Source organism: Dunckerocampus dactyliophorus, chromosome 7 (assembly GCF_027744805.1).
Source record: "Dunckerocampus dactyliophorus isolate RoL2022-P2 chromosome 7, RoL_Ddac_1.1, whole genome shotgun sequence".
In the NCBI taxonomy this organism is placed as follows: Eukaryota; Metazoa; Chordata; class Actinopteri; order Syngnathiformes; family Syngnathidae; genus Dunckerocampus; species Dunckerocampus dactyliophorus.
This window is the reverse complement of record NC_072825.1, coordinates 22,457,501-22,575,395: the sequence shown is the minus strand read 5'-3', so window position 1 is coordinate 22,575,395 and position 117,895 is coordinate 22,457,501. Positions and strand designations below refer to the sequence as shown.

Here is a 117,895-nt window from a genome sequence, read left to right as displayed (position 1 = left end):
TCAAGAGAACATAACAAATGTGCTAAAAACCATCTTTTACAGTCTCACTGTAATTTGAATTGTAAAATGTTTGTGTGTGTGTGGGGGGGGAATAGTCAATACGTAAGTATACGTTTGTATATTTAACTGTTACTACCAAATACAAAAGATTGTTTATTGTTTTCTGACTATATAAAAAAATCACAACCAGATAGCAAAACTATTTTACCAATTTACTGGTGCCTCTGTCAGTCAGGGTCCCTTGGAATGATCCTAACTTTTCCCCCCTTTATGACACCCCTGGTTGTGTATTCCTCTATGGACCACTACCATTGAGTTTGGGAAAACATCGGTCCATTTGGTTCCTTTCGCATTATGTTGGCATTATGCTGGCAGCACATTATGCTGTGAAAACTGTAAACATAGTTTAAGCCTGCAAGAGACTGGGACATTTAACATGTGACACTTGCCAATGTATAAAAAAAATAGGCTTCAAAGAATGATACTCAACTCTCATAGCTTTTATTGTCCAAATAAAAGACAATTGCGTACGGCTGGTTTACTAACAAATAACTGAACCATAGCCTCCCAATAACAAAAAAAATACATTTAAAATATTTGATCAGTAGGAACAAAGATGCTTAAAACATGAGTACTGTACACTTGACATAGATTCCAAACTAAAGTAGCATAAATTAATACATATAATTACTAAACAATCCCAAAGGAATGTTGCAGAAGCAGACCACTGCTTTACATTGTGCATGAGTTTGCATTTCTATTATTTTTTTTATTTTATTTTTAAGCAAGGCACAATTTTAATATGTGGGTCTTTGCACCATGCCACCACTTAAGAGCTAGAACTTCAGCTCGAGCTTCAGTTTGATCAAGTAAGATCTTTACGGTCTTAATTACAAGGAATAAAACATGGTTTTATAAGCAGTAAATCACAAAGGGTTAATGTTCATAACATTCTCTTTATTCCAGCCATGAAATGTAGGTAGTTTACCAAATTTCCACACATTATTTGGAAATGTATGAGCGCCTGGCAACGGAAAATTTGTAAACATGCCATCTCACTAACAAAAGGTGGAAGCTATTAAATTTGCAATAAAAAAATTGAGGTTTTAACTGAAACAAAACTCCTTAAAAAATACATGGTGCGTGAAATTAAACAACTATTTGACAGTGAAATCTGAAAACAGGTGATTGTGTTCTACTTGAGTGTGGTAATTTGAAGAAACAAGCTTAAATCAATGTAATAATTGACTTTTTTTTTTTAAAACATAGGAAGTCTTTAAAAAAAAAAAAAAAAGCTGCTCCAAAGTAGCTTTCCCTACGTCCACAAAGCAAACAAAACATCAAAATGCTATGATATATGATTAGCACCAGAGTAAATGCTAAGATATATAGCAGAATAACTACAAATAACTGCATTAGAACATGGGAAACCTACAGTTGAAGGCCAAGCTGTCGTTTTTTCGTCGCCTGTGTTTGACTGAAACACCTTATTGTCCAAAAAGACCAGGACTCTCGAGACTGCGGAACACCAGCCAAACCTGTTATTATAGCTGCATACAGTTGGCAGTCACAAAGGAATGTGGTTTGGCCTTGCTTGCTGCACTCAGTCATCACATAAGATAGTCCTGTAAATATGAAACATTTCACTAGATGTTTGACAAACCATGTGTGTGCAAAGACAGTGTGAATATAATCTATAAACTTGAAATGTTTTTTAAATGGCTTTTGGAAATCAAAATCTCAAAAATACATTACAAAAAATAATCACAAACACGCTACAATTTCCAAAGTCAACATAAGAACATTTATATTGATCTGTTACAATATAAGATTCATAAGAAAAAAAAAAAAAAGTACCTGCAGGACAACCACATCTCACGTACCAATACTGGACATAATATGGAATAAGATATTCACTTGTCATGACAGCAAACAAAAACATTCTTACAGTCAAAGCAAAAAGCGCTAAATGAAATGTAACAACACATGAAATCTGACCTTGAACAAAAAAAAAAAAAAAGGGAAAAATTGATTACTCTTTGGAATACTTTGCATATGTAGTACCATTTCACAACAGCATTCAAACCATACTGAAGCTGTCCTATTCTTTGGTTTCAGCCAACTTCCTCATTACCGTTTAGCCAAGCTGAGACCAACAAGCTGCAGAAGCAAGTCCATTGTAGGTAGGCAGTGTGGGTCTATTAAGGCACAGTGTGAAATACCAATTTTCCTGACTAGAATGGCTGTGATCCTGGGATACTCTTAAAAGCCTTTCTGATTGATGCCAAACTCCTTTTTAAGATTATAATGACGTGATTAATAGAATTCACCCATCCTGACAATTGTGCAGACTAAAGACTGAGATGTGTAAAGATAGCAAAGAGGACAGAGGGTGCAGAGGAGATTGCTGTTGCTGTTGAAGATGCAAGAAAGGAAAAAAAGGATGCGCCGTTCTCAGTCCAAACTGGCAGGTTATGGTATCCTTTTGAGTCTCTATTGGTCAGTTCAGGCGTAAAACTCCTTGGTAGGTGCTTTCTGATAAGCTGTTGTGGACAGTTTGGTGTCGCCTAGATCGTAACTGCCTTCGTCCTTCTTCTTCATGCGGTAGGCGAGGAGGACCAACAGAAAGATGGCACAGAGCAATCCGACCACCACGCATGCTATCACCGCTGGAAGAGACACGTAAAATTTTAAATTTTGGATTTATTTCCATGAAAGTAGCTTACTTTATTAAAAATGTGCTTACCTGCCAGCACCTCCGTCCTCTCCCACATGCTCTCAGATGTAACATCATCAGGAGGGTAAAATAGTCTGCTGCCTTGACCATCGTCAACCTCATTTGTCAGAATTTCATTTGTGACTTTAGCTCTGCTGTCTTTCACTTTCGTTTTGGAGTCGTCCCACCTATCCAGGCTGTTGTCCTCATCTGCTTCTTTGGTGCTAATGGCCTCAGAGGTGGTGCTCAGACTGGGAGGGTGGGTGAACAAGTCAGCCACTGGGTCCTTAACTGGCACCTAAAAGGGGACAAGCAGCCATTAGAAATAGGTGTAAAAGGCTTTCAGCAGCAGTGTTTGTATGAGAAGTATTTTTACCTCCTTGACTTTAGTGTCCTCTGTGAACGGTGTTGTCTCAGTGTCCACCACTTTGGTTGTTGGATTGCGGGCAGAATCTGCCGCCGACTGAGTTGGAAGCGTGTCTTCGCTCTTGGCCACGTTGAATAACTCTGTGATGTTTATCGTCTCCTTGTCCTCTTTGTCTATACAACACATTTGTATGAGTCACTTTCCAGTGTTTTACATTTAGTCTACACCTCACCATAAGATTTGTTGTTACAGTAATGCTTTAATGACTAATGTATGCAGTGATCGGCCCAGATGTCGTTTTGGGGAAAATATGACAGAAAAGTTGCGGAAAAACATCATTTAAAACATCAGACTTCATCATTTAACAGTACAGATTAAAGCAAGTTAGAGTGCAAAATGAGATGACAACCATAGATTTGAGAAAGGAGCTTGCTATGCATTGTGTATATGCGTATGTGTGTGGTCCCTTTAAGACGAGGCACGAGAATTCAGGCGACGCATGAAGCCGTCTGTGTGTGTGTGTGTGTGTGTGTGTGTGTGTGTGCGAGCATGTGTGTGTGTGTGTGTGTGTGTGTGTGTGTGTGTGTGTGTGTGCGCGAGCATGTGTGTGTGAGCACGTGTATGTTAATGTTAACAACATGCAGTGAGTGGTTGTGCGCAGAAATGGGTATAAAATCAGTTAGGGTATAAAATTAATTTGTTGAGCATTACCGTCTCTGACAATTATGTGAAATGAATTGTTGATTAATCATGTCTTATAGCAAACTGGAGCACACTACTTGGCTTCAGGAGCAGAGGTACTGTTGAATCAGTCTTAACTGGTTTACAATATTGCTGCGCTGCAACTACGTGACCTAGAGGTAGTCCGAGTCAATTTTGGTATGATACTTGGGGGGCACAGATTAATTATGGGCACATACAAACTCAGTATCTTTCTTCAATTGTGCGAGTGTGCATGGTGTGTTGTATAAAGACATGAAAAAGTTGAAAACAAGCCCGTCAAACAGCGCTCATCTTTCGCGTCAAACATAATGAATGTAGCAAATGCTTCTAACATGTCTATCTAGGTTCTAACACCATGTCAGTCTGCATTCATTATTTAAGTTTTTCCATTCCAGTTTTTCCATTCCATTCCATTCCATTTTGCTATAAACAATACAATCGCAACCCTCGTAGTCTTGTGGTAATGACGAGTGAAGGACGCCACTCCCTTCGTCTTTTATATGTTACTTTTCCACTTTTCCATCTTACTTTCATGTAACAGAGCAGGAGTTGTAATCTTGGTGGTATATTAATGGTGTTTCTTGAATAATTGGGCACTTATACAGTTGGAGCATTTAGATGAGGCGGTATAAGGAAATGGCATATCTATAGTGAGGTAATTCTTTTTTTGGAATTTCCCATTTCCTTGTTCCAGCAGTATTTTAACTTTGGTTTTAGTATAAATGTTGCTTGGCTGCACTCAACGAGAGAGACAGGTCCAGTAGCCCTTTTCTGCGTTTCTTGAACTTTTTTCCCTTTATGATGGATTATCTTAGTCATAACTTTTCCCGAAAATCCTATTTGAACAAATTCCACATGCAAGAACAGCACGTTTGCTCATTTGTGCGTTTTTGCTCTGACTTCACTTGACATCTCACTATGAATAAGCTTGTTTGACTCCCATCTGCTTGGGCCGGTTACGACTGCAGCCAGATGTGATGTGACATCAAGTGCAGCCTAGCAATTAGAGAAGAACAATATGACATCAGCTATGGACATTTCTGTAAAGCCTCTGTGGCTATTCATTACAGTGTGAATAAGTCAACAATATCAGCCATACTGTAAGGAAAATCCGCCATCAAAGCTGCTAACATTACATTTTACCTGGCTTAAAATTTTTATTTCATGTCAGCCTTGTCGCTTATATTGTTTTTAAGTTTTAATAATAAAAGCTGTTAACTTCTTTTACGCCTGCATGATCGTTAAGAATATTAAAAAGTTGGTTAACACATTGCGTGTGTAGTTAAAAGTTTCTTGATTGTGATGGTTTAACTGTGAAACAGATTACTTTTATTGTTTCCTTTGGGAAAAGGAAGGTCAGCAGGCATCCTAGAACAAGCTGTCATGAAATTTTAAGGTTCTGCTGAAACTAGAATCCTATTAACTATTAATGATATCTATATCTATCTATTATCTATATCTGTTATAAATATATCTGTTTGTTAGCAAACAGGCGACTTCCTGTTTAATGGAAGACGAGGAAAACAAGGGTGATGCTGTTATGATTCTGGGTGGTGGATGGTTCCATTGATGCCACAGTGACTGAAACACGTCTACATCCAGATCCTCACTTAAACTTAAGTGTTCCCTCTTAGCACCTGCATTTTCCCTTGTGTGGAAATGTGTGTAATTTAGTTAACTGTCTGCTGCTATTTATTGTTTTACGACATGTCAAAAGGACTGCCATGAAGAAGATAATTAAAACAAGACTTTTTCACAGCAATGTACTATTTCATAATAGTGAGCGAGAACCTCATTTTGGCATCGGAAGGTGTTAGAATGTGCACTCTGGATGTTTACAACATGGTTGCTTGGACACGCAACCTGACTTTTAGTACACCCAGATTTTATAAAACCACAAATTTGTCTTCTGATCACACAAAAAGTTCTCCCCCGAGAGGCATAAAGATGACTAATTTCAAATAAAAGGTGAAATGTACTTTGCATCTGCTGGCTTCTAAGAAACCCCACCTAATGCATATCAACCCCGGAACAAACATTTGGTGCACAATTGACGGAACATACAAGTATTTATCATAATGTGTAAGCAAGTCCAATTAATGACAATACAAATGTACTTTGTGATTTAGGTAAAAAGGCCACACCTATCTACTGGCAAGAGATCATCATCACCCTTACCATAGTCTCCGGATCCTGAGCCTGAGCCATCCCCATCTTCATCATCTATTGGGAGCTCACCTGATGTTTGACCCTCGATATAAATGTCATCTCCCATAAATGACTGGGAAGAGACCAGCATCTGAGGGGGGAAAAACACAGTATTACTACTCATTCCCATGACTATCACCTACAAAGAGGAAGAGGGAAAAGGTCATCCACACTAACAGAGAGCCTTTGAATAGTTGAAACTCAAAACACCTATTATTGTTGATCAGAGGAAGTACATAGTTTCAAACATCATGGCACACATGCAGTTGTCATTTACAGTATTAATTGCCAAGGCTCTTGTTGGGTTAATAATGAATATGCTCCATTCGTGAATATTATGGAAGCATTATCTTTATAGAATGTAGCGTAATACTAAGCTGACATTCCGTAAGAAACACACGGGCAAACACACACAGGGATGAATGTAGCCCATTGAGACGTGAAGTATGCATGTCTGGTATGCATGCTATGCTTCCACTAACACAGGTGCTAACACGGAGAAAGGAAGCTAAGGGAGCTTCTTATAAAACAGGTGCTGAAAACACACAAGAAGACACGGTAATAAAATGTCGCACAATAACTTATCTGATAAAGAGAGTAGCAATTTAGTGAGTATGCACAAAGCAGATGTGTATCTTCACATTGTGAAATAAGTTACACTTTGTCATGAGTTGCCATTGTTGAAATGGTAGAAGAGGCTTTCAAAACCCAAGAAAGTTGATGCCTCGCTTATTAAGTCAAAACAAAAATCCACAAAACTCAGTTACATTTAAAGTGGCGGTAATGAATAACTGAATTGTTCTGCTCTAGGGCTCCCCCTATGGTTGTAAAGTGTAGTTTACTTTTAAGCCACGGTGAAAAATACAGATCACAAACATGTCTAGTAGAATGACTCAACGACTCAAATACCGCTGGTTTTGACAAACTGTCCTTATCGAATATCGTGACATCACGACAATTAAAATTTTTTTAAAAACATGGCTCCACGGGGGTTGACTAGTCAACAAAAGCTGGTATCTCGGGTTGTATATGGCAAACGTTTTTGCACTTTTCAAACACTGCGGCCATAGGAAAAAGCCCGAGGCCATGGCATCATAGTGAGGAGTAGCTGGAGTTTCAGGTGGCTGATAAGGTTTTTATGTATTGAAGCTCGATGTTTTTTTCCCCTTATCGTGGAATTTGCAAAGCATTTGGGGCATTTGGCGAAAAAGATGAGAAGTCCCACACGATCGATGCCATGTTTGTTTACAAGTGAGCTCATGGGAAGTTGTGACAAGCCGTTTGCAGCACGTCACCAAAAAAGCGTTCGTCTTACTCACACTAACCCATCTATAACACAGTACATGTAATGTCTCCTCAAAAGTTTTTTTTTTTTTTTTTTTTTTAATAATCGCCTACCGGAGCTATTTTTTTTAATGTGATCGGATTTATCTGTATGGCATCATAATTCCTCATATCGGCCCTATAATAATTGTGCACCACTAATAATTAGTAAACACTGCTGAAAGCCCACAGGAGAAGCTGTGAACAGACTGGTGCACTAGTCATCATTTGGACTTGATTCGGATTGAAAACATCAGCAGACAACTATACTCTGCAGAGTGTGGGGGCAACAATTCTAGCAAAGAGCGGTAATACACCTCCAAACAAAATATTGCCACTAAATACGAGAAGACACCAGTTGTTCTGTTCTTTGCATCTTTTATGTCATTTAAGTGAAAATAAACAAAATTGACTGCTTTCAGCACTGTTTTGCACATTTTACGGTCTGTTGCATGGGACTATTGCAAAGAAACTTTTAAATTTGAAATACTTTCTTTATCTTTAGAAGTATGTTTTCCTTGTACTTGAAGCATTTTCTTTTTTTAAAAAGGTGCTGAAAAATGTTTACAGGCTATTTTGTGCAATATTGTTTTTATTTGAAGTACCTGTACACTATACCTGAACAACTGTCTTTAGTAGCCAGCAGACCTTCACCAAAGTTGAATTGTTAACAATTGTACATAATAGCATTTGTGTTTGTTTGTCCATCTGCTTTGTTAGCGGGTTACTTCCTGGCTCACAGACCATTATATAAGTTGGCAGGAGCGTATCATTTTTCATTCTTGGGTGTGGGGAAAAATTCCATTGTGACCAAATGGTAAAGAGAGAAAATACATTTCTCTATCTAATGTGACCAAAACATTGTGGTGCGCCATAGTTGTGCCCGTTTGCCTGTTCATTTGTTAGGCATCAGGGTACTTCCTGGTTCTTAAGGTATGTGCGGACTAGGGATGGGCATGGACTGGATTGTTTAATCGTGTCTTGAAGAAATTGGGTGCGCTTGGCTGCAAGCAGCAAAGGCGCTGTTGATTTAGTCTCAACTAGTTTTCAGTCTGAAGAACAGCAACATGACAAAAACCTTCACAATGGCACAACTTCTCCGGGAAGCATTATTCTGCTCAATATGACACTGGCATGGAAAAACAATATTTAATAATAATTGATTAGTTGATCCTGTGTAATCCTGCTAGCTAAAAAAAACAAAAAACAACCAACACACTACCCCGAAAGCTGTATGCAGGACCTTTAACCACCCAGGAAAAGCATGTTTGAGGAGTTTCTTATTGTTGAGGGATGGAACACTACCGGTGGCTGGAAATGACTTGTAAAATTGCTCTGCCATGATGCTTTCATTGAAAAGCTTGGCTATTGCCACTGGTCTTCATCTAACACCAGTGTCTACTTACTAGAGGAACAGTTAATATGTGGTGAAAGAAAGTAGGATTCCCTTTTAAGGCGATAGAGGCTAGTCTTACTGTGACCTCAGGTGCTTTTAACTACTAAACAGGCTCCCATCTTCCAAAATGTTCCTCTCATACAGTAAGCATACATAGATATCTGATCAAACAGATGAACTACAGAATGCTAAAAAGAACCTATGGAAAGATTGTGTGTACAAAGATTTATTACAGAGACAATTTAACAGAATAAAATGCAACAAAAAAGTTTCACTATCTTGCCCCGTGCCAGAAAGTTTCTATAATGCATGCGGGTTTAGAAGAAAAGCAAACATCTGGAAAACATACGCACATCATACAGTATATACCCATCTGGTTGCCTGGTGCTTCGTCCTGAGGAGAAGAGTATGAAGGAAATAGCTTGGTCGCAGCAGTAAAACACTGCACATATGCAGCGGCCTAAAGCGTGGCACGGGGAAATGCATGATTTTGCTCTTGCAATAAATAATTCCATTTTACTACTTGGCCTTACTGCATTACAGTAAAATCAGGGCTGCTGACTGCGACTGAATGGCCGCATTTTGCAACTAAAATATGAGACATATGCGACCAGATAAAAGTATGTGTTCCGTATTGAGCTGACCAGGGACGTCCCTTATTACAGTGAGAATGAAAAATAGTCTGTGAAATGTGTCGTAAATTGACGACAGCTTGTCACAGTCTCAGTCTATCGATGCCAGCGTGTGTGACCGCTCACGCTTGACTTGCATTGAAGTTCCAACTATTCTATCATCTTTGGTTACACATTTTGTCTGGCTCCACTGTCTCTCTGGCGGCAGCTAGACCACCGGGCCACGGGCCGGTAACGGTCAATGGGCGGGGCCGAACTGGGAGCTTTCAGGTGCAATGAAGAACAAAAAATACACATTTGTAAATAACTACATTGAATTTTATGTAAATTGATGTAAATTTTTGAAATATGGGACTTTATTTTAAAAATAATATACAAATACAAATCCCATTTTGCATGTATATGTTGTTGGTTGCGAGCAGCGACCCGTCCCACTTTGTTCGCCGGTCCTTGAAAGCACCATATAACATTCTCCTACGCTGAACAGATAGACTTTAGTTAGTTTTACCGTTTTCCTTTCAGCTCATATTTGGTCTCAAATGCTGACACGATGTGGAAATGCATAAAAAGTACGTTTTGATGCCTTCCAGAAGCTATGGACAGAAGGAGCGTGGCTAGAGAAGACAGATGTCATTAATTGTTTGAGTATTTAGCAGTAATACAGGGAAAATAAGAGGAAATGTGAATATTTACTTTGCAAGACAGTATCGGTGTGCGCCCCTACATTTTCTGCTTGCACTCCTAGTAAAAAAAAAAAAAGTTAGTCAGGAGTATATTTCTCCCATGGGCTGCAAGTCAGTAATAATGACAGAGCAGAATGGGAACATGGTTGTATAACCACCATAAGTACACAAGGCTGTCATCGCCAGCATTATAGCAGCATAACCAAACACTGCTCTTGTAGAGTAGAAATCCGCATCTATTCGCAGGTCAACATTCGCTCTGCCGCATATTAAAGTAGTTGTGTTTTATTCTAAACTCGTATTGGTACTTGCCGTGTATATTTCTTACCTACCTTTTGAGTGTTAAGTTACTATGTGATGATTTTACCCTTCTTTCTAAGATGGCACCATGAGTCAGACTGTAGAGAAATGACCCTTATAGAATGTACATACGATTTCCAATGGGTTGATAAGCTTGTTGTGAGTTCCCTTGTAGCTTGTGATTGGCTTCTGTCAAATAAAGAACTACCTGGTCCTCACGGCCCCGTACACGTCACAATATGCCATGACGTGGACATGTGCGGCTTATAGTCCGGTGTGGCCTATACACCGGAAATTATGGTAAATTACCATGAACATGATAGCAACTTGTAGCTCGCCCGTGGGACAAACGCGAACTAGCTAGCTGCTTCCAGCCAGGCAAAATGTGTAATTCAAAAATGCCAGAAAGTCACATGAGATTAAAACGTGAGCGATCAAAACGCTGGCATAGATGGGGTTAGCCTGTGACAAGCTGTCGTCAATTGACTACACATTTTACGGGCCATTTTTCCATTGTCTCAATAATAGCAAACAAAGTGAAAATCAACACATGACGTGTCGCATACTTTTATCTGGTCACACATGTGCAAGTGGCAACACGGCAGAAAGGCGATTTTGGTGCATGATTGTCAAAATAAAGTGTCGTAAGACATTTTTATTATATTTTATATTGTTTTTAAACTAATTGTGGTCAGTATGTGTGTAAATAGTTAGCTATGTATGTATCAATATAGCATATACAGTACTGTATATCCAGTCATACACTATATGACTTAAAATCGTTTTCAAGTTTGGAAAAAAAACAACAACTCATTTTTAAGGTGTGGCGGCTTTATCTTATCTATCTCTACTCATTTTTCTATGACTGTATGTACATTTAATCCTACCCCTTCCCCATGTACATTGCTGATAATTCATTCACACCATGTTTTGTACTTGCTGACACTGACAATATTTTGTTTGCTTATATTTTGTTTTGTCATTTACATTTTGTTCACTGTGTGAAAAGAAAGGAAATTGTCGAAAAAGTAAAATTTTGAAAATTACATTATACACCTATGCAGTGTTAAGAGCAAGCAATAAAAATGATAAAAAATAAGAATAAAAATAAAGATTACAATTTCATAAAGAAAATAGAAATAGATTGTTAATAAATACAAAAGAAATAAGTTTGAATAAGTAGGTACATTAAATAAAGATATGTAAAGCAAGGACATTGAGAATAAATATACTGGAGTAAAAAATTTGACAGAATTCATGAATAATTGGTGAATATTGATGAAGTCATAACTTATTGTCCACATTCACTGAATGCAATGTATGCATGCATTAACATTGTTGACTTTGGCATGATCTATGTTATCACTGTAGAGTTTTGATTGTCGATTCTTGATGACTTCAAGCTGCGCCTAGTCATGCGGGGGTTGTCTTTTATGTCCTCGTAATGTAGATGATGTCATCTTCAACATTTGTCCAGTTCCTTTCAATTCATTCAATTATGAACACTGTGATGATGAAACAGTCGTGAGGTGACACCAAACTAAAATTCCGAGTTACAAGTCATCAGAAATGACTGTAACCTAATGTAATGTGTTTGCTTTGGGTAGCTTTCAGATTAAGTTGTACACTGGTGTGAAAATCCACCAGGAAGAAAGTAAGACTAAGGAAGTAAAAATCAAGAGAGTCAGCTGGCCTGTGCCCACTTGAGTGCAATCACATTCACAGATGCAGATTTATCGATGTAGCAATATTAATGTGTCTAATTAGTTCTTTCTCGCAAAAAAACATTACAATGTATGACAAAAATGCACAAGGCAACCCTGCTACTTTACACTCACATAATTTGACCATAAAGGTTAAGAATAACTAGAAATGCATGGTTATAGACGACCCCCATGTATCGTATCCCATACAAGGAGGTTATACGTAAAACAAACTCTTCCCCGTCCTTTGAATTGTGCTCAATATGATAAAAAATGTTATTACTTCCTCAATATTTGGTCCATGTTGAAATGTCAAGTGCTGTTACAAATATGGATGCTCTGATCGATCGGCGACCGATCAGTATCGGCTGATTTCTGTGAAAAATCATGTGATCGGCATATGCCGATAAATGCCTTTCAACAGCGATCACAAAAGCCAATAACCTGCTGCTAGTACTTTTGCAGCACGCAGCGATCCATGCATGCAGTGTAGTGTCTTGCCCGAACTAACATCTTGGGCAGCGTGCTTCTCCCACTTAGCTTCACAGCGCACACGCCAAAACATGTCTGCCGTGTGGACTTAACTACCAACACATGCCACGAAAACCATCTTGCGGGCTAGCACGTTAAAAAGCTTTATTTTAATACGACAAATTTGGAGAGCAAACACTTGACGGAATATGGTGAGTTTTCGAGGCTCACGGTGTGCTCATCAGTCAAACGGCAGAGAACACTCGCACGCATGTGTGTGACAGTCAGAAGGCTAAGCACATAACCCGAAAAATAATTGAATGCATCGAACGAGATGACCAGCCGGGTTTGCAAACTGCTCTCTCACGTACCTGGAAGTCCTGCTAAAGCTCCACCAATGTACTCTCACATCCAAAGTCTCCTGAAATATGAAATCTCATCCTCTGGAGGTTTCACCAGTGTTATATGTTCTCTTCAAAAAGTAATTCAAATATGTTTTTGTCTAAATTAAGTTAATTTTATGGTTTGTTTTTTCATATCATATAGCAGTGGTACAGCCAAGGAAAAAAAAAAAACATCACGTTGCCCCCTCCCATATTTATTAATTACTAATTTTATTAGTAACTAGAGAAGCACTCAGAGCACACACCTCCGCCAAGCGCCATAGTTCCCCCCATATTACGATTCACACCAAAATAATTAATCCTACATTTAGTGGGTCAGTCTTTGTAGAAACTTGTCCTGTATTTTTTTTTTCCAAAGTGATCTGACCATTTTTTGTGGAGTTATATGCACAAATGTCGAAAATAGTCCTCTCTCTCAATTTTAAAGAATCATTTAAAAAAATTCATTGATCCAGACGGTGAGCCGGATCACCACCAAAATTAAGTCAGTTCTTCCATTTCTGACAATTCCTTACTAATAACTTTTCAAGTTATTTTAAACACAAACAAACAGATAAACACCAGCAAAAACATAACTTCCGCTCTGCACTTGCGCTTTGGACAGTGCTTGGGTAATTACCTATTTTTTTGGCCCCCTGGCAGTCAAGGGACCTTGGAATTGTCCCGACTTTTCCCCTTTATACGGCATCCCTGGCCAAGAGCACTTATCATAAGTAAATTGAAAAATTTATAATTAATCCATGTGATCGGTATCAGCCGATTTCAGTCGTGGATGATCGGAACCGGCAGCATAAAAACCTGATCGGCGCATGCCTTGTTACAAACACAACATTTTAATGTGATCCAAATAAAACCTTGACCCATGTTCCGGGCGCTGAAAGTTATTTAATGTGGATGTATGACTGTAAATGAAGCATGTCCCTCAGTTTACCAAGTGGGACACAACAATGCAAGCAGGTGTCCTACTATGGCTCCCAAATTTTCAACATGTATCCCACGCAGCTCAAAGCTTGTCTGGGCTAGCCCAGAGGGACTCACCGTGAGTCATCCATCCAGAAGATGACACAAAAAACAGCTCAGATCCTGTCATGAGCAGAAAGCCCTCTTTCAACATTCATCACTCACTTTGGAGCAGCATTGCCGTTGACTAACCAGTCATTCTAGAGCCATGCTTGCCAACAAAGACAGTTTGAATATACGACATAAGCATCACACCCAGCAATTTTAGGACTGGGATCTCAGGATGTGAGGCTCTATCTCAACATCTGAAAGACTGTTCGTCCGTCTTCTGATTTATTTTCAATACTCATTTCAAGATCTGAAGGCCTTATACAGTATGTACTGTAGGTGGGGAAACTTTATAAACCCTCTCTTCAATAACAGTCTCGGGTTTCAACTGGCTTGCTGTTCACAATACACAGCCCATGATTCGTAATTACCATTCTTTTTTGAGAACGATGGCATTGTTCCCAAATACTTTTACCGAATTGTACCTTTTTTTACCGTTTGTCCTATGTTGGAAATAGATCAGAGGTCAACTTCAGCAAACTTCCAGGTGTTTTCCAGCTTTACGGCAGATGCACAGAGGAGAAAACAGATTGCTGTTTTGTTGTTGAGGGAAAAAAATGGCCTCAGGCAGCATTTGGACTAAACTTGGTTTACCATCAAGCTTAACCCAAGGTGCGTGGGTGAGAATAAGTCAGTTTGTTTTTCGTGAAAAGTAAAGAACAGACTGGCTCTGTGTGAACTTGACACCAATCCAGGCACTTACACATGGGCTGAAAAGGCTTTGGCTGAATATTCGGCAAACAAACAACATATATCTAAAAGTTGTTGTCAGTTGTTTTTGTAAACAAGCAGGCATATCGTGTTTGTTAAGTGTTTTAAACAAAGTTAATAGTCCAGGTGGCCCAATTAGAAAAGAAAAAAAATACAAGAGCACAGTGAAGAACTCCTTTTTTCGATAAAACAGGGCAACACGTAGAGGCTCATCATATACATTTGATATTAAATTAAAAAGGAAGCTGTAAGGGTCAAGTAAAAGCAAACTTACTTTTTCACTGACGGCCAGCCCGACCAGGAACAACAACCACAAAGTCCTCATCTCAATTTTCAGCGAGACGGCGGTATAGTGAAGAAAAAAACAATTTAAAGTGCCGAAAAGGAAATGTATATGTACTCGAATTAGTGTTAAGTCCTTTAAAGTCTATGGTCGTCGCGCTTCGGTTGCTTTCTTTTTCCGACAATCTTGATAAATCTTGCCTCTCGGTGTTCCGCAGCTGGACGAGTCGCGATGTGGAATTCAGACTCACAGTCTGGAAAAGTTGTTTGGTCTGGCAAAGGCAGCGTGACGCCAATATGACGCAATTACGTCATGACGTCACACGAAGCGTAACGTAAGTGAGGGGTTTGATTTACAATTTTCTCAATTTTAAACGGTTTTCTTCAACAAAGATATTTTAAATGATCATATATTTTATTAAAATTCTCGATAGAATCCAGCTCCAACCCCGTTGTTAAATATTGTCAATCTTATATATTTCTCTTTAGGGACTATTGGGACATTTTGTGACTTTTTTTTGGCTGCGTTTAAATTTGTTCACTTTTTATATCACTTGTCCACATTAGAGTCACTGGTGAGCTGGAGCCTCATTCAATCATAACTGACCGTGGGTGACTGGACTGGTTGCTAAGCCAATCACAGGGCATGTACTGTATTGACAACTATTCACACCTATGGACAATTAGAGTATCCAGTTAAACTGAGGTGCATGTTTTTTGGGATGTACCCAGAAAAAACCCATGCAAGCATAAGAACTAGAACACGCAAACTCCACACAGAGATGCTCTAGTAGAGATTCAAACCCTCAATCTCCTTACTGTGAGGCTGACTTGCTAACCAGTAGACCATCATGCAAGGAATCTACAGTAGGTAACTTTTTTTTCCTTAGCATTATCATCTCTGTTCTTCAAATTAGCCTAAAATGACAATGCTACACAACAAAATACACACTTGTTCCTCCTAATTTTTGGACTACTACCGTTAAATTTTTTGTCCACCAGATGGCTCTACTTTTTTCCTATTTAAAGCATGCAGCGCATTTGACTGCATTCTCCAAGGGTGCCTCGCTACTGAAATGATAGGTGTGTGTCTCTGCTGGTGTTTGCAGTGTAAAAAAATATATGTTAAAAACAAGTGTATGTATTGCATTGGGGTGGTTTATTTCACTGTCTAAAGCCAAAGTACACTGCTGTACTAGTTAGCTTGCTTTTAAAGTGTGTAAGTCTATTGTTCACTCTGTTGGTGTGTCACTGGCACCTGAGATGTGCAGATCAATTCTGCTGCCCTGTTGGAGCAATGAAGGTACAGTATCTTTTGTGGATCATGTGCATATTGCTACGTTTATACTTGTAGTAGGCTAACTGTTTACATCTTGTTCTTCAGTAAGCCGCTGCTGCGTTGTTATGCCTAATGCTCTCTCGTAGGTTAAGTATTTTTGGCTCTCATGTTACTGTCTGAATGCTCATTTTAGCGCCGGATAAAATCATCGCGTGTCTTGCTTAGCCATGGCCAGTTTTTATGAAGTTTGGCACTGCTCTAAAAGTTCGTTTAGTGCAGGTGTGTCAAACTCGTGTTATGGAGGGCCGAGACACTGTTTTCTCTCCAGCCAGTCACTAAAGCTGATGATTTTAACGCTCAACACCTCCAATTTGAGAGAGGGAGCTTGCTGTGTAAACTGGTTGGCGAGAAAACCTGCAGTGTCTCTGCCCTCCATTGACACATGTGGTTTAGTGTGTGCTCTGTCTCGGCTTGACCTGTTGACCTTTTGATGTAAATTACATGTTTCACTTTAAACTGTCATAAGAACATGCCTTGAGTAAATAAAATGTTGTTTTAACTATTCCACCTAGTCTTTTGTATTCATTTGCCAGACTTTCCTGTGTTAATATATGCAATAGGACTGTAATAGGTCTGTTCTACCTCACATAACACTACCCCCTCCCTCGTTATTGTTTGTTTTTACCTTTGCTGTGATGTTATGTAAATATACTTGCTTTAAACACGTAGGACAGTGACTCCCAACCAGGTGTATGCATACCCCTAGTGGTATGCAAGCAAATTGCAGGGGATATGTGGAAACATTGAATACATTTCCAAGATAAGTAAATATTCTGTCCTTTCATATTATGAGACAGTAAAATGGAATGTGTGTGCGACTAGTTTCCACATGGAGACAATAACCTGTGGCACATCTGTGCCAAAATCACAACAGCCGCTACCTACAAGCAAATGGATAAATGGCTGACGCACCCGGTTCCTCTGGATTCAGGAAAGGGTTCAGAGGAGCCCGCAAAAAAAACGAGGCAGATTTATTTTGATTTTGTATTTAAATTACTCATTTTCAAGGCAATATATTTTATTGTCCCCGCGATTGGCTGGCGACCAGTCAAGGGTGTACCGAAGTTGGCTGGGATAGGCTCCAGCATACCCCCGCGACCCTAATTAGGAGAAGTGGTATAGAAAGTGGATGGATGGATATATTTTATTGTATGCAATATTTAAACATGCATATTTTTCCCCCAATTTAAATGAGTCAGTCTCTTCAAAGCATTTTGCCAAAATATATGCATTTTCAAATGCAAATTTGGACAGGTATAAGTATTTGCACCCTTGAATAAAAATGACAAGGAAATATGACTGCTTTTGCAACTGTGATGTCTATTACTAACTTAAATGTGTTTCAAGTACAATAATACACTCAATGATCCAGAATTATTAAATTACCAAATTATTACTCATAAAATATACACCAATCTCAGTAATGAAATAATCCATTGCAACTTAGACTCCAGTTATCTTTTTTTTGTATATACATTGTAATTATATCCAACCACAAGGAATCCAACGAATGTACATATTTGCAGGTTGAAGTGACTATGAGAAGAAGTTGGGGGAATTTCAATAGTGGGAGATTAAAGTTCTTTTCAAATCATTAAACAAGCAGAACCTGATAAAAACACTGCAAGACAAGTCACACAAAAGTAATTCAAAGTGTATTTATCCTTGTTAGTGTTTCACCTAGCAAGGTGGAGCCACTGGTGCCTCAACAAACGCAGTTCTTAGAAGTGTATTCTATCCTTGTTACAGTGTTTCACCTAGCAAGGTGGAGCCTCTGGTGCCTCAACATAAACGCAGTTCTTAGAAGTTCTCAGAAATGCTTTACTTACCCGTACCTAGCACGACTCACTGTGCTTTCACAGCTGTCTCTACAGACCCTTCCTCAATAACTAATGAAGGCACAAAACCAGCACATAAGACCCAAAAGTACACAAATAATTTATTCTTTATACTAAACTGCAATGGACAGGTCGATACACAAGGTGAGGCTGATCAACATAAAAATAATCTGATGTAAATAATTACTTTTAAATAAATCGGTTTACTAAGTGTAATTTCTTTCTTTTCGAGGGGGCATTATATTTTAAAAATTGATCTTAAACTCCTGTGTGATGCACGGACTTGAAGGACAAGTGCATTCTGAATGACAGTGTGCAGAAATCAATCACTTAATTCACACATCTCAAAAAGGAGTTGCACACCCCTGCAGGAAACACAATAACGGAACAAAAATTAAAATGAAATAACCTGACAATCTCATTTACACAATTAATTGGGTTAAAATGCATCTGCATCATTTGGTCCATGCTGGTTTAGCCTTCCATGAGGTGCTACCGTCCTTCATCAGCATGTTATTGCAGTAAAAAGGTCGCTGTATGCCTATAGAGTGCAGTCACTCAGTAGTGGGCCAGTATAGCCTTTTTCAGCTGGAAGGACACCTGGTGCTGAATGAGGTCGGGAGGGGATGAGTTTCAAGGCTCCTGCAGGGGCCTCATCTCTTCTACCCTCCCAAGCTGGCCATGGGTGAATTTTAAGACACAGTGTGTGTGTGTGTGTGTTGTAGCGCACTGTCCCGTCCTTCAGTACGTCTCTGAATCCGAGTCGTTGAGCTCCTCGTCTTTGTAGAAGCCATCGTGATGGCCAATGTTGTTGAAGCTGCAGTAGGAGGTGTGCTGGCCACGCAGCACAGGGAGACTGTCAAAGGTGGCACTCTTGGAGGGGCTGGTGGTGTAGTGGTTCATGGCACTGAAAGGAAGGGTGGGTGCCGGGGCGCAAGGGGACACAGGCATCATGGTGGCCAGGATGAGGGCGAGGCAGTCTGCCACATCTTTGTTAGGGGCACAAGCCAAGGCGGGTGTGTAACCTGAAGGAATGACCACACACAAGCTTTAAACTAATGTAACATGGTTTCCAGCATGAGATGTAAATGAGAACAGTAAATTTACCGTTTTCATCCACTGCAAGGACACTGGCTCCCTTTGCAAGTAGCTCTTGCACCACCACAGTCAGGCCATTCCTTGCAGCAACGTGCAAAGGCCTTGAAAAGAAATATTAAAAAGGATGCGGGTTGACAGTCAAGTCATGGATTTCCCAGAAGACATGAATTAGTACAGCTACTGATAAACAGAGCCTTCCCATTTGCAAATACTTAGTCTTTCATTATCTGTGCGCATCTGTGTTCTCCAAAATAGTTTGGGTCGGTTTATTTTTTAACACAATACACTGCAATTAATGCATGAGTTACAGTATATGACATGCCTATGTTGCGTGCTTGTGCATGAGAAAGCGTACAGTGTTCTTTGACCTTTTTGTACGTACAGCAAAAAGAAGGTTGCACACTGTGTAATGAGAACATTCTGAAACGTGCTGATAGTGAAGGACATGTTGTTATTTTGAAATTGAGATTATGCTAATACAGTTATTGGGAGGGATGGCAATCTCTGTGTGTAATAGAGTCGCAATTCCAAGTCAAATCATCAAATTCAATGTAGCTAAACACTAAATAGTAAGGAATACAAATGATACGTACGTCTGCAAGGCGGCGTTTGTGGCATTTATGAGGTTTCTGTCTGTAATCTTTTCCAATATCAACAAGGCACTGGTTTCATGTCCCTGTGGAAAAGCAACAGAATGTTAAATGATAAATCAAACAGCAACAGCTTCTTGTTGCAAAAGGCGAGTGAAAAAGTGAAACAGAGCCCCCTAGTGGTTAAAATATACTGACCTTACTGCAGGCAAGATGAAGTACCGTGTTCTTCACAGCATCCTGCAAAGTGAGATCTGCTTTTGCACTGTTTACCAGCAGCTCTTTAAAGATACAAGAAAAATTAAAGTTAATATCAAGGCATCTCTCAAGTATATTTATTGGTGTGCAGCTTGCGTACCAACAGCGTTGGTCTGGCCGTTCTCAGCAGCCATCATGAGTGGGGTCTTCCCCGCGGCATCCACACCGCTGACCTGAGCACTGTGGCTCAGCAACAGCTGCAGACACTCAACATGGTCTGTGAAGGCTGCGGCATGCAGGGGTGTCCTGAGCAAATGGCATGAGGATAGAGATGTGGCTTAAATACGACAAATCTTATTGAAGTTTAACCAGAATTACAAGTTACTGTTACATTTGAGTTCACCTGTTTTTGCTGTCTTTGGCATTGACAATGGCAGGACCCAGGGTGTCTATCAGCATCTCAGCAGCACCTTCATTGTCACGGATCCTTCAGAGAGAAAAAATAACGTGGTTGGTTTTTCTTACCTATCTGACTCACTGTTTGTCCTCACACATTGCAATGATTGAAATGTCTTACACAGCACAGTGGAGGGGGCTGAAGAGATTTCCTTCAGCCTTTTGGAAAACTTCTTGCTCCAGCAGGACCTCCACGCATGTATCATGTCCTGCAAAGCTTTTTATCATCAAAAGTTCTGCAACATTTTTCCCCAACATTATGACTTTCATTATTTTGTACATTTGGATTATTTAGCTATGTGAAAGGGTCATTAATAACACCTCAGCATAATGCAATACGGTTGACCACAGCACACTATAACTTAAGTTCTCAGGTCTTCAGTGGAGTGGTGAGCCCTGGAAACTGGTAACTGATTAGTCGAATTCGGCAAATGACAACAAGAGGCAGCAGCAGAAGTAGCAGTTTCAACCTCAACCCACTCACTGTCACCTTAATGGGCGCCACACACGGGGGGTGACAAACAATTGCGATTGGCGAAACTCAAACCCTGCACACGGGAGGCGACGAGCGGCTGTGACCAGCGACACCGGTGAGCGACGTGTTCACATCCAGAGTGAATTACGAGTCTCCCACGGTTTTGATTGGCTGTCAGATGTGGAGGGAATTTGTGTGTATCAAAGTAGTTCAGAGGAGGAAAAGCGGCCGGTGTTTAAAGAGGGGGACAGCATTGTGTAATATCAGAAAAAAAGAGCATTGGATTATATTGACCTGCATCTAAAATCTCCGATATTGGCACTCCGATACAAGCAGTCCTTCTATCCAGCAGCAGCACTGCTATTCAGCACAGAGCATACCAGATCACAGCAACAGTGTGTGCCAGTGCATTTAGCAACACCACAGCTGTCCTTCGGGAAACGCTACTGAAACTTCCCATCTGAAGGTGCCTGGACAACCATCATCAACATACAAGCCTGTTCCTTCTTGGCTTCACACAAATACCATCCCAGCCTTTGACCACCTTTGCATTTACACTGATGACTTGAACTGTTACTGTGCCACCTGGGGACATACCTCATCCAACCGGGACAGCACTGCACTCTGATGTACAGCTACTCTATGGCCCAAAAGAGCCAGACAGCTTTCACTCACAGACAGATATAACACCACACTTTGCCTTTGCCAACGTCAATGGGCAGTCTTTACAGCAAATCACCTTTGACCCTTTTTCTAAGTGTCAACACAGACCATGGCTGATTTTTCTACAGAACCCAATAGCACCCATCCCTACCGGCTTCCACAAAGCTCAGTGGACATTTGCAGAGCTGCTGGAATCTGGCACAGACAATCTTCCTTCTCCATCATCCTGTAACCCCGACTATGCCCAATCAACCTTCTGCAGGAAAAAAACAAGCTATGGCAAGCTCAGGGAGTCCATGGTCATCTCTTGACAACTTTCACAGACGATGAGCTTTCTGCAGCCATCAAACAATTCAAGAGGTGAAAGTCCCAGGGACCTGACAACATCCCACCAGAGTTCCTTCTTCACTGTGGGCCCCAATGCTTGGATTGGATCTGCGAATACTCTACCTGCCTACTTTGCTAGTCCATACCCCAAATCTGGCACAAGGCAACTATTATTGTCCCACCCAAGTCAAATAAACCAACAGACAATCCCAAGAATTACCATCCTATCGCACTCCGCAAACACCTACGCCCTCGCACAGGTGCCTTTACCCTAGTTTACAGCTGCGCAGAATACACAGCCCCAGCATGGTTTCGAAGCATGCAAGAAAGCTGGAAGTAGCACTAAACGGCACCCTAAGGATCATCACGGGATGACTGGATCCAACCCCCACCAAGCTTCTGCCCGTTCTAGCACCACACCTCCAATCTCGTGAACAAGGCCCTGCCAGACACCTACCATCCTCTTCACAATCTTGTCCAAAACTCCAATCTAGACCAACAACATCTGCCATCCCGTCGTCCCTTTTCACTTCATACTGCTAAACCAGACTGCTCAACATGTGCTGCATGAGTGCCCCATACAGTACTGTGACCAGCGGAAGACAGCATCCTTGATCAGGCCTTCCCTAATCCTGACACATTGAGCTGGCTGCCATGTTTGGAACAGATTGCGTAGCTGTCTTGTACGCAAGAAGAAGAAGGTCTTCAATTCATACCGTTGTAGCAGGCCCAGTGCAACGGTGTGTAGCCTTGGCTGTCCGTTAACACTAGAGGTGCTTCCACTGATTGGGCAGCATGTAGCAGGCCTCCCAGTACTCCGATGTGTCCACACGCTGCTGCCAGGTGGACCGGCATGCGGCCTTTACAGTCTTGCACCAGAAAGCTGGCACTGTGCTGCAGCAAGGCCTCCACACATTCCTCGTGGCCAGTCACAGCCTGGGAAAAAAAAATAAAAGAACAGATTGAACAGATTGTTGTTACAGATGGCTGCTTGAAATAATGGATTTTTAAAGCTGTAATTTCTTCATTCTGGTGAGTTTCACAGAGAAATAAGTCAAAGTTACACTCACTCCTCTATGCAGAGCCGTCCTGCCCCACTTGTCTTTGGCTTCTACACTGGCTCCCTTATTAAGCAGAGAGTACACGCAATCTGTGTGTCCACTTAGAACTGACAGCATCAGAGGGGTTCTACAAATTCACAGACAAAATATTAATTGATATCATCTCACATTTCTAGTAAAAATTTAACAAAATGAATGTAATACTTACTGTCCGTTACCATCTTGAATGTCCACTGCGCTTTGAAGATCAGCATTTCCAATCAGCAACCGTAAACATTCTGAGTGACCATTAGTAGCTGCAGGGGGTTGATCAACAGTTAATTGACATTATCGTGCTTACTTTTAAGTGTAAGTACGTAAGTACAGGTTTTTAGTATAGTATCTTTAAAAGTATGTCATAAAAAATATCTGTGAATCTGTATTTCTCAATATAGTGAGAGATTACATTGATATTTGTGTACATTTAAGCAATGTTCTCAAAGTATGTTTAAAATTAGCATTAACGTGTCTGCCATTACATCCATTAAAATGTCCTCATTAGACATTTGCTCTTCTGTTAGTTTTTTTGCTTTTTTTTTTTAAGCGATGACAGCACACAATTGTAAACCTCTTAGAGGTCACAAGCCCTCCCCAAACACATATACAAGTAAAATGAGCTTTGGAAAGCTTCTGCCTTAGTAGACGGCAATAAATAAATAAATAAATAAATAAATAAATAAATAAATAAATAAATAAATAAATAAATAAATCAGATTGATAGAAAAAGATGTATAAAAATGACAGATTTTAAATGACCCATTTGATTGTGGACATAGCCTCAAAGTTAATGAATTTAAAATGCACAAAGCAAACCGTCTTAATAATTTATTCCCTGCCCATACCTGCAGCATGGATGGGGGTTCGCTTTAAGGTGAAGTCTTTTACCAGGATGGAGGCACCCTGGTTGATTAGAACATCTACACACTCCACATGGCCCTTAAACGCAGCCAAATCTAGAGGCGTACGTCCTTGGCTGTTTCTCACATCCAGATCCAACAGAGACTGCACCAGGACCTCCATGGCTTGGTGGTGACCGTGGTAAGCCTGAATACCGCAAATAAAAAGGCAGATATTAGATTTAGCAAAGAAATCAGTGTCAGTTTTGGGAGCTGATAAATGTGACTCACAGCAAGATGGAGGGGGCTGATAGGAGCTCTGATGTCAGAATCATTCAGGATGTCTGTCCCTGAGGTTTCCATTAACTAGTCAAATAATAGACAGATAAAATGGTTAGCTTAACTTTAGAGCTCAGGATCACAGTGACACAATACTGTATTTCCTCAAATAGAGGCTAGGGGTGTTTATTAACTCCTGTTCGACCCGTAAGGCATGCTATTATTTCATGTACATTGTTACTTCTGTGTTACAATTGGAAGACTTTTTTATTCTAACAATAACGCAGTTCAGTTTGAGGCAGAACTAACTGTTTTGTACTTTGTTTTCTCACTTTCACTTAACATGCACTTGACTGAACAACACAATCTATTCAAGTTCCAACTTGCTGCAGGGCTGCAAGACCATGCATGTATTTTGTTTGTTCTGTATTTAATTAAAGGAGCGACTGGTTTATTTTCGATCTAATTCTCATGGCCTGGTTGGTGTTAAAAAAAAAGGTTTTATTAAAAAGGGTATAGTTTCAGATTTTTGGACATGAAGTTGTATGGCATCCCTATCAGCAGTGTAGTCCATCAACAAAGACTTACACCCCACTTGGTCCCATGAGCCCAGTTCTGGATGGATTCGGTGATGAGAAACGTAGTTCTGGTTAGTTGCTGGGGTTACTTAAGTAAAGAGTTTGGCTTCTCAAAACAATATGCGTTCGAAAGAGTAATACGTACATTTGCATGACAAAAATGCCTCCTCAAAAAAAAAAAATCACACCTCACAAATCGGTCGGCTTTAGTTTCTCTGACATCGTATTAATGGACGCTATCGGCTGTCTATTGTTGTGCATGTGATGAAGATGCATCCCCGTGTCGCAGCCATCTTGTTTATGCATGCGTTCCACAGCGGATGAAGATGCGAGCGTCGCTGCCATCTTCATCACAGACGCAACAATGGACAGCCGATAGTACACATTAATACGACATCAGAGAAAGTAAAGCAGAGTAATTTGTGAGGTCTGACTTTTTTAGAGGAGGCATTTTTTTTTACTGAAGTAGCCACAATAACTAACCGGAACTACTATACATTTCTCATCACCGAAATCCGACCACAACTGGGCTCACTTTAAAATAACATAAGAGCCGTTTATTTGTTCAGGTGGATACTGCACCTGGTGATGAACTGGGCTACTATTTGAGGATATACAACAATCACATTAAGAAAATCACAAATACTACTCACCACATCTAGAGGGGTTTCACTTGCAATCTAAAACAATCAAGGGAATTCAGAAGTAAATCTCTTAATATAGGTACTGTAAGCACACCATATTTCAAACAGCCTGTACTCAATGGTGATGCTCTCACCAGCTCCAGACACAGGCGATGTCCATACGCAGAGGCATAGTGCACAGCATTGTAGCCCTGATTGTCTCGGATCCCTGGATGTGCATCATTCCGCAGTAAATATTCCAGGCACCTAGAACCAAAATAAAAATACTTTATTCTTGTTAAGATCTTTTACTTATGTACCCAACTGTTACTCAGCATTTCTAATGGTGCACACAAAAACACAAAAAAGGTTAAGGGCTGTTAATTCAGAGTACTACTGACTTTCCATCTGTGTCAGCAGCAGCAGCGTAGTGGAGAGGAGTGCAGCCCCTCTCATCAAGGTCATTGACGCTAGCCCCCGAGCCCACCAGCGCAAACAAACACTGGTAGTTACAGTTGGCAGCAGCGTAGTGCAGAGAAGTCCTGGAAAGGCAAGCATTGCTTAGCTGACTGATTTAACTGAACAGCGACATTAAAAAACACCACAAACCTGCCAAAGTTGTCTTTTTTATTGAAGTCTGCCCCCGTGTTGAGAAGTAGATTGAGACATTCCAGGTTTCTGAAGAGATGTTCCCAAGGGTGGCATAAGTGATAATGCACTTGCTAGGGGTGATGAACTGATCCAAACATTTGCATTTAAACACATTCAGCTCTCACGATACTCACCCTCCAGCAGCTGCAGCATGTAAACACGTCCTTCCAAAGTCATCAGGGGTGTCTATATCAAAACCTGAAAGAAATACTTAGATATCAGGCATAGTGAGCATCTCATGTGCACAAATAACCTTTATTCAGGAGTTCTGTGTTTCACGCAGGACTACAATTTATCTATGGCATTGGGATAAATTGTCTAATTTGCATCACTGGCCGTGGCGCAAAACTGAAGCTGAGCTGTTTGGTTTGTGTCATAAGAAATGTGTAAAATGATCTTGTGTTTCAACTGGGGCTGTCAAAATTATTAAACATTTTAATCAGATGAATCAGTTTTTAAATGATTTAATCATGATTAATCACCATTACAAATAAGCCCATTTGTATTGTATTTAATTAACAGAAAGATAAATGACAGGACAGATGATATATACATTTTTATGAACCAAATGAACTGAATATGTCCATCAAGCTAAAAGATACCACACAAGTCTGTAAATCTATTTGTCTAACACTAGTCTGTGATGTTTGGAGTGTCACGATTTTGTAATGAAAATGAGGAAGTGTCATTCCCCGGATGAACGGACTAGAGACGTGTGTGAGTTGGAGATACATACAGTATACGGTGTTGGAATTGTACTGCTGTTGGTGTGTTCAGGTCAGAATGAATTTATACAAGAGCGTCAGACTCTGTGTGACTGTGGGGGTACGCGCCACTGTGCTTCCATCTGCTTTCATAACAGAGAGGCGTGCTTGTTCTGGTGCGCATGCGTTAATTACACTTAAAAATGTAATGTAATTAATGAAATTTATTAGTTACCACCGTTAACGCGTTATTTTTGACAGCCCTAGTTAAAACCTTATTTAACCACAGATGATGAAGTTATTGACTTATGAGGGTTTCATTTGGTGCAGCATGCACCGTATAACATGTATGGGCAATTAAAAAAAAAACATTTGATGATGTCTCCTAGGCTCCATGTGAGTGTGCGCTGATTTTAAAGACAACGTACACGTCACCGTACATCTAATATCTTACTATACTGATGAACAGATGCGTTAAAATCTGCGATCAAGTCAGTTGTGGTATGTGAGTATTAGGGGTGTTAAGAAGTGAGTTACGATGCCATCTACTGTACAGAGTTGTAACGACAAGCTTATAATGTGTTTGTGACAGAGGGCGAACAGGTAGCGGCAAATCTATCTGTGGCCGTCTATTTCTGGCGGGCCACCAGAAATAAATGAATGTATGGGAAATGCTGGCGTTACCTGAAGACAGAAGCTTTCGGCAGCAATCCGAGAATCCACTAAGTGCAGCCAGATGCAGTGGGAACATACCATGGACCCCTCGTCTGTAAAGACATCATCATAATCATGGAAATTCATACACCACCGTAGAACTCACGAGGCAGTACAGTGTAGCTAATGTACTGTATTAAGACACTGAAGTGCTTAGAGTCAACATTGAATCATGTGGATGCGCTAGCAACTGTACTTGTACAAGTTCACTTACTTAGCTGTGTCAGCTCTGTTGGTAATAAGTGTGCTGATGAGCAGCTCGTGTCCGTATCGTGCAGCAATATGCAGTGGCGTATTTCCGTTCTTGTCCTCGCAGTCAATCTCAGCACCTTGAGGGTAGAAAACACACAAGCAGGCCTTTGAGCAAATGTTACAGTTTTACTGTCCAGTGAGAAACGTTTTCAGGGAAGCTCACCGTTTTCAATAATCGCTTGAGACCGTGAGAACCTTCCATGTATAGCCGTCATGTGGAGGGGAGTCTTTCCATCCTTACTCTGAAATGATACAGAATGAATTACAATGTACAGCCACTATCAGGAGTCTCCCTGATAACTCACCTTGATGTTGACGTCGGCCCCGTTGCACACAAGCAGTTCCAGACACAGCGCGCCGTGACGTGAAGCGGCGGTAAAGTGGAGAGGAGCGAAACCTTTCTCATTTACTTGGTTGACGCTTGCCCCGCACTCTATGAGCTCGTTCACCACCACGTCTTGCCCGTTGTAGCAGGCCACGTGGAGGGGCGTGTTGCCGTATGCGTTGGGCTCATTGATCTGGAAACCAAAATGGACAGTCATTAATTTTCAGACCTGCCAAATGTTATGAGTAGGGAAACGAAAGTAAGAAACTAATTACAGCTCAGAACGCACTAATTAGTCACAGTACCACGTAAGAAGACCAACTCTCATTTAGCGCACAGTATAAATTAAATCCTCAATATTAAACACTCTTAGATAATCAACAAAGTTATTTGTTCACATAACGCATACAGAACAACAAGCTCCTCTGTGTCTGTCTCCTTTTCTCCGTGTTGGAGCAGTATTACCTGAAGCACTGTGGTCCCTGCATTGTCCAAGCACTATTGTGTTCCGGTGATGATACGTTCAAGCACACTGTATAATTCAGGCTTAAAGAGGACCTATTAAACTAATTTTCGGGCCTTAGTATTTATTGAGTTCTGGACTCCTATAGAGCAGCTAAACACGATAACCCACACAGAAAGCTTTCTAGATCTTCCAGACTCAGCACCTCTTCCTGCAGTGTTTCCTGCCTCCCGCCCAAACGGTCAGTGTAATTTACTCCACCCCCGGCCCTCCTCCAGGTACGCCTCCTACCGAGCCCACTCCGCTGTGATTGGTCACACTCCCAAACGCTCCAGAGGACTTCCGGACATCTGCCGAACCCTTTTGTCCAATTACTGACACAAAATAAACAGTTAGGATACTGATAAATTGTTACTTACAGCTTGCTCTTCTGACCCTTCAACACGACCAAGTAACGTTGGAAAGGCGTCGGACTTCAGCAACAGTTTGGCGGCTAGTCCAGCTTCGTATTGGCCCATGTTGGCAAAACAGTTCCGTGTGAAGTGCCGTTGACAGATGACCATATTTTTCTCTTACTGGCCGGGAATCAGCAACTCCAACCACTTCTGCCTGATGCTTGCCACTGAACAAACATTTCCCGGGAGCCATTACGCGACGTGCTAACACCGTGAACATAGTGGGGTGCTGGGCATGCCCATATAAGGAAGCCCGGGTTGCACTGACATCAATGGAACTCAGTGTTAAAAAAAACCCTCTGTGAAACACAGCCTACAGAGCCGTCCAAAACTGCTTTCAGGGCTCACTTCAAAATACGCAAACCTCATTATCTGACACATTGGCATCGTTTAACATGAGAATACAACATTGTAACAACATTTATACTGTAGGTCAGAAAAGAGGAAAAGCATCGTAAGTCCCCTTTAACTATTACAGACACAAAATGAACGCAATAAAATGTGTACCTGGAGAGCAGAGAAGCGTGCAAGCGTATTAAGGGTCAAAATGAGTGCCAAGTAGGAAATATGCGTACATGTTGTGGGGTCTGAATTTTTATGCTGCTATTGCACATCCGTCTCTCATACTGAGAATAAAGTTTCTGCAGTGAACAAAGTCTGATAGCAGGTGGAACTCACATCCACCCCCAGGTCCAGGAGGTATTTGACAACGCTGATCATCCCACTGGAGGCAGCGGCGTGAAGAGGTGTGTACGATTTCTTGTCTTTGCAGGCTACTTCGGCTCCATGAGACGCCAACAGCTTTACCACCTCAATGTGACCTGAAGGTTAAAGACGGCCATGCACATAACATGATTATGCTATTTATTGGAGGAAATACAGCTCTTGTCAAGGCATACACTGTACAAACAGTCTGCTCTGTTATTTAAAATATTTAATGTAATCAGTGATTAAATGCCTGTCTGTCACCAACACATGTCCAATGCCATCCATTTGATGCATGCAAAGGCGTTCCTATTTCAGGTTTAGGTAACACAGAGCTAAAAATATGACGTAATGAGTGGATATATTTTTACCCATGTAGGCCGCCCAATGGATTGCACGTCGGTCCTTCTTGTCGAAGGCATTAATATTAGCCCCTCTGGAGAGCAGAAGCCGAACCATCTATGCGATAAAAAAATATGAGTCATGATCACTATGAAATGGAAATGGAAAATGAAAGTGGAAATGAATAACACAATGTTGTGAAATCTGATCTGAAAATATAGAGTGCTTTACATGAGAAATGCGATGATTTGTGAAACAGCTCCCACATAGCTACATTGTGGTATGTTCAGAGACTGAAGGGACAAGCAGTGTTGCTGCACAAGAACCAAATGAACTATGTACACAGTTCCCTCCACCTGAGTATTTAAGGGTTTCACTACAATAATGCTGATTGAGCTAGGCTTGGGTATTAATACTTGATTAGCGCAGACATTTCCTCACACAAAATAACTAGTGTGCATGGAACTACATGTGCCCAGGTACAAAGACCTAATGTTTGGGTGTGTTAATTACACGCAGATTGAAAGGTTTGGTTTTTAACTGAAATAAAACAGCAAATACTCTTCTGGAAAATGAATCATTTGTTTAGCTGCAGATATCTTACGTTCACTTTAATAGTGGCATGTTATTTACCATGATTAGGGATGTAATGGTACATGTATTTGTAACAAGATTTTCCCCACACGGTATGCATTGAGTGCGGGTTAGGAAGCATAACTGCCTCGCGAGAGAGTGTAATCTATCAGTACTACTACTAGTGATAGAAATTTCTCCCAAGTGGCTTCTCAGATATTTTTGTTGTTTTAAATTAATTTATTACCAAATTATGTGTATTGTGTAAAATTAATTACCAATGTAAAAAATGCATGGTACCAAATGTTTATTAATGAAATGGTTTTATTTGAACCTCAATGAAAAGCTACAAAAATATCAAGTTATATTATAAAAACAAAGACCCATCTAAATAAATTCATACAATTCATACAAATTTCTCATGAACTAATCAGCTCTGAGCACCACAGCGCGTTTACCCCGAAGCCCCTCCCGCTGCTCAGTGTGGGCATAGGGATGACACCACTTCACATTCACCTTTAACATAAAAAAAAGACGAGGAATAAACTAAACGGCTCCCGAAGAGCTCTGCTAAGAAAGAGCTGGCTAGAGCTGATTCCTTCGCGACCGACAAATTACTAACTACTACTACTGTCTACTACTGAACACAAATACACTCCAGTCTAGTTTATGGCTTGCCGATAGTGCCAAGGAGAAGCCACAGCTTAGAAACCCTCTTCTGTCGTTACCGTCTCCTGTGTGCAGGTTTCAACAATTCAAATTGTTGAACTTGCACTTATCCATCTTATACAAGTCATTCGGCTTTGCTGTGGCCCACTGCTATGCTTCGCTGTAACACAACACGGCGTATGCGCAGCACACTAGCTGGTTGTGCTCCATAAACTCTGACCAGGCGGCACTGGTACTTCAGTTCCATTTTGTAGCGTTCTCAACAATTGTCCTAAAAAAAACGCTTAAAAGTGAGAGACTGAAGTTTATGCATTTGTTTTAGTAAAAAACATTAAGGCCTTTAATTAAAATTATTGAATGTTAAACTATTTAACACCCCACAGATACCGTGTGTGTGGGAACACTTGACCTTCACGATGAAATAAGTTAACGGACAAAGGCAAGTGGATAAGACAAAAGCAGTGTACTGGTATTGTTCAATAGAGGTTGAGAATGGGGCAACAAGCTGGAACTATTAATACTGCACTTTATGCAATAAAGAACGTAAAATTTCTTAAAAATAAAATAATTCAGACAGTTGCTGTCAAACTGTTACTGTTACACTTGTCTGCATCATTGCACTTTCCTAGAAAGAAACATTACTATATATATATATATATACACTGCTCAAAAAAATTAAAGAAACACTTCGAAAACACATCAGATCTAAACTGGGGGAAAAATGATCTTGAATATCTTTCCTGATAATAATTGGGTGATGTATTAGTAACAAAATGATGCCACATAATATGATAGAAATGAAAATGATCACCCTATAGAGGCGGGAAATCAAAGACACCCCAAAAATGAAAGTGAAAAAATGATGCAGCAGACTGGTCCATTTTGCTAAAATGTCATTGTAGCGACTCAAAATGATTCTCAGTAGTTTGTGTGGCCCCCACGTGCTTGTACGCATGCCTGACAACGTCGGGGCATGTTCCTAATGAGACTACGGATGGTGTCCTGGGTATCTCCTCCCAGATCTGGACCAGGGCATCAATGAGCTCCTGGACAGTCTGAGGAGCAACCTGGCGGCGCCGGATGGACCTAAACATAATGTCCCAGAGGTGTTCTATTGGGTTTAGGTCAGGTGAACGTGGGGGCCAGTCAATGGTATCAATTCCTTCATCCTTCAGGAACTACCTGCATACACCAGCCACATGAGGTCGGGCATTGTCGTGGACCATGAGGAACCCAGGTCCCACTGCACCAGCGTAGGTTCTGACAATGGGTCCAAGGATTTCATCCCGATACCTAATAGCAGTCAGGGTGCCATTATCTAACCTGTAGAGGTCTGTGCGTACTTCCAGGGATATGCCTCCCCAGACCATCACTGACCCACCACCAAACCGGTCATGCTGAATGATGTTGCAGGCAGCATAACGTTCTGCACGGCATCTCCAGACCCTTTCACGTCAGTCGCATGTGCTCAGGTTGAACTTGCTCTCATCAGGGAAGAGCACGGGGCACCAGTGGTGTAGTTGCCAATTCTGGTGGTCTATGGCAAATGCCAATCGAGCTCTACGGTGCTGGGCAGTGAGCACAGGGCCCACTACAGGACGTCGGGCCCTCAGGCCACCCTCATGGAGCCTGTTTCTGATTGTTTGGTCAGAAACATTCACACCAGTGGCCTGCTGGAGGTCATTTTGTAGGGCTCTGGCAGTGCTCATCCTGTTCCTCCTTGCACAAAGGAGCAGATACCGATCCTGCTGAGGGTTGAAGGACCTTCTACGGCCCTGTCCAGCTCTCCTGGAGTAACTACCTGTCTCCTGGAATCTCCTTCATGCGTCCAGGTACCACAGTGATGCCCTGGTCCAGATCTGGGAGGAGATCCCCCAGGACACCATCCGTAGTCTCATTAGGAGCATGCACCGACGTTGTCAGGCATGCGTACAAGCACGTGGGGGCCACACAAACTATTGAGAATCATTTTGAGTTGCTACAATGACATTTTAGCAAAATGGACCAGTGTGCTACATCATTTTTTCACTTTCATTTTTGGCGTGTCTTTGATTTCCCCCCTCTATAGGGCGATCATTTTCATTTCTATCAAATTATGTGGCATCATTTTGTGACTAATACATCACCCACTTATTATCAGGAAAGATATTCAAGATCATTTTCCCCCCAGTTTAGATCTGATGTGTTTTCGAAGTGTTCCACTAATTTTTTTGAGCAGTGTATATATATATATATACAGTACAAATTTTATTTTGTTGGACTTTGCAGTTTTTTTAGGTTTCATTTTAAACATCATTGAAGCCGTCGACACAATCGGTTTTGCGTCCTGCATTTTATTACCTTCTCGTACCAAAAATGAACCAAACCGTCGCCTTAACTGTGATTATGCCATACCGTTACACCCGTAATCATGGTTGTGATTGTAGTTCACAGTAATGTAGAACTGCACAGCATTAAACTGACAACTATTTCTAATATGTTGCTCACTGATGAAGCTGCAATGTGATATAGCGTACAATAATATAATAACATATTGTAACATTAATACCTCTCTGGCAATGTCAATCAAATCTGACCATGATACATCTTGAATTTCATTAGATGATGCACAGGTACGTAAATGTTTTGCACAGTGGGTGTAAGATCGGCTCTCTTGGGTGAACACTTAATTAATGAACAACAGACATTATAGCTTAAGAGACGAATATTACCTCCAGGTGACCACTGAAGGCTGCATGGTGCAGCGCGGTCCGGCCGGCTCTATCCGACACGTTCACATTACTGAGCTGTGGCACGAGTGCTTCTGCACAGCGGACCGCCTTATTTGCCGCGGCGATGTGTAGCGGCGTCTGCCAGTTCTTGTCTCGTGCGTTTACGTCTGCAGAGTGCTTGAGCAACACTTGCACAGCCTCCTGCCGCAAAAATGTCGCAAACATAGATTTGAGTTTGACACCTTGTTTAATATTCACTGTGGCGTGCAGTGTGTTTGTGTGTGTGTGTGTGTGTGTGTGTGTGTGAGAGAGTCCTAATGACATTCACATACCTCGCTGCAGGAGGCAACAGCTCGGTGCAGAGGAGTGAGCCACTTGCTATCTTTGGCATTTACTCTGGCACCTACAGCACAAGTCAGGAGACACTGGCAGTCAGACTATTTAAAGACATTTCCGACACAACTTGCACAACAACAGTTGGACAACAGCCGTTTATCTTGTATAGTTACAAACAAAATGAAGATGATTAAATATTCAAATTTAATTAGCATATAAATTATTAACGCCTAATTGATTTTGTATGCATTTTTTTGTGATTTTGTGTGATGATAACCACGGAAGCAGAATAACTTACTGCAAACTTCTCAGAAAGCATCTGGTTTCTCAGTGCAATGTGACCAATGCAGTTAGTTAGAGCAAATGCTAACAAAAATAATTATTACACACAATACAATTATTATTAACTATGAATACAACTATTATTAACTGATGCCTCCTTTTTTCTAACCCATAAATTGCACAAAACACACCTGAAAGAATCAGAAGCTCTATAATTTCTGCATCTCCAAGGTAGGCGGCAGCATGCAGTGGCGTTCGTTTCTCATTGTCCTGCATTGGGAGAGAAACACTGTAGTGACCAAAAACATATAAATAAATTGTTGTTGGGCAACTGTGATCTTGATTTGTTATGACAAATAACACAAAATGCCCGTTATGGTGATCATCATTCCCACTGAAAGCGAGTTTGTCACTCAGAACATCAGCAAGAAACAGTGATGAATGCAATAAAATGTAGGGCATTGCAAAAGGAACTGTGATGGTGCCGTTTTCACTGAAGCAATTCAAGGACATGAGCACGTGTGCAGTTTTCAAAAATAAGAGAGGAAAATCTGCAGGGATTACCTGTGCATTCACATCCTCCTTTTTGAATATGAGTGATCGCACTTCGTCGGGATCCACGTTGAAAATGGCTTTCAGCAAAGCAGGCTGAAAAAAGCCAAGAGAGCATCAGGTCAAGGTCACTTTTTTTTTTTTATTGCTGACATTTCAGTGGCTCAATTCTGTGTTTCCCTTACATACAGTACATACTACTTCTTATATCATTTTTATAATTTTATTTTAGATATACCTTGCTGCCATCTGTGCTTTTATGTTTTTTATTATTCTGTACAGCACTTTGGTCCACTGGGGTTGTTTTTAACTCATTCAATACCAAAGATGTAGCTATATGTTTCTATAAACCTGAATGCCCGATCCCAACAATGGATTTAAACGTCTTTTACATTTTTTTTGCGGGAGAGGCAAAAAGAGGTGATGACGCAACCCTCCACTAATGGATGTCACTTCAGAACAATTTTAAGCCATAAAAACGGCCGTAAAGGTGGCAGAAGTGCATTTCATAAGAGCTTATCAGAGATCATGTGGATGGGGAAAAAAAAAAATCACACACAAAAAAGAAATCACACATGACAGGAAGGAGGAAGTGAGAGAGCATGGAGGAGTGTAGTGTGCAGAAGGTTCCACATTCTAGGGAAATTTTAACGCCTGCACGTGCAAACACACACATGCACACATATAGTTCAGTTCCAAATGTAAAAGTTTTAAATAGTTCATGTTGTTATATTTGTAAATAAACTGTTATTTTGATGTAAAACAACCCCTTTTTGTATTGTTTATGTTGGTAAAGTTGTTTAGATATTTGAGTTGTCACAAAAGCAAAAAATATTTATGTCCAAGTGAAAGTTATGCTTGAAATGTATCTTTTCACAAAAAGCTGTTTTTTCCTCCCTTTTCTATTCGGGAACTGATATTTTCCTGATATTTTTTCTGATGAGAGACAGGAGGCTAATCTTTCTTTGGTAGGTTCCATGTTTATATAACCATAGAACACAATATTCTGTGTGCCTTGAAATATCAGTCAAAATCGTCAAAAACGTCCGGTACTGAAGTGGTTGTCTTTTGAAAAATGGCTGGGGTTGAATGAGTTAAAGTCTTTACAAATAAAGTTGCATTGGACTGAATTAAATGCATTCATTTATTCGTGGCAGGCTGCCACAAATACATTTGGACCAGCACCACAAATAGATTTGGCACGTCCTGTACGTCCTTGCTCATAAACACATTATAAGGGGACTGCCTGTGTAGCTTGTGCACTCCATACCGTAGATGGCATCGCAATTCTGCTTCTTAACACACCTCATTCGCACCTGGTCTGCCACAGAATAAGAACACTCTGCAAGAGGTATCAGTGTCGCTAACTTATATTTAGCGAGCATTCAGACCTTTCAGACTTTAGATTGTCTTTTTTAAAAAAAGCTACTACTGGTAAGTGTATGGAGGACCAAATGGGGCAGAATGAAATAAATAAATACATTGTTAAAGCATCAATTAAATGTGTAATTAAATAAATTCACCATTAAATAACTTAAATGTGTCATTAAATGTGTCTTTAAATAATTAAAATACCAGTTCATTTAATGTAAAAAAAAAAAACAAAAAAAAGTATTTAATAATTTAAGTACAATTGCATCAATTATTTAAGCATTTAATTATGTATTTATTTCATAATTTATTTAATTCGTTCATGGACTTGTGGTATTACACTTTCATGAATTCATTTTATCTGTCAAGTGACCCATTAAACTCCAGGCGGATCCCAACACTTGATTGGTTACTCAGTGGATGGATAGATGCAGAGCCAGTGAACATATTTTCAAATTGGGTGGCGCTATTTATCACGGTTATGGTGTTTCATTGCTCAGCCTGACCTATTATTAGTCCAAATATATGCTTATTAAGTCTTCTTTGCCTGAATTATATACAGTATATAAAGAAACTTCTTTGGCTAATTTATGGCTCTCTTTTCCAATGCTTCTATGTACAGCATATTCATCACGGTGAGATATGATTAAGTTAATCTGCAGTCAGGAATCCACTTGGTTACTTTTAGCGTCATCAGCTTGCTCAGCTGCTGACATTTTGGGTTGCTTGGGAGAAGCTTCCCCCTCAACTCAGAGTGGAGATTTCTGGTGGAACCCTTCCTATGTCCGCCACATGCTTTGAAACGCTGAAGCTGCCAGCTCATTTGAAAACTCACATGGACTCTGAGAAAGCACTTAAATAAAGAGTGTGCAGACTGGATTTGGACTTGTTTATGTTTCTTTTTTCAGACTGATGTCATTGCATGCACTGCTCAGCTGGTCAGGTCAAACTGACACAAGTTTAGTTTCTTGGAAATCATCAAAACAACACACTGTATAGTAGATAACAATACTTTTATTAAAAGTACATACTTTTTCCATTTACAGTGAGTGGGACCTTGGTTAGCGTTAATTCGTTCCAGAAGGTCAGACTCGAACCAAAACATATTGTCAAATCAATTTGTCGAATCAATTTGTTCCATAAATAACATAAATCCAATTCATCCATTCCAGAACACAGAACATGTTCTTATAGTTTTATAAGTATAGTTTTACATGTAGAAAACAATTCTAAATGTATATGAATGATGAATGAAAGGCATAAATGAACATTTAAGGTTACTTTTACCTTCATTGAAGACTTGACTGTCGCCAAAGACACGATGTGGCAGTGAGATCAGCACGGACACCACCTTCTTGTTTTGCTATGAGTTATTTCTTGAATTACATCGTGTTTCTCACCTTCTTTATCAAAATGCTGCCACTTGCAACTTTCTTTGGCTCCGTTTTAGCTTATTTTTCAGCCACGATCAAAAGAACAGAAACTTGTCGTCTCAATACACGCAGCCTGAGACGTCTCATGTGGACTCGCTCTGCATCCACTCTGTGTAGACTCTTGCCGGCTTGAGACTGAGGAGAGAAACAATAATCACACACGCACTCATTACTTGACTAGTAGTGGAAGAAAGTTAGTAGTGACATTAAAAATGGTAATCGTGATTGTAATGGTTGTAGTTTATTTGGAAACAAGCTAGGTTACATTGTAGTACAAGACGTGCACACTTTCACAATTCAACATGTCTGAAAAGGAGTAGGAAGAAGTAGATCTTATTCTGGCCTACCCCTTCTCTGTTGCACATCAATGACTAATACATTTGTCCACTTCCTGTGATATGCATCTTTTACCAATTTTTTGAAACGATAGAAGAAAATGAGCAAAGTTAACAGTATGTACAGTATATTATATATATATATATATATATATATATATATATATATATATATATATATATATATATTACAATAATATACTGTAAATAAACATGAAAACCTTCACAGATATGCAAGTATAGAAATATGTAAATCAATAGGTAAGGAGTTGACGAATGGGTGACAGCTAATGCCTTCTTTAGCAGTAAGATTCAAGATAATATCAGAAACTGTGTTCTTCTTCCTTGTACTTTGTAAATACTAACTACATTTTAAACTGGCTCATAATATTACATTGTTTGACTTCTTTGCTTAATCTGTTCCATAATTGAATTCCGCATACAGTACTGATATGCTCAACTTGTTTTAATGTTATATGCGTGTTTTAGGTGAATTTTTCCCGAATCTACATCCTCCCTCACACCGTGCTCATGTTATTACCGGTACTTACGTGGAACACGCACACCTCTTGCATTCAGATGAGCATGCATTCGCTTGTAGCCGCTGTTTGGATCTCGTCTGTGGAGTTCTGTTATAATGAAGCCCAACGCCTCATCATTCACAGCTGAATAGAGGTCTGTCTTTCTGCACAAAAAACATTAACGAGTATCGTTAAACTATCCATAATATTTTTTAAATAATATCATAGACTAAAAACTCATGGATTCTGTGTAAATACCTTAGACCGCTTTGTTTCATGCGCCTCCTAATAGTCTTCACTGACACTCCCAACATCGCTGCAATTTGACGAGCTGGTGTACCAGACTGGACCTGGTGCTCCAGAACTGCAGTCGGTATGTCAAATGCCAAATGCCAAATGCCAAATGCCCTGGCGGTTGTGTGTGTCGTCCATGAAGAACCCTGTTGGAGAAGTGCTGGTGTACTTCCTCTCAATTTTCAGTCACTCTCCGGTCAATATCTTGGTCATAAAGTGAGGAAATAACTCCAAATTCGTCTGTCTTTACTGCTACCTCCTCTGGGTCAGCAGATCGCGCTTCCACATACTCCGCAAGGTTGAAAATATCTCTCACCAACTCCCAAGAAAGTGGGGAGTATGTTCTCCGTCTCCGACATGTTTACAAAGACTTCCGGGCTTCAGACCAAAGCGATCATTCAGCTAGATTCACGTTAGTCCCGCCCACAGACTTTGATGGGTGGTTGTGACAGATAAAATGAATTCATGAAGCTGAAACACACAAGTCCGTGAAATAATGAAATTGCAAAATACTTAAATAAATATTAATTAATTATATAAATTGATTAAATAATTAAACAGTGAAATAATTAAATATAGAAATAATTATATATGTTTTTACATTAAATTAACTGGCATTTTAATTACTTAATGACACATTGAATGGTGTATTCATTTATTTATTAAACTAATGACACATTTAAGTAATTACATTTATTTCATTCTGTCCCAGTTGGTCCTCCATACTCAGGTAGTGTTATGTGCTTACACATTAGTTTGATAGCTGCAAAGCCAGGTGAAATACGCAGTAAATCCACACGCTACGGGATACAGAACTCTACAATGGCACACGTCTCGTCTCAACCGGTGCCGCTTGATGCAACGTCGGTGCTATCTATGCCGTTAAGTTGCCGGAGTTTTGGCAACACAGCTCATCAGCACATTGAAGCCCAGTTCCAATTGCGAGAAATAACACAGGAGGTGACAAAGTATTTCCACACAGTGGCCGCACTGGACATCCACTTTCTCTCAAACCGCAGGAACGGTATGACGGACAATTTAGTGGTTTTGAAAACATGGCAACCGGCCCGTGCCTACTCTCTACTATGAACATGAACAGAAGTGCAAAATTACAGAGTATCTTTCTAATCATGTAAGTTAAATACTGTCACATTTTAAATGACTCAATTCATGCAAGCATTCAGGCGAGGCAAGACTACAACACCAGTAGCTCGTCTCTTACTGTCACCCTTAGCAGCACACTACAATTATCTCCCTCTGTAACGTCCATGAATATCTACAGCTACAAGGATCAATTCAGTCTAACAAGTCGGTGGTTGTGCTGCTTACTACAGCGTCTCATTTTGACAAGATCCGCTTTTTGTTTCCAATTGCACAGCTCAAATGCTGCAGGAGATTTTCTATGCTCCTTGTCTCATGCAAGGCCTCTAATACTGTCACCATGGAGACGGCTCTTCAAGCAACTTACACCAAGCTTACAGAAGACCAAGCACAAGATCATTCGAAAACGCTCAGTGACACAGACGCCTTGCTAGAATAACAAACCTATGCAAAAGCACTTGAGGTTAATGGAAGCTGTGTTTGCATTCACAATTATAAGGGCTTTATACAACCACATGACAGATGACTTCCCCAACACTCGTTGCATATGTTCATTATTACAAAGACACGTTCACTAATATAGACGTTACAAGGGTAATAGAGGTCAATAAGCAATGTGCTTTTGTGCAAAAATAAACAATGTGCACACAAGTGAGATATATTGGATTTCTTTCCCACATTGTTAACCGCTTTTATTCAAATAACATTAGATTAGTGGGATGGTGACAGCAACATGATGCAATATCTTTGTCTTATTTGTTTGCATATGCTGCAATGTCGTCGCTACATCACAAAAGGTAAACAGCTCATGAGGGATATGTCACAAGCACTCCATCGTCACAGCAAGCACAGTGGTGTGGTTGTGATGATACGTGTCTCAAGAACATTTGACAGAGCTTTATCGGCAAATATTAAACCTCGTTTTTTGTGTTTTTTTTTGTTAGCAGTAGAGAGGAAGAGGCTAATTGCTGGAGATGAGCAGTCCTGTTTAGCAGGTTACGTCTCATCCGCTTCATTAGAGTCCCCATGCATAAGATATAGGTATTATGGTTACAACAAAAGCTGTGTTCAAGTTTAGGTTAACCACCTGTGATGTGTAGCGAGGGAAACACACAGCAGCTCATTTTAAATCTACATTCAAGTGCTACAAGAAACGTTTCCGATTCAGAGAATAGTTAGACATTGCCATTGCATTCCCCTGGAAAAACTGAAATCGATGCTAACACTAGCCAGTCCAACGCTATCTTTAGATCTGCCCTCTCAAACAGCGCTCTTACCTGGTCTCGAATTTTGAGAACCACCATATTTGTGTGGTTTTACGTGTTCTCATGCAGACTTGCAAAGGGATGTTTGTCTCCTTCCTGACAGTAGTTTGATCTCGTTGCTCCCTCAGTCGCTGGTCTGCTGGAGGCCTAGCGTGACGCTAGCTTAGCTACCTTGCCTGATTGCATGCAAGCAAACGAGTAGCGGAAACTCCATAACATTAGCGCCGCCATATTCCACCTCCCAAAAAGATGCTATGCGATTGGTCAAAACTCCTCCATGAGGAAGAAGAATACCATTGGCTGGCTGGCTCTTGTACGCATTTGATTTAGGTATGTGAAAGTGCCCAAGTAAGGACAAAGGACACTACAAACGAATAGGACTGTCTAATTCACATACACTTCCGTAGTACACCCGGTACTACACCCGGTTTGGCCGCCATGATGGCGAGCAGAATCCAGAAACATTGCATTGTAAACAAGTTCTGGCACACTGCTCAGCGTTTAATTGCTCTAATAGACCAGAATTTAATTTTTTTTTTTAATTCCCCAAAAACAGACAGGTATGTGTCATAAAAAATGTTAATTTGTAACACTGGTTACAAAGTGTAGTCACACACATTATAGCTTAAAGCTAATTTATTTCTCTGGGTGATTAGTTGATGATGGGCATTAGTCGGTGATGATGATTTAGGTTATAGTCTAGCAAATGTATTAACAATGCCATTACTGTAATAAATGTTACATTGTGTAAATACTTTCAGTTAGTTATCCATCCATCCATCTTCTACCGCTTATCCAAGGCTGAGTCGCGGGGGCAGCAGCAGGGAAGCCCAGACTTCCTGGCCACTTTATCCAGCTCCTCCCGGTGGATCCCGAGGCAATTCCCAGGCCAGTTGAGAGACATAGTCTATCCAATGTGTCCTGGGTCTTCCCCGAGACCTCCTACCAGTCGGATGTGCCCTGAACACCTCCCCAGAGAGGTGTCTGGGAGGCATCCTGACCAGATGCCCAAGCCAACTCATCTGGTTCCTCTCAATGTGGAGGAGCAGCGGTTCTACTCCGAGTTTCTCCTTGTCTCTAAGGGAGAGCCCAGACACCATTCGGAGAAAACTAATTTCAGCTACTTGTACCCGCGACCTTGTCCTTTCAGTCACTACCCAAAGCTCATGACCACAGGTGAGGGTAGGAACGTAGATCGCCCGGTAAAGTGAGAGCTTTGCTTTTCGGGTCAGCTCCCTCTTCACTACAACGGACCGATGTAGTTTATTGTCCATATAAGTATTATTACTTTGTATGATGATTGTTACTTTTGGTAACACCGTAAGGAAGGATAAAAGTCTGCTGCTCAGGTTTTTATTGACATCTGGTATCTATAGACATCATATTTGTGCAGTATTATGGATTGTATATACTGTATATACTGTGTATATATATATATATATATATATATATATATATATATATATATATATATATATATATATATATATATATATATATACAGTATATATATATATACAGTATATATATATATAGTATATACGTTAATTCATTTCATCAAAGCGTACGCACAGCGCACAACTTTATTTTACACTTAGCTCAGAGATAGTCGAATACATTGTACACTGTAGTGCCAGAGATGGTCGAATACATTGTCCGCTGTAGTGCGCTTAGCCCCGCCCACCTTTTCTTGCTCACCATCACGGCGGACTTTCTGCGCCATGGAGTACTACACTCTGTTCCATTCATTTGCGAATGCGCAATAATCCCATCATTTAGCGTTCTTGATCAGGACTATCCAACCGGCGGTCCGCGATAGAGGATGCGTTTGGAGGATATGTCGAGTATTTTTGCAGTAGGTCCTTAAAAACATCAGAGTGCGTCATAGAGAATAGTGATTCCCAACCACGTTGCCTTGGAAAATGATCCAATTTCACTTAATAGGTCAGACAATTATTTATTTTGTACAAAAATGTATCTTTGTTCATCTGTCTATGCCAGTGACATACTGTATAGTGACAGGCAGAACAATTAAATGCTCTTCCACTAGATGGCAGAAGATACATAGTTAATCTGTGTATCCACCTGTTGACATTCATACAGCAGAATAAGTCATGGCACGTTCGGCGGTGTGCTGTGAGATTTTTCTAATATAAAATATATGCTTTGACTCAAAAGGTAAAGATCGACAAACACGAATGTAGAGTCTTTGACTATTGATTTTTAGGTATTTACTGTATCACTATATTTGACAGCACATGATGTTGTATGCCTGTTTTTAACCCCTTGGTTTTTATGCTGGCGCCATTTCACTCTTTTTTGACCGTTTTAGTTGTGTTAATGGGTATGGAATGACATTTCTCAGGGATCTGGACTTTGTTTTCAGATTCTTTATTTCAGCGCTTTTAATACATTAAATAGGGCTGTCACGAGATACTCAGTTCACGACGTGAGATGATACACAAGATTGGGTCTACGAGAACGAGACAAGATTTTAACATTACTTTTAAGAAAATCACAATAAAAAAACATGACAATATACTGTATCTACTAATTTAATTTCTACTACATTACACTCTTTATGGGATTTAAAGGCTTGCAAATTAAACCGATTGGATATTTTACAGGCGGCATGGGATAGGCTCCAGCTAAGCCCGTCACCTTAATGAAAATTTTTATATTTTATAGTTGATGCTAGTTTAAAGCCAGGCCTTTTTTTTACCACAAACACTCTGAATGAATAGTGAAATTGAACAAAGCCAGAGGGTTTAGGAAAATATGTTTTGTATTTGGTATTATGGCGTGTCGGTCGTGAACAAATCGGCTCTAAGAGACAGCTCTTTGAAATGAACAGGAGCCGGTTTGCGCCATTGGGAGCCAATTGGGAGCCGATTAGTATTTCCCTCGTCTTTTTTCCTGTTAATGGCGAATGTCATTGGTCAAGATGTGTGTCCACACTGAGCAGGGGGAGTGGCTTTAGATTAAACATTGTGGTGCTCGTAGAGCCGATTCGTTAGTGAAAAATTTGTTTGAAGAGATTTGACCTAATTTGTTTATTGCGAAGGGTCTTTGTTTTTATGATATAACATGGTATTTTTGTAGCTGTTCATTGAGGTTTAAATAAATCCATTTAAATAATAAACATTTGATATTATGTAGTTTTTTTTACATTGATAATTCATTTTACACAATACATATCATTTAATAATAAATAAAACAACAGCCAAAAGAGCTTTTTAGTGAGCTGAGCCAAAAGAACCGTGAAACAGGCGTGTCCCAATATGTGCATTAATTGCCTGCCTCTTTTTAGCTGTTTTTATATCTTTAGAATGCACAGAGAAGAGAAAGACATGTATTCATGTCTCACATAAAGATAGTGGATGCAGCTTTCCTTTAAACACTGTACCTGCTCATAAGTACCTACTGTATACAAAACATTATATAAGGTGTGACACATCAATCAAATGATTACTTGCAGTGTATGCAAAAGCAATGTATGAAAATGAGCAGGGTTCCAGTGAAAGAATTTGTGTTTCCAGGGTGGTGTCATGTTTCAAGGCATTGTATACAAGGCAGGGGGGCTGTGAGGTGAATGGGAGGTTGTTGCAACTATGAGTATGTTTTTAAGGCTAGGCTGTAGGTCTTTGCTGAGGGTAAATCCTTCTAATCTGATGCTAAAACCTAGTGAAGGCCACACTAAGACCCAGTGGGAATACTTTCTCACCAAGGGGTTTGAGATTCCTACAAAGTAACATTTAAGAAGTGAAGGGAAGGCTGGACTGAGCCGTAAATCCATAAATGCTGAAAACAGATGCCCATTCCTTCACCCTGCACACTGGACTTTAGTTTACATTGGTGATTCTATCAGCTGTCACACCCTTTTTTAAAATAAGATTTAAACATGTAAGGTAGAAAGTGGCACAGACTTCAAAAGCAAATTCGATAAGAAATGACGGAAATACAATTACCCGCAGTCTGTTCCAGGGTCAAGCTGTTGCCATCCTGAATCCCTTATTCACCGTTTCGGAAATGTTTTAGGTAACATTCCTAAAGGTCATACAAGTGTACAAATAAGTTAACCGCTTTTCGTTAAAGGTAAAACATGCAACTCTGATGACAAATGAATAAATAGAATCAATCTGTTGCAGGGTCAGATTGCTGCTAACATGAGCCCTTTGTGAACTGTATGAGGAACGTTTTAAGTAATACTCTTAAAAGTCATACGCGTGTAAAAATACATGAACCACTGTTAGTAAAAACATTCACGTTGCTTTCTTTTTTATGGGAAATGTTGGAAATAGAATGAATATGTTACAGGGTGGCTGCACGGTGGCTGAGTGGTTAGCACACAAGCCACACAGTCAGGAGATCAGGAAGATCTGGGTTTGGATCTCTGTTGGGCATTTCTGGTTGGAGTTTGCATGTTCTCTCCGTGCGTGCGTGGGTTTTCTCCGGGTACTCCGGTTTCCTCCCACATTCCAAAAACATGCACGTTAGGTTAATTGGTGACTCTAAATTGTCCATAGGTATGAATGTGAGTGTGAATGGTTGTTCGTCTATATGTAACCTGCCATTGGCTGGCAGTGTATCCCGCCTGTCGCCCGAAGTCAGCTGGGATAGGCTCCAGCATGCCCCCGCAACCCTAATGAGGAAAAGTGGCATAGGAAATGGATGGATGGATGTTCCAGGGTCAAACATGCCACTATGAACTCATTTTGAAGTATGTAAGGAATTTTTAAATTTTTTAATGGTCATACAAGTGTAAAAATAAGTTAACCTTCAAACCTTTTTCTTTTTGGGGGGAAATATTGGAAATAGAATGAATCTGATCCAGGGTCAAGCAGTCGCGACCATGAACCTTTTACGAAGTGTGCAAGGAATATTTTAAGTAACGTTCCCAAAGGTCCTACAAGTGTGAAAAGTTGAACACTCTTAGCAAAAACGTTCACACCATTTTCCTGGAAAAGACTTAATCTGTTCTAGGGTGAAACTGTTGCCACCATGAACCGTTATGAACTGGATAAGGAATGTTTAAGTAACATTCTCAAATGTCGTGCAAGTGTAAAAATAAGTTAAGCATTGTTAGTAAAAGGTAAAACACTCAACTTTAACGATGGAGGAAGGCGTTATGCGAAGAGGATTCCATCTCACGCATCTACTTTTTATGAACATTTTAACCTACCACGCAAGCGTAAAAAGAAGTTAACCACTATAAAACACAAATAACAAAACGCCTTAAGTTTCATGACTAGTAAAAACACCTACAGGTGACGGAGGAGTCTTACTGCGCTGAACGCGAGTCATCTTATAGAAAGTAACTTCTTTGTGTCACAAAAAAGTCAAAGAAAAAGCAAAACGCTTGCAGTTAATCCGTTGATGGTCACCGAAGATGCACGACAACTGTTTAACCTCGGCTTTCATTAAGTTTAGAGGCTTACTTTGTTCAAATATTTCGGCTGAATTCTGAATTGTACAACGTGTAAGGCCTCAGAAATTGAGAAATGATACAATCCAAACCACTTTTGTCCCAGTCACATGATCCGACAAAGCGCAGAGATGACCACAGTGACATACATGTAGGTGCCCGATGCCCTGAAGTCCAGCTGTGCCCTTGCATGGGATGACACAATTGAAGGATGGCAAACAGCTGGCCGGTCGGGATCCTGCGAGGAAAAAAGAGCTGTCACGTGAATTGTTGTCATGTCTAATCACGACTGCTCCTGTTGTCCAAGTGCCCCCCACAGTAAGAAAGAAAAGCATGAACAAAATATAAGATTAGTCTCAAATATTCCAAGCAGTTTCCTCTGAAAACATGGTGACATTTGATGAGCAGTGCTGTGGGAAACGTGTAAAGAGAGACAAGAGGGAGGACATTTGTCCACCGAGCCCAACAGTGAACTAAGAAGAGGCTGGAAAAGAATGCTTTGAAGTGACAAATAAAAATGTGAGACCAAGAACAGATGGAGAGTTATGACAATGACAAATCTGTGTATAATCTGGACTAATCACTGTGAGCCTTGCTCCTTTTACCAAAACTCTCACCAGTGGGCTGTTATGCAATACACACAGTGGGAAAGTGTATACCAGAGCTTTTCAGTTGGTGGCTGACAGGCCAAATCCGGCCCATGGATGGCATCAGACTGGGTAGTTCAGTTCACAGCTGGTTGCAACTAGCATTTTGCAGCAGATTCTTAAACAGCAAAGCACTTTTGTCATATGAAACCCTGTCAGCACTCCTGTGAAACTACTGTATTTCGTTTCCCATATTTTTCCCATATTTACATTACAAAGCCCCCGCCTTGTCCGGTTCTTCCAGAGCAGCACAGCACAGCAGTCCAATCGGCGATCGGTGTAATGCCTCCAGTAGCCGTTAAAGTCAAGCCTTCAAAACAAGAGTCGGTTGTTTACTTTACACCCCTGGGGGGATGAAGTTGTGATGGAAGAGCAGAATGTCCCCTATTTTCCCTTTAAAAATGCAAATTTTGACAGTTATGGTCATATTAATGCTCAAATGAAGGTTTTTAGATTGTGTGCTATAGAAGAATCTGAGTGCTCCTGTCATGTAGAGGATCTTTGAAGTACAGTAGGTCCAGAGTGCTGCTTTAAACAGAGGATCTTTGACTAGCATTTAAGCAGCAGGTCCTTAAAACAGCAGAACGTTCCTGCTGTATATACTGTATGATTGTTATCTAGCATTTTTGCAGTAGATCCTTACAAAATTGCAAAGTGATCCTGTCATATGGAGGATCTTTGGTAGTTAAAAACAGAAATGGTCCTGCCATTTAGAGGTTCTATAAGTATAGGTCGCTGTTAAAGACATCACAATGCTCCTGTCATACAGAGGATATTTGACGAGCATTTTTGCAAAAGGTATTTAAAAAGACAAAGGATCTTTGACTGGCGTTTGTGCAGTAGGTCCTTAAAAACAACAGAGGACTCCTGTCATATAGAGCAGTGAGTGCTTCTCAAATGGGCTTACTCGTACTCCTGGGTTGAAAGCACTCAAGGGGGTAGTTGAGAATTTAAAAAATATACATATAGTAGGGAAAAAAAACTTTGAAAATTAGTTTGTATCTCTATTTAAGAACACATCTTTACTATAATCCCAAAAAAGGGAACTTTAAAGTTGATGATTACTCTACAGAGGGTAATTGTTGAGAACCACTGACATAAAGGATCTTTGACTAAACTCTGCTTGTGTTTTAATTGATGACTTTATAACTATGTTAGCCATTTGGTGAGGTAAAATGTAAAGGCTTGGCAAAACCTTGCATTTATATCATATACAAAATAATAATAATAGTGAAGGAAGAAGTGGGGCGAGTTAAATATATTGGTCAATACCATACAGTACATAGTAAACAATGTATGCTATCAACTCTTACCGACCTGCTCAATCTAATATGATCCAATACAAGAGCTGTATCACAAATAAAACCTTTTTAATGATCACGTGGAACATGTGTATTATTGTGGATGTGGATGATGTTCTTGTATCGCATCTGTCTTGAAATGTAACATTTACAGCAGCAATTGGGGATTCTGGACGCAATACTTCAAGTAACCAGTAGATGGCAGCGCTTTCATTTCAATGTTGTCCTGGATGTCTGTACGCTACAGGTGCTATTAGTGCTTCTAGATGCAGATGTTATTGCTAAAAAGACAGCAAGCGGATGTAAAACAAGCAAATACTTCAGTTCGAGCATCAAGCAACGACCACGGCATCTACAAATGGTAAGTAATTGGAAGGCGATTTTTCCCACATCTTTTTACACTTTATACGCGATGCACATCATAGTAATGTTTTATGTTGTTTTTCTACTTTTAAATGTAACCCTCTGGCCCCATGCAGAGGATACGAACAGCCAGTGGTCGTCATTTTTGTCATTGAAATATTCAACTATTTATAGTTTGGTCGTCATCGTGGCGGAGACACAGCTTGCCTCCTACACGTCTTCTAATTTTAACACAGCCATCAAACCGGTCAGACCCTGCTTTAAAGCTAGCCAAGAAACATTTCCTCCTCTCTTGTTGCGTGGTGAAGTCCAAATATTTAAATGTACTGCGGTTAAGAGACAACAGAGTGTACAGGATGATGAAAAACTATCAATTGTTATTGTCATTATCCTCATCATATATAAACAAGTATGACAACCTAATGATTTACAGATAGCAGTTAGCTTAAAAGCTGTATGAGTTAGGGGAGGGAGGTTCGATCCAAATGTCGATAGTATTGATACCAAGGGCGAATATGGCAGGCAAGGGCGGCGTGCAACACAGAAATGATCCAAAGCCAAATACTGCCACATCATAAAACAAATACAACGAGAAAGTGCACCATATTAAAAACGCCGCATGATTAAAAAAAAATGCAAACAGAGACATGCTGAAAATGCCAAAATCTCACACAACCCTGAAAAACACCTATGTTTTTCACAGGCACCTCTTATGTCTAATTTAAGCATTTTCAAGCATAAAAAATGGGTAAATAAATAAAATACAAATATAAGGCATGCGGAAGATGCATTCAAAGACGTGATAATATGTAGTATTCTACACTGGTCACTAGAAGTCAGTAATGTTCGGTGAGATGCAAGCGTCAGCCTTGATCGCAGGTTTGAATTATCTCACAACAGGCACAATAATCCCTGACATGAGTTACTGTTGCAGCTGTAACCCACACAAAGGTAAAACTCAACTCTGAACCCCCAACGTCACTTCCTGTCAACGCCACGGGAACACATTTACAGTAACACACACGAATATGAGTCTTATTTATGTTTTACACGGCTGATTTACTGTTATCATCTACTATATTGGCTAATACAAGTGTAAAGCTGTCTTTACGGCTAGTTATTTCACGTCTAGAGGGCTCCAATAATGTTAAAACCTGTAATTAGAAGATCGTAAACAGGTTGTCTATGCTGTAGCTTTGAAAATATTTCATTTACTGTATATATAAGGAATCCTACTTTGCGGAAATTCACGGTCAGTCTGGAATCAATTAACCGACATAAATGTAGATAGTTGCTTACGAAGGTATGACTTCATTCATCGTCCATGGAGTGAAAGGGATGATTCAAAACCACTGCATCGCCTCGGGTCACAGACTACACATGACGTGCTTTTTTTCTTTGAACAATCAGTTCCATTTCCAGTTACAGTCTTGATCACAGACGTCCTTTGCAGCACGTAAAATAAAACAACTATGAGGATAAAATTCCATTCCTTATGATTGGTTCCAGTGTCAAAACCGTCATAAACTCTTCATGGAGGCAATGTTGTAAGTAACAGTTGAACATTCTTAAATGCCATACTACTAGAGCCAGAGTGCCTGTCATATAGAAGCTCTTTTGGTTTTGCAACACGTCCTTAAAAACTTCAGAATGCTCCATTACGTAGAGGATCTTTGACTTGTATTTTCCTGCAGGTCCTTAAAAGCAGCAGCAGGGTCCTGTTATACAGAGGATCTTTGGCCAGTACAGATCATGGATTCTCAAACAGTGGTACGGGCCAGCGTTTCCCACAGGACTGCAATCTATTTGTGGTAGCGGGTTGGGGGGTGTGGGTGTGGATAATGTCATCGTCTAATGTGCATAATTAACAATAAGGCATCTGCCACGAGATCTCGCGAGATTAAAAAGTGACAAGATTTCTCATTCAGTTTTGACTCACAGGCCTGGGACGATAATAAATAAATAAACAATAAATGAAAATTCACTTGATAATTTTGCAGGCCCTGATATATTGCCATGTGCATGCATGTCTGTTTTCCTCGTCTGTGCATTGGTTCCAGCACCTTAGAACGTTAAAAACAACGGCATGAACGGAGTGAGCCCTCTTGTCAGTCATACAGTCTTGTTGTCTTGTTGGGTGGAGGCGGGGTTGCTAGCGTGCAGAAGCGTAGCCTCGTGAGGAGCAATGCAAGGTAATGTAGTTGAAATTAAATAAGGAGGGAAAAAAGATGAGCTGCACGGTGGTTAGTAGGGGTGTTTAAAATAATTGGTTCGGCGATATATCTCGATATTACATCGCACGATTCTCATATCGATTCAAAAGATGTTAAAATCGATGTTTTCATATATATATTGAGCTACTGTATTCATTGCAGTGTCTTTTGTCCTGCACTTACACTCCCACTCACTAGCTGGCAGAGTAATAATAGCATCTCGCGAGAGTTATTCCAGGGCGGCATCTTTACACTATATTCTCGCGGGGTGTTTGGAGAACAGCTAAAGTTTCAACAAGAAGAGGGAATTCTGAGATGCTCCGAAGCACATTTATAAATCTGCAATTTGGACTCATTTTGGCTTTTACAGCACCACAGACGGGGGCCCAGATTATGACAAAAGCAAGGCCATCTGCAAAATGTGTTACGTGAGAATCAAATACTGCAGGAACACCGCGAACCTCCGTGCACATGTTGCCAGATATCGCAACGAAGTGGAGGTAAAGGGAAAACAAGCGACTCATCTCAACTAACTATTGAACAAGCTAATTTAGCCAAACTGTCTTCAAGCTCACCACGTGCCACCAAAATAACACACTCAGTGACCTACTATATGTGCAAAGACATGCGCCCTCTGAGCTCGGTGGAAGGTGATGGGTTTCGTTACATGATGAACATTTTAGAGCCCCGTTATTCCATACCGTCCCGCCAACACTTCACTGACGTTGCTTTCCCTTGATTGTACAAAGAAGTAAAAAACGATGTGCTGGATGGTCTTCATTTTGCGGAGCAAGTTGCATTAACATGTGATGCCTGGAATTCCAGGGCCACCGAGTCTTATTGTACATAACAGTAACAGCGCATCACATCGACGACATGTGGAAGATGCGTTCTCATGTGTTTCAAGCAGGTCCAATGTATGACAGTCACACGGGAGAGAATATTGCAGCTTTGCTGCATGAAGTTGTGGATGATTGGGGCGTAAGTGCAAAAAATCCTCTGGTAGTTACTGACAATGCTCCCAACATTGAAAGCTAAAACACAGTCTGCAACTTGTTAAATACAGTTGTAAATACAGTGTCATACCAATTTTCTTTAGAATGTGTACTAGTTTAGTCATTAGTTGTTTCCAGAATCATATATTTTAAAAAATTGCAATAATTGTCTTGCACTTAAGTATTGGGATATATCGAAATCGAATCGAATCATGACCTGGGTTCAAATCTCCGCTTGGGCATTTCTGTGTGGAGTTTGTATGTTCTCCCCGTGTGTGCGTGGGTTTTCTCCGGGTACTCCGGTTTCCTCCCACATTCCAAAAACATGCATGTTAGGTTAATTGGTGACTCTAAATTGTCCATAGGTATGAATGTGAGTGTAAATGGTTGTTTGTCTATATGTGCCCTGCGATTGGCTGGCGACCAGCCCAGGCTACACCCCACCTCTCACCCAAAGTCAGCAGGGATACGCTCCAGCATAATGAGGATAGGAAAACAGATGGCTGGATGGATGGACACGACACAGTTATCCCATCTGGGGAAAAAAACTACACATCAAGATGCAGAGCCTTCGTCCCGACAGTCAACACTCTGAGATGTTAGGTCGACAAATACAAATGGGAAAATGGGAGCGATACATGATTTCATGTTAGAGTCTCCAAGGCTATGTTCACACTGCAGGTCAATTCCAATTTTTTTGCTCATATGTGATCGGTGTCTGATTATTTTCATGTCAGTGTGAACAGCACAATTCCGTTTTTTTCAAATCCAACTCAGGCCTCATTCGTATGTAGGTATAAATCCGATGTGTATGCGATGCTACTGCAGTATGAACGGACAGGTCACATACATCCGACCTTATACGTCACATAAAGGCGTATATTGCTGTGTTTACCGAGACTTGGATAAAAGTACTCACCGATGTAGGCAAAAGCTCTTCTTGTCATCCGCAAATTATTTTTTAAGTGTCAGTGAAGCGGCTCACTGTTACTGCCACCCATGCGTTCCTCGGAACAGACGTCACACAAACTGCCATAGCCAAAATTCTTGCCCGCATTCTTCGTAATATGCTACGCAGGATCATTTGGTTAAGAAAATATTGACTCCCGTCGCACAAAATCCTTGAAATTGCCACAAACGCACCAAGGAGGGCACACACACTGCAGCAATCTTTACTTCCGTAAACATACGTAAATGCGTGTGACGTTGTGCTTTTGCGCATGCAAGGCACTTCCTAGGCGCTTTGCGCTCACATCGACAAGTCGCATTTTTTTGGTAATATGACCACATAAAATCTGATTTCAACAAAAAACATCCGAATTGGGCATGATACCCTGAAGTGTGAACGTAGCCCAAAAGTCTCCAATAAGATTGAAATTGTTTGATTGAAAATTTGTCACTAGTCATTTAAAAAAAAGCAGAATCTACATGAGTCTCAATGCTGTCTTAACATAGAGATAATGTTGCTAAGTTGGCAACACTGATCTTATTCTTTCGCAGACCAGGTGTGTTAAGAAGCATCGTTACAATGTCATCTACTATACGGAGATGGAGCAACATTCACAGACGTTTCCATAACGATGTGTTTATGTGCGAGGGCAAACGGGTACTGTCAAATCTATTTGTGGCAGTCCGAAATTTGTTTGTGGTGGGCCAAATGAATGTATGGGAAACACTGCGAGTACCACTGGTGCTTCTGAAACAACAGAGCTTTTTGAAAAATCAGAAAGCAATTATATTAAACGTATACTGTACATTTGAAATTATTGTATGTGTATTTTCTAACTAAAGATTTGCTAAAACTGAATTCAAATAAAATGTTCCTTTGCTAGGACAAGCAGAGGTAGCAAAAACGTACTTGCAAAAACGGTACTTGCAAAACAAAATGTTTTTGCAGGTAATGCTTGGTGTAAAAAATTCAAGAACTGTTGATATAGAGGATCTGTGACTAGCACATGTAAACAGAAGTGAATTAATGTTAATATTAAGATGTACAGTAAATTCTTAAGTTGTTGTATAATACTTGTATAATGCAACGTCTTAAAATGGTCACCTGGACACCTCTGGAGCCTTACTGCATTGAACATGAGTTTGCTTACCAGTACATATCTTCTCTTTTCACCTTCGTCTCTTAACACTTCTTGATGAGGCTTCTTTTGGAAATCAGTGCCACTATACAGCCAAAGAAAAAGCAAGGCGCGTACATAAAGTCAGTCCTTTGATGCTTACTTATCTGAGACATGCTGAGGTCTTGCGTAATATGCTGACGTCTCTGGTGACGTCCTGATGTCGGCGGTTCGAACAATGAAGGTTTATGTGATTGTAGAGGTGTATTTTCCACAAAAATATATGTAGCCTAAGGGACAGCTGAGATTAGAGCTTCCATTGTGAATATTAAGTTTGTACATTTACCAAATTATTGCATGCTTCCTTTCATACTGTTGGTCTATTTGGACTTTTTCCTCATTTGTTTCCCAACAGATGCAACAGACCTGTGAAAAGTGAGGACTGCAGAATTAAACCAAAGAATAGTAAGTCCCTTTTTTTCTTTGTGTGATTGCTTGTACAGTATGTGTTTGTGAACAGTATTTCATCAAGACTAACATACAGATTTAGAGACCATTACCGAAATTACAATACACTGAATTTTGGAGATGGTCCGGAATGTACAGTAATCCATGTAATATTTTTGTAATGATGGCGTAGAACATGTTTACGATCTTCTAAATAGGGGTTTTAACATTGTTAGAGCCCTCTACCCATGAAATAACACCCCTATAGTCACCTTTACACTTGTATTACGCAAGTGTATTACCCAATGTAGTAGTTACAGTATATATAGAAGTGGTGATATTGGACTGTTTCTCACAGGACTGCAATCTATTTGCAGCCAATTTGCATAATTGGCCATGGTGCATTTGTATGTGTTGTAATGGATGCCGTTGCAGAGAGGAATAACGTTGTGAGAGACAAAAAGTGAGTAAAAAACATCCATCCATCCATTTTCTATGCCGCTTGTCCTCACTAGGGTTGCGGGGGTATGCTGGAGCCTATCCCAGCTGACTTTGGGCGAGAGGCGGGGTACACCCTGGACTGATCGGAGTAAAAAACATGAACTATTATTAAGAACTACAAATTGAATTTCTTCTTTTACTTCTTTTGATTATCTTTTTTATTTCACAAACAAGACTGAGCCGCCTGTGAGTTCTTTTAGATGGGAAGTGGTCCCAGAGCAGCACATGGTGCTAGTTGAGAAGAGCGGTACATGCTTTCCAGCCATCCACGTTCTATGCTACTTATCCTCACTAGGGTCGCTGGGGTATGGTACATGTTTTCATATCAGAGTTTTCAAAAGTCTCACTAGATTTGTTGCTGGTTGGGGGTGGGAGGCAGCAGGACCGACTGCTCGTTGAGGCTTGTTAGAGTCTCCAAAAGTGTCCAATAAGACCAGAAAAAGTCGCAAAATTTGTCACTATTCACGTTTTTGAAAAACACAATCTAAAGGGCCCTGATTACTCGCTAAATAGCTGGCAACACTGATCCCTCCTGCTGAGTGTTCTTATTCTCTGGCAGACCAGGTGCTTATGAGGTGTGTTAAGAAGCAAAGTTACGATACGCACCTGCTGTATGGAGTTGGAACAACAAGCTATATTCACAGACAGTCCAGTCACAATGTGTTTATCTATTTGTGGTTTATCTATTTGTGGTATTTTGGTATTTTTGTTATAATGCGTTTTTTCAAAAATGTATTAATTAATAAATGATCACTGTCTCATGGTTGACTATGGCCCATTATTACAGTAAATTCCATTGTATAAGCTGCACCCACTAAATTTAGAGGAAAAAACAGATTTGTGCATATATAAGTCGCACCGGTGTATAAGTCACACTTGTCCATGTCATATAATGGCATATTGTGGCGCACACGAGTCTGTGAGGACCAGGCAGCTCTTTATTTGACACTCAAAACAAGCTTGTCAACCCATTGGAAATAGTAGCAGGTCAGTATATACATGTACAGTATAACAGTATAACAATATAACAGTCTGACTCACGGTGTCATCTTACAAATAACACTAAACTCATCACACAGCAACTTAATACTCAAAAGGTGTGCCTGGTAAATATACAAACATGTACCAATACAAGTTTAAAACAAAAAAAAATCCCAACATTTTAAAGTTTTCCCATAATGCATTTCGTTTGAGCAAAGCATTTAATTGGAGGACAAACAGCATAGAAAATGGTGGATGGCGGTGAAATGTTGTCTCTGTCCACCAGAGGCAGCCAGAGGAGCCCGGAACCCGGAGCCCAGAGCCCCAGTGCAAAGTATCATGGGAAAAAAATATTCCCCACTCGTATTGGTACATGTTTGTATATTTATCAGGTATACCTTTTGAGTGTCAAGTTACCGTTTGATTAGTTTAGTGTTGTTTGTAAGATGACACCGTTATTGTAAGATGACACTGCTATATTGTTATACTGACATATGTAATGACCTGCAATTTCAAATGGTATTTAAACAATTAGTAGTAGTTTTGAAGTAAAGGAGATGTCACGAGATTAGAATTTAGCCATTAATTAGTCGCACCACTGTATAAGCTGCCGGGTTCAAAATTTAAGAAAAAAGTACACCGGAATATACGGTAGAAAATATTCCATTTATTAATATTGAATCCTATTTTTGGGGAAATGAACCGTGATAAACGAGGGCAGACTGTATAGGGAACACTGCATTGTAATAAGAGTTAGTTGGCCTGCTATTCCATTTTTATCATGTTAGTCTGCTTGGGTTGTTTTGCTGGGAACGCTGTCACTCCACCTAGCTCATTTAAGAGTGTGTTTGGTTAGAAATGGCTCTTGTGGTCACGAGAGCACTCTTTCCGAAGATGTGGAGTGGTGTCAGCGTTCCAATTCTCTTTATGCCAGGTAATTGAAAAACAGCAGCAGCACAGCCCCTCCAGTGTACACAGTTCCACTTTGACATTGACACTAGAAAAACAGCACTCATACTTACATGAAAGCTTTCCGCAGTCCCACAGAATGACCCCCTCAGCCTGTCTTTCCATTTCAGAATGTTTAATATTTTTACATTAGACTTGTTCTTGGCAGGTTAATGCTCACAGATGTCTGCAAAGCTCAGATGGCTTGAGGGGGCAGGTACCATCTGAGCTGTGTCGGGGGGAGAGAGAGTCATTTTAACAGCACCCTCCACTTAGCCTGACACATAATTTCCTAGTACCAATGAATGTGCTAATTAGACAAAATGTTTTTTGATAGAACAAATCTTGGCAGGCATCTGCGAATTATTCACCGGACCTGATAAGTTAGCATAGAATCGCCAAGCAGAATTCACAGACGCAGCGTGATGGTGACATCCCCGCTGTGCGCTGCATCTTCACTATTATTATAATCTTAAAGTTGGCAACAGACAGACTTGTGTTTGCTAAAATACACTATAGATGAAGCACAGTAAGACTTTATAGACAGCAAAAGAAGTGGGAGCTTGTTTACACAAGTGCAGGAACTACAATATATTTTGATTATTTTTTTTCACAGCTAAGGTGATGAATTACATGTTCTCGCTGTGGATTTATTTCCTGTTTATGTGGGCCATCCTTGACTGACCGTGACAGTGTGAAGGCAGCCTTCATGCCACGCTGTAGAAACTGCAGTAACAATGGAGAATAAGAATGCCTGGGTGTGTTTTTTTTATGCGGGAACGTGTGACAAAGTGATTGATGCCAATCGAAATTCACACTTGTAGGAGTGCGTGTGTGCACAGTGCAGGTGTGCTATTGTAATATCGTTTTAAAAAATAAGCAAGTGAAGTAAGTGATAGTTAGAATCGGAATCAGATGAGACTTTATGTATACAACAAAAATTGACGTACTAAGACCAAGACAGTGTGCAAACATAAAAGACGAAACATATATTAGTAATGGAAACTTAGTTAGTGTCATTATTTTGTTCCAGAAGGTCCGACTCTAATGCCACATCGTGTATTTCAACAGTCATGTCTTCAGTGAAGATCAAAGTAACCTTAAATGTTCATTTCACTCTTTCAGTCATCATTGATATGCATTTAGAATTGTTTTATGCATGTAAAACTATAATTGTGAAACTACAAAAATATGTTACGTGTTTACATTTTTGAGTCAACTGCTGATGACATCATAGACGGGCAACATAACTTCTGGTTCCGGTTGCCATTTTGTTTAGCTGGCAAATAGGACGCTAACGAGGAATGGTGTTTTGTGATAAACAATGCATTAAGAACACAGTCGGACTCACACTGTGTATTGTAATTCATATTGTACGCTAATCAGAGAATGCACGCAAGCTGAGACAAAATTGTGGCGTCTCTTTAACAGCGGAACATGCGAATCACACTTTAACCGTGTTATTATGAACAATGTGGGGTTAAGACACCACTTAATTGAAGTTGAATTCACATGTTTTGAGTATTTTCTGGGATTTCTAAGCATAAATAAAAGCAGTAAATTGTAATTCTGCATTAAGAAGAACACATTATCATGTGACCAGCGCCAGGCCTCCACGGAGAGAACAGTGCCAGTTTGTTCATCGTTGTGCTTTATATGAACGAATAAATGAGTTTAATGATGATGTTTTACTTCAAGAGTGAATTACTTTGAGTCTTAGCGACACGAATATCCACTTATTGTTTTTCTTTGTCTTTTTGTTTATTTAGACTACACATACGCGCGCAGTCTTTTACACAAGACATGAGCATATGATTCATTTCATCACAACAAAGCAGGAAGGAAGTTGTGTGCCTGCTTGATGACCAATAAAGTTTGTTACAGCATTTTATGTTGACTGTGACCCAATAAAAATGGACTTGGGTCAAGACCCCTAAGTTTGGAACAGGCTGCTTCTATTAAATATGGTGCATTTCTCTTCTATTTTTGGCTCTTGCTGTACATGTATTTCTCATCCCACTGCATTAGGTTAGTTTTTGCTCCACTGCTCAGTGATGATTTATTTTGTTTAGTTATGATGCTTGATAGTAAGTGACTACATGGCAGACAGCCAAAGTTAAGCATCGCTTGCAGAGCCCCGTAGAGCCTTGTGGATGTGAAGCAGTGTAGAGACCGGGCTATATTTGGCTGCTATGTTCCCTTTGCAAGAGACAAGTTCTAGGTCTGGTCTTGACATTTCTCTTAGACTGGAAAAAATGGGTTTGGGTCAGTGAGTTTTGAAAGGAGGCGGGGTGTTGTTGATGCCCAGAGGACGGTGCTGGTCTCTGCTCCACGAAGGCTTTTTTGTTATGTTCTCTTTGTCTGTGCAGTGCAGGCTTAGATGACAGCATGAAGTAGCAATTATATGCACACAACAAGAAACACAGTGGATGGAGTATCTGCAAAGTAACCATAGGAACAGCGCATACTAAGAGTGTCACGATACTCCGCTCACGGGACGAGAGGATACGCGATATTGGATTCACGAGAACAAGACGAGACGATATTTTAACATTACAGTAATCCCTCCCTCATTTATTGCGATTAATTGGTTCCAGACCTGACCGTGATAAGTGAATTTCTGCGAAGAAGGATTTCTTCTTCATAAGTGGAATGCTTTTGTAAGCATAGAAAACCTATTTAGTATCTTCTAAATATGTTTTTTCACAATATTACAGCCCTCTAGACATGAAATAACACCCATATAGTCACCTTTACATTCGCATTACCCAATATAGTAGACCCTATGTTCCCAAAGTGGGGTATGCGTACCCCCAAGGGTACGCCAATTGTCATTGAGGGTACGTGAATAAAAATGAAAAATAATTAACGCACCTGAACGCCTCATAACATAGAGCGCACCGTCAAAGCAGAAAGAAGGAAGGAGACACGGCAATAAGTTCTTCATTGCTCTGTGTGAGTTATATGAATCAGTAGGTAAGTTTGATGATTATGTTGTGTATTAAGAGTGTTTAATCTTGAATTTATATTGGTGTTTCAATCCCTGCACTGTGAAAACCTGTCAATGTATGTGCGTGTCAGGATGAGAGACTGGAGATTCCCCTGAAAATGAGGCTTTAGCGCTGATTGTGTGTATTTTTGTACTTTGGATACTGCTTTATCATGTTTGTTAAACTTTCCCTTTCAATTTGGTATCAAATTAATATGCAGATTTAAGTCATGCCATTTGCAAGTGGACAAAAGTGAAGCTGCAGTTCAACCCATTCAAAGGGAAGGATCCCAACACCCGACTGAAATAAAAGATATGTAGGACGAATACTGAAATACTGTAGTCATCTCCAAGAGAAAGTGACATCTTATCCATGTATCAGTGTTCATGTAAAACTTTTATCAAAATTTTACCATGCACAATACAAATTTTTAAACTAGAATTACTTACTATAAAATGAATTAACCAATTAATCATGTTTAATATTTCAAAGTAATTAAATGTAAAAAATGTTTGTTTTTTTAAAGTGTGAAGCATTAGGGGTAAGTCAAATGTCTGAAGGGGTACGTGACTGTGAAAAGTTTGTAAACCACTGTAGTAGACATAATCAGAGAAAATAAGCCATTTAAGACATAAATAAGACTCATGCTTGTGTGTGTTGCAATAAATGTGTTCCGGACGTGTGAACTGGAAATGACATTGGGGGTTTATTCCTGAGTTTTATCTGGATTACAGCCACAACAGTAGCCCGTGTTATTATTATATTATTATTACTAATAGTATTACCTAGGCGTGTCACGAGACGAGATGATGCACAAGATTGGGTTCTCAAGAAAGAGACCAGATTTTTACATTACTTTTAAGTACAAACCTTTTTATTTAACCGAGTCACAAAACAATGCAGGTGTGTTTTGAAACGTTTATTGTCCCACAAATTGATGTTAAACTATATTATTGTCAACATTTTTGAGACAAGTCCGGACATCTACGTGTTTTGGATCGGACAAATCTTAAGTAACTTTGATCAAATGTAGAATTACTACAGCTTCTGCTTGGATATTGGCGCCGCAGCTGTTCAACTCCAACGGAAAAAAACAGCCACATATCACTTGCTAAGGCTGACAACAATAGGTAGCTTGGGTTGCAAGTTTTAAAGTGTGCATAAAGCACTTAAATCTTTATGTGCCAGAGTTTTTTTAAGTTTTGACATTACTATTCCAAAAGGTTGTAGCTTGAAACTGGTTTGAGATAAAGGCATACTGTAAATTGGAAAAATCATCAGTATGACCCAAAGTTTGTGATGGGTGTAAATTTACTAATGTGCATATTATGACGTCACCAGACTTAGAATTTGCCAGATCGCTATCTCTACAATACCAGCTCATCAACAGGCTCATCAAAATGTCTGATCCACTTGTGATACTCTTCCTCAGCCATCATTTACAGCAGGATCTTGAACACCACTGCTGCCTCAATGGCTATTATTACTGCTATTACTGTATTACATAGATAGATATAAAGTATCTATCTATCTGTCTATGCTGTGTATGCTGCATGTGGACTCTCATGGCGAGCTGACTTGCTGCCACACGCACAAGGGGCTTCTAAGTCTATAAAATTATAAACTTTCCATAGAAACACCGTTAAATTCAGCAGTGTTGCTTCTCACAATTTTGGGACTTTGGCACTTCAAGGATTAAGGTGCGGATCCAATTCTGCCTCATGCACTGCCACGTTCATATTACAACGTATAAAGTATTGCAATATCATTCACAGAAGTGATGCCATAGTTCACAGTGTGATTGGCTTCTGGCTGCCCTGTTCTGGCAAGACAGCTTTTTTTCAAACAAGAAATCTCGTCATGTTTTAATCTTGCAAGATCTCGGGTCTCATGACACCTCTAGTATTACCTAATACAGTATAGGGGAGCACATCAGGGGGTTCAGAGTTGAGTTGAGTAGCCTGTGTTATTATATTATTATTATCATGTTATTGTTATTGATCAAATGTAGACTTACCACAGCTTCTGCTTGGATGTTAATACCACGGCAGCTGTTGAACTCTGATGGAAAAAACAGACATACGTGATGAACGAGTGATGCTGGGAACACAGAGGTCGAATGGATTGCAAGGTTTATAGTGTGCGTAAAGCACTTAGTGGGTGGTTTCCATTTACATATTACATGTATTATCATTCACAGTAACGATGCCATAGTTCACAGTCTAATAGACTTTCGACTGACTTGTTCCTGCGAGTACACTTTTTTAATCTCACGAGATCTCGTGCCACGATCTTGTTGACACCCCGACTACATACTATCTTCACGTAGTAAAAACTGCAAAAGATGTTTCCATATACATCAACATGATAAATGTTTTCCTTTGTCTTGTATCATTCGTCACAGAATTACTGTATTGCGATGCAGGCAATGAATGATGATATTCCCTAGTTATGACATGGGGTGACATACCAGGCTGGTTGTGTTCATGCTCTCATTCTTTGGGTAGACATCGTGCTGTGGTCTGAAGTTGAGAGACTGAATGTGTTGGCAGAGGTGCAACATATTAATATGAGATGTCAAAAATCTGTTGGCGGCTAAAATGACAGAAAGTGTTCTGCTCACCGAATGCTTGCATTATTACCAAGTCTATTTTATCTTCAATGCAAATTAATGCAACTTGTGGCATTGAACTGAACCTAAAACATGCAGACTAAAATCTAAGTGTATTTGATAAAAAAAGAAATTGAGTCACATTCACGCCTTTATTCTGCTTTGTTCATCTTGGCTACTGCTCTCCTTAAATCAACACCATGGCGACACTCATAAATATTCAAATCATTTTTAATCTCACATTCTCTTCCAGCACCGCCTGCTGGGTGAAAAAGTCAGCTCTGTTCTCGCTACGTAGAGTTGTGGCTGCGGCTGTTAATTCGTAAAGGAGCAGGCTGCCGTGTATGCGTTAGGTATAGCTGATGATGGGTTTAACCCTTTTATTGTTTGAGTTGGCGCCAGGCTTTCTGATTGGATATACTGGACATCAATTTGTTTCCACTTCCTGTCCAAATGTTCAACAATGAGTCAGTCAGTTCTTGGAGAGGCCTGTTACATGGATGAATGAACAAGAGATGCAAGGCTTCAAGCACTGCAAACTGTGAACTTAAAACAACACCTCGTATGTTACGATTTTACAGTTATATGTGTGGAGTGCTTGTGCAAATCTTGCCATATACTAAAATTATCATCTTATAATGCTGACAAGTTTTGACAAGTTCCTAAAGTCGTGTGGTGCATAGTTGACTTGTAAGTCACAGTGGTAAATATTATATATGTTAGCAGTATTTACTGACAGCGATGTCGTTAGAAGTTGAAAAAGCCAAGCCACTGAATGTACCTTGGCATTAAAAATAGTCTTAAATTCAACTTACCAAAAAAAGTACAACTGAACCAATCTTCTCCATCCATCTTCTATGCTGCTTATCCTCACTAGGCTCGCGGGGGTATACTGGAGCCTATCCCAGCTGACCCTAACGGAGATTTGAACCCAGATTTTCCTGATCTCTTGACTGTGTGGCCAACATGCTAACCACTAAGCTACCGTGCGGCTGAGCGTCATTTTGTGGGACAATAGCCATTTCAAAACATACCTTTATTGTTTAATGACTCGGTTAAATACAACATTGGCATATTTTTTCATTGTACTTTTCTTAAAATTAATGTTAAAATATTGTGTCGTCTTGTTCTCGTGGACCTAACCTTGTGTACCGTCTCGTCTCGTGAGTTGGGTTTCTCGTGACACCCCTACTAGATACTCAACTTCTGCATTGTTCATTTCTACTTTGTCTACTTTACTTTTGTTTTAAAAGTATAGTGGAATTTGTAAAGATCTTTGTTGACCTTAAATATGTTCAGACTTCATATTTTCCCGTAGGAAATAATAAATAATCTGTTGCAGGGTTAAACTGTCCGCATCATAAAACCTTCAGTAACAGTACAGACAATGTCATGCAAGTGTAAAAATAAGTTAAGCATGGTCTATAGCAAAACGTAAAACATGATAAGTAGTGATAAAGAGTGTTTCTTGAGTCATACATGTATTCTTTCTTCTCTCATTCTTCTTGTCTTGTCAACCCGTCGATGGTGATCTTATTTTCGAAACAAAAGTTTCAAAAAAAGCCAAAGAAAAAGCAAAGCACACACAGACGCAATCCTTTGATGCCCACTGAAATTAGGTTTTGTACAACTTCAGAAACCTAGTGTCACGTTTGGACTGATCTGTCGGAAGCTTGGCCTTCAGAATGCAGAGAAAAGGCGGTGGAGTGCAAATAAAAGTATTTTAATTGCACAAGTGCAGGGACTCACAAAAGAACAGGCTCCTGTCCTGCAGAACGTGACACATAGTCTCTCTAAAATTTGGTCGAATAACCTCTGTCTGTCTTATTGCTGCTTTAATTTGTGTTGTCAGTAAAGCAATTACAATTCTTTGCACAATTTCCACTAATATTTTTTGCAGTTTTCTTTTGTGAATCTTGCCCATGTCCTCATCTGCTACATGAGAGTTAACTGGCTCCTGCTCAATCCAGTCTACATGGTGATATCATTGAAGGTGATAAATTAGCGGTGCTTCAGAATCCTTGGTATGCCTGATGTGTGGGCAGATCGCCGCCTCAGAGTATAGGGGTGGGGCTGCCTTGATGGCCAAAACAGACCAACCTCAAACTGCCCATGCACATTAGCCTTCACACCCTGTCATCCCATCAGCCTCCGGGGCCCGCACCTCTATTCACTGTCATGCCAAAAATGTCTTTGTTGTTACCTTTCATCCACGGGAAAACCTCACTTCCATCGGTACGTCCCGTGACTTCTGGACCAGCGGGAGGTCGTGGCTGCTGCCCCTCCCTACTTTGAGTGAAATGTGCAGAACAAACTGATCCAAGAATTACACAGGGATTGGACACACTGGCTGGATATCTAAGAGTAGAAGGGTCGTAAGGTTCTCTGCGGCCAGAGAGGTGTGAAAGGATTGGCGGGCCCACCTGTTTCCAAAACCTACTTTCACCCTCTTTGTAAAGCAAAAAAAAATGTGTCATTGGTTCAACTTCCATGTTATGTCTCATACTCATATTGGCTCAAATTCACTGTATTGTTATCGGATAATATTTGTTGTTGTCTGTGTTTCAGAATTAAGCAATAAATACGTGGGCCTTTATATTTTTTTTTTTGGAGGAACATGATTTCACAGTGCCGCACGGTGGTCTAGCGGTTAGCACGTTGGCCAATACAGGAACAGCCTGGAGATCGGGAAGACCTGGGTTCGAATCTCCGTTGGGCATTTCTGTGTGGAGTTTGTTCTCCCCGTGTGTGTGTTTTCTCCGGGTACTCCGGTTTCCTCCCACATTCCAAAAACATGCATGTTAGGTTAAATGGTGACTCTAAATTGTCCATAAGTATGAATGTGAGTGTGAATGGTTGTTTGTCTATATATGCCCTGGCTGGCGACCAGTCCAGGGTGTACCCCACCTGTCGCCCAAAGTCAGCTGGGATAGGCTCCAGCATACCCCCGCGACCCTAATGAGGAGAAGCGGTATAGAAAATGGATGGATGATTTCACAGCCACCAATGCAAACATCCTGATCGTTGGATTACAAATTGGAGCTTTCCTAAGGATTCTCCGTTATATTTGACAGCACATAAAAATGTATGGCCTATTTAGCTAACTTTAAAGGTAGGAATCGCCATACTTTGTATTTTTGAAGCGCCCGGCTTCACTGTGTCTATTTTTCCCCCAGGTTTTTTTGCTTTAATGACTCTTTATTTCCACTAAAGTGAACCTTTGTCTGACATGATCAGTAATTTGTAGTGAGAACTTACAATACAAAGGCATCTTCACAGGCCTGTCACAATAATCGATAAATCGATTAATCGAACGATAACAAAAAAAACATTTTGATAATTTTTGCTGGCCTCGATTAAATCAATAAATGCATGTGCATGCATGCGTGTTTGTTTTCCTCGTCTTTCTTTCGGGCTGAATGACAAGAGGGTTCACTCTGCAGCTGTCTGTGCACGTTGATGCTACAGTAGAATGAATGGAGAGCGTGGACCCTCCTCTCACCTACTTATGAGCTTTGTCCCAGTATGTAGAGGCAGGCCTACCTTGGCTTGCAGCAAGTTAGCCTTGTGAGCAAGCATACGCTAACATGAATGAAGGCACAAAAGCAATTGTTTCTAAGGCAAATGCCGCAGCCCCAGTGTGGGAATATTTTGGTTTTAGACAGCATGAATAAGGTGAGCGCATGAACACCGACGAAACGATATGTTGTTCGAAAGTAGTGACGAGGAAGAAGGGGATACGCCCAAGATGAATGCACACCTAAAACGGAGGTGGAAAGAAGCCTTCGTCGTCCCGACAGTCAGTCAGTGTTGCAAAATATTGCAAAAGAAATGCAACATTTCGGGAAATGTTATAAATGTTTGACAGTCAGACAGTGCGAATTGCCTGAGAGAACGTACATGTCACAAATAGCAATTCCTGAACTGTGTAACCAAGTGTTATAGTTATTATGTTGTTGTTTATTTAATTTATTTAAAAGCTCTTGACATTCCAGTTACAATGTTAAATTAAATTCAAAAGAAAAGTGTAAAGAAATGTAAGTTTATTGCTATGTACTCTCATTATTATGTCATATAATCTCAAAAAATGTTGTCAATAATATCAATTATCGACAATAATAGTAAGACAATTTAGAGTTGCCAATTAACCTGGAATGTGGGAGGAAACCAGAGTACCCGGAGAAACCCCACGCACGCACGTGCAGAACATGCAAACTCCACACAGAGGTGCCCAACAGAGATTCGAACCCAGATCTTCCCGATGTCATCATGTCACCAATAATATAATATGCAGAAACATTTATTATGCACCATGATTTTTTACAGCTGGTGTAAGGTCCTTAGTGTAAGTGTGACGTCATTATTCTTGCTAATCAGACAATAAAATTAATAGAAATGTCATACGGGAGGCACTTACAGTACTGCTGCATCCTGAAGGCGCGCGTAAGGTGCTTGTCAGTGATGTCATTCCACAATGGAAAAACCACTTGCGTCGGCCGTCAATGATGTCATCAGCAGTTGACTGAAAAATGTTAACAGAAAGCACGTGTTTATAGTGTCCCAATCATAGTTTTACATGCATTAAACAATTATAGATGCATATAAATGATGAATAGAAGGGATAAATGAAAATTTTAAGTCACTTTTGCCTTCAATGAAGACTATTATTTCCAAAAGACACAATGTGGCGAGATCAACCACCAGCTTCGTGTTTTGTCATGAGTTATCTCTTGAATTCAAGAGTGTTTCTCCCCTTCTGTATCAAATGCTAGCACTTTCTTTGGCTCCATTATGGGTTATTGAGGTGAGAAACACTATTGAATTCAACTGATGTCAAAACAGGAAGGTGGTGTCTGTGTTGATCTCGCTACCTCATTGTGTCTTTGGGAACAGTCATGTAAGAATCATGTCTTCAGTGAAGGTAAAAGTAACCTTAAATGTTCATTTTTTTCCTTTCATTTATCATTTATATATTCGTATATGCATTTCTGCATGTAAAACTAACAAAACAAAACTATAAAAATGTGTTTTGTGTTAAAATGTTTGGCATTGTGGAACAGATTAATTGGATTTACATGATTTTTTATGGGAAAAATGGATTCGTCAAGCGTCTGTTTTGGTTCAAGTCAGACCTTAAGGTTCCACTGTACTTGCAAATTGTTTGTCTGGTCATCAACATTGTGACACGTGTTGTGGATAAACTGAGAGACATTTCTTGAGGCTTCAGCCCTACCTTAAAAATGAGAGGAAGGGGAGAGGAAGAGCTATTTTTTTGAGGTATTGTTGCATTTAAGGCCGTTGAGACTTGTTCTGAAGGAGGAAAAACCTGTGTCTACGGTCAAGCAGTGTTGGCGTAGGTGGAAGTGGTCTGGACATTTAGCTTCAACACACCCTTCCCATGGTAAACTTGATTTCCTGCTTGCAGCGTTTTAAACAGGCCTTGAATGGAACTGTGTATTTAAAGGTCATTGACAAATGCAAATTGCAGTTACTGTCTACAGAACTGTGACATATTGTAACATGGTTTGGGTTGACGTAGATTTATCCACAGCAAAAAATAGCCCAAACTGTTGCAGTAGCTGGCATTTTTTAGGACAAACAAGTTATTTCTGAATATGCATTCATACAAAAAGCATGTATACTTTTCTTTTATCATGACATAAGATAATATCTCCAGGGCTCTCAGAGGGGTGATGCAGGGATATGGGTCAGGATGTGCTCTGTAAACATGCTTCCGATAGAGAGCCTTTGTTTTTATGAGTCCTCCAGAGAATCTTTTAAGGTCAGCTAAGCTTTGCAAGATTCCAGCTCCACTTGTGTCTCTTGGCTTGTGTGTTTGTGAGACATCTGACTTATTTGTACACTTTACTGATGGATCAACTGATGCAAACATGCAGCCTGGCACCTGAGCCCAACATATTGCTCTCTGTTAAGAAGACAAAAGCTTGTGCTCATGAAAGCTGTCATTATAGAAATTTTTCTTGAAAGTATTGAGTATAAAGTGGGCCGAATGTATGTAGGTGGCGGTTGTACAACAGCGTGGTTCCATGGATCCAACAGATCAATGCTTTCCAACAGAGATGAGTACATTGATCAGTAAAAATACAAAGCGCTGCCCTCTGTTTCCAGTGTGTCTTTGTGCTCTGCAACTATTTATAGAAAGCCAATGGCAGCAGATGAATGCACAGCGTCAGAGACCTATTCAAAGTTAGAAAGTAAACTGACCTCAAGTTCAGTGCACAATACGTGGATGCTTTGAAATTGCTTTGAAAAGTGTTTTTCCCATTTTGGAAGGCATTTCGTTGTTCAGACCTCACTAAGAATTAAGATTTTGCTTAAATCCCTCTCCTTCAATTGTGACGTAACCTTCCAATGATCTTCCAAAAGTGGTACAATTTAGATTTTTTTTCTGAAAAATATGCATTAAATGTCAACAAAACTTGGAGTCCATACCATTATCAGCTGTGACCTCTGCAAAAGATTTCAGAGCATTAACACTAGAAGTGTGTTATGCGTGGTCCTTGGCTTTTTGGTGTTTTTTGGGATACAAGTGATGGCACATAAATAAAAGTGTAATGATAACTATGTAACGGATGCCAGCTGGTGCAGCTGTGCCAGAGTACGTTGGTAAACCGACTCCATGATACCTTAAGGGTTGTACTAGACATCAGTTTGACTGCTCGGGCTTTTGGCTTGTTGCCTAGTGGTCCCTATTCTCATTTTGTGGACCCCGGTTCGAGCCCAGAAACAGAACTTATTGCAACATAGGAGAGGCTCTGGCTGCTCTGTACAAAATGAGCAATACAATTGATGAATAAGTGCATGGCTCAGACCAAGTGTTACATTTTGGGTAAAATTTCAAACTCGTGGATAGACCTTGGTAATGTTATAAACATAAACTTCAAACATTGCAAAACACACACCCAACATACCAGAGCTCGAGACATCTTCCATTTCCCATAGCAACCCTCCGAAGTTCACTCTTTCTTAAATGTAATGTACATAACTCTGTGTTTTTTTCGCCGCTTCGTGCACATACATAACGAGGACACAAACGGCTACCTACGAGAGGTCAAAACTACGGCTGTCAAAATGAGTTACACTGCTCGATGAACACAAAATTTGTAACTCACCCTACAAAAAAAATCATTTCAAAGTGCATAAAGATCTTCTCCAATATATATAAAAATGGAAAAATCTTACCTTAGACTTGACAATGGTTGTTAAACCGCCGATTGCTCATCGAATTCAATGATACTGCTTCTCTGAAATCGTGACTGAACGTACATAATGCTAACACAAAATGGCGGACATGACGACACATTCCCCTGCTGAACACGTATTTGGCGAATAACCGGCGGAAGGATACAAGTTTTGTTTGGCCCAAAAAGGCACTTTTTATTTTCTAATTCAATATTTACTAGCAATACGCAATTTACGCTGTGAGCTCGAAGTGTACCTACATAACGGGCCGGACACGAAATTTGGGTGTGTTAGACTTTTGTTCAAATAATCTTATTTTACTCTTTTATACACAAAAGAATCACTTTAGTTGCAGAGTTGAGTAATTATTCCATGAATATATACCATTGTAATCATCATGGGGTTTGTTTTTCCATGGAATTATGTTCTTCAAAATTTTCATCGGCAGGCGGACACAAAGGTTATGTACGTTTCACTTATGATTACATGACAGTTTTTTTTTTTTTTTACACTGAGAATATTTGAATAAAACACATTAGAAACCAATTTCAGACATCATTCTTTAATTCTAAGTAGAAATCATGACAAAATTATCAGAGAAAATATTGTTAATTTCACAACAAAAGTAGACATGCTTTACATGTAACATTTGAATGTCCGAATATAGACACTTTTTTACAACATAGCCGTGCTAACACAAAATAAAAACATGAACAGGCTTAATTTATGGTTTGGTAAGCTTCCTCACTCTATAAACGTCAGAGTGATAGGGATAGTACACATTGTTAGAACAACTATTTCAAATACTACTCAAGTGAAGTTGAAAACAGCAAAGGGTACCCTTGATCTGAGCCGTGCATATAATTAATTATGACAAGTAGGGGTGCATGAGGAATTATGAACTCATACTGATAAATGAAAAATGAAAACCGATATTAAAAATGCTGTGTAGATGGACATTTTAATGTTCACATGGCCAGGATGACACCACAGTTTGTTCATATACAGTGTAAGCCCACCTCCTTTGCGCTTTCTTGTGTTCCTGGCCGCTCTGACCGTACCGAAGTGGGCTAACTCCTCATGGTTCTCAGCCATTCAGTGAAACACAAATTTGATGGTCTTGACATTCTTGCCAACTCGTCGATCTTGCTATGTAGTGAATTCACGTTTCCTATGATAATATTCCAAAGGTTTGAATCTCCACTTCCTCGCAAGCCGCTTGACTTTCATCTTAGCTCCGGCGTGGCCGCCTTGAGATCAATGGGTAGACTGGGAAGCACACCGATGCCGGACGTCGCTCTCATGGCATATAAAAATGTGCTTGAATATACAAACAGAGCTGCTTGAAAGGCAGCCACTCGTGGTGTCGGTGTTAATTCCACCACATACAGTGCATACATAGATAGATACATTATTAAGAGAATAATTATATTAAGAGAAATTCACATTTCCAACAGCTCTGCAAAAATGGGCTCCCGTATTTGCCGGCACGCAAAAGATGACCTCATCAAACCGCCTCTCAAGCGTGTAAACCAGGGGTCACCAACGTTTTTCCTTGTGAGAGCTACTTTTAAAAAATGTAAATGGCCAAGACCTACTCATTTTTGTAACATTTATTTTCAGACCTTATTTTAAACCCACACAAAGCGAATATGCTTGTTTTACCAGAACATTAACAAAATGCTGGTGTCCACAACTCACATTTTGTATTTCAGAATGCATTTCTTTCTATTGTTCTTTCATTATTAACTGAACACCTGAATGAAAAGCAGGCTTGCGGGCACCTCATGTGGTCGTGGGGGGCTACCTGGTGCCCACGGGCACCACGTTGGTGACCCTTGGTGTAAACAAACCTGGTTGGCTAGTAGCAAACTAGCTCGCTCCTTCCATCCATCCATTTTCTACATATGTCGCTTATGCTCAGTAGGAGTAAGTAACGGTAAAATCTGACGCTGTGTGTGCACGCTTGATTAGGAGAGTCTTTGAAGATGTTGCTTTTTCATATGATATCGGGTGTATTTTCATTCGTTTACATGTTTGTTAGGTAGATTGCTTTTCCTCTTCAATTTCACATCGGATTTATGCTGTGTTGGACCACCTCTAGTCATGCTACGGCCTCGAATGTTAAGTCCAACTTTAAGCCTTTCAAACTCATGGATCGGAGCTTCAGGACAAGATAAAAAGTATGTAGGATGTAAAGTTACTTTAATATCTATCTGCAGATGAAATTTCATTAAAATATAATGGTGCAAAATATGTTAATTTTGGCCCGCAATTTGTAGTGTAACGTAGAAACCAATACAGAGTGCTGCTGCACAGTGGCGGAGCTGCATGGTGGCCGGCCATCTAGACATTTCAGGTGTAAACTTATTGCCACCCCTGTGTGAGTAATGGTCTCACCTTGGCCACCTCAGTGAAAAATTTCTGGCTCCGCCAAAGCTGCTGCACTAAGAGCACTAGGCTTACATGAAAATTGTGACGCTTGATTTTCTTGCCTGGACTTTTTGATGACCAAAAAAATGGAAATGGCTACTCTGTTGACTTTTGAAACAAATGTCACAACCTGAGCCTAATGGCAAGTATTTCTCAGATTTTTTACAATGTTGTACAATGTTGTTTGCAGCCACGTTGAGAAGCTATTGGCTGATGCTGTGTCCATTAGCTTCACAACAGATATGTGTTATTCCACCACAGGAGATATGTCATGTTACACATATCGGTATCGGCTGATATCGATATCGGAAATTGAGAGAATATCGGCATATCGATTATCAGCAAAAAAGCCAATATCAGACATCCCGAGTTTTAGTTTGTTCCAGTGGTTAACATCAAAGGGATTTTATTGTGTTATTGAAAACGTTGCCTGTATTGTTAATAAAAGTTATGATGGTGACAGATGGCAATTAATTAATTAGCTTAACATTATTACCGCTATTATCTATGGGAATGTTTGTTTTGAATTGAATACGGAATGGAAGTGAAACATTAAAGTGAACCAGTGTGATGGTTTGTAGTGACAAGAATCATAAACAGCAAATAGTAAAATCTGGGGGGTTGGAGTGTATGTCAGTGGGTTTCATGGGCCCCGCTGATTACTTTATATTTTGCATGTTCACTCTTTTAAGAGCGCAAGTTGGGGTCCAATAAATTATGACACTTATTATGTGTTATTATTGGCTGCATTGCCAAACTTTGCTGGCTGTGTTTCAGAAACGGGCTTCAAACATGACCGCCTTCAAATGTGTTTTCATGTTATTTGATCCAACCTGTTAAGTGCATTTTGTATCGCCCTGAACGTCCAACAGGAAATACCACAGGACGCCAGACAGAGTAACCCAATAAAAAGCAAGCGGGCCCAAATCATTAGCGGAGAAACGCACTCGCATAACATATCCAGATGTACACGCTAATTGGATTTCACCATCATATCAACAGTTGTAGAGCCTTTGTGCTTTTATGAGACTGACCGCAAGGTAAACAGAAAACGGGCTGTTTTTCAGCCTCCAATCTTTTCGCAGTTAGCTCACTAGTAAATACATTAATCCCTTCAGGTTAATGGAGAATCTCCACCACAGTTATGGTGACTTATGAGTAGCTGATGTAAGTAAGATAGGGGGCAATGAGATCATTGGGAGGTGAGTTAATTTCCCTGCAGTGTCAGGGCAGCCACCAGGGAGAAGATGCTCAGGGGAGGAGGTGGGTAGTCTTACGTCAGAGGTTGCTGTTAGCACGAGGAAGAACATCCCTTGGTGCGCAGGAATTGGCACTTGATAATGATCTTTTTCCCCACTCTACCCCCAGGGTGACATGATGAAACTCTGCATCCACCCAGGCAGGAAGTCAACAATCAAATATCTTTTTAGATTTTGTAAATGACCATCCTCCTACAGTTAGTTTAAAGGGGCTGTGAAGTTCAGAGAAACAATAAAACGCTTCCCGCTCACTCCCTCTCACGCATGGATCATGCGCTGTGAAAAGGGAACAACACATTTTTTAGCCGGATCACATTTGTAAATAACGCCGTTTTGTCCACCTAATTTATTTCTTGCAACACTTATCCCGCTCTCGCCTGCCTCCCTGCTGGGTTTCATCATGCACACTTTGTCACAAGGCAGCAGTGCCATGGTGATTAAGCCACAGAAGTCGAGTGTTGACTCGGGACTGCTACAGTAACTGTGGCAATGTGAGAGTTTTTTTTTTTTTTTTTTTGGTTTTTTTTTTGGAAGAAACATACAACCGCCTTGATTTTGATGTACCACAACAGGAAATGTCCAATCCCCAAAAGATAATTTAAGTTGCCTGTGCATAACAACATGTTGATGTGCTCTTAGAAGTCGCCTGTTGCCTCATCTCTATTGTTGGTTGGTCAGTGTCCCTATTTTGAAACATACACATAAACTCTCACGCTGTTGTTCCCTCACGAGAATTTAGTTTGGAAAATCGTAAGAGTCCGGCATCATGTACCTCACTGTGCCCGTGTAAGCTCTGTTTGCATTTACAGTACTTTCTCATGCTCTTGAATGACAATGTGTGTCTAAACTTTTGACTGGCACTGTACAATTAATGCAACATACAATACAGTTGTGCCTTTGTCGCTTGGGATAGGTTCCCAAAATAAGTGAAATTCGCAAAGTAGCCAACTATTTTTTTTTACAATTATTATATATGTTTTAAGGCTGCAAAACCCCTCAACATGGACCTTATACACTTTTTTCAGACAGGTTTTAACATTTTCTCACATTTCTCTCTTTTTTAAACAATCTAAGTTCAAACATTGTTTGAATTTTAATGTCAACCTACAAGTTTGGACACAAGAAATTATTAAGTGACTCACACGTATTTTACTGTTAGCAAGAGTATTGAGGTGAGAAACACTATTGAATTCACGAAACAACTCATGTCCAAACAGAGAGGTGGTGGTGGTTAATCTCGCTGCCACATTAGCTTCTTCAAAGAAGGTAAAAGTAACCTTAAATCTTCATTTATCCCTTTCATTCATCGTTTATGTACATTCATATGCATTTCAAATTGCTTTCTGCATGTCAGACTATTATTGTAAAACTGGTTTGTCTTAACATTTTTGGCGTTTTGGAACAGATTCGGTTAGCGTCCATTTCGGTTGGAGTCAGACCTTCTGGAACGAATTAATGACGCTAACCAAAGTTTTGCTGTATTTTAGTTCATTTAGACATTTTTATTCTTGAAAATGCTTAATTTTGTAAAATAATACGTAACATTTGCTTAAATATGATTACTTATTTTTACTAATAATAGTATCCAACCACGAAACAGCATGATTTGTTAATTAATATATTTTTGAAAAACCGCGATAGAGTGAATTTGCGGAATTCGAACCGCCATGTGGCGAGGGACGACTGTGCTAAAAAAAAAAAGTACTATTGTACAGTGGAACTCAAAGGTTGCTAAAAATCCATTCTCAGACCCTGAGAATAGGGTAGGAGACCAGTGGACATCAACAACTACTAAAGTTCATTCAAGCAGTCCACAAAAAAGAGCAATGGATAAAATGGCTCCAATTTAATTGTGTTGAATAAAGGCGTGGTATCTCTTAGTTTTACCATTCTTTCTGTACTGTGGTTAAAAATTTAAATATTGTTCTAGTTGGGGTGTGCGTTTGACAGGCGGATAGGCGCAGCGTCTGCAGTAATATGGTCGCTGTACCTGGTCATTCACCAGATGAAGAGAGGGCTGAGCTGGAAGGCCTTGGTGTCCTCCCGGTGGGACTGGAAGAGGTGGCCGGAGACCGGGAAGTCTGAACTTCCCTACTGAGACTGACTGCTGGCCCCTTGACCCGGACTAGGATAAGCGGAAGATAATGGATGGATGGATGGATGGATGGATGGATGGATGGATGGATGGATGGATGGATGCAATACTGTTCTAAATACCCATAACTTCAGCCTATAGCCTAGATCAGAGGAATTGCAGAGAGACATACAAGAGTCATTGCCAAGAGACAGACAAATTATATTATGGTGTGTAGATGTGTATTAATTTAAATTTTCAGTTAATTTGGAGCATAGTATGTTGAATATATATAATCCTCTCCTGTCATTTAGCTTTCTGTTAATAAAATACAGTGAAAATGGCTATATTTCAGACATAGTTGCAAATGGTGATTAATCATGATTATTGTACAAACCGTGATTAATATGATTAAAATGTTTAATCATTTGACAGCCCTAAGTAGTAGAAATAAAAAAAACTATCACCATCACACATCTTAGCTTTGTGTTATAGGTGACAAAGCAAATTAGTGCAATATCTAATAACATATTTCATTAATAATTAATAATAATAAGTTTATGTTTACAATATGCAGAGGGCTAATAAAAAACGCCAGCCGAAAATGGGCCGCACTTTTGACAACCCCAAAAATGAGATCCAATGAAAAAATAAAATTATATAATTATAAAAATAAGAAATAAAAATTCCACCGTATTTGGTTACATGAACTCTATTGTAGCCGTAAAGCATTTAATGTTAGGGCATTGGGCTTTGCCCTTATTGTTTGCATGAGATCCATTAATTGATCTTTTTTATGAAGCGTGAATAATATGTTATGTGTACGTTATTTTGAGTATCCTACTGATGTTCAGTGAAGACAGACCTCGTATATACAGTATGTGTTTGCATGCATGTGCCCCAACAGTGTCAGTTGCCGCAGACTGACTATCCGGCAGAGACGCTGACTTTCACACTTAAATGCTTTAATAGGACTAAAGCAGACAAAGGCCACGGGTGACGCAGTCAGAGCTATAACAGTCGTGCCACATTGCCGGTTTACTGGGTCCTAGCATTTGGATGGAGCTTTTTACAATCCCACAATCCCTCATCAGCTCCAGGAAGCTAGTTATAAATAAACATTGTAGGTTAATCACGACTAACATATATTTCAAGTTGATACAGTGGAATCTCGGTTAGCGGCGTTAATCTGCTCCAGAAGGTCCGACTCAAACTGAAACCTACTCTAACTGAATCAAGTTTTCCCATAAGAAATAATGTAAATCCAATTAATCTGTTCCTGGCACCCAAAAATCTGAACACAAAACACTATATTAGTGTTTTACAATTATAGTTTTACATGCAGAAAACTAGTAAAAATGCATATAAATGATGAATGAAAGGGATAAATGAACATTTTACGTCACTTTTACCTTGATGTCTTGATTGTTGACAAAGACTGCAATGAGGCAACAAGATCCACACAGACATCACTTTGTGTTTTGCTATGAGTTCTTTTGCGAATTCAATAGCGTTTCTTGCCTTCTTTATCAAAATGCTGGTAGTTTCAACTTTGTTTGGCTGCATTTTGTTTTGCAGCAGTGATCAATAAGAAAAGCAGAGACTTGTGGCGTAACTGCTGATGACGTCATAGATGGGCGACGGAGCTGGGGGACAATGACTTCTGGTTCCGGTTTTCATGGTAACATGTTGTTAACAGGGACGTTTTGTGCTAAAAATATGCTACGAACACAGTTGGACACGTGGCATGTTGTATGCTAACGAGGAAATGTGCGTGAAGCGAGGCAAAATTTTTGCCTACATTTTTGGCGTGAACCAAAAAAATAAGGTAACCAGGGCGTACGCAAACCAGGTTCCACTGTACCACCTGTACCTGTTCACCTCTCTTCCCTGTCAATTAGACTCGACAATTACTCTCATGGAAAATATAAAAAAATACACAAAAATATCCAGATAGGACTGATTATAAATAAACTGGAGCGTTTTGCTTACAATATTTGGATAAAGAAACATAAGTATTAGGCGTGCTGAAACATGTGATTCAACCGACTAATTTTAGCACATGCTAAGATTGCTCTGCTCATATAAATAGAGACTCCATTCTCATATTATTCATGTGATGGACTCGCTTCCCCTTTTGATCAACTATTCCTGGCCTTTGTGGAGGTCAGCCTGCGGGGTCAACACTCTCCTGGTCTGACAGATGCTGCGACAGATGGAGTTCTGAGTCTTTAGCAGTCATTATTTTGGACTTGAAGACTTGTTATCTCCCTCCCCAGTCTTATCCTTCATAAAGATTAGGAGCTTCCTAAATCTGGAAATGTGTCACCCAAGTGAGAGGAGCTGTCTCTATAGTTGAGGGAAAAAACCTGCACGCAATCAGAGGAGAACGTTTAGATTTTAAGATTCAAAGAATAAACTGCATGGATGGGTGTCTCCCTAATTGGCATTAATGTCACACATTAGTTGTGCATTGCAGTATTTACTTCCTTGGCTGCGAGGTGACAAAAGGATGCAAGGGTTAAATGTTTGTCCAGCTGAAACAACACAGTAAAACTCCTTCTCTGTGTATGTATGTGTGTCTGCAGCCAGTCGTCAGAGCTCGGCACCTAAAAATAGCTGCGCTGGCTCCACGCCCCTGGCTGGGGGACAGGTCAAATTATGAAGGAAGATCAAAAATTTAAAGGCACAGGCTGCTTGGCCACAAAGCCAAGAGCTGCCTTAGTGGTCAGGTTTGATTTGACTTTTATGGGAGGGAGTCAGATTGTATCAACAATGGACCTTGGCTTGGTTTGGAAGACGTATTAATAGAAAACTCATGAAATGTTATATTTATGTTTCTCAGGGTTCAGGTTTTTAAGATGAGTAATGTGTTTGCGTCTTGTCACACCCCGCCATTATACATCACATCACTAAGACTGTTTCATGGAGGTGGTGCTGGGGGGGTGTAAAACATGAGAGATGCTCTTGACACAGTTGGTTTATGTAATTGCCGTCGTGCTGTTACGGCATCTTCCAGTTGGCTTCCCTGGCAAGCTGAAAGCATGCTTCCCGAGTAACAGTACTGGCCTGGATACACACTTAACCCCACACATACATACATACATACACAGAACTGACACAGTGAGGGGATGAAAACTTCGTCTTCCCTTAACACAGCTTTTACGCGGCATCCCACTTAAATGTAGTGTTTTTGTCACACAAAGCCGATTCTTTGCACAATGTGAAATCTTCTTGTGTGTTGTTAGTATCATACCTCTGTCCAGTCGCAATCAGAGCCCTCATATAGTATCTGGACTAACCTGTGACAGGTAGCAGTGTGCTGCAGGTCACCCGGACTGACATTAAAGGTGCTCCTTGGGTTACCATATTCCGTGTTACAGCATTTCGTGGTTATGAACACACTTCCATAAATGAATAAAAAAAATTTAATTTGGTCCATAAACACTGGACTCGCTCACACTATTTATAGCATGCGCAGCAGATACAGTAAATACGTGCTGCACGCTTGCAGCGTGTACCTTGTTTCACGAACCGCGGATGACTTGTGTGTGCCTCATTCTCAGCTACACCTAGTGGATAACATTGCTTATTAATTAATGTTTTGCGCTTTATTATGGCACAGGGATAAACGTAAGGAATTGTTCTCTCTTTTTTAGAATACAAGACAGACCATCTTTTTCAGTCGTAGACACAATGAGTCTTTTTATCATCAGTTAAATTATATTTAGTCAATTATATTTTGTCTCGACAGTTGTTTCATGTCTCTGCTGCATTGAGCACCATTATCTTAAAATTAGCATCATAGCTCCTTCTCAGTTGTTTGCTAAGGCTGCATTCACACTGGTGTTGCACACTGCAAGGGTCTGTTAGTTTGTATGCATGAACCTCAGGACCCTAAATAGAAGATTACCCGTCTTTTTCAGACTTTTTTCTGAGGAAACAAATACTGTTTTCTATTTGGGTCAATACAATTTGTTTTGCTTCCATTTTCTTCAATCGGCCGGCTTCCCAACCGGCCATTGTTTCATTCCATGTGACAGTCCTGCAGTTTGAGGTTCAGCTGTCTCTGTTGTTGACCAAGATTTTTAATCGTAAAAACGGAATGTTTAACAGTGCCTCGACCGTTTTTCAAGCAGATTGTGGGGAAGTAAACATCTCACACCACAAGATAATCTGTCAGGATAATCTTCAGTGACATCAAATAATCAGGCCTTTGCTAACTGGTCAGAAGGATGGAATCAGGTTCAAAATCGGCCCGATAATTGTAATGTGTATCAGGCTTCACTGAACATGTCTTTTGCATAGCATGTCGTCTGGCGATTTGTTGGTGTGCTGTTGCTGGTAGATTTAACTATTAAAGTTATCAACAAAGGACAGTTTTACTCACCGCTCCATACACCGAACCTTCTTTTTGTTTCATTCATACACCTAACAGTCCCTATGTTTACATGCACTAAATTAGTCCCCAAATAAAACATTCTCTTCCGCTTTCACATGTACACGTGAAGTCCATGTATACATGCACTATTGCTAATGTGGAGGCTGTGTGCTTCCGAAACACTAGATGGCGTTTAATGTTCTTTTCAGCGTGGGTAAATGTATGGCTTTCCGATTGACCTATTACGTCACATCATATCAAGTCATCTTGGCAGTTATAATAATTGCTAATAATGAACTCTGACATGAAGTAATTATCAGCTCAGCAAATGCCCTGTATGCTTTAATATTAGTAGCTCTACTATGGCTCTTCTGACTATGGTGATGTTCCATCGCAGACAGCAACAATGAATGATCATTGAAAGTGCCACAAACATGACTTCTGCTACGAGCCACACTTTCTCCACTGTACTATCAAGGTCCTCTCTTGCTGGATATGGGTCAGAAGGAAAGACTGGTGGTAGAGAATAGTTTTAAGCAGCAACCTCTTCCAGTTTACACCTTGCCATGGAGACTGCTACATGCACAAAACAGCGATTACAATGATCAATCAATGGTAGCATATACATACAGTACTTATACATATAATATAGGTACATTAATTTGATCTTTAAAAAGTCAAACACGATCTAACTACAGGGATAGTTTGGATTTTTTTTTTACATGAAGTTGTATGACATCCCCATCAGCAGTGTAGTGCACCAACAGCGACTCAGCCCCCCACTTGGTCTCCTAAATCCAGTTCTGGTTGGATTCAGGTGATAAACAATGTAGTTCCAGGTCGTCGCTTACGTTTCGCAAGTAAAGAGTTTAGCTTCTCAAAACAATATACGTTCAAAAGAGTAATCCTTGCCATATCCCTGCGCACTGTCGCCTTTCCATTTTTGTGTATGTGACGAAGAGGCTCGCGTTTTCTTCCGCTGTGGAACACTCACGTAAACAAGATGGTTGCGGTACTCCGTCTCGGAAGTAGATGCGAGCGTTTTCGTCACATACACAAGAATGGAGAGGCGACGGTGCGCAGGGAGACGGCGGGAGACAAATATAACGCAGAGCGATTTGTGAGGTCTGATTTTTTTCGAGTAGGCATTTTTGTGACGCTAGTGTATTACTCTTTTGAACCCATATTGTTTTGAGAAGACAAACTCCTTACTTGTGAAATCCCAGCGACTACCTGGAGCTACATTCTTCATTACCGAACTCCGTGTGAGTGTGAATGGTGTGTTGCATGAAGACATGAAATAGTTAAAACACGGTGCTCAAACAGTGGTAAAAGCTTATCTCCCCCGTCTGACACAATGAATCTAGCAAATGCTTCTCACATGTCTATCTGCATTCTTACACCCAGTCGGTCTGCATGAATACATTCTTGTATGTGTCCTTCATCGTTTTTCCATGGGGTTCTAGTGTATGAACATTAATAATAAATATTTTGCTGTAATTTGTTGAGTTTCAACAATATTTTAACTTTGGTTTTAGTGTAACTTTTGCTTGTTGTTGTCAGTCAAACTTGAGCGTATTCTGACTTGGCTGCACTTGATGAGAGCGTCAGGTTCAGCAGCCACCTTTCTCTGTATTTTTTGATTGTTCCCTGAACTTTTTTCCCTTTGTGATTGACTGACTTAGTAACAACTTTTTCTGAAATCCCTATTTGAACAATTTCCACATGCAAGACCAGCACATGTATGTGACATTTTCGCTGACTTCACTTGACTGCTGGCTACAGATACGCATCTGACCCCCATCTGCTGGAGCCCATGACCACTGCAACAGGACGTGACGTCACGTGCAACCCATCAATTAGACAAGAGAGCGATCTTGTGATTTTGGTTGGCTTGAATGTTTTACTGTGTGAAAAGGGAGAGAAACAGGTGGTTTACCACTCCTTCAACTGATATGGACCAGAGAAAGGGAATTATAAGTGTAACGTCTTTGTGGTCGGTTGCAGTATGTTTAAATATAAGACCTATATTTTTGTGAATCACATGAAAGAAGCAGCCTCATGAATCATTTCATAAATATATCAATGTAACAAGGGATCCTGTCTCTCATACCTCATACCTGAGACAACAAATGAAGACAGAAGTAAGGCGTGAAAGAGACTTGTTCAACAGCTCAAGTAATAAAAGGGAGAGAGAGGGAGGAGGAATCAAGCCTCCATCTGCAGAGAAGGAGTCAGGAGACATGCCTTCTGGCAGGAGCTGCAGAAGACAGCTGTGTTTGGTGTGGTATTTTTAAACGCATCAATGCTGCTCCAATCCCCGCGCCTCGCCTGACCTATTTTTAGCCAGGGCTGGCTATTGTTCTATTTCTGTCACCTGTGGGCCACGCAGTTGTTGATTCACATGCAAATGAAGCTCACTCCCTCCCCAGCTTGCATCACTCCCTTTTGCGAGGTGCTCAGTGCACAGTACACACGGCTTTGCCAGGCAACTCTGCTTCACATTTGCAGGTTCCCTTCTGACACTTTGCCGAGAAGGGAAGGCAGGCATAGGAAGGCAGATACACTGCTGGCTGAAAGCAAACAGTCCTTGCAGAGAGAGTGTGCGCTTGCTTTCCAGTGAGAGTGGTGTCTCAGAGGAGTGGCGGTTGCTTCCCCAGGTGGCTGTAGGGGTGGCTTTTTCGGTCACGGCGTGCAATGCGACCTGAGCGCTAAGTGGAGTATGCTGCAGACGATTTACGAGGCCGAGTCAAGTTTCTCCACAACAGACGGTAGCGTTGGAGCCCAGCCGCTACCCAACCAGAGCGGGATGCACAACGTGAACAGCTCAGGTGATCAGCCTTTCTAGTTGTGCTGCCTGGGAATCTCAGCTTTTCATTCCCCCCCCCCCTTTCCTGCTGGTGCATTCCAGCCTCGCTTCTCCTCACACGCTCGTCCATCCTCTGTGTACTTGCCTCTCTCCCACTCTCTCGCTCTCTTCACACTCCCAACTCTGCACTCAGCCAGTTTCTCTTTCTGTGTGTGCAAAGACAACCCTCAGCCGGGCTTCGTGGTAGCAAGCAGCACTTCTTCCTGATTCCAGGTATTTACTCTTTGCTGCTCCATGTAGTGTCCGTCAGTGTTTTATAACAGCTTAAAAGCAGCCGTGAATGTGTCAGACACAATGTTGTTTTTCTACCAAACATTACAAGGGGGAAGTGTACTGCCACTACTGCTATGCTCTAGCCGGCAGAAATGAGTCACAGAGAACATGAACGGGATGTTGTGTTTGTGTGCACTTTTTAGGGAAGTGGAAAAAGTGTGACAGGAATGCTGAGGGGACAGCTTAAAGGTTTCTCTCAGGACGTTTACCACAGACTGCTCTATTTTTTGCTCTGCTCGTAACATACATTGAAAATGTACAATGGCTGACTCACAACAGAATGACTACTCAGTGAATGGACTCAGGATGAGTCACTTTCTCATGCATCTCCCTATTGATAAAATGTTTGAATGGTCTTTGAATAGCAGTCAGGAGTTGAAGTGAAACCATTGTCATGTGTGTTTCGTGACGTACTGCAGACAAATTCGGCTAATTTAATTGGACTAGATTATCCACAACTAGATTAGAAGAAAGACAAAATTACGCTGTAGGTATCACAAGTTTGGCTGCAGGCAAAAGCCCTCAGAGGCAGCGGGCTGCACAAATTTAGAAATAAGACAGGGGGATGACACATTCCATCTGTCCATAAATCACGTTGTCACACTTCTTGTCCTCCTCTGTGTGCAAGGCCTGTGAGGCAAACAACGGCTGCACAGAGCGCCTGAATTCAGCCTCCTTGCTTATTCTGTGGGTCAGCTATTCTTAGTTGAGTTATTTTCAGCTTATGGCATTAGGCTGCTAAGATTAGGCGGTCTGTGCGTTATCATTCCATCTTGGCGTGCTCCTGATATAAGGGTGCTTTGGAACATATATTTATAGACAATTCTGTCATTTGTCTGTTGAATTTGTCCCCGTCACTTTATGGCAGATACTTGACATATAGAGTGAAAGCAATCTGTTGTTCAGTAGGTGTTGCTGAATTTGCCTGTGCAGATTTAATACGAGCTCATGCGCTCTGAATTTTAGGTTAATGGATGTTGTCCAAGCTGCTTGCGGCAGTTGCGTAAAAAATCTGTTGTTTAAAGGAAATCGCCATAACCTTTTATGCAAAAGAAAAGAACATGTGTGCCCGTATTATCAGACAAAAACTCACCTAAATGAGCTTTCCACCTAGGAACTAATTAGCTAAGTCTCTGGGTGCAAAATATCATGCAAGTCTACTTCAATTGGAAGCATGCAGACAATGAAGGGTCTACCTAACAAGCCTCCTTGTGTGGCACGTGTACTTTCATGTTCCTCTTACAGCGTATGTTTGAAGTGATCATGACTGAATCACAAAAACAATGATTATGACCGTCTAGTCTTCATTAGTTTTTTCCATTTTTGTTTCTGTCTTTATTACCAAAGGAGACAGGTGATGTTTTCTTTTTTTATTCTTGTAGCTGTGGTAATTGATTCCTGGTGATTGATCTATTAGTATTTTATTGCCAATGGGATCTACATTTAATATTGCCTGCCAAGAATTAATTAAAATATTATTAAGAAGCCTTTTTTCAAATATAAAAGCTGATAACATATTGATTTCTCTGTTTTGCATTCTCTCATTCTTCTTGCATTAATACTTAATGGATGGGCTATTGTGAGTTGTTGTTTGTTGACGGCAGAACAGGAGACGGCCAGACTTCTGGCTCCAGCGTGGTGATTCGGGTCAGTTCTCTTTGTTAACAGATAGCCCGCCAGTCTCAAATCTGGCTCAGCTGCAAGGACGAGCCTGCGTCTTAAAAATAAAGTGCCGTTTCCTGCTTTAGACTTGCCAACTCCTGAAAATAACAAGGCACTTAATGGGAGATCCAGTGCCACATTGCTGTCCCAAGGATCAACTTATTTTTTACCCCTCTGTCAAACATCTTCTGTCTCTGATTCTATTTATATTGTCAGACTTAGATCAGTAAACATCTCAGGCAACATGCAACACAAAGGGAGCTAATGGAGCTCAAATTTATGCTAAAGATGATTAAAAACAACGTTGGATAAATCACTTCTAATAGAAATGCGACTGCTGCTGATGGTTTCAAGGGTGTACTATTCTAAAGTTTTTACAGGGAAAAAAATGTGTTGTTGTGTTACTTGTTTCTCCATTTGCATGTGATGTGTTGTTTTTGGGCCCGAATATCATGTCCTTCATTTAATGACAGAAGGGCTAACTGAAGATGTAAAAAGAGCTTTGCGCTTTCTATTCAGTGTGTGATATTTATATTATGAATGACTCTTTTTTCATGCTAAGCTAGTTTTATTTCAAGCAGCCATCTCAAATTAAGGCTGTGATTGTCACTGTAACCAAGAGCAGGACTCACGCTATGCAAATGGACTGGAGAAGTACGTAAACACTTTAGGGAAACTGGTGGTTCACACTGCAGCGCTCACAGGCCGTGAGTCACCCAATCACCACCCGGCGGGCCTTCTACCGGGAGAAATTTGGGCATGGGGCCGGGTGCTTGTCTCCCACTGGTGCTAAAAAACATTTGGGGGCTGTCATTCATAAATATCTTGTTTACCAGCGCACCAAGTGCAGGTGCGCCCAGCAAACCTGGAGGCGCCTCACTCTAATCCAGCAAAACATTTACAGTCATCATGGCCTCCAAAGTCCAACACAGTTTATGTGATAAAACTAAATAAAACTGCCATAAAGTAAAAGTACCATATTTTTCGGACTATAAATTGCTCTGAAGTATAAGTTGCATCAGTCAAAAAATGCGTCATGAAGAGGAAATAAACATATACAGTATACGTAGCACTTGACTATAAGTCGCATTTACTTGCAACTTTATTTCACAAATTCTGAAGACCAAGAACCATCATTTATTTTGGAAAGGCAAGTTATTCAACTAAACAATAGCACACAGAGCAACAGGCTCAATAGGTGTCCGGTATGTTAACGTAACACAGTTACTCAGCTACACAATAGCATAAAGAACATGCCTGGGAAGCTGACGAAGCTCATTTAATGTAACAAGCTAGCGAGACCTAGAAGCAAGTCACCCAACTCCCGATCTCGTTCAGCAATACTGAATCCATTGAAATCTTCATCCTTGTTGTCACTAACCTGGCGCTCCCTCTCACCGCTGTCGACGGTAATGTTCACGTCTTGGTTCATGGCAGTCAGTATGAATTAACTTTTAAAAACATGTTAAAATTATTTATATGTTTTGATATATTTTGAGTGCGACTTACAGTCTGGAAAATTGTAATATTTAAGTATAAATACAAATAAAACTAATGACACTAAATAAAACTAACAGTAAGAATACTCACCTGGCAGATACACAATGGTGCCATTTGTTCATTATGCCTCATTTTGCTTTCAGCTCCATGCAATTTACATTGGAATCAGCTCTGTCAAATTAGTATGTGTATCTAATTGACATTTATTTCCGGACTAAATTTCGGACTGTTGAGCGCACTTGATTATAAGCCACACCCACCGAATTTAAAGAGCAAAACAATGTTTGTACATATATAGGACGCACTATAGGCTGTCTCTAAGCCACAGGTGTCATAGTTGTAACATGGGATATGTACACAGAAAGACACACTGTAAACCTTGCAATCCTACCTACACTCAGCGTTCCCAGCTTCACTTGTTAGCTCCGAGACATGAGACACAATTAGACATGAGACACGTTTTTTCATCGGAGTTCAACAGCTGCCCAAGCAATCCAAACAGAAGCTGTCGTAATTCTACACTTGCCCAAACGCTCTTAAGATTTTTGAGATCAAAACACAATCGCGGTATAAGACTTCAAAATGTGATATTAGTGTCCACTTCACTAGTCCAACTCACTGTTTCCTGACTCATCTTGGGAACTAGTTCTTTTAGCCATAAATTAGCCACATCATTGTTTAAATACGAAGTGTTTGAAGTCTGTGAAAAAATTTGCGGCTATTAACGGTATTTGTATTGCTGATTTTGTACTGAGAAGCCACACCCTTTCCTATGTTGCAGTAAGTTCCAGGTCAGGTTCTATGGTTATCATCACACTTTTTCTCTTTACCATCATCGGTACCTTTCTGTGGTGACGTCACAAAAAACACACTTGTAGAGTTCATCACTTAGCTGAATGCTCGCAAAATTTGCTGACTTTGCGTATAATGATGGTTTGAAGTTTTGTCTTTTAAAAACATTTGGTAGAACTCCAAATTGTACCACTTTTGGAGCATTTACCTATGAACTGAACATTACATGAATGCAATTTGGCGCTTTTATTTTTGCCCACGTTAAATTAAGCTGGCAGCCTCACAAATGTGACAGTCTTTCGCACTTTGTCTATATTAAGACTGTGCTCAGAAAAGCATTTATATTTGGCCCTGGTAACTGGTGCTCCGGTATTCTTGTCTGCCTACGGATTCTTTTTGTTTGACAGAACCTGCAGATTTCAGTTGCAGGTGGGCGCAAGTTTTTGCTGAAATACCACCATGTTATTGTGTGAAGCACATTGTCCGCAGCATTTCCCAGTCATGAAGGATGTTTTAAATTCATCACGTAGTACCTTAAGGGTCTTATTTTCCTTCAACTTTGTAGCTTCGCTCAGTGCTATTTTTGTGGACGTTGAGTGGACAAGAATAGAACAGGGTGCATGAGGCTGTTGTGGTTTCCTCAAGGGCCATTTTGTGCAGCCTCGGTTATCAAATGTGGCCCTAAGCCTTCACACTCCCGCCTCCGCCTTCCTCCTTTATTTGAGGAATAGTGATGGAGGCTCAGCTTGATGCGCCGATCAAAGTGGAGATCTTTAATGTCATTCACTGTCGGGGTAGGGAATGAAATATGAGATTAATTAAATATCACAGTGGCGAGTTCTTCCAGCCAGCAGGTGTTTTTGTTGCTATTTTTAGGACCATTAGGCAGAAGCAACAACGGCGTCAGACTGAGTCCTTGAATGGTTCACAGGTTCACGGCTGTCCCTGGAACAGCGCCCGTTACATGTCCTTTTGTCAAGTATTTAAACGCCAAGATGAATATTCCTTGTCATCTGAGAGGTGTCTGATCTACAGGTCCGTATTCCCATACCTGCTGAGCTGGTGCCCTCCGCTGTCATCTCACTGGAGCTGTTTATAGAACACCGCAGCCCAGGAGTTCCCGCTGGCTGTCTTCAGTCTTTTGAAGCTCTTTTAAGACTAGTTATCACTCACCATTCTCTCTATGTGTTTGTATTGGAGGGTTTTGTAATCTTTTTGCCGTGTTTCTCTCTGCTGGGGACTCCATTCTTATATAAGCACTGATATAATAGCCCACTTGTCACAGTAGGCAGGAGATGACAAGCGGCGAGTCTACGTATCTGCAGGATGGGGTGGTGTTGGTGGTGGTGGGGTGTAATTACGTAGCCAGCGTTGCCATGACAGCGGCAAGTTAGGGTGGTGGATACTAGGGTGTGGGGGTTGTCACAGACCAGGATTGCGCCACTTGCTTTTATGTTGCTATTTATAATCAGCACCGCCACATACGCACTGAATGGTGGCAGTATATGAGAAAAAAACACAACAAAGTGATGCCTCACAGTCACAGGGAACATGGGGACGTTGCTTCTCAAATGATGGCTATTATGGACAGATGCTTCTTCCTTGACAGGTTTAAAATCTTAATTAAAATTTATGATGCTGGATAATGGCATCACAACAAGAATGCAAAAAGTCAGGCGTGTCAGATTTCTTTCGTTGCTCCAGTGAACAGGTGATAGACTAACTGAGTGTGTGTGTGCATATGTGTGTTTGCCACCTCCTGCCTGGAGAACATTAAGGCGATGAATACACTCTGTAAATCTCCCCACAGCTACTGGAATTTCAAGTAGGTTTGGATGTTTCTTTGGTGTCAAAACACTCTGTAGCAGCTTGGCCAATATTTGTGTACCCTTCATTGGCTGTTACATCACCATCACCTTTGTTAACACGCTTAATCAATTTGGCAGGATGTTGTGGACAAAGCAGATCAGTGGTGACTTGTATGCTCACATCCCTGTTGAAGTGTACATTTCGGGTTCCAAGATCCGAGGCGGTTATTACCTTGGCCAGATTTTATGCAAGCACCAATTATTCTGTATGGATAAAAAGAGGGAATAATGTTTTTAGTCCCCTGTCTTTTTGTATAATTACCCATAATGACGTAAACAGTTCTTGGTTTTAATACTTTTGTCAGTAGTATACTTGTGTATAATTTGGCTGGAGGTCATTTGTTTATTAGAACTGACAGAAGATTGTATTTAAAGAAATACTTAAAATGACCACTGTATTGCTCCGTGCCAAGCGTCCTTTGGGTCCGCTGTAGCTGCTCCCAGTAGACGCTGCCGGATGCGATCCAGTGTTTGTTTTTAGAAACTATTATAATTGCAGGTTCACATGAGAGAAAACTGTCTCCCATTCCTCCATCCAGCTGACACTTGCTGTAGTTCTCCGTCCATTCAGCCATCTTCGTTTACGTTAATTTCTTTTCTTCCTGTTATTTATTCTCTCAGTGGAGATAAAGTCAGACGTACCGCTGGCCGTGGAACCTCTATCGCCATTGGACCTGCGCACAGACCTGAGGATGCTGGGGCCAGGCTCAGACCCGGGGCTCTGGGAGAGGCAGCTGCAGCAGGAGCTCCTGCTCATCCAGAAGCAGCAGCAGATCCAGAAGCAGCTACTCATCAGCGAGTTCCAGAAGCAGCATGAGAAGTTGACCCGTCAGCACCAAGTTCAGCTCCAGGAGCACCTCAAGGTGGGTGTTTAGCAGTAGTTGTGTGCAGCTCATCAGAGCACATGAAACAACACAGCATGAAATAGTAGCTTGGAAATACCAGAACACTGAGTTGGGATAAGAAGAGACAGCTCAGTAATACAGCGTTTCAGTGTGATTTGTGTTTTTAGAGACAAGCGTCAAATTGTCCATTACAGCAATACAGAAAAATTACTGTGCTGTCCTCGTGCTGACTGATGATGTGCTGGGCTCTAAGCTTCAACAGGAGCTCCAGGCCATGAAACAGCAGCAGGAACTTGCAGAGAAGGAGCGGCGTCTGGAGCAACAGCAGCAGCAGCAGCAGCAGCAGCAGCAGCAGCAGCAGAATCATCAGCTCCTACAGAACCAGCAGGAGAAAGAGCTAGAAAGGCATCGGCGAGAGCAGCACATCTCCAGTTTGAGCCTCCGGGCCAAAGAGCGCGCTAGAGAGAGTAAGAGCTCGACACCGAGGGGGAAAATGAGTCATTTAGAGGGCCTGAGGCAAAAGGAACCTTAGGGACACCAAAATTATAATGCTCACTATTTTAAATTCATTACCTAAGAGAAGGTGCACTATTCGTTTTATTCAAATGTCTTGGATCTATAACAATTCAAAAACATATTTTTGACTGTAGATTGTGTTTTGTACAAGAAGAGTTACAGTGGTAATTTCAGAAGCAGAAGCCATAATGCAAAATTTAAAAAGTGAAACTAAACTGTATATATCTCGCACCATGTAATTTAATCTAACTATTTTTTAGGAAATATTTATGGTTTACTTTAGTCAGACCAAAAAGAAAATAGATAGCAATAATTTCAACATGATGATGATGCTAAAGACTATAATTAAATGGCACATGCCTCACAATGATGAGCAATACGAAATGCTGAGGTTGCCCAGTTTTGTTGAAAACGTCTTTTAATAGCTCTGGGTCTAGGGTTACATTTCTGTTTTTACATTCTGTCTAATAATAGAGGAGATAACTTATGACTTTGTCAGGTCAGGTAATTTGAAACGGTGCCCTGGAACTGTCTGCCTCCAAGAAAGAGGGTTCTTTTAGCAGGAGCCGCTTTTTTTGCCATCTTAAGCTGGTAGGCCACTAGGGGGAGATGTTCATACATGAGTTCTGCCTGCCCACTCAGTAGAAGTCAAAAATGATGTACAGTATTTCAGGACATTTTGGTGAGAATACAGTATGGTGTATATCACAAGTCCAAAAATCCGTAGGGTAACCCCAATCCTTGTTCTTCCATCTTTTGGTCTGGCAGGTGCAGTGGCCAGTACAGAGGTGAAGCAGAAACTCCAAGAGTTTCTGTTGAGCAAATCAGCAAAGGACCCTGCCAGCAATGGCGTCAATCATTCATTCATTCACCACCCCAAGCTCTGGTACAGGTAACGACTTTCTGCCCCGGCCTGTGTGTGACTTAACGTAAAGCAGCTTTTTTTTTTTGGTTAGAAAGTACGTCAGTACGTCACTCAGACACATGGCACTAATCTTTACTCAATGCTTTTTGTGGTCAGGTCCTCCCATCACACATCCCTGGACCAAAGCTCTCCGCCTCTGGGTGGCACGTCCCCTACCTGCCACTATACTCTGCCATCACCCATAGACAGCAAGGACGACTTCCCCTTGAGGAAGACAGGTTTGCATATTTGCATTTGTGTGGCACACATAGGACACATTAGAATGCAGGCACATAAATCTACATGCAGGCTCATGCAGTACGTGCAAATGTAAATTCCACATGCTCAGTGACTTTTGCGATGTTAATTTGTATTCACTGCACTACACGCTCAGAAAATTCATTGTACCTTTAGGGATTCAAGAATAGTATGCTGCCTTTCTAGCTTTTACAGCTTGGGAACTCTATGTGTTTGGCCCAGGAAAGGGTACTTTGGAGTCCAATACTGAGTCCTATGGGGTACATTAGAGCGAACCTTGAGGCACAAAATTGACTTCGACTATACCCCTGTTTGTGACATTATTAATACAGTGAGGTTCTTTTTGACCCCTGTCTATCAAGAGGTCGGCAGAGCCATTGAGTGTTTCCTGGGCTTGCCGATGACCTGCTAATAACATCAGTTAGGCTTATTATTAAGACCCCTGCCTCTCACTCACCCCTCCAGGGCTCATCACCAAATCTTCAGAAGGAAAGAAGAAGGAAAGACACTTAAAAATATTTTAAATAGTGTTGTTTTTTCACTAAAATTACTTTGTTATTATGGCACATTCTAATTCTTACTTAGAATAAATTAGAAAATTAAAGCAGATCTCTCTCTCTCTAAGGTATTAGCTTCACAAAGTGTTTTGACTGGACGCAGGTTCCCACCAAAAGGCAAAAAGCTTAGGTTTGTTGCTTTAAAGCTTGAGGAGCCCTTTGGGGAAGGCTATATAAATAAGAATAATTCCTGTCCCCTCTATTTCATGAGCACCAAAGTTGGCCAGTTAAAAACTCATAATTCAGCAATGAGCTCACCAAATTACATTATGTTCTTTTCCCCCTGTCTCTTTAATTACACCCCAAAACAGTCCTACTTGTTGAGTTATTTAACTACAAGCCTGTCATGATGTGTAGATATCCAATTTAGAGATGACACAAAGGAATTGTATCTTTTAGGATAAACTCACTTTATAGGAAGACCCATCTGCTTGTTGCAATAACCACATAAAACATTATATTGCGACACTTGGTACTTTCTTAAAGCGTATTGCAAATGAGGATGAAAGGCTGTCTGCAGAAACATGAGAGCTGTATGAGCCCGGCTCTCACACTGATAAAACTACTTGTTGCTCCTTGGATTCCTGAATCTATATGTGGTCATTTCCTGCTCAGTCCTTCCTCCCCCACTTCCTGTCTGTCTTCATTAGAGCCCTCTGAGAGAGCGTGGCACGCGAGGCCGGCACACAAAGGTAGTGTTGTTCCCAGGCACTCACTGCCACTGATGGCTGATTGGCAGGTGTTGCTGAGGTCAGCCTGGCAAAGGCAGGATGGACCTCTACAAGACTGTTTGTTTAAGAAAAGATAGCTCTCTCAAAACAAGGTAGAGATGACTCAAGTGCTCCTTATGAGACACCCGACTGCTTCATTCGGCCAAAGGGCAAAGGCTAATGTTTATTCTGGTTGAGGTTCATAATCAGATTTGTCAGTAATATATATTTTGTCACACATACTTCTTTTCAGCAGTCTTGGGTCTCTTACAAACCCAGTAAATAGCTTCTCATTCCAAGTTTAGCAGGAAATAGCCTTGCCAAATATTCCCCGAACGACATGTGACTGTTTCTCACATGGCTAGGTTTCATTAAAAATACTGAATATCATAAATCACACATCAGAATGGCACTCAGTGGAGTGCAGACCGCCACTAAGGCTGAACATTCCTTATTTGGATCAGCACCAAATTGTGCACCTTGATAGATAACCACCTCGTGCGTATGTTTATATTTAGGTTTTAAGATTAATGTATTAAAGTATTCACTGAAATTAAAATGAGAAAATGTCCTCTGTCAGCAAAAAGAAATCCAATTTTATGGGTTCTTCCTTGGATCATGCCTCACCCCTACAAAACGTTTCAAGAAAGCCAGTAGTAGTTTTTAGATCAATCTACAAAACCAAGCATTATTTATTGCCTCCTTGGTGACGGTAATAAACAATTACTACCTTCTTACCGGAGGTAATAAATAAGGGAGGTATGTGGGACTTGAAATGTGAAATTTACCGTTTTACACTGGAAGCCAAGGAACCTTAAAAGTCCTCTGTAATGCAAAATGGGCTTTTTAATGATGTTCTAACAGTAATATGTGCCCCCAGAGCCTGTTAATGAGCACCAAACATGAGAAAATCAATCATCTCTCTGAATTGTTTGCTGCACTTTTGAGAGAAGAGGCGCTGAAACGGTCGTGTTTGAGGTTCCGGGTTTTCATGACGTCTTGAAGGAAAAAGCTCCTTCCTGATGGACATGATACTGCTTCTGATCCACTCCTAGCTAGATGAGCCAACCCTGTTGATATGTTTAAATGCCCACCACTTCATGGATGACAGCTTTGTAAAAAAAAAAAAAAAAAAAAGTCTCCACTCAGTCAATCAGCTACAGGTGTGGGAGCTGTAAGCTGAGTCCTTTTGTTTTTCTTCAGTGACTGGGCTAACCTAGCATGATATTTCTGTTAAAATGTGAGTGTAGTAATATTAGTACTGTAGCTTACATAGCGTTGCTATTGCTGCTAACCTCCGTGTCCTCATGTCCCACTCTAAATTGCAGCATCAAGGTTAGATTTTGGTCCACACTCACTCACTCACAGTTGTACTTATTTAAACTTGTTGAAAAATATACTGTCGTCCCTTCTTTATCACAGTTAATTGATTGCAGACCCGACTGTGATAAGTAAATTTCATCGAAATAGGATTCAATATTAATAAATTTATGTCGTAGAAAAACTGTTTATGATCTTCTAAATATGTTTTTTTTTTACATTATTAAAGCCATCTAGACATGAAATAACATCCATATAGTTACCTTTACATTTGTGTTATCCAATATAGTAGATATAACCAGAGAAAATAAGCCATTTAACCATTAAGTAGATAAGTAGATTGTAGGGGAGCAGAATCAGTGGCGGACAGGAAGTGATGTCGTGGGTTCAGAGTTGAGTTTTAGCTTGGTGTGGGCTATGGCTGCAACAGTAACCCATGTTATTATTATAATGATGATGATGATTATTATTATTATTATGTTATTATTATGTTATTATGTTATTTTTATATGTGCCTGTTGTGAGATAATTTAAACCTGCAATAAAAGTCTGGTTCTGGTACAATTACTGACACGTAGCGACCAATGTAGTACACTACATTCACAAGTTGGTGGTCTTAATGGCTATTTCAATTCATTTAGCCATTTTTATGCTTGAAAATACTTAATATGACCCAAAAAATATGTACAATTTGCTTAAATATGCATATTGTCTGGCTAATAATAGGCCGTAGTCAACCACAAAACAGTTAATTAATAGCTGCCAACAGCACATGAACAGCTTCTATGGGTGTCATCACTTTTTTCCTCTCTTTGGCTTGCCATCACTGGTACACTTATGGCTAGGTTAGTTGGAATAAGTATCACAAAAAAACGTGAGGAATTCATTGTTTAGTTGGCCAGTGAACTGATGCCTCCCAGGATATATTCAGGTATTGCATGATGCGATGGATTTATGTAATATTTTATTTAGAACTGTATTTTTTCCCCCAAAATAAGATCAAAGTCTGGGGCTAACCGTCTAACCTTTGAGGTTCCACTCCACTTTGCGGCTTCCATCATTTCCTACTGGTAGCACTGAGCCCCAGGATGTTTTTTTTTTCCTACCACGGAGACCGGTGAGAAAGTGTTCCTTCCCATGCTGCTGTCTGGCGTTCCCGTGGCGACCAATTGGGATACGTTGCTTGGTGGCAGCGGTGTGTAAAAATAGAAAGCAATCAAGGCAGCGGGGCGTAAAGCAGATTCACAGGACTCCCAGCAGCCTTTTCTCTCTCTTCCATTTCTTTTCTCCTGCCTCCCTTCTTCCTCACGCTTTCGTTCATCCTCACGCCCACAGGATTAGAGGTTCGCGCCACGTATTAGGGATGAGGCTTTGGCTGCCTTTGACAAATGCCAGAAATAGCAGCATCTGGCCCACTGAGCCCCCATCTACCCTCCAGCACCACCCCCACATCCGTCCTCCCCTGTAGGCGCGTCATGGCCCCCACTTCCCCATGTTCAGCTGTATGTTCTACACTTTGTGCACACAGAAAACCTCTTCAAATATTGATTCACAAACTGAATAATTAAAACCGGGTGTCTATTGTGTAACAGGTTTACATAACATAATCGCAACAATGTGCCTATCTTACTGTATGTGTTACTTATTCGTTTGGCTGTGTGGGGTCCCACGGCAGAAAGGATGTAGTGCTGTCATGTTGACCAAGTGTGTCACACCAGAGGTAGACCAGGGTCCGTTTAGCTACCGTCACATTGAGGTGCTAATTTAAAAACAACAACATTTCCATAGGAAACATAACCCGTTTCGGGGTCCAACTGTCACCATGTTAACAACCTTTATTCTATATTAACTGTACAGGCAGTGTTTTAGGTAACATATAACATTTTTAAGTGTCATACATGTATAAAATGACCTTAACTACAGCAGAACCTTGGTTTGCGGCCGCCCTGGTTAGCATGTTTTCAGTTAACATCAAAAGTTTCCGCCAAAATTTTGCCTCGATTTGCGTACTGTACCTTTTCCGGTTAGCGCACCGTATGGTGTTGTTGCATTATTAGTACACTGCGTGAGTCCAACTGTGTTCTTAATGTATTTTATGTAATTTTGTCACAGACGTCCTTGTTAGCATAGCTGGCTAACAAAATGGCAAGCGGGAAGTCAGGTACCTTGCCTGTCTCTGATGTCATAAGAGGTTGATTCTCAAAAATGTTAACACAAAACACGTTTTTATGGTTTTACAATAATAGTTTTACATGCATAAAACAATTGAAAATACATCTAAATGATGAATGAATGGGATAAATGAACATTTAAGGCTATTTTTACCTTCCTTGAAGACGTGACTGTTCTCAAAGGCACAATGTGGCAGCAAGACGCCACAGGGACACAATCCTGTTTTGTCATGAGTTACAGTATTTCTTGAATAGTGTTTCTCAACTTCTTTATCATAATGCTGGCACTTGCAACTTTCTTTGGCTCCATTTTGTGTTACTGAGGTGAGAAACACAATTGAATTCAAGAAATAAGTTATGGCAAAACAGGAAGGTGGTGTCCGTGTGGTGTGTCGCTTTTACATCTTGTCTTTGGGAACAATGACATCAAGAATCACGTCTACAATGAAGGTAAAAGTAAATTTAAATGTTAATTCTTCCCATTCAGTCATCATTTATGTGTATTTGCATTTCAAATTGTTTTCTGCATGTAAAACTATAATTGTAAAACTATAAAAATGTGTTTTGTGTCAACATTTCGGATTAATTGGATTTCCATTATTTCTTAAGGGAAAAATGTATTCGGTTAGCATCTATTACGGTTAGAGTCAGACTTTCTGGAACGAATTAATTACACTAACCAAGGTTTCACTATATTTGTATTAGTTCATTTAGTCATTTTTATGTTTGAAAATGCTTAATTTAAGCAAAAAATACATAAAATGTGCTTAAATATGGACATTGTTTCACTAATAACAGCGATGATTTAATTAATATTTTTGAAAAACCATGATAGAGTTGAAACCGTGAAATTCGAAGTGCAAAGTGGCGAAATTTTGCTGTATGTAGCGTTATATATCTCAAGAGACTGCAACATATATTTTGCAATATGGATTTTAGGCCATATCGCCCATCCCCAATCTGACTTGTGCTCTATGCTTTACTACTCGAGATTCTCCGATCAGGGTTTTATGCTTCCAATCCAGGACCGAAATTGGCCGATACCGATACCAATCACATGGATTAATTATACATTTTTAAATTGATTTATGATGAGTGTTATTGGCCAGGGGTGCCGTATAAAGGGGAAAAGTCAGGACAATTCCAAGGTCCCTTGACTGCAAGGGGACCCAAAAAATAGGTAATTACTAATAAAATTAGCAATTAATTAATGGGGGGGGGCGTGATTGTTTTCATGGGACACAGAATTCCTGGCTGCACCCCTGCTACTGGCTATGTGATATGAAAAAAGGAAGTATAAAATTACCTTAATTTAGACAAAAACATATTTGACTTACTTTTTCAAGGGAACATATGTCACTGATGAAACTTACAGAGGATAAGACGCCTCCTTTAAGCAGACTTTGGATGTGAGAGTACATTGGTGGAGCTCTAGCAGGACTTCCAGGTACGTGAGAGAGCAGTCAGCGAACACGGTGTCTTCCACCGCTGAGAAAGGCTGGTCATCTCATCCAATCAATTAAATTACTTTTTGGGTTATTTGCTTAGCCTTCTGACTGTCATGCACATGCGTGCGAGTGTCCAGCGTTGACTACATTAGCTGGCGTTTGACTGATGATCACCTGGTGAGCCTTGAGAACTCACCATACTCTGTCATGTGTTTGTTCTTCAAATTCCAAATGAAATTAAAGCTTTTTAACGTGCTAACCCCGCAAGAGAGTTTTTGTGGCATGTGTTGGCAGTTAAGTTCCACGCGGCAGACATGATTGTTTTTGTTCTGGCACGCCTGTGCACTTTGAAGGAAAGTGGGAGGATGACGCTGCCCGAGCCGTTAGTTGGGGCATGACACCACATGCACTCAAGGATTGCTGCGTGCTGCAATAGTACTAGCCACAGGTCTTTTGTGATCAGCATTGAAAGGCATTTATCGGCATATGCCAATCACGTGATTTTTCATGGAAATCGGCCGATACTGATCGGTGGCCGATCGATCGGAGCATCCCTAATTACAGCGCTTCAAATCTGGGGATTTGTCCGTGTCTTCCCTCAAATTTTGGTCCAATTCCAAATTGTATGTGATTTTAGGAGCATTTATGGGAGACGAATCCTCCTGCTGTCACATGCTTTATCACGTGTTTCAGCTTTGAACTTCAGTTTTATCAGTTTGTGCAGAAGCAGGTTTTTTATGCATGCCTTTATCCTGAGTAAATCTCCCTTCATAGGTAGAGCTATTCTAATTTTGACAAATGTTTTGAAAATCATTGATAATAGCAGATAAAAAGTACGAAAACACTGCGTCTCAAGGGAAAAATACTGGCCTTTCTATCAAATCTGATTGATTGTGTCTGGATCAGGTTAAGGACTGAGGAGCGTGTGCAGTGTGTTGGTATTTCTGTTTTGCATTAGTAAGAGTGAGCGTGTGGTGTGGGGGGAATTGCTTGAAACATCTGCCATGTTTTTGTGTTAGTTTAACTATTGCTACTGTATCACACTGTGGTCACTAGGGCGGCAGGTAGCGGAGAATTTCACTTACAGCCTGCGTGTTGCTTGGACTAATTTAGTCCAGATGAAGTGGAAATGGGCCCGATCCTGACTCATTTAATTGATCAAAAAACGGCTTTGAATTGTGCTAGAAACCCACATTGTTGAAGTGTGGTAATAGTTCTTATTTTTCTAAGCTGATTGGCAGTCTCTTCTTTTATGATGCTCATGTTTGCTTTCACAAGCATCATTACGCTGGCTGGTTTGACTCACTCACACAATCAGATCATTTTTCATCCTAAGAGAATGGACTGAAACTAACCTAAAGGTCTGCTCTCTATTTCTTTAGCCTCTGAGCCCAACCTGAAGGTGCGGTCCAGACTGAAACAGAAAGTCGCCGAGAGGAGGAGCAGCCCCATGCTCAAGAGGAGAGACGGCAACCTCATGACGCCTTACAAGAAAAGGGCGCTAGAGCTAATGGGTATGAGGGAGCTAATGGATTGTTTCTGTTAAAACATACACTAATAACTAGGGATGAGTGAGTACACTACTATCTGTATCTGTTCACCCATCTAAATCATCTGTATCCGTGTCTGTACTCTGAGTGGGCAGGTCATAAACCGGAAGTGGGGTGGTTTTACCGGAAATGGGTCAGGCTTAAATCGGTACATTATTTTAAGTCTGAAATTGACATGGATTGATCAGAAGTTGCTATATTTATTGTTTATTATTCAGCTACATGTGTACTTTATATGTGTGTAAGTGATCTGTGAGACTTTATTACTTGATTATTTTTTAATGGTCTGTGTGAAGTTAGTGATTCATGCAAACATCCAGTGATGGCAAACAAGGAAATAATCTGTCAGCCTAGTTCACTGTAGTTTTCACAAGAACACCACATTCAGTACTACAAGCAAAGTTTTCCAACTGACTTTGTATCACCAGCCAAATTAGAAACAAGCAAGAAAAACCTGTCTGGCGTGGAGGTAGTGACCAACGCGACACGAGCTGTTTTCAGCGCTGTTTTGTCAAATGCACCGCAAACTCCTCTGGCTATAGGGAGTCTGTCTCGAGAAGAGCAGTCGTGGTGTGTGACTGGCCAATCACAGAGCGTGAAGAGTAACTACATAAGTAGTTACCCAGTGAGGATTTTCGTTCATCACAATTACGGATAATGACGAGCTGTACTTGTTTCATGCTCATGCTCTCCAGAAATGCATTATCGTCTAAAACGAGTATCCCGTTCATCCCTACTAATAATGCACCACAACATTAGGTACATCTAATGTAATCCCATACAAGCTGTTTGTAATATTTTGCAGCAGTCATCAGTCTAATATGAGAAACAGGCCCTTAGTGTGGTGCTGTGCAATTCTACAGTACACCACTGCAAACCATTCCTACAATAATAAACATAAAAAACGGAGTGATTTTCAATCATAGTTGTCCATCTGCCCACTGCAGAGATTTTTTTTGTGATACCTTCCAATTTGTGTTTTCTTAACACTACAACACAAGCTACGAAATGTCAGTCTTGATGGAGGTACGGCATTATTTTCTACAGAGATTTTATGTCATTCATTAAGCGATGAAGTTTTTAAAACTTTTATGGCACTGTTTCCAACAGGACTGCAATCTATATATGACGCAGGGATGCGATGACGCCATTGTCTAATTTTCATAATTGACAATGACGCAAAACTCCACTCCGGTTCGAGTGGAGATATTCAAAAACTCAGACTCAGTGTTTGTGTGTGGACAGATAAAAAAGCACGGGCAATAAAAAAAAAAACATTCATGATGTTTTCTGGGCTATGTGTAAGTCTGCACTGATTTTTTTAAAGCTAATGTACACATTATTGTATATTTAATATTTTGCTATATTGATGAACTGATGCGTTATAATGCATGACCATGTCAGTTGTGGTATATGTGAATGGAGTGTGTTAAGAGGCAGAGTTACGATGCCATCCACTGTACGCCGTTGTAGTGACAAGCTATACAGACAGTCCCATTACAATGTGTTTGTGAGTGAGGGCTAATAGGTAGCGCCAAATCTAGAAAAGAAAGGTAGTGCCAAAGCAATCTGTGGCGGTTTATTTGTGGGGGGCCGCCACAAATAAAGAAATGTATGGGAAACACTGTACTGTACATATAGAGTAGCATAAACAGGGAGGATACTCGGTGGGATACCTTGTGGTTGTCTACAAACCATGCGATTGCAGTTATTGCTTATTGTTAGGCAAATTGTTGATACAGTATGTATGAATTAGATTGATTGGATTGTGCAAGTGGTCATAATGTTGCGGCTGGTAGGTTTATTATATGCTGTAGCACAGCTGTGATGTATACTGTAAGTGCTGGCTGCTTTTATGTAACGAAAAGTCAATTGTAGTCGGATGTCACAGGAGAGCATTACATAAGACATTTCAGGTCTTTTTTGTCTTGTGTGTGTGAGCGTGAATACTGCCTAACTCCTTGATGTTTTGTAGATTCTACGCCCACAAACAGTGCCCCTGGCTCGGGCCCCAGCTCCCCCATAGGGGCCTCCAGTGCCTTGGGGGCTGAAAACGGACCCTCCTCTTTGCCTACTACCACAAAAACTGAGGTACGTCAGCCAAATGAAGCATACAGTATATTTTGCATGTATTTTGTGTGAAAGTACGAAAAGCTTGCTTGGCCTTCTGCTCGCAGCTATAAAAACAGCCATTTGCCCTCTGTCTGTTCCCCTCTAGTGAAAATGACTACCCGCACTGACATTAAAGAGGCACAGCTTGACCCATATGTCCGACTGTGCCGGGTTTACTTGTGTTAAAACAATACATTTTGCAGGAAATGTGAGTGTTTAAGTGCAAACAACAGCAAGAATCCTGCTCATTTTTATCACTCACATTATTCCTCCAGATGTTCTGCACAATTATGCTTTAAAAAAAAAGTAAATTTTGGCTCTGAGCTTTGCTGTTGGCTTGTCATTGTATTTCTGTCATTGCCTTGGCTTCACGCGGTCTCCAAGGCATTTCCCAATAGAGTTAAGGCTGAGTTATGGACCATGGCTCCCCTTGGACCGAGCTCACAAAGACGACCATTATAGCGGGTGGCAGATATGACACATCTCTTTGCAATCTTAACGGAGCAGCTGTGTTTTCCTATAGCATGGCTGTTTACTCTCACGGGGACCTCCAGTGACAGAGAATGCAGAGACGCCCTGACATCAGTCTAAGTGTTAGGGCTTGGCGAGACAAACGGACTGTGTCGTTTAATTGATATCCCAGGCGCTGGTAGCCAAAAAGACACCCACATGCGAGCAACGTAAACACACAGGCTTGCTATTGTTTCTTTGCAAGCTGAGGCTCTGGTGAAAGTCGTTGGTGGCGTGCGGGGCTGCCTGTAGACCTCATGCCTGCTGCAAAAGCAACGCGTGTTTACACACCGTTACATTAGGTATCCTTTTTCAGAGGGAACGGGTCCCTCGGGTCGAATATGGGCCGGATATCCACGTTCAGGTCACTGAGTACTGGTAGGGGTCGCAAGGATAAACAAGGCTGTTCCAAAACCACATGCTGGTCCCCTTCTCTGCTGGGTACAGGAAATGTTCCCCAGTGGTGATGCCCTCCTGGAGAGACGACCTGAAGGCGGTGACCAACAAGTATTCAGAGAAACTGGGGGACGGACTAGAACCTTGTAAACAACCAAGCACTGCATGTATGTGAAAATCCGGGAAACAGTTGCAAACTGTCTTATTTCCTGGTGGACCTATACTGTACTATTTTTCGACAATTTGGTCCCACAGTGGTGTATTGGAAGTGTTTTGATGCTGGAATTTAGACAGTTTAAAAGTGCTTTTAGTAAGTGCTTTTAGTAAGCCCTACTGTACTTTTAATGCTAATGAGCTGTGTTTATCCACGGCTGTCACCGACGGAGTGTGTGGCTCAAAGAAGCACTGTTGTGCACTTCAGTATCCTCCTTTTATATTTACATTGTAACTCTGCACTTGTCCAACTTGCCATTAGGGGTGTCATGAGACACTCAGTTCATGAGACGAGACGATACACGAGATTGGGTCTACGAGACGAGTACAATGAAGTACAGTAAAAAAAAAAAAAAAAGACAATATAGTGCAATTTCTAGTATGTTACGCTCTTCTGCACTCTGTGTGTATGCTACGGGCTCCGCCTCCACCCACTGAGACAAAGAGACTGTATGACTGACAAAAGGGCTCACTCTGGTCATACCATTGTACTATGGAACTAACGCGCCAAGGTGCTGAAACCAATGCATGGTGAATCCTCTTCGCATGCACATGGCAATATATTGATGTGAAAATGATTGGGTTCATCTTCATTTATTTTGTGAATAATTAATTTATTATCGTCCCAGGCCTAGTGCCCATGAGACTGAAGAAAAAATGACAACTGCCACGTCTGTAACTAACTGACGGATAGTTAGCAGAAATCCAGGCTTTATTTTAAGATGTGTAGTGAAGCCTGTACTTTTTAAAATCTACCTGAAAGTAATGCTTCTGCTTTCTGTCTCTCCTGTATCATATAGAGATGGCCTTCACAGCCAAGATTATTCCGACCCGAGAGCTCCATGTCCGTTTTGAGTTTGTACACGTCTCCATCCCTACCCAATATATCTTTGGGGCTTTCCACTGCATCTTCTCCTATGAATGTAAGTATCTTTAGATAGTCAAACTGAAAAGTTTTGCTTTTTGAAAATCTTTCAAATCTGCCATCAGTGGCTGCAACCTCCATATGACCACTTGCCAATGACCTCTGTGGCCCTCAATGATTTTATCACCCATTAGATAAATATTGTCGTGCAGTGTCTGGTGTCAAGCGTGCCCTTATCTTCTACTCTTACCTCATTTATCACCACTTTGAAAAAAAGTCCAAGTCCACTCGAGTACAGCTCTTGATAACCCGCCATGTGATTTATCATCATTCACTTCAGGCACATTCCAAGGAGGTCTGCTCTTCAACAGCAATGCCGTCTAACATTAAATGGCTCCTATTTTTATACTAATGTCATTTGATGGTTATATATATATATATTAGCACAAAGTGTCCTACACAACGAAATTATGCTGAGCATAGTGTTTTGTTGTGTCCTTTCTTCGCAGGTGGCAATGGGTTTGAAGGACAGATCAGCAGAAATAAAGCATGGACTTCCCGGGCATCTCCTGGGTCCTGTTCCCCTTCACACCGGTCTAGAGTCCAAAGTGAGCTCCAGTCACCAGGCTCTGCTCCAACACCTCCTCCAGAAGGAGCAGATGAGGCAGCAGAAGATGCTTTCGACTGGTAATGGCAAATAATATAGGCCGCTTTGCATTGGAAATAACTTTTAAGACATAACTATTATTCATTTTTATCTTATTATCCCCAAGGTCCAGGCTCCTTGTCATCCCACCCTCCGTCCCCTTTGGCCATGAAGGATCGCCCTTCCAGCAGTCGCCCTAAACTACCCAAACATCGGCCCCTGAACAGGACCCAGTCTGCGCCCCTCCCCCAGAACACACTGGCCCAACTGGTCATCCAGCAGCAACACCAGCACTTCCTGGAGAAACAGAAACAATACCAGCAGCAGGTCCATATAAATAAGGTTTGCCAATATTCACATCACAAGGGAGAATTTTCTTGTGCTTTTTGCTTTTATTACTTCTCTTTCAATGCATGGTACTGTACAGACGCAGCTTGACACGGCTGTACATTCACCCTTTCCCTTTGCAAAAGCATAGGTACTACATGGTACTATTTTACTTGGTCAGCCATGGTTTTTTAGTGTGCTGAGTTGATACCACTCGGGTGACATATCATGGCTGCATAAGTGAGACACACATACTTATGCTAGCATACCATGTTGCTGTGCCTTCGTTATGGACACTGCATTATTATATTCCGCAGTCTCCACTTTGCTGCAGCGATCCGGTTTCACAATGCCCTCAGTCTCCCATGGGATAAAATGTATTAGATGTCTCGTTCTGACTAATGCTGGAGGAAATTTCCTGCAGTAACATTTTAAAGAGAAAAAACAAAACAGAACCAGTAGTGCTCTGCAGTGGAAAAGCAGAACTCTTGCTCAAGTGAGGGCCGACTGACTTATTTGAAATGGGCCCTATCCTGCATTTGCAACGTTTCAGACTTATGTATATGTGTAAAATGTTGTACTCTTGTTCTACGATGCAGAAATGCTATATTGTGAGGTCGGTGTGTTTTCTGACGTTTTAATATTTATCCCACGCTTAAATCTCGTGACCAGTCAGGTACAATAATTTAATGAGATTTCCACAAGAGATTTTGAATTTCTCACGTCACAACTTGAGGACGTCCACGTATGGCAACTAGCTGGGGTGTCCAGCAGTAGTCGTTGGCTGCTCATTATTGTTGGTCTTTTTTTTAATAAAAATCATGAAAATGGAGCAAGAAAGTGTTTTTCGGATTTAAGAATTGTGTATAAACCGGAGTAAGGCAACAATGCAAAGATTTTTCATTTTCTGGGGACCTAAATACCTACCTCACAGTCATCTCTCGCCACCGTTTCGTGGACAAAGTACAATTCAATGCCGTATTCAAACCAATATCCAATTCTTTTTTACTGTTTGTTGATAACTATTAGCACGAAACCGGTTCAAGGGGCATTTCTCTATGCAGCCCTGAGCAGTGGCAGTGGGTGGGGGGCTGGAACCGACCAATCACGACAGAGATGCTGTGGTCAGGGCAAGAGGCTGCGGAATCAGAGCATGTCGGGCAAGAGGAGAAGAATGCAGATTTGCCCTGTACACAACCTTGGATTTATGGAAACTTATTAAGGTGACCCACCGGGATCCCAAATCATTTTAAAAGCCTCTGAAATGAGCAGGATAGGGCTCCTTTCAGCACACGCATTTATTTTCAACCTTTTGTAAAATCAAGCGGTTACTAAAGTTTACAGTCTGTTCTTCCCTGCTGTCCTGTTGTTATTTCTGCATTGCACAGAACATCGGCCGGACTTGAAAATGGGGAAGAAATGCTTCCCCTGCACTTATTCTGTTATCATAGCTTAAGGCATCAGTGCTGTTCGCATGCTAACACTGTGAAATTCAATTCAGCGAAGTTCAAACGCAGAAGGAAGAAAAAAATTGCACCCAGAATACATTTTGTTCCTCTGTGGCAATATTTGTGTTTCTGAAAGCTGGCCGAGGTCACCTTGTGAGACACAGAGAGTAATTATTCTGCTGAGGGACGCGTGTGAGGTGGATGACCTCGTGAAAGCCAGCATTGTGTGAGCGCACACATTGATGTGTCCCAACACTGGGCCCGAAGGAGTCATAGGGGGAACCACTGAGGAACTCTTACCGGGAAGGAATAAAAAGCAAAAATTACCTCAAGCATTTGTATAAGTGACATGTGAAGATTTTTTACCAGTTTCATTGCGTATGGCACCAAAATGAAGGCAACAAAAAAAACTGTATAGTGCCCTATGATTTCCACTTTAACGGAATTGCGGACAGAATCGCGGAATTGGCCAGTAAAAAGAGAATCTCACCGAAATGGACACATTGTGAATGAAATGCTGTCATTGTGAGGAGAAGGAACATTTGTGTGGGGTATTATTTCCCCGGCGGACTGCTCAATAGTGGCGGAATGTCATCACAAACACTAACCCCTCGCAAACTAAACATGTTGAAACGGCGACCTGAAACACCGGAGAAGCTTGGCGTAAAAACTTAGAAACTCATCTCTTGAATGGAAGTTAGCTGGGTTAGCTTAGTTTAGCAGAGCATGCTAGGGCGGCTGCGTATGTGCAACTCAGGCTGTATGAGTGTGTTTACACCGTGTTGTGTCGTACCGCTTGTTGTGTAACCGAGCGTTTTACGATGCCCGCTGATTTGCAAGTTCTGAGTGAAATATAGACGAGAGGCACATTTATTCTTGCACCCAACTCGTCAACGGACATTCTGGCCTTCAAAATAAGAGCACTGTTCTCTACATTGTGTCTAATTGTGTAAACAAAATAAGGGTGAAAAAAAAAATCTTAAATTAATAACGGAATTGGAATTGGTAATCGGTAACTACGTCTTCCTTAACCACAAGCGTGGGCATTACAGTTTGTTGAGAATTTTGTAGCAATGTGGGAGTATGACATCCCATTAGAAAAGTTAGCCAAGCTACATTTGTGTATGAACTACAGTGTTCCCTTGTTTATCGCGGGGTTCCCAAAATAGCCCGCAATAAGTGAAATCCGCGAAGTAGCCAGCACAATTTTTTACAATTATTATATATGATTGAAGGCTGTAACACCCCTAACCATACACTTCACATTTTCTCACATTTCTCTCTTGTTTAAACACTCTCTAAGTTCTAACCTTCTGAATTTTAATGATCAACCTATAAGGTTGCACACAAGAAATTATTAATGACTGATGCGTATTTCACTCCTCTGGTCATGCCTATTGGTCCTGGCACCGTGTTTTTGGATCCTTGTTAAAACATTGCTGCAGTCGTCGCTATTTTCCTTCTTCGAGATGTAAGAAAGACAAGATTCATTTATTCCGTAATGGTGCCCAACAGCCGCGTAAATTGTAACTTCCTTCAGCATGTCCAGAAGTCAAACTTTTTGTGCAATGGTTGGCTTCCTCTGCCTTTTGGGTGCAGACCACTTAGTCAACATTGTGGGTTTTGTCGGGGAGAAACTTGCAAACATACCAAGACTGCAAGCTGTTTGATAGCAATGACACAACAGGAGACATGGCAGGGTGCCACAAGGGAGATTGATGGACAACGGTCTCCAGCCAATCAGAATGCAGAAGAAAATAGGCGGGTTCTCCCTTCGCCAATAAAGACGAAGAAGACAATGGGCGGGTTCTCCTGTAGCCAAACAGGACGAAGAACACAATGCGCGTTCATATGCTGTAAAAAAAAAAAAACAGCACTAAACTGCGAAACAGCGAGGCCACGAAAGGTGAACCGCAACGGAGCGAGGGAACACTGGGCAAAATCGGCAAATAACGTAACACATCACTAAATGTAAGGATTTGTGCATGTAATTAACGGACATTTCATTCACTGCTTAAAAGTATACACTCTGTGGTTAAAAAAAAAAAAGAATTCTAAAAAATTTGAACTGAATAAACAGAATTTGGAAAAAAATGACACAAAATTTGGGGAAAAAAATCTATCAAATTTCATAGCCGTATCCATATGACCGTCTCTTGAAAAGAACTTTGGAATAATGGCGACGTCTTGTCCCGTGAACAAGTGGTGATCTGATCAACCTGCCCAATGAGATCACGAGCAAAGCCACTTAAAGCGGAGGTTATAAATGGCCACTAATCAGGGATGAGCCCTCAGTGTTTACAGCGAGGGATCAGTGAAACATTGCCCTAATTAATTTCCCAGTAGAGGCTTGTCAGGGGGCTGTTTTTACTTATCCTCCATTGCCTGCAACAGTAGGGGGCAGCCTTGGAAATTTACAAGAGATTAGGGATTTGGAAAAAGTCTATACTGTGTTTACTAAGGCTGAGCTAAAGGGTGTATTTATAACAGTCCTCGCTGGAGGTACTTGTTGTTCCTAGAGCCCCCTTCTGGTCAACAGTGATACTGTGCCAACGTTACAATGGCTACACGTTCTTCTCCTCTCTAAAATGTATAGTATATAAGAAAGCTGTTCTTCTTGTCAATGTCTTCCGCAGCTGTTGTCCAAGTCTATTGAGCAGTTACGTCAGCCCAGCACACACCTGCAGGAGTCTGAAGAGGAGCAGGAGGAGCAAAACAGTGAGCAGACGGAGCGCATGCAGGAGGACAGGCTGCCCCCCGGAGGAGTCATCCGGAAGCACACGCTCAGCAGCAGCAGCAGCAGCGGCAGCTCCAGCATGGAGCTCTCCGAAGCGCACTACGGGGTCATCAAGGTTAAGGAGGAGCCGGTGGACAGTGAGGACGAGGCTTTGGCAAGTCAGAGCTTAGAGGCAGAGAGGAGCACCTATCTTCACCAGGTCAAAGGGAGACTGGTGATAAGAGCCATGATCTGAGGAGGACCGTGAAGAGGTCACACACTCCGACATTCGCAGATAAACATCACATCCCTGTAGTGTATACACACACACACATACACACATTGCACTGTAGGCTGTCTTTGTCATGCAACAACAAATGATCCCTTTTCCATCAGTTGCTGTCTCGCTCATCACCCCCTTTGAGACTCCATGATCCTGGTCGAGTGCGCTCTGTTCAAGACGCTACATTTTTATGTAAATAATACAAAGACAAACGAGCTGCTTATGGTTGTTGGAGTCTGCTCAAGTGACAGAAAATGATGTACATGCTCTGCGTACATATATTGTGGATTTAGCATCAGTAGTGCATCTCCAGAGGACAGGTTAAACAGGTGCACAGTGTGGATGAGCCAACGTGTGCTCCCTTTGTGCACATTCTCACCACCGATTGCTCCTCACTGAAAGTGATCATGAATCCTTACAGTGTGTTTAGGCAGGAAAAAAACCCTACCTACTGTGTTGTTCTGGAAAATCTACATTGATGTTCCATGTTAAGGGGTGAACATCTGTCTTAGCGTGAATGTACAATGTAAATCCTGACAGAAGACCTTCCCCTGTGTGGAGCGATGTTGCCATTGGAATATGCTCCACTGCTCAGATTGCAGTTTTAAGGATAACGCAGTAAACCCTGACTCGGGTACACATGCATCACCCAACACGTCCCCAGCTCTCTGTCTGTCTCTGTCTCTTGGAGTGCTCTCAGAGCCAGGACCCTGTGTTAGCTGAGCTCTCCTCCCTGCGGGTCCAATTCAAAAAGCTCCTGCCCAGCTTTCAGCAGAGGAGTCAGACAGAGAGTGAGAGAGGGCTGGGCAGGAAATGCCTTCTAGAAGCCAGGAGTTGGAGTGATTCATGTGTGTAGGAATGTTTGCGAGAGAGGAGGGCCTTGGCTGGGATGAGTCCAAGGGGCCAGGCTTCACAATTGATTTACTGTCAAGGCGAATTACAAAGTGAGTGGGGATACGGTCAAGGGAGTCCTATATATGGGAGATGGCTTCCTCTGTGTTCCCCAGTGGCATGCGTACCTCAACATGCAGGTTTGTTTGATGTAATGTCAATTGAAGAGAAAAAAAACCCTTGGACGGGACCTTGATTTTTCTTTTGTTTTTCATGTCCCCTGAAAGTGCCCATTGCGACATGTATAGTCTGTCTTAAAGTGATCAGTCAAATGTATTGGATAGCTGTAAACTTACTGTTTCATTCGTACCGTCAACAATGTGTAAAACTGCTTGTGAGTGTTTTTGATTCATTTGAACTGTCTTGTCTTATTATCAAGTGTACAATTCACACTGTCGGGGTTTAATGTGCTAGGTTAAGTAAACGCCATCAGAACAATGTGAGTCCTGTTCTTTGATTTGATTGTGCCGAGAAATCCTGCACTTTTTAAAGATGGATGAGGGTGGGGGGAGACAGTCCTAGAAGTCTGTTCATCGCAGTTTGCTTTTTTTTTTTTTGGCCTTGTGTGACACACTTTTTAAAAAAAAATAAAGTTAATTTACCTTCAATTTCTTGCATTTTTGCTGATCAACTCTGCAGCACAGTCTGAAAGGACTTCACTTTGAACCAGTGGTTCTAAACTGGTTTGGCTTAGGGACCCACCATCACCACTCGATGACAAGCGGTGACCCATTTTTCAACTAAAACTTCTCAAATATCATATATTTAAAGGGACACAACATGAGCCGCAGTGGTGAGACGCTGTCTCTCTCTAAGCGGTTATCTGCAGCTGTGTGTCGGATGGATGGCAAGAACAACAAGCGAATAGCACAGACAAGAACGCAAGGTGCATTCACAGACATTGGGTCATTGTTACATTATTATTGTTTTTTCCCAGGCAAAGACCTGCGACTCACTGAAAATGGCCCCAACCACCAGTTGAAAGTCAATGCTTTCGACCACATGCACAAGCTTAGGAAACTCAATTTAATATCAAGGCTACAGTAGCTCTTAAAAGTCTTCTCAAACCTTACTATAGAATGGAACTTGAATATACTTTAGAGTAGTCAGTGTACAGCCTGTATTGCAGTCTAGACTTCCTATGCACTGTAAATAACTCCGCACACAACCATGGTCTGAGGCTGCATGAGTGCTGTCAGCACTGGAGAGCTGTGGTTCATTGATGGAAACATGAACTCCATCATGTACTGTGACATTCCTTTCAGAAAGTTGGTGCCATGGCAGTTTTCCAGCATGTTCAGCTGGCCGTTTCTGCACTGACATGCTATACACGCCACAGTGAGCCGTGCGAAGTTCATTCTCGGCCCAACATCGCCTGCTAAATGTCACGCTTTAAATTGACAGTCAAACCGCCAAAGAGAAATTATCAGCTGCAGTCAATCATGATCACTAATGAGAAGTTAATAGGGCTTGGCCTTTCAGGAACCTTTAAAACCACTTGTTAAAGGAAAAGTATTTGTCCCTGTATAAGTTAGAGACAATCTTAAGTACATTGGGCCTTATTCACGAACATCTTCTTAAAAGTCTTTTTAAGAAGTGTACTTAAGAAGGCGTGGGTTGGAAACTGTGCACATTCACGACACGTTCTTAAGTAGGGATAATCGTTCGCACCGGTGTTCTTAGGTTGATGAATGCCAACTGCGATGCACGTGCATGTAAGGCCTAATTTGCATAGGTCACCGCCTATTATTTCCTATATAAGGTAAAAAATGTGCCGTGAGCAACAGGCAGCTGGAGGCGGAGATGGCAACGCGCAAGGGCAAGACTGAGGAGCAGCTGGACAACAAACGAAAGAAAAACTTCAATTCTACTGAAATAGAGGTGCTTTTACAAGGAGTGACCGAACACAAGACCGCCTTATTTTCACGTGTATCCACCGGTCTTGAGGCCATCCAAAAAGAGTCGGCATGGAGCACCATTGCAGGAAACATAAATGCCGTTTCGACGGAGAAACGCGCCACCGCAGAGGTTAAAAAGAAGTGTTTTGACTTAAAATAGACTAAAAAAAAAAGATTGGACTGCACCGGAGGGATCTGGAGGAAACGGGGGTGGGCCATCAATCAGAAACCAAACCATTTCGGAAACTCTAGAAAACATTTACACAATCATGATGGAAAAATAAAGTCAAAATACATAGTTTGTGTGTGACAATCTATTTTTTCTGTGGTTACATTTGATTAGACGCTGCCTAATTAATACAGCAGCCCCGTGCTCTGGCTCAACACGTGGCTGGGGGCGCATGTCGTTATCTGGGGGTGCTACGTGCGCAATAGGCACACCACGTTTCATTGCGATGTTATTCTGATGATCCTGCACACCTGCAAGAACAGAGAGGGAAGCCTGAAGCCTGAAGCGGGACATCAAATATTCGTGGCTTTCAGCAAATAAATCTAATGGTCCTTTACATTCTCTCTCTGCAGCGCACGTCCAGCCAGCTACTTTTTTTTGATGAATTGAGATTTGAATATATATTTATCCATGGAGTATATTTTAGTTGTTTTGATGATAAATAATTGTTGGGATATTTTATTTGCACTACATTTTTTGGGATCAGGTTGCAAAATCCATCATGAGGGCGACTGCGCATTGAAAGTGCAAGCTTTGCTTGTGCGTAAGAGTCCTCCTGAGCGTTCGTAGAATTTACGTTTCGTGAATGCCAAAAATCTTCGTAAGAAGGCTTTAAGAACACATTTGTGCGTAAGAACGTTTCGTGAATTAGGCCCGTTCCATCTTGTGCACTCAGTTCTTGCTTTTAAAATGATTGAAGATGTCCAGTCATAAGTTTACATACACTCGTCATGGGTTTGAATGTAATATTAATTATTCATTTGAAAGTCTTTTTTTTCAGGATGGAGTGATAATACACTGTACATCTTCAGTGCTTTCATTAAGGGCCCAAAATGAATCCAACATTCATGCCCATATGTAAACACCCGACTCAGGAATGGTGAGTGCTGTGTGCACAATGAGCCACCAAATGTGCCCTTGAAGGTGGTGTATTTTCATGATGAAATGCGATTATGCATGAACAATAATACATACACGCATGTACTCGGTAAAGCTCGCCAAATACAAAAACACTGACTCAATGTTCAAAGGCACTTGAGTGAAACGAGCACTCTGAGAGAAAAATAAACTCCGAGCCTTATAGGAACCTTGAGTTTCGACTTATTCATGCTGACATGAATCAAACCTAATAGCTTAAACCACATATGTCAGGCTTGGTTCCTAACTTTCTATCTATGACGTACGCTTGCTTTTGAAGCTCTCCGTAGGGGAGAATGTAGAATTTCAGCATTTGGCCCTTTCACACTTCCATCAGGACTAATTGGACTGATGAGCTGGAGTCATGCCGCGGTGTGTCATTTCAGACTACTGATTGATAACGGAAACTCCCAAATAAATCCAGTATATTCCCACTGATGGTGCGAGCTACAAAGAAAGACATGGAATGTTTCTCTGGGTCCCAAGGACCACAAGGTTGGAGATCCGCTTCACTGCAGCTTACAATTTAAAAACTCAATCCCACAGAATGACAGTTCTCAATTTGCAAATGACAAATTGAGTATATTTTTCTCTACTTTTACTGGATTGACTTCATCACTTAGGCTCTGCTTGTCTGACTTCTTCTCTTTGACACAAGCTCTCTGACATCGCATGGAACTCTACACATTTACATAGATGTAATGAAACAGGGAACGTGCCAAAATAAAGACCCCCTTAAGGACCAGAGTTGTACATGTCAACTTTATGTCCAAGCTAGAAACTGACTGAACTACTGATAATGCAACTGGATACCTAAAATGTATTTATTCTGCACTTTTCCCCCTAAAAAGGTAACTACAATGTGTATCGTTACAATCCTGGTATCATGCGAGATGTACATGTTACTCGGCCAGAGTAACAACTGTTTAAAGTAGAATTAAAATATTAAATTATTAAAATTAATCAAATTAAAATCTACTCATGAAACCAGTTCAGTTTTGAGTGAATATTTACCGTGATTGGTTAGTCATAAAATATATATATATATTCAAAACACTTCTGCTTCTTTCTGCCTGATTTGAGTCATTGCTCAGTTGGATGATTGGCATCTTTTTGACCAATCAAATGCCACCGTATAATATACGTTCGGTTGACCCACGTAAACAACTATTCTCGGCACGCTCGTTAGAGCTAGTATCGCTGCAGAGGAAAATGAGCCTATTTATCAGCCCTGAAACACCGAGCAATACGGTTATGGAGTTTCCACACTACGATCAATAAAGTAAGTCCAGAAGTTATACATATACGAGTTTCAAGACTTTGCTGATGGAATGTGTATTTTATTAGCTTTCAATGGCCGTAGGGTTTGCCAAGCTAGCCTGCTAGGTTACAAAATTCTTGTTTGGTGTATCAGTGGTAAAAAAGTAACGTAGCTTGGTTTTAAACATAGCTTTGTACCAGAATAGGTACGGACCCAAGAGTCTGGGCATTTGGCGGCAATCAGGAAACATTGCTGGGTTTCACGTTATGTCACATCCGGTTGTTGTCGGGCCCGCCTCAAAAAGATGGGGGGCAAACAAGCAATTTGTTACTAGAAGTCATGTAAAATTAGAGTAAAAGTGCTGCATACATTTGCCATTCTCGCGTGTGGAAACCGTTCAAATATGTATATCGGAAAACGCAATTAGTCCATCAAAACAGGAAAAAGGTTCAGGAAACAATGCACCTTTCTCTGCGTTTGCCAACACTGAGCTCTGGTCAAGTGGAGCCGAGTATGGGCATGCTCCAGTTTACAACAAGTACAATATATACTAAAATTAAAGTTAAACACTGTTGGAACTCAAACATATGAAATACATGAAATAATTTCCACCAGGAAGAATGTTCAGAGATACTCCAAGGAGAAGTGTGGCAGGGTCCAGGTTCTAGCAGCCAGGAAACACTGGGTGAAAAAAACTTTGCTCTGGCGCTCAGACTTTGCCAAACAGTGCAGTGCAACAATGAAGGACACGTACAAGAATGTGCTTGGTGAGTATGATGTATTCAATTTTTTAATGTTTTTGTCATGTTATTAGATATAAAGTCGTTCCTCGCAATCTCATGGTTCCATTATCGCTCCCTCGCTATGTGGAGTTTTTTTCAGAAATTAATGAATTCATAATTCGTGGTAGGCTATGGTCTATTATCAGTCAAAACATATTGAAATGCAAGTGAATATGTATTCTGGTCACAAGGCGGCCGTAATGACACAAAACCTTACATTACATTACATTACCTTAACACTGCATGAAGTCATGAAGCCAGCCATGGCTTGTCTGACATGATAAAGTGAAAAAAAATTCTTCTCCCATTCCGTGTGGAAGTGGTAAGTGTTTAGCTTCTTAAGTTTAGAAGAAATAATTTCGTTAGCTCCCTAGCTTGCTTGCCCGTGGCCGTCTTGAGTCCCTGCAGCATTAGAGTTGCGCAATGTTTTGTAGACAATGAATAACAGAAGTGTAAAGGTGACTATAGGCTGTTATTTCATGATTACAGGCCTCTAATAATGTTAAAACCATATTTAGAAAGTCATAAACAAGTTTCCTATACTCTAACTATGAAAATATTCCATTTATTAACATTGAATCCAATATCTCAGAAATTAATTTATCGTGGGCTGGTCTGATACCAATTAACTGCTGTGGACAAGGAACGACTGTATGTTGATTCTGAAGTGCTCCAGATGATGTTCTCGTATAGAAGTTTGGAGTTGTTTAGAGATGTATTTGAAGATAAAGGGCTAACTGGGTTTGCTGCTTTAGTAATAATGGTATTCATCCCCAATTCTGTAATCAATGGTTTGTATAATGAGAGTGGTGGTATAAAGAAGTGGATTATGTCGCTTAAGTCCCCAATGAGGGCCCAGCTATGTAATGCACCGCCTACCACGTCCTGACAGTGCCCAAAATGAGCAAAACCTTGACCTTAAAACCTTTTTTACCAGTACACCCCACTAAGGGTTATTAGTAGGGATGTCCCGATCCACATTTTGGCTTCCGATCGGATTTTTTTTTTATAGTCTTGCCAACTCGATCTGGTACCGATCTTTTTTTTTTATGTTTGTTTTTTTATTAATAATAAGCTTTTGTTACAAAACATGAATTTGTGGGATTACACAGCATGACCAAAAATATTGTTTGGCTTTTGTAACAAACCTCTGTGAGTCATGTCCCTAATTCAATAAAATATCCAATAAAAGATAAAATTGGACAAAATTGGCATGCAAAATACTTTTAGAGTATGACTAATCATTTGACATGGTGATAGATCAATTTGTGGTGTAATTTAGAATAAGATTTTTTTTTAACAAACTGTATTAGGGCCCTGTGAAATCCGTTTTATTTTTTCTCAAATTCCGTTTCTCCGTTTTAATTTTTTTGAATTCAGTTTTTTACCTTTTCCACTTATTTTACCAGCATAGAGTGTGTGCTATTTGGGTTAGTGTCACAGATGTAATTCCAATCACGTTATTAATGTGAGATATTTTAATGACACCCTTAGTTTGTTTACATATTTTGAAGGGCAGAATATGTTGTGTGTGTTGAGAATGGCAATTGACGGTTGCCAAATGATGCTGGGTGCACACACACGCACACAGCTGCACCAGCTAAACTAAGCGAACCCTGCTAGCTTCCATTCACGCTCCGTAACAGAGGAGTTTCCAAGGTTTTTTTGCCACCGTTTCGACATGTTTAGTAGTGTTTGTGCAGTCCCTATTACCAACCAGCAGTTACAGCGGCACTTCCAGTGCGAGCTCCCTTCACCATGACGCAGCAATCCAGGCAAAGTGAGAGGGAAATACCGCTGTAGCTCCGGAGCCAAATATCCAACGTCCAACGTGAAACTAACTTCGCCACGGTACACCACGAACATGTGTACATGTTGGTGTTGCATTTTCTTCTTCTTGTGGGTGGCGCGAGTCGAATGGCAACCAGTTTTGAGGCGCATTGCTGCACCTACCATGCTGGAGTGTGGCTCAGAGGTACGAACGTGATCCGGCAACCGGATCGGCTCAATCTTGTGGTGGAAGCCGATATTATCTGATCAGTGAATCGGCAGCCGATCCTAATCCTGAAGATCGGATCGGGACATCCCTGGGTATTAGCTTAGCTTTTTAAGGTCCATTTGTGCCTCAATCAGGATGTACTGTGGCCTTTAAGGCCAACATACATTGTTCTCTCTTGCTGAGTTCTCAGTAATATCGGTGTCTAGTGGGGTCTCTGAAGTGGATCAGCATAGTTAATAGCATAAATAAGTATGTGTTTTTTGAGCATCCCCAATATTTTGATCCTACATTAGATCCGCTCCTGACTGAGACTTAAAGGTCACATATTATAGTATTTTTCAACAAATTTAAATAGGTCTCAGAGGTCCCACAATAGTGTATTTGAAGTGTGTTAGCAAAAATCTAGCCTTTGTGTACTGTTATTCATTCATGAATATGGTTTTAATGACCCCTGGTGTTTATTGTTAGGGTTGGGCATTGTTTAAATTTGAACCATTCCGGTTCCGAATCCAATGCCTTGTTTTGATTACGGTTCCTAACGATTCTTGATTCCGATGCTTTTTAGAGGCAGGGTCATCAAAGTTTGCATGGTTTAAATGAGGGCGCTAACCGGAGTTCTTTTGGGATTGAATGTCTGAACTTCTCCATGAATTGTTTAATGGTAGGAACTTTTTTTTTTATCAACTTTACTATTAATTTCTTACAGGGCTATTTTCAACAAGTATATAAATATCAAACCATTCAACTTGAATGTAAATGTTTCTTTTTACAGGAGTGCACTTTCACAAAACATGTTTACTTTTGAAAAGTAGTATATTATATCCGAAGTGCGGCCCACAGCTTGTGTCTCATTGGCCCTCGGTATTCTTTAAATACTAA

At 40.7% G+C, this 117,895-nt stretch overlaps 3 protein-coding genes and 1 long non-coding RNA gene across 9 annotated transcripts in view; 2 read left to right on the top strand and 2 right to left on the bottom strand.

Annotated features, from left to right (window-relative positions):
* Window positions 1-485: 485 nt before the first annotated feature.
* On the bottom strand, window positions 486-15,244 carry LOC129185499 (syndecan-2-like). Its single transcript, XM_054782655.1, has 5 exons — window positions 14,980-15,244; window positions 5,985-6,105; window positions 3,093-3,256; window positions 2,747-3,014; window positions 486-2,669 (listed from the first exon to the last, which is right to left on the bottom strand). The coding sequence occupies exons 1-5, from the start codon at window positions 15,028-15,030 to the stop codon at window positions 2,506-2,508; spliced, it is 768 nt and encodes a 255-aa protein (XP_054638630.1). The 5' UTR covers window positions 15,031-15,244; the 3' UTR covers window positions 486-2,505.
* A 2,330-nt stretch (window positions 15,245-17,574) lies between these two features.
* Window positions 17,575-41,801, bottom strand: ankrd28b (ankyrin repeat domain 28b). The gene is made up of 28 exons (XM_054782381.1): window positions 41,454-41,801; window positions 35,134-35,217; window positions 34,761-34,839; window positions 34,284-34,354; window positions 33,952-34,152; window positions 30,028-30,115; window positions 29,630-29,772; window positions 28,014-28,226; window positions 27,872-27,950; window positions 27,671-27,785; window positions 27,427-27,509; window positions 26,173-26,236; window positions 25,997-26,065; window positions 25,789-25,929; window positions 25,543-25,654; window positions 25,418-25,444; window positions 24,199-24,273; window positions 23,914-24,115; window positions 23,241-23,328; window positions 23,042-23,159; window positions 22,688-22,907; window positions 20,628-20,715; window positions 20,454-20,537; window positions 20,211-20,356; window positions 20,051-20,133; window positions 19,856-19,938; window positions 19,272-19,363; window positions 17,575-19,189 (listed from the first exon to the last, which is right to left on the bottom strand). The coding sequence occupies exons 1-28, from the start codon at window positions 41,478-41,480 to the stop codon at window positions 18,906-18,908; spliced, it is 3,159 nt and encodes a 1,052-aa protein (XP_054638356.1). The 5' UTR covers window positions 41,481-41,801; the 3' UTR covers window positions 17,575-18,905.
* Window positions 41,802-49,076: 7,275 nt separating this feature from the next.
* On the top strand, window positions 49,077-110,530 carry hdac9b (histone deacetylase 9b). Of its 5 annotated transcripts, none has more exons than XM_054781879.1 (12): window positions 49,077-49,175; window positions 54,867-54,916; window positions 89,865-90,106; window positions 90,342-90,557; window positions 91,366-91,496; window positions 91,626-91,747; window positions 99,355-99,486; window positions 101,498-101,613; window positions 103,554-103,676; window positions 104,128-104,305; window positions 104,392-104,606; window positions 108,676-110,529. In XM_054781879.1, coding segments are annotated over exons 2-12 (1,812 nt in total). In that variant the 5' UTR covers window positions 49,077-49,175; window positions 54,867-54,915; the 3' UTR covers window positions 109,012-110,529. The 5 variants fall into 5 exon arrangements, with proteins under 5 accessions (XP_054637854.1, XP_054637853.1, XP_054637852.1 ...); XM_054781882.1 differs by lacking the exons at window positions 49,077-49,175; window positions 54,867-54,916 and adding exons at window positions 83,030-83,110; window positions 83,309-83,361; XM_054781878.1 differs by lacking the exons at window positions 49,077-49,175; window positions 54,867-54,916 and adding an exon at window positions 82,709-83,110 and having other exon boundaries at window positions 90,342-90,555; window positions 91,373-91,496; window positions 108,676-110,530.
* A 3,588-nt stretch (window positions 110,531-114,118) lies between these two features.
* LOC129185644 (uncharacterized) overlaps window positions 114,119-117,895 on the top strand; it is a 15,719-nt gene continuing 11,942 nt past the window's right edge. For both annotated transcript variants that reach the window (XR_008572108.1, XR_008572107.1), the window contains exons 1-2: window positions 114,119-114,256; window positions 114,851-115,002. This is a non-coding gene — a long non-coding RNA (uncharacterized LOC129185644). The remainder of the gene's footprint in view (window positions 114,257-114,850; window positions 115,003-117,895) is intronic.

Coding starts and splice junctions, on each gene's coding strand:
- LOC129185499 (XM_054782655.1), bottom strand. CDS start 15,030: ATGAGGACTTTGTGGTTGTTGTTCCTGGTCGGGCTGGCCGTCAGTGAA. Junction 3,015..3,092: donor AGGACACTAAAGTCAAGGAG/GTAAAAATACTT, acceptor GTCCCCTTTTAG/GTGCCAGTTAAGGACCCAGT. Junction 2,670..2,746: donor GAGGACGGAGGTGCTGGCAG/GTAAGCACATTT, acceptor TGTCTCTTCCAG/CGGTGATAGCATGCGTGGTG.
- ankrd28b (XM_054782381.1), bottom strand. CDS start 41,480: ATGGTGGTTCTCAAAATTCGAGACCAG. Junction 27,786..27,871: donor TCAAGCGATTATTGAAAACG/GTGAGCTTCCCT, acceptor TCTACCCTCAAG/GTGCTGAGATTGACTGCGAG. Junction 27,510..27,670: donor AACAGAGCTGACACAGCTAA/GTAAGTGAACTT, acceptor ATGTCTTTACAG/ACGAGGGGTCCATGGTATGT.
- hdac9b (XM_054781877.1), top strand. CDS start 83,002: ATGCTGCAGACGATTTACGAGGCCGAGTCAAGTTTCTCCACAACAGAC. Junction 91,497..91,625: donor CACCCCAAGCTCTGGTACAG/GTAACGACTTTC, acceptor TTTTGTGGTCAG/GTCCTCCCATCACACATCCC. Junction 103,677..104,127: donor CTGCATCTTCTCCTATGAAT/GTAAGTATCTTT, acceptor CTTTCTTCGCAG/GTGGCAATGGGTTTGAAGGA.